The following is a 140810-nucleotide window of genomic DNA, read 5'->3' as shown; positions in this document are numbered from 1 at the left end:
ATGTTTGATTTTCAAAATGTTAATGATCTCATAGTGAAAATGTTACACTAAGTGCATCTTACAAAATGTCATAATTATGAAGTATTTATTTAATAAACATTAATATGAAAGTAGTGAATAAAATGCTAATATAAACGATGACTTGTTCTTCATTACTGCTTATAGGGATGAAGAGGATAAACCTACAGAATCTAAAGTGGTGAGATATATATAATAAAGTTGCTTGATATCCAGTATTGCTTGGAGGTCTTACATTTTGAAGGATTGTTAAAATAGATTTATTTCAGGTTTTGTGGTTACTTTAAAAGAGGTATTTGAAAGCTCACCATGGAATTAGAATATTTTTAAACAAGATTTTCTCTAAATCACATGACTGATAACTCCTAACTTTGTTGTGAAACCCTGCTGTTTTGGACAGTGGGAAAGGTGTTTATTTTATCTGATTTGGAGGGAAGCAAGACCAGGATGAGTTGGAGGGAATTCTGTTAAAAAGCTCCCCAACTGCTCTTTCTAATTTCTGGTTGGCGGGGGGGGGGGAACCCTCTTGTTGAGCTCTGGCTGAAGCCTATTTATTATTTTGAAAGCATGATTGAAGAAAGTTTCAAGGAAGTATTTTCTGAGCATGCTGTGTCTTCAACATTTCAGTGGTTTAACCCTGTGAGATTAGCAAATTGACCACATGTGCCATAACTTACAACAACCACTCCAGAACTGTCATTGTTTTATTCTTTTACTTTCAAAAATGACCAATGAGCCAAAGGTCATATTTCCTCAAAGTCAATCGCTATGGGGAAGTCTTGCTTTGTCCTGTTTTACTGAAGAAAATGAGGTTTGTGTGTGGGTTTTGGGGATATTTTGAGGGATAACTATGTATATTTTCAAATTACTGACTGAATATGTCAACCAATTTTGGCATCTTTATTAAATGATTTTTTAAATAATAAACTGATTATTGTGTTTATTTTAAAAGTAACAGGTTGATATGTCTTTTTGTTTAAAACTGATATAGATATTTAATTGGTCAGTTAGGAAGTAGTTAGAAAAAGTGTTTTGATTTTGTGTTGTGATCTATTGAGTAGCGGGTTAGAGAGATGTGCACTCCTCCAAACTTCTTCATAGCAATCAGATTAGATAATTCATTTTGCTTTCTACTTAAAAATAATGCAAAGGTAGTAATTAATCTGAATAGGCAGGCATATTATCATCATGTCAGGATATGCTGAGTAATGAAAATGCTTTTTGTCTTTTACCTATCCTTATCAAGGTAATGCAAGATTTAATCCTTTGTTGTATAATCTCTTTGAACATTTTTATATAAACAATTTGGTTATAATCAATTTAGAGGGCTGTAAAGATGACATGTCTTTGTTAAGATTAAGTAATTTGTCAAGAATTCATATTCTAAACATTATATTTGACTATGAAAAAGAATGAATTATTAGGTAAAATGTAACATGGACAACCATTCCATCTTTGTAATTGCAAAAACCAAACCCGTATCCTCACTCAATAGGGAAAGCACCTTAAAATGGATAAATTGTCTGTGTCACGGCTAGATCCTTCAGCAGGGCTGTGCCTAGACCTTCCTGACATGGAAGTATTCAGCTTGAGACAAGAAGGTAGCAGGGTTCCCAACCACTTACTTTCTCATCTGAGTAAACATGCCCCACCTCCATGCAGATTTGGGGGAGGGTTTAACATATCAGTCCTGATTCTGCCTTTAATCTTTTAGGAATATTGTGCTCCCAGCTACGACCTTTCTGTGCTTCTTCACTTAATGTAATTGCAACAACTCTATTTGTTCTTCCATGTTGTTCCTATATATCAGGGATTTCCAAACTTTATTTTATGGTGGCCTAGAATTATACCTTGAAAATTGTCACAACCCCTCAGTGGAGACTTGAGTGTGGAGTAGGCGATGGAGCATTGAGTGGGGGAACCTGTAAAAGCCGGCTCTTATAAATTGAGCAGAGTTCCATGGTTGCCCAATGCTGTACCCCAAAATTCCAGCTTGCATCCCAGTTGGACCCACACCTTTGGAAGCTCTGCTATCCATGGTGAAAAACAAAGGATTAGCGCTGATGCTTAGGATTCTACATCAATGCCTCCTCAGCACATCTCTTGGTTTGTTTTGCAGCTTTGGTCACTGTTGGTCTGCCTCTCACCACAGTAAACGGCTGGAAGAATTGCCATAAAGAGAAAAGGGCATAGTCAGAAATCTTGTGAGAGTTCAGAACAAACACCTTAAAATTATCTACGTTGGAAAAATGACAATGTGTTTGAAGGAAATGTCTCCTGAAACCTTGCCTGCATTTTAGCTGAGGCCCCTTTAAATACTACTAAAAGTAGTGACTTTCCAGATTCCACTGCACATGACTAGTAGGCAGCCAGAAGAACTGGTGGTGGCATTGTGAGGTCTTACCTTCATTATTTGTACATATCAATGATCCCCAGACTGATTAAAGTGGGAACTCTGGCTGTCTGAATTGGGTTCTATCTGATGAATTAGAACAAGTAAACAATCAATGAGAATCAGGGAATAATCCTTCGTCAGACCTTTGTTACATTTTTGTCCCATTTTGCATGTTGTGAGTAAATATGAAAATTATCTGCTAAGTTTTATATTAATAATTATTTTAAAAATGTTTGCAAGGGAGATGAGAGAAAGTTAAAATAATAACACAATGTAAGAAATAATCGATAATTCGAGAAAGATGGAAACATCAGATTGGCCATTGGGCTGAGGAGTGGCACATGGAGTTTAATGTAGATAAATGTGAGGTGCTGTATTTTGGAAAAGCAAATCAGAGCAGGACTTATACATTTAATGCTAAAGTCCTGGGGAGTGTTGCTGAACAAAGAGACCTTGGAGTGCAGATTCATAGTTCCTTCAAATTAAAGTCATAGGTAGATAGGATAGTGAAGATGGCATTTGGTATGCTTTCCTTTATTGGTCAGTGCATTGAGTATTAACGTTGGGATGTCATGTTGCAGCTGTACAGGACATTGATTAGTCCACGTTTGGAATAATGTGTGCAGTTCTGGTCTCCATCTTATCGGAAGGATATTGTGAAACTTGAGAGTTCAGAAAAGATTTACAAGGATGTTGCCAGGTTTGGATGATTTGAGCTGCAGGAAGAGGCTGAATAGCTGAGGTTGTTTTCCCTGGAGCGCAGAGGCTGAAGGGTGACCTTATAGACGTTTATAAAATCATGAGGGGTATGAATAGGATAAAGAGACAAGGTCTTTTCCCTGGGATGGGGGAGTCAGTTCTAGAGGGCATAGATTCAGAGTGAGAGGGCAAAGATACAAAAGGGACCTGAGGGGCAACATTTTCATGCAGAGGGTGGTGCATGTATGGAATGAGCTGCCAGACGAAGTGGTGGAGGCTGATACAATAACAGCAAAAAGAGCAGCTGAAAGGGGACATGAAGAGAAAGGGTTTAGAGGGATATGGGCAAGTGTTGGCAAATGGGACTTGATTAGATTAGAATATCTGGGCGGCATAGACAAGTTGACCAAAAGGTCTGTTTCCGTGTTGTATATCTCTATGACTCCATCTTATCGGAAGGATATTGTGAAACTTGAAAGAGTTCAGAAAAGATTTACAAGGATGTTGCCAGGTTTGGATGATTTGAACTACAGGAAGAGGCTGAATAGCTGGGGTTTTACACTACATACTCTATTCTAATTTACTCTTTTATACCAGATGCATGATCCACATGATTCACAGATGTTAGTTATAAAAACATTGCTGATTCTCACTGCATGAAAAAAGAGTACATCATTTTTGGCAACTACATCAAGCAATGGGACTGACCACTGTTAGTGTTATTAAATATCATTGCTAAATGTAGCAGCAGTTCATTGTCTTGCATGTTCATGCAGCAACAAATGATTCAAGTTATTATTTTCAATTATCTTAGTCTATAATCCAGACTAATCAGTCCTTTTTTTTTGTTTTTGAACAGAGGCTACTACATCGACAAAATATTACAAATAAATATTATTATACTGAGGCTGCACAAGAACCCATTGCCGAACCCAAGCCTGCAAAGAATTTAAATCAACAGATTTCTGCTAAAGACTATCAATTGTGAGTCACTTTAAACATTTCCTATACACATGCTGGGTTACAGGTAGTACAGCATCAGAATGACAACATCATTAGGCTGTTAGAATTTAATTTCCAATTTCCTTAGGTATTTGGAATTCTGTCTAGAAATCAAAACAACAGGGAAGAATTCTGGAGGACACAAAGTCTGAGGAAGTGGGGAACACTACAAATCAAGAAAAGCTTTATTTCATTCATGATGATAATATGAATGTCCCTGTAAAGACTGTAAATAAGCAGTCATTTATGTCAATTAGTAATTCAAACAGTCAAGATTTTGAAAGAGGAACAGTAAGAAATTATTTTTAGTTAAAGTATTGAAACTAGAAATTGTGGTAAAACAAGAAGTGGTATGTACAGTTCAAACAATAATATTGATTCAATAAGAATGTGCACAGGGCATAAAATTATAGCTGCATAGAAAAATGATCACAAAATAAACACATCTGTCAAGACAGCAATGAAAATAATTCCTCAAACATTCTATGTATAATTACGAGTCTTAGCAATAGAAGGTAGAGACATCTTTACTAAAGACAGGTTGAGCTAATGTACAAAGGATATACAGTATTTCATGGGAAAGAGACAGGAAAGGATATGTGAAAACATCTTCAAAGAGGAGACAGAATGCACAACTACGGCAAGCCTTTTGGGGCCTGCTATGACTAGATGGAGACTGCAACAACGGATGACAGACACTAAAGAAAGAGAATAAAACCTAAATATATTCTCTGAAGGGATGAATCAGGAGCTTTGTAGTCCAATCAGACAAGTTCCTACAGGAAGAGGCGAGATTCTGGACACAATAGTGGATTTCCAAATGGAGCAATTGCTCAAATGTGTCACTAATGGTATCAGGATTTTATTTCTTTTAAAGAAGACTGAGTTAAACTTAGAAAGTTAACCAAGTGTCAATTCCCGACTCAGGCTACTGACTGTGTGGAGTTTGCACATTCTCCCCGTGTCTTGCGTGGGTTTCCTCCGGGTGCTCCGGTTTCCTCCCACAGTCCAAAGATGTGCGGGTCAGGTGAATTGGCTATGCTAAATTGCCTGTAGTGTTAGGTAAGGGGTAAATGTAGGGGTATGGGTGGGTTGCGCTTCGGCGGGTCGGTGTGGACTTGTTGGGCCGAAGGGCCTGTTTCCACACTGTAAGTAATCTAATCTTATCAACTATCTGATTCACCAAGATTCTCAAGTGTCACCAATAAATTGGGATGTTCAGCTTGTAAGAAGAATTTAAGACAAATGTACAACTGTGACAAGTAGTATTAATACAAATAGGGAAGGCTTGTGTAGGCAGCTCCTTGTCCCTTTGTTGCTTCTTTCTGAGAAGTCTTCTCAAATTCTGGAGTGTTTGTTTCTCTCACGTGTTTGAGCTGTGTATTTCTCCAGAGCCATATGTCATTTATAAAAACAAAAAACATGCCAGAAAATGTCATTAGGTCAGATAAGTTCTCAGGAGAGCAGCAGAGTTAACATTTCAGTTCAAAGATCTTTCATCAGAACTGTAAAGAAATAAAGGGTAAGAGCTGTTAAGCCATTGGAAGAGAGACGCTGCACAAAGAATAAAGTTCTGTAATAAGGTGCAGACCAGATGAGTTTAAATAACAAAAGCTATTCTTACGAAAAGAATATTAATGCATATAATGAAGAAACAGGTTTGTACAAATAGGGAAGAAAACCATTAGAAAGCAACATGAAGGGACAAAGATAGAAGATGAATATCAACGCAAAAAAAAAGCCAGAGGGGAAAAATCAAAAGCACATGAACAAATTAAAGGTCAAAGTTTTGATCTTATTGAATTTAGAGTCCAGAAGGCTGGAGAGAGCCAAGTTGAAAGTTCCTCAACTTGTGATGAGCTTCACTTGTATGTGTAGCAGGCCATGGTTAGAATGAACTAAAAGCAGCAAGGTGAAGAATTAAAATTACTAGCAACTGGACGCTTTAGGTCATGCTCACAAAGAACAGAGGTGTTACACAAAATGGTCATTCAGTCAGTATTCTGTATGTGCAGTTCTGAGAAGGCCATATCGTAGATTGCAAATGCTGGGACTAAATTGAAAGAAATTTAGGTAAATGGCTATCCCCCTTGGAAGGAGTGTTGTGGCCTTGCACATTGAGAAGGGAGAAGGTGCATCTCCTAAGCTTGCATGGACAGGTGCCATACAGAGGAGAGGGGCTGTTGGCAGTGACTGAGAAATGAGAGGGGTTGCCATGGAGGGAGCAGGCTGTACTGAATGCCGAAATAAATGCTTGGGAGAACAAAACTTTAAAAATTGCTAAAAAGGGATAGAAGATTCAAACTGTGCAAGACAAAAAACTTCAACTTGTCTTTTTTTTAGGAATACCGAGAGAACAGGAGCTGATGGAAATGGCAGATAATGATCCTTTTGAATATGGAGGGTAGTAGGGTGAAATAGGAGGACAAGGGAACTTCATCATGGTCTGGGATGAAGGTGAAGAGATGAGAGCAAGAGGTGTGTGAAATGGCTTGGACATAATGGAGAGACCTTAAAGGTCACAGAGAGGTCAGAAAAACATGGCGAATGCATAGTAATGAGTGAATCCTGATGAACAGAAGGAGTCAGAGGAAAGGGAAAAGGAGGAAGGATCCAGGGGGATTTTGGTACCTGTGTGCTGCTAAAGATTAGGATCCTTCACATCTACAAGGAAGATAAAAAGTATTTGGTTAAAACACCAGATGTGGCAGAAGATGAAATGGAAGTCTGGACCAGCACATCTTTCAGAGAGGATAGTGTTACATATGGGAGAAATGAAGAGTGTGCATGTGCCATGCAAGCCAGTGAGAATATATCTTAGGAGGTGTTGAGGGTAATGGCTTGAGGAGTTCTGGATGTCATCTTAAAGCATAAAAAGGATAAGAATATTATAGAGGTCCAAATGACATGGCCTATGGTGGGATGTACGTGAGAAAATGGCAAGTTATGTAGCAGGGCTCATCTTAATGTTAGGAGCATCTCACTCCACCGTTTATACTTTTATTTACAAGTAGCGTGGTGAGATTTTCACTAGTCAGCAGCGAGATGCCAATTGACTGATTTTAGGTTTATTAATTGCCTTATTAAACACACAGGGTAAAAAGTGAGGTCTGCAGATGCTGGAGATCACAGTTGAAAATGTGTTGCTGGTTAAAGCACAGCAGGTTAGGCAGCATCCAAGGAATAGGAAATTCGACGTTTCGGGATTCCTGATGAAGGGCTTATGCCCGAAACGTCGAATTTCCTATTCCTTGGATGCTGCCTAACCTGCTGTGCTTTAACCAGCAACACATTTTCAATTATTAAACACACAACTCATCTCATTAATGGTTCGCCTCCCATCTTCGCAAACCCATCCAACAGCTCAATGATGTGAAAATCTGACCTGGAAACCAGAGCGTGCACCTTGTGGATTTACCTTGCTACTTACTCTATATTTGAAATTCAGGCATGGTTATGGTGCACGTTTAATATTGAGTTGGCAGACTGCAAAACAAAATGTCCTAGCCCTCAAAATGGACCTTTTATTGTAACTGTTCAGCACACACACACTGGCTGGTTGCTTAATTTCCACCTAGGCAGGTTGGAACCTATTTCAACATTTCTAAAAATATGCAAATCAATATGACTCTTAAAAAGAAAGCATGTAAACCTCTTTTCTAAAGCTTGTTTTGTTCACTCTAGACTTCCTCACTCAAACTTGTTCAAGTCCAGGGCAGAAGCTGAAAGGATTCTACTGTTGCCTTTTCAATCTTTAAAACTATAATTTTGGTTATAAACTATCAAACTGCTTCAAATTGAGAGACATGAAAATGAGTGGCATAAAGAGTAATGCAGAGAATGAAAAATTAGGAAAACATGAGTCAAATTTGCAAAAACAAGAATTGTTCAGAAAGCAATGCATGGGAAGTTCATCATTTGTTGCAAGAAATTGTATAAATCTTCATTATGAAGGAGAATACCCATCAACTGGAAATGTGCAATTCCACAAATTATCCTCTATTATGTTACATTCATGATTCCTGAGTTGTAAAATTTATTCAGTCACACATGGCCAACGTGATGAGATCTAATAACAATATTTGTTACTGTTTTCTTAGTTTGTTGCTACGCACAGGTCACCTGGAGGAGAGAATGAATGAAATGAATTCTAAAATACTTTCAATTATGGAACAGCTTGAGAAGCAAAAATCTTTACAGAACAGAAAACCAATTACACCAATATCAAAGAGTGAGTTTACATTGTTCTAGTTTGGTATCATTTTAAAGTACATTTTTTCTTCTGATGATTTTCCAGGTTTACACATAAGCAAATCTGGTCACCCACCGTCAGTCATATCTTTAAATGTGTCTTTCATAGAGTTGGGTGATCTTGAGGATTAAATTTAGTCACATTTGTAATAACAATAGCAAATAGACATTGTCCCTATTATAATACCAGCCTTTGAAATTTTATACATTAAACTGAAAGGAGTTTTAATGGGTTCGGATATAATTAACAATACACAAGAATTAAACTAAACATGTTCAGCAAACCTAAAATAGTACCATAATCAAAGGTAGATGTAAAGAGCAACATATTTTCAATAAATAAGTTTCATTAATGCATTTGACAAAAACTAAAATATACTTCAATTTTGACTTTCCACCAAAGTTTCCCATCAACAGTATTTCTGTTGTTGATCCTTTCCAACAATTTCAGAAATGACCTGCATTGTTCAGTGTGTTTCAACGTCAGCTGTGATTTCACTTCAAAGATTTCTCCCAGTCATAGATGTACCGCATGGACACAGAGCCTTTGGTCCACCTCATCCATGCCAACCAGATATCCTAAACTAATCTAGTCCCATTTGCCAGCACTTGGCCCATATCCCTGTAAACTCTTCCTATTCACATACCCATCCAGATACCTTTTGAATGTTGTAATTGTACCAACCTCCACCACTTCCTCTGACAGCTCATTTCATACACTTTACCACCTGTAGATCCCTTTTAAATCTTTCCCCTCTCACCCTAAACCTATTGCTTCTAGTTCTGGACTCACCCACCCCATGGAAAATACCTTGTCTATTTACCCTAATCATACCCCTTGTGATTTTATAAACTTCTATAAGGTCACCCCTCAGCCTCCAACGCTCTAGGGAAAAAACAGCCCCAGCCTATTCAGCCTCTCCCTCTAGCTCAAATCCTCCAACCTGGCAACATTCCTGTAAATCTTTTCTGAACCTTTCAAGTTTCACAACACCCTCCCAATAGCAGGGAGACCAGAGTTGCACATAATATTCCAAAAGTGGCCACACCAATGTCTTGTACAAGCCATAACATGAACTCCTAACTCCTATATTCAATGCTCTAATCAATAAAGAAAAGCATACTAAACACTACCTTCACTATCCTATCTACCCAAGATTCCACTTTCAAGGAACTACGAAACTGCACTTCAAGGTCTCATTGTTCAGCAACATTCTCCAGGGCCTTACCACTAAATCCTGCCCTGATTTGTTTTTCCAAAAGATAGGACCTCATGTTTATCTAAATTAAACTCCACCTACCACTCATCAGCCCATTTGGCCCATCTGATCAAGATCCCATTGTACTCTGAGGTAACCTTCTTTGCTGTCCACTACACCTCCAATTTTGGTGTCTTCTGTAAACTTACTAACTATACCTCCTATGTTCACATCAAAATCATTTATATAAATGACGAAATACAGTGGACCCAGCATTGATTATTGGCCACGGGCCTCCAGTCTGAAAAGCAAATCTCCACCACCACCCTCTGGCTTCTACCTTAGAGATAGTTCTGTATCCAAATGACTAGTCCTCCCTGTATTCAAAAAGATTTAACCTCACTAACCAGTCTACCATGAGGAACCTTATCGAGTGCCTTACTGAAGTTCATATAAATCCCATCCACTGCTCTGCCCTCATCAATCCTCTTTGTTACTTCTTCAAAAAACTAATCAAGGTAGTGAGACATGATTTCCCATGCACAAAACCATGTTGGCTATGCCTGATATTTGCAAAGGCAAATATGTAAATTCTGTCCCTCCAACACTCGCCCACCACCCATGTCAGACTCACCAGATGATTCCCTGGCTTTTCCTTACCACCTTTCTTAAACAGTGGCACCACGTTAGCCAACCTCCAGTCGTCTGGCACCTCACCTGTGACCATCGATGATCCAAACATCTTAGCAAGGGGCCCAGCAATCACTTCCCTAGCTTCCCAAAGAATTACCTAGAGATCATGTTCTATAGCTAAGGAATTGAGACATCCGTAGGAATAGCATATTATTTTGAATTTCGAGTGCTTTTGGAGTTGTTCTCATCCAGGGAAGTTCCTGAAAATGTTTCGCTGTATAAAAGCCAAATTTGACCAGGTGTGGCATTAGGAAGTTCTCAAAGTAAAATGAAAGGACTGTTTTGAAGGAAAAGACTAACTGAAATGGTCTTGGTTTTGGAAGCATTGGATTAGCCATTTGAGAAGTCATTAGTAACACAAACATGATTTAATGAACTAAATTTAGTGCTTAAAATGTATTAACAAGCCAAATTCAACGAAGTGCAGCATTAAGAAGTTCTAGTAAAATTGAAGATGAATGACAATTGAAGGGAGGGCTCATGCCAAGTGTGGGGAGACAGTAAGGACTCCAGATGCTGGGAGTCAGAGTCTGGCCTTAGAAATCCTTTCACAAATGAGCCAGACACCAATAAATGAATAGAATGAACCTTTGAATGGAATTAAAAATCAATACCCAGAGAATTTGTTAATCCTTCCAGAATACATCAGCAAACTAGAAAGATGATTTGAATTGTCAATATACAATTCCTTTAATATCAAGAGGCTCTTTTGTTCAACAACAGTATAATCAAAGCAATTAAAATATTTCATCTGATTCTCTAGACAGAATGAAAGAAGACATAGAAGAAATGTAAGGGAAAATTAGAAGAAATGTAAGGAAAAATGTAGAAGAAATTTAGAATTAATAACTGAAAGCTAGACTCAACAAGTAAAATGAAAGGACTGTTTTGAAGGAAAAGAGCAACTGCAATGGTCCTACTTTTGCAAGCACTGAGTTCGCCATTTGAAAACAGTCATTAGTAACACAAACCTTATTTAATGAACTTACTAAATTTAGAGCTTAAAATGTATTAACAAAATGCACTGTGAATAAAAATATTGCTTATGATGTGGGTTATATCTTCTGGTTTACTGAAGTCTGAAATTATCTCACTTTTAAATACAAATATTTAAGTTGACAGAATACAATTTTCCCAGATTTTACCATGTACTGCAGAATTCAAGACATTAGCTCAGTGGACAAATTGTAGTGAAGTAGCGAATGGTGGCAGTCTGCAGTTAAAGAGTTCAGTAGGAAGTATGTCAGGAACATCGTGGGAGGAAAAAGATAACTAAATTCATAAGAAAAATGATCTGTAAAGTAACTTTTGGATCTGCAATACATTTACATATTTGGATAAAATAAACAATGCAAATAATAGCTCCCCTTCACTTTAACGTAAGCAAACTAGTAATAATAATTATTTCCAAATTATTAGACTAGATATTCAGTGGCCGTTCTCTCATTTTTCAGTGTGGTGTATAGGAAGCTCATTATAAACTAGAAATTTGTGGCGAAGACTAATGTTATCCATTATCTTGGTAGTGGTCATAAAGTTAATATCATTTTCCAAAACAGAAATATACATCAATCCACTTACATTTTTCCAATAAGAAGCCAGCCAGAAAGCCAAGTCTTACCTCAGGCCAAAGCACATGGCAACCAACAAGGCAAGAAGTTTGTTTTTAAAAACAAACTATGAACAGCTGGATGGAAGAGTGTACTTCCCAAATCACAAGCAGACTCAAATTCTGGGCATCACCTCAAATCTGATTTATGAGAGGTTCTTTGCCTATGTAAAATCTTCCCCGATTCCAAATCACATATCCTGTATTCTTGCTGCTCTTATCTCCTAATCCAGCACCCTTTCCTCACATGACAGAGGGTCTGTCTCACACAGGTAGCGTTCTTTTCTCCAATTGTGCTCTTCTACAAACTCGAGGCCAAATACTGGGGTACCTGGGCCTTACCATTCAGGTTGACAGATTGGGTTTGTGGGAGTGCAGGAAACAAAGATGGTCGTCTTTGATGGTTTGATGCAATGATTTCGAGAATTCCATAGATTCTAGGCCAGCTTGATCAGAAAGGATCAAACGTAACAAACTCCATTCAAATAAAGTGAGGGGAGAGAAAAAAATAGCGACAACAAGCTAGTTAACCTGACATCAGCAGTAGGGAAAATGCTGGATTCTATTATTAGGGATGTGGTAACAGGACATATAAAATATGCATTAGGCAGAGTGAACAACAAATTTATGAAGAGGAAAGTGTGCTCAACAAATCTATTAGAATGTTTTAGAAGGTTAGAGAAGGCGGGTTCTGTATTTGGAATTTCCATAAGATGCATAGAAAAGGTTATTGCACAAAGGTTATGGCTCATAGGGATGGGAATATATTGATATGAATTGAGCCCTGATTAAATGGAAACAATAAGCTTGGTAGTGCTGATGATGATTGCCTGGGCCTCAACTACTTACAATTTACAATAACTTCATTAAGGGGTCCCAAGTACAAAACTTCAAGTTTGCTGATGATGCAACGATAGTCAAGAGGGGAATGCAAAGAGGTACAAGACAGATTAAGTGAAATAGTAAGAACACAGCTAGTGGAATATAATTTGGGAAATGTGGAATATCCTCTTTAGAAAGAAAAGCTGAATATTTACCCCCCCCCCCAAAGGTAGTAAAAAGTTGACATTCAGAGGAATTTGGATGTCCTTGCACACAAATCACAACAAGCAAGAAAACAAATGGCTTTTAACACAAAAGGTGTTGAATAATGAGTGGAAATAAATCATATAGTAACAATATAGGATCTTGGCGAGGCCCTAACTGGAAGTGGCATTGCACAACTTATGTCCTTACCCAAAGAAAGGTAGACATGCCTTAGAGGAAGTTCATTAGATCAATGTCTGGAAGGAGGAGTTTGCTAGAGGAGAAAGGGTTGAGTAGATTAGACCCATGTTCCCTTCAGAAAAACAAACAATGACTTCATCAAAACTTTAAATTCTCAAACTAACAGGGCAGATACGGTGACATTTCACTTAGCTGAGGAGCCATAAGACATAGGAACAGAAATTCGGCCATTCAGCCCATCAAGTATGCTCTGCCATTCAATCATGGCTGATAAGTTTTTCAATCCCATTCTCCCGCTTTCTCCCTGTAACCCTTGATACTCAACCTATCTCAGTCTTAAATATCGCTAATGACCTGGCCTCCATAGCAATGAATTCCAGACATTCACCACTCTCTTTGGCTGAAGAAGTTTCTCCTTATCTCCATTTGAAAAGGTCTTCCCTTTACATGAAAGCTATGCCCTCGGGTCCTAGTCTCCTACCAATGGAAACATCTTCCCAACATCCACTGTGTCAGCCATTCAATATTCTGTATGTTTCAATTAGAACCCCCCCGATCCTTCTGAACTTCATTGAGTATAAACCCAGAGTTCTCAAACATTCCTCATACATTAGGCTTTTCATTCCTGGGTTCATTCTCGTGAACCTGCTCTGAATACACTCCAGGGCCAATACACCTGTCCCGAGATATAGGGTCCAAAACTGCACACAATACTCAAAATGTGGTCTGACCAGAGCTTTTTATAGTCTCAGAAGTAAATCCCTGCTTTTATATTCAAGTCGTCTCAAAATAAGTGCCATCATTGAATTTGCCTGAACTCAACCTGCAACCCCCAAGTCTCTTTGCACTGCAGACCTTTTAATTCTCTCCCATTTAGAAAATAGTCCATGCCTTTATTCTTCCTACCAAGTGTATGACCTCACACTACCCCATGTTGTACTCCATCTGTCAATTCTTTGCCCACTCTTCTAACCTATCCAAATCCTTCTGCAGCCTCCCCATCTCAATGCTATTTGTCCTTCGGCCTATCTTTATATTGTCTGCAAACTTAGCCAGAATGCCCCTCAGATCCTTCATCTTCTAGGGTTCAATGTCAGGATAGTTCTTTTAAGACAAAGATTAGGAGAAATTTCTTCACTCAAAAGGCAACGGGCAGCACACTGGTTAGCACTAGCCTCACAGTGCAAGGGACTCCGGTTAAATTCCAACTGTGGGCAACCGTAAGGATTGCGCATGTTCTCCAGTTTCCTCCCACAGTACAAAGATGTGCTGTTTGGGTGGTCACGCTAAATTACCAGTTATGTCCAGGGATGTATGGACTAGAGATATTGTACATAGTTAATTCATGGTTAGGATGGATGGGCAACTCTGTGGGATGCTGTTCAGAGGTCAGTGCAGACTTGATGGACTGAATGGTCCACACCTAAACTGTAGGGTGTCTATGAAAACTTTGGAACTCTGTGTCCCAGAGAACTTTATTTGAATATATTCAAGACTGGGATCAATAGATTTTTTGGATACAAAGGAAATGGAGGTGTGAATAGCGGTATGGTTATGCAAGTTTGAAAGGTGGATGGTTATGCAAGTTGAAAGGTTGAATGGCATAACCCATTCCTATAGAGTCATAGAGATGTACAGCATGGAAATAGATCCCTCGGTCCAACTCATCTATGCTGACCAGATATCCCAATTTAGTCCCATTTGCCAGCACTAGTCCCATATCCCTCTAAACCCTTCCTATCCATATACTCATCCAGATGCTTTTTAAATGTTGTAATTTGTACCAGCCTCCACCACTTCCTCAGACAGCTCATTCCATCCATGCACATCTCTGCATGAAAAAGTTGCCCTTTAGGTCCCTTTTAAATTTTTCCTCCCTCACCCGAAACCTATGCCTTCTAGTTCTGGACTTCCCCCACCACAGGGAAAAGACCTAGTCTATTTACCCTACCATGCCCCTCATGCTTTTATAAACCTTTATATAGTTACCTCTCAGCCTCCAATGCTCCAGGGGAAACAGCCCAGCCTATTCAGCCTCTCCCTATAGCTCAAACCCTCCAACCTTAGCAATGTCTTGAAAAGGTTCAGAAAAGATTTTTAAGTTTAACAACATCCTTCCGATGGGAGAGGTAGGTTGCGTTCTTGTATAACTGCATCAGGAACAGTTGCAGAATCCTCCAACATCATCAACATCCTGGGCCTCACCACGACCAGAAACTGAACAGCCCAGATCACATGTTACAGGCACTAGAACAGGTCAGAGGCCAGCAATTCTGTCGTAAATAGCTCATCTTACTTTCGAATGTCTTTGTCATCTCTAGGTGAAGTAGTATTCTTCGTTTGCCTGGGTGATCGAATTGCATTTCAAGAAAAACTGCATCATTCAAGATTAATCTGTTTGTTCAGCACTTCACTAACTCAAACACATGATCCTTCACCATTAAATGAATCAGGTACATAAACTACAGGATGCACTACAGCACCTCCCAAAAACTAACTGCCATTTTGCAGGGCAAGGCCAGCAAAACCTGCTTTCTCCAAGTCACAACACTATTCTGACTTGCTATCTTTTCATTATCACACAATCAAATTCATGGAGCTTTTTACCTAAACAGCATTATGGATGCACTAATGTCAGCCTGCAGAAATTAGGCCTAGCACTGCCTTCCCATGGCCAAATAGTGGTGGACAATAAATGTGAACATTGATATAGGTAATGCAAATCATGAAAAACAAAATGTTATTTTTTTTTAAAAATGTATTACCTTAAATAAGAGCACAACCACAGTGACTCTCTCTCCAACCCGAATGTATGCACTGAGAGGATTCCAATAATTAACAATTAACTTTAAATTAATTTCCAGTTAACTGAGCTGGTAAATACAATTATTTCTACCGATTAAAACTGGTCACTAGGGGTAATTTTTCCCAAGTTCAAAAAGCTCAAAACTTGTGTGTCATTAAGATGACCCATTCAGTCTGCTGAGTCTTTTTTTGGTGCCATTAGCACTATGCCCAATGAATTAATAACATCTTATAATCAACCACTGGAGACCCAGTAAAGATTTATGATCATTTTATTCAAGTGATGCAAGGAGAGCATCATTCCAGTTAGACATAAATACTGAGTATTTCTTTACCACTTTTTGGTCATGTAAATATCTCATTAGCTAAAGTCCAATCTTGCTTCATACAAACAGTAAGAAATCATGGGTTAATGTCATTCAGTCAGAGAACAATTAATCTTGTCCTAGATGTTGTTTCTCCTCATCCCCTAACAGAGTCTGCACCTCCCTGTCTCTAAATCTCACCCGACTCAGAGCATCTCTAGAATTTTTTTGTTAATATTAACTTCTATTTATACAAAATTGCTTACAGATGCCTGCCAACACTTACCTCTAGGATGTCAACTGCTACAAGATTCATTAATTAAAATCTGCTCTTTACTCTTACTTTAAGAATCTCCATACAACTCCTGCAGTCTAAACTCACTCAATCAAGCTGAACATCCATCACAAAAATTAGGCTTATTGAAAAAGTCATACATGTAGCAACAGGCACTATTCTGGTTTGACTTAACTGGGGTGTGGGATGATTGATCAAGAACCAAAAAGGTATGGAAAAAAACTTTTAAAATCCATCCTGAGAACTGTTGAAGAGAAAAAAAAGATACACAAGCAGGGAACACCTACATCAGTTATCTCAATCCCATAACTATATTTTCACAATATTTTACCAAGAGCATGCTTGATTTATACATGGCAGATTCTAATTTATCTGATCTTTGAGTTCATGACAGATTTATTTATATATCAGTAGCCATTTCCCCAAAGATTATGTCAGGTATGTATCTGCTATGTAACTAGCTGATCACCCCTCACTTAAGAGTTATAGAGATGTACAGCATGGAAATAGGCCCTTCGGTCCAACCCATCCATGCTGACCAGATATTCCAACCCAATCTAGTCCCACCTGCCAGCACCCGGCCCATATCCCTCCAAACCCTTCCTATTCATATACCCATCCAAATGCCTCTTAAGTGTTGCAATTGTACCAGCCTCCACCACATCCTCTGGCAGCTTATTCCATACACTTACCGCCCTTTGTGTGGAAAAAGTTGGCTCTTAGGTCTCTCTTTTATATCTTTCCCCTTTCATCCTAAACGTATGCCCTCTAGTTCTGGACTCCCCAATCCTAGGGAAAAGACTTTGTCTATTTATTCTATTCATGCCCCTCAATTTTGTAAAAATTGAAGGTCACCCCTCAGCCTCCAATGCTCCAGGGAAAACTGCTCCAGGGAAAACAGCCCCAGACTGTTCAGCCTCTCCTTGTAGCTCAGATCCTCCAACTCTGGCAACATCCTTGTAAATCTTTTCTGAATCCTTTCCAGTTTAACAACATCTTTCCGCTAGGAAGGAGACCAGAATTGTACGCAATATTCCAACAGTGGCCTAACCAATGTCCTGTACAGCCGCAACATGACCTCCCAACTCCCGTACTCAATACTCTGACCAATAAAGGAAAGCATACCAAACGCCTTTTTCACTATCCTATCTACCTGCAACTCCACTTTCAAGGAGCCATGAACCTGCACTCCAAGGTCTCTTTGTTCAGCAACACTCCCTAGGATCTTACCATTAAGTGTAAAAGTCCTGCTAAGATTTGCTTTCCCAAAATGTAGCACCTCACATTTATATGAATTAAACACCATCTGCCACTCCTCAGCCTATTGGCCCATCTGGTCCAGATCTTGTTGTAATCTGAGGTAACCCTCTTCACTGTCCACTACACCTCCAATTTTGGTGTCATCTGCAAACTTACTAACTATACCTTTTATGATCGCATCCAAATCATTTATGTAAATGACAAAAAGTAGAGGGCTCAGCACCGATCCTTGTGGCACTCCACTGGTCACAGGCCTCCAGTCTGAAAAACAACCCTTCACCACCACCCTCTGTCTTCTACCTTTGAGCCAGTTCTGTATCCAAATGGCTACGTCTCCCTTTATTCCATGAGATCTAACCTTGCTAATCAATCTCCCATGGGGAACCTTGTCGAACGCCTTACTGAAGTCCATATAGATCACATCTACTGCTCTGCCTTCATCAATCTTCTTTGTTACTTCTTCAAAAAAAATCAATCAAGTTTGTGAGATATGATTTCCCACGCACAAAGCCATGTTGACTACCCCAAATCAGTCCTTGCCTTTCCAAATACATATACAGGGAGAAAGTGAGGTCTGCAGATGCTGGAGATCAGAACTGAAAATGTGTTGCTGGAAAAGCGCAGCAGGTCAGGCAGCATCCAAGGAACTGGAGATTGGACTTTTCGGGCATGATTCCTGAAGAAGGGCTTATGCCCGAAACGTCGAATCTCCTGTTCCTTGGATGCTGCCTGACCTGCTGCGCTTTTCCAGCAACACATTTTCAGCAAATACATATACATCCTGTCCCTTAGGATTCCCTCCAACAACTTGCCCACCACCGAGGTCAGGCTCACCAGTCTATAGTTCCCTGCCTTGTCTTTACCGCCCTTCTTAAACAGTGGCACCACGTCTGCCAACTTCCTGCACCTCACCTGTGACTATCGATGATACAAATATCTCAGCAAGAGGCCCAGTAATCACTTCTCTAGCTTCCCACAGAGTTCTCAGGTACACCTGATCAGGTCCTGGGGATTTATCCACCTTTAACCATTTCAAGACATCCAGCACTTCCTTCTCTGTAATCTGGACATTTTGCAAGATGTCACCATCTATTTCCCTCCAGTCTATATCGTCCATATCCTTTTCCACAGTAAATACGGATGTAAAATATTCATTTAGTTTCTGCCCCATTTTCTGTGGCTCCACTTAATTGCCTTCAGTGCTCATTCACCTGGTAATTCTAGTTTAAGGTCGTATAAAAAATGAACAGGAGTGCATTACATGGCCCTTTAATATAATGATGTATGGATCTCTATAACGACTTTACTTTCTCACTCTATCCCTATTTTCCCAAGTGGAGTACAGCATAGATAATGCAGAAATGATGAGTCACTATGCACATTGGGAAAATTTTATTTGGCACATTGATTAGTTAGACAAGCATGGTTCAGGGCAACTAGGAATACAGGCCTGATTATAGATTTTGATACTGAGTGCAAGGTCAATAAATTCCAAATCACACTACGGCACTTCACTTCTGAAGTATCATATTTCAGCCACAAAATATGATATGCAAACTGCATTTTAGAAATTTCTGATGATTAGTTGAATGCTTTGTGCTGCTGCTTAGTTGAGAAATTACTGACAAACTGAACTAAACAAATAAAGATGACATTTCCAGTAAAATGAAATCTGCATTACCTAGCTTTCATTAATATGGTAACATCCAGTCTATGATCTATGCACAAAACACATTAGCATAACTTGAAAATATATGTTTGCAATTAGGACAAACGTTGCTAGTATATGCTATATTTGGATGTGTAGCTACCACTATGGTTTTCTAATAAACTGTGAATTCAAGTAAATGCCAGACTAACATGGGAAACACTTTATTAAAAGTAAAAGTTATAGACACAGCAAACATATTAGGAAAACTAATCGATATATTAAACTTCAAAATAAATAATTGACATGTAACATACACTGTGGTAAATTCCACAGTTCATCATAACACAAAACCACAAGTTCCAGGTTGCCAAAAACAATGGCACATTATGAAGTTCTTGCCATCCAGGGTTTTGTTACATGAAATTTATTACAAGCAATAAAAACTGCTTTAAATGTCTAATGTTTCAGAATGTTATTCCAGAGATCAAATTTTAAATGTTAATGCCTTATGATCATTTTTCCCTACATACTCCAGTAAAATTTAATTCATCCTTAAAATTCTTAAGCAATTTCTAACTGTGACTCAAGCAAGTTATCACTATGCAAGAATAGATAAAACTGGTTTAAAAATTTCAACATTGTGAAAATACAGATTAAAAACAGGTTTAAAAATATCAGATTAAAACTGAAGTGTGGAAATGTCACATTGCTATCAAAACTTATCACATACACAGATGCACACAAGAAAACACTTCAAAGTGCTGAGACCATGCATTTATTAAAGTCTTCATACTTAAATGCAGTAATATTGTAATTTTTCAACAGTGAATATTCAACATACTACAGTGCCTAACCATTTTGCTGTTTCTTTTGTTACACAAAGACAGAACCCAATCATGTACAAAAATGTACACAATATCTTTCAATGGATATTTTCGAAGATGCACCATTGTAGTCAATCTTAAATTTCTGCTTTCAATAAAGGGTCCTTGTGCTGTTTACATTCAGAGGTTTTGAAAGTACTACTTATTAAAATCATGCAAAAAACATAGCTGCTTAAATTACACAGATACAGTAGATGCATGCAATGATATCACAGTTACAAATAGCATTATAAAGCAACACCCATCTTATTTCTTTGAATGACAAGGAGATTCAAAAAGTTATCATATTGTTTCCAAAAGTGTTTCTTTAAGAAAAACAAGATCACTGCACAATAAACCTTACACTTCGTCCTGCTGTAGAGCAGTTTTTATCAGTAAAAAGTGGCACAGGAAGTTATACTGAAAGCAGGTATTTTGCATTAAAACATTCATTAATCAAATGCTGCCAAATATTTCACTTTGCAGAACAAATCTCAATGTTAATACATTTAGTAAAAGTAACAGCAATTTATTTAAACATTTACTGTATATTAGTGCTTTCTGTACCATTGTGGACAGCAAACTACAGTATCAAACAACTTCAATCTATTATCTACAGCAAGTGTATAGGTGCAATACCTCAACTTTCTGGCTCAGACTCTGCCCACTTTGATAGTTTAAGAGGAAATCTACTGAAAATCACTACTCTGCCTTTCTGCTCTGAACAGAGTAGCAACTTTGTGACAAATCCTTTAGAAAACCGAAATCCAAACTGAAAATTTAGTTCTGGAACTGAAAAAAAACATGAAGCATTTTCTAGCTTTTTAATACAGCAAGCGCAGATGAAAATGAAATAAATCTATCAATCTGCAGTTTGTAATCAGTCTTCATGGATAATGGATAGATAAATGATTCTGTATTATACACTATTTCATTAACAGATAATTAAAAAAAAACATTTAAGTACCCACAGTAAATATATTATTACTGTCAATTCCAGCAAAAGATGTATCAACCTGACGAAGCATTAGTCAGTACAGATTTAGTTACTCTGCAGCCATCTACTGTTCATAGCAATCATGAGATACAACAATACCCTTTGCTCATTACCATGTAACAAGCACCAGAGTAAGTGCACGGATTGGCTTTAGGCAAGGGTTACGTTACAAAAGAGGTAAGCACCAGTTCCATTGATAAAGTGTTCAACACATTGCTCGTGGTTAAGGTAGTATTGATCAACATTAAACCAACTTAGAGTGATTTTGCTGTATCTTGCTTGCTAATAAGAACTTCCAAAAGCCTGACTCTGGCTTTTATGCGTTTATATTCTCTGTACTCTTCAATCATTGGAGTACGATCTTCTTTCTGTACATTCCTAGAATATTCAAGCATATGAGATTCAATTGTAACTCGCATTCCAATTTTATTTATTAGTGACAATTAATTTACAATTTGTGCTCATAAATTAAACTCCATTCCAATTATCTTAACATAAAAGCTATAAAACGTTCTAAAATGTTCATTCAGATAACAAACTAATTTAAGTATAAAATCTTACTTTATCTGTATGACTGGTCCAAATTTACATTGCATACGGAAGTGAACTAAGGCATGTGCAAATTAGTGTGCTAAAAGTCATTTTATACTGTAAACTTTAGACTCGAAACCAAACACTGATGAGAGCGCAAATACAGTACATGGACTATCCACCATTTTCAAAGTCATGCTATGCTACAATCAGGTGTAGAATGTTAACATGTAGTGGGGACTGAGAGCAAGAGCAAAGGAAAAAGTGGGGTGGCGTGAATAGGTGATTAAAAAGCTTTTTCTCAATGCATGTTCTTACAATTAAAACAAACAAACCTTCCATTTTTTTTATAGAACTTTTCTTCAAACTCACGCAGTGTCTTACGTAATTTCTTTCTGTCATCTCTTGCTTTCCATAGTTGTTCAAGCAGTTCTGGCCTAAAACAACCAAAAATAATAAACTTAAAAATGTGTAATTAAGTGTAGGAAGCTATATGAAAAGACATGCTCAAATGCAATAACAGCTGAATATGCCAGCCAGCCGCCCAAATAATAAATTAAATAATTTAAAAATACATACCTGGTTCATATACATATAAATTTATTTTTTGATAGAGACACAAAGTGACATTAATATTGACGTTGAGTTTCCACTTTGGGTGCATTTAGTGATCCAGACAGTGTCAAAAATTACAGCCATTTTGAGCAGTGTTTATTTTCCCTCAAACTTATTGCATACAATCAAATGTGAAACACAAGCAGGGTAATTTGTAAAAAAAAGATTGGCTTAAAAAATTGATATGTTGAATTGTACTCTAGTGCAGCTCAGTTGATAACAGCCAAAAATAGTTTTTAAATCACAAAAAGCATGGAAGTTAGTATCTTGTTCACTTGGAGTAATCAAACTTTAGAATTACTGAACATGGTCCAAAAATAGAGAATAATTTTCTCTATAGACCACAGATCAGCAATCACTCTTTTAGTTATGAAAAATCATTCAAATGTTTTCAACTTATGCATGTATACCTGCAACCAGAAAAATCTGTCTAACTTTTAGCGGTTAAAGCAACAAAAAGAGAGTAAAATTAGCAGAAACTTAATGACTGATTCATTGTGGAAGTGTGCCCATTTTGTGGGGAGGACACTCTTCAAGAATGACATATTCTAAAACAAACAACTAGATTATGTTGAAATAAATTCAACATAAAACTTGCAAACTTTGCACCGACTGCATGAACTGTGCCAAGAAGTAGAGTAGAAACTCTATCCCTTTGGCTTCACTGTTGCAATGTAGTCCACTGCTCCTGTGGAAAAAACTAGGACCTGAATTTTCTGATGGTCAGATATTGTTTCTGCAGTGTAGGTGGGAGTTGCATGACAAGACCCTGTGGAATCCCCAAAGTAGCAAATTCAGAAAATTTCCTAGGAAATTGAATATTCTGATGGACAATTTCCCTGTGCCTGAACTCTCCAAAGTATCCATTTAAATGAAACACTTTTTGGATTCTGCTGCAGTTAAGTTAATTACCCAGAATAAGTAATGGGTAATGATTAAGTTGATCCCAAAAACCTACACCTCCATCAATGCATTCAGCAATTAACACCAACACCACCACTACCAGCACTCTTCTCCTGCAGGACTTGAACATCTCCCCAGGGACCCAACACTTACTAATCCTCTGGATTAATCACCCAGATTCACTTCCCGGACAACATTCTCTCTTTTGTGCCAGATCCACTACAACTTGCCCACAAACCCCCTCTACCAATGTATCAGATATGCATTTCAATTTACCCCTAAATACTCCACAACTTATCTAGCACTACCATCTGGCACCATAACCTTGCACCTGTCTTATGTAATTAATCTTTCACAGGAGACGTGAAACTGGCTGCATTACTGGAATTTTGTTTTTTAAAATCCCACAGATTCTGGCAATTACTGCCATGAATAGGGGACATAGTTTACAGGGTTTGCCTTACCCCAACTATTTTGCATTAGGAGGATGTAGCTGGATTTAAAGTACACTCCATTTTCTGAAGGAGCCATGATCAGAATCACCTACCAGAATGGCAGAGCTCTATTTTAACAGTAAAAAGTTGGAATGCACTAGCAATTGGTGATTGCCATTCCTCAGAAAATCCAGTCCAATACATTAATTTTACTTATATAGGTGATAAGATAAAATTACTCCAAGAACTTCATTCAATGTTCATCTGATGATTTATTATTCAAAATAGAAATTACCATTTTTCAACTGGAATAACGGACTGCAAGAGTCTTGGAGTATTCCACAGGATTAAGATATACTTAATTAATTTCAGCACCAAATGGAGCATAACCTTGACAATGGCAGTGTAAAAGCACAGAATGCAAAATGAAAATGATTATAAACACAGTGGATAATTGGGCATATTTAATCATTTTCCATAAACAGCTTGCCAAATACTGCTAAAACGGAGACAACCCTCTAATAATTTGAATTCAATCTCAGTTTCAAGTAAGGATACTCAAGTCATCTAGTGTGCAAACACACAAAGACAGCACATCAAGTCCACAGGAAGGTCACAGTATGTATAAAATGAAACTTCTGACCTTGGCACCGTCCCCCTCAGACACATTTATTTTTGGATTATTAAGTATTAGTGGTTTAAAATGTTAGTTTTCAAAATTGAAATCTGATAGGAAATCAGATTAAATTCCATATCAAATATAACACCACAACAACTTTGTTTCTCTTTCTGGGAGGGGATGGAAGCAACAACAGAGAGTGCAATGAAGGGACAAATGGAACAAGCATGAAGTGTGCCCTATCTAGAGCAAATGTAAGGATCAAATCATACTGAAGCCCTTCAATCAACACAGACTTCCCCCACACAATTTTATTTCTATGTTTTAATCATACTTGTTGTTCGAGTTTATGATAAATATCTATTTCAGCATTTATAACAACGATAGTCTTTGTGATCATATCACATTGTAATTACATTCTCATGCAAATAGTGGCGCTCTAGCATCACCGATAAAAAGACTGTAGGCAGAGGAATGACATGCTTGTAAGTAATGAGAGATTAGAAACAGGGTGGGACAAAATCATCGAAACGTAAGTGAGAAATTCAATGCTTTGAAAACAGTCAACTATTATAGATCAGTAAAGTCAAATTTGTTATTTACAGAATAATATACAACATCTAAACGTTTAATAAATTTATGGAGCGTATAGAGGGAGGCCAGTGTAAATTAAACCCATGTGAAAAGGTGATAAAACCATGAATACAAACATCAGAAGCAGTAGTAGAGGTGGAAGCAAATTATTAAACAATGAGATGAGCAAGTTCAGTTCTGGACTTTTAAAACCTAAGCTATCCATACAGAGAAAAACAACTCAGAAAACTTTGCAACCCACCCAGGATAAAAAAAATGGAATATTAAGAGTGTGTTAGGACTGGAAGAGATAAAACGAATTCAAGTAGATATAGTTATGGACTGAATAGGAGCTGAAAATGTGTTGCTGGAAAAGCGCAGGTCAGGCAGCATTCAAGGAAGAGACTGAATATGGGCCCACACTTGGCAAACGGTACTCAACTTTAGGAAAGTTGAATAAATACACACGGGCAGGGCTAATACTAAGAAAAATGGCACTACAGGGTCACAAATCTGAAACTGATGAGAAAGACACCAAGATATTACAGTTCGTAACTCTTTAAAAGGTTCATGACCAATGCTTTAAAGATACTTGTGAACTACATAGTGTTCTAGACTGCATCCATTTGATTAAAATAGTACAAAAGAAAATTCGTCATGAATTAAGATGGTGCTCTTATTTTGAATCAACAAAAATGTGTATTCGTATAATATTCAATAAATCAGTCAGTTTGCCTAGAGGACCACAGAAAAATTACATTTAAATTCAGAAGAAGGTTTCTCATTAAGACTTTTAGTGCAAGACTAATTCATTCTCTCCTCTCGCAACAACTAAAGACAAAAAAAGACGATGCTCAAATATTTCCATCATTATACTTACATTGATGCAGCATGCATGCTTGATACCCCCAAGTCAAGACTCAGCCTTACTGAAGTGTCTTTTACAGTTGATGCAATTGTATTGTGATCATTATCCAACTGATCTAAAAAGTTCCTAGCATGTAAGTCTGGCCTTAGGGTAAGAGTGAAGTCTGCTGTTACATTACAGTCATCCTCATCCTCCTCCTCTTCCTAAAAAACAAAAACAAAAACAAAGAAAGCTGCAAGCCTGCACCGTATGATCAATGTCCATGAATAAAATACTGTTAAATTCACATTAAATTTCTAAAGATTTAGGTCAGTTACATAACACATTTATTTCATGACTAAGATAATAACAAGGATAGCAATAAGCCACAAGATCAATAATAAGCCACAAGATCAATCTTTTTGCTACATTGCTCCTGTAATGATGAGCAATATATGATAATAATCAATGAGCTCCTGTAAATAACAATGCAAGTTAATTGGTCAAAAAGCAAGTGAGCAGCAACTTCCTTTTAACAACAACTTCTACAATAAAATGAATGTGTTCTTTTGTTCAGCTGGGCAGTGGGTGATGGTGGAGAGGTGGGAAAGAAAGAACAAACATGGAATAACTTTTATTCCCAAGATTTCAGAAACCAAATTCCAATTCTTGCAGTTTGGTAGTCTGCCTGAAAGAAATGAATTAGAAATGATGGATTCAAGATCACATCAACCACTAAGAAATGCCAAAACAAAAGCATTTAATTGACAGAACAAGTGTTCGACACATTTGGAACCATGAGTAAGCATCACATGGAATAACAGCTACTACTGGATTTATGTTCTTTTGTTTGGAAACACCGGTCAGTTGAGGTTCTGACTTCAGCCTCAAGTAACACATGTGCTGTTCCCCATAAACTATTACAGATGTCGAGGCCTAGAATAGAAGAAATTTCTGGCAAAAGCACACATCCCAGTCATCTTTGTTGTATTATGTATACCAGACATGAAAGCACTACTGTGAATAATCTGTTTCTCATTTAGCATTACACCATACTGCATTTACAGTTTATTAACAATCTCCAATTCAACTACTAGCTACACCAACTAGCAGTATTTCTAAACAACAATTTAATAGCAAGCATGTGATTTATTTTCATAACTTGGTATATAATTGTTTCTTCAAACACTTTTAAACTGAACTTTAATAGATATTATAGAACTAACAATAAAATGTTCAATGAGATTTCATAAACTGCCATTCAACCAAAAGTAGCTTGAAATATCAGAAATACAAATGAAACCTTACTTTTACTTCTTCAAAGAAGTGAGCCGTTTCACCTTCAATGATTGGCTGTAATGTCTGGCCACGGCGTTTGGTTGATGGAGAACCCTGGAAGAAATTAGTGAAAAAGATCATTGTTATCCTGCCTTTTTGAAGGCTCAATAGTAAGAATGGGCCTAGTGGCAGTTGTCTCCTTATCATTTTGAGATTATAATTCAGAAAACTGATTCCACTTGACTTTGATAACATCTCCAAAACTTAATGAATCATGTGTTCAGAAATTTTATGTTATGAAGCTGTAAGTAAAGGTGACAAGAATTCAAACTGCTTTTATTCTTGCAGATCTCCAATTAATACAAAATGTCAGGTTACCAATTCCAGAGGAAAATTGATTCACAAGACATTGAGAAAAGCTGATCTAAGAGAACTGGCCACTACCTTTCCATTGTTGCAACAGTTTTAAAAACATAAAGATCGCCTCTGATTGTTGACTTAGGTCATCTCCCATAGCCACTTCGGCACCTCTTCAAAATAAAAACCCAGAAAAAAATAACCTTTTTAAATGGCAGCATAGTCACCCTGTGTAACACATAAGGATTGGAGGAATAGAGACAGGGTATCTTTCAGTCACTGCTGGAAAGTTATCACTGAAAATAGAGATAATTATTGTGCTTGTACTACTGTATTACACAATTTTCTTAATTCCTTGTCTAGGTGACCTATTCCATTTCAAAATTTATGACTGCAACATGTGTTGCTTGGTCTTCTGGATATGAATGCAGGGAATTTCTGGACTTGTTTGAAACACATTGCGCTACACATCCAATCTAGTTTTATTGGCTTTATACGCTGCTGCTGATCTTGTTTAGGAGTAAAACAAATGTTCCTTTCTCAGCTAACATTCTTGATTCCTTTACAATAATAGCTTGCTATTTATTTTTCTAGTCTTTACTGTCTTTTCTTCTGGACAACTGATTATTGGTTTAATTGAGATGGTGTATGGAAACCTTCAGTTTTAAAAGGCTTTTATATAACATATCCCTTTCACTCCAAGTGAAACTAAACTTCTGAGAAAAAGAGTCAAGTCTTTGCTGATGTTAGTTGTTTGAGAATAAAAGGGCAAGAAAAAGAACGAATTGGAGGTGACGGATTTCAATCTGTATTGCGTTGCAGAACATAGACAAAATTCCTTGTGCTCAGGAGAAGCAAGCAGAGCTCTATAAAAGGTCAGTTGCAGTTCAACAGTGAGCAAATCCCTGGAGCACTTCATGAAGCAATGTGCAAACAGGTTAAAAGTGACTGATACCTAAAAGCAGTGCAAATAGCTTAAGCATTCTAAAGAGTGGAGCTTTTGAATCAGGAGACAGGGAAACCAGTGTTGTTGATTGCTTAGTAGAAAAGCAACTCAAAAAAATGCCATCAGCACCGATCCAAGGTGGACAGACTTTGCAGTCAGTATTAACCACAGCTGGGGACCTCCACAGAATAAATCCATCAGTTAAAGCAATGTGAGGGCCAAATCCAATGAAGTAATGAAGGATTCCATTTCCTGGATGTAGACTTTAAAAGACGGAGACAACAAATGCTGCTACATCTGTTCTGGGGCAATACTGAAAACTTGAGAATAATAGTTTTATCATATCAATTATTTCGGATGAGGTATTAAATTTGTTTCTGGGATGTGAATGTTGCTGGCTAGACCAGCATTTATTCACTCCACCCAACTCAAGCAAATTGACCTGAAGATGGTGACAAGCCACCTTCACGAACCACTAAAATCCAGTTGCATGTACATCCACAGAGCTGTTATGGAGAGTTCTAAGAGTTTGAAGCAGCAACAGTGAAGTAACAGCAAGATAGTTCCAAGTTAGGATGGTTTATGACTTGGAGAAGAACTTGCAACTGGTGGTAATTCCTTGCATTTTTTGCTCACATATTTCAAGGTGGTAGTCGTCATGGATTTAAAAGATGCCAAAGGAGCTTTGTTGCAATGCACTTTTAGATGGTGTGCACAAATACTAAGGTGTGGTGGCAGTGACAGGACTGGTGTTAAGGTGGTAAGTGAGTGCCAATCATGCAGGCTGCTTTACCATGGATGGTGTTGAGTTTCATGAGATCTGCTGGAGCTATTATGAGGAGAGCACTTTATTGTTCTGTGGATGGTGAACAGACATTGGGAGACATGTGGTCAGTTACAAGTTTCCAAAATTTCCAGTCTGTAATTTGGGTCTTATAGCCAGTGTTTATATGGCTAGTCCAGTTCAGTTCCTGGTCAAATGGTAATTCCCCACCCCACCTACCCTGGATTATAGGTAGTAGGGAATTCAGCAATGGCATTATCACTGAATTTCAAGGAAAAAAATTATTACATTCTCTCTTATTTGAGGAACCTCGCCTGGCATTTGTGGGGTATAAAATGTTATTGACCTGGATGTTGTCTCGATCTTGCTGCATCTGGACAATGTTCAGTGTTGCTTGCTAAAGTAGCCAATGTTCCCTGATGAATGCACACTTTCCACATCAGACCTTGATATAGGAAAGAACATTTATGAAGTAGTTGGTCAGGAGTAAAATATTTGCCTGAAGAACTCCTGCAGTAATGTCCTGGATGATTGACCTCCAACCAGCATAACCATCTTACTTAGTGCTAAGTAGGATTGCACACAGCAGAGAATTTTGCCCAAATTGCACAACTTCCTGATATTAGACTTGATTAAATGTTGCCTTGATATCAAGGAAACTTGACAAAGTATGCTATCAAGGAGCCCTAGCAACTTCTACGTTCCTATTGAAGTGCAACTTGCCTGGTAATGCATACTTAGTTTTATCTTGATTTTGAATTTGAATGTTACAGTAACTGTGTTAAAAAGTGAAGTCTGGCAAATTAAATCCTGCTGCCAGGATTGTTTGGAGATTTCTTTCTTTTAAAGGTTAATGGTCTCCATGGGAATCATAACAGACCAGATGGCTAACAAGTTCTTGCACTTATACCGTATCCTAGATTTGCCAGGGAGAAAAGGAAGGATTGAGGGGAAAGCAAAAAAGAAATGGGTGTTTGTCTTCATAGATATAGCATCTATAGGGCAGACTACTGAAATCTCTTAAGGTATTCGATTTACGAAGAGCTGAGAAGAAAAAAAACCTGATCCATTAAAAGTTTAAAGCCTTTGGCTCAGTCTGACTTGAAATCCTGAACAATTTTTACTCAACATTTGCAAGAGAAGGGGCCTGAACCACTGAAAAACTATCGACTTGCAAGTGCACCCTTCGGATTTACAACAATTGAATGTTCCAGTGCCTAGATTCCCAAGGTGCAAAGAAGAAACTCATGTGTAAAGCTGTAAGTACAAACAAAGCAGACAAATTTCTGCATCAATACTGGCCACTGAAAAGAAAAGTAATCCTATTCCTTTCCATTCATCTAAAACAAATTGGACATCCAATCATTTGCACTTTCAATAGTTCACATTTAATACAGACGCTTAACTGTGCTTATTGCTGAAGCCAGTTGTAAGGTAAATATGTTTGATGTCAGAAGAATCAATTATAAAGGAATATTTCAGTCACAAAGCAGTTGCCCATGACCACACTTTTGAAGACATCATGAGCTAGTGGCACTCCCTCATTTACAAGAATATTAGCAAAATAATATTGCACTGAACAATGCCAAATGTGTAATAAAGCTGCCTTTGCTTCCTCAAAGACTGATGTATAACTGTGAAGCTAATCAAATTTGCAATTCTGTACCGTGTCAAGCAACCACAAAAAAACTGTATTTGCAGACTACAATCTGCTGACAATCAGCTTTCCTTTCTAACCAGAGTGAGATAATCTTGTGACAGAGACACAGTTGAAACAAAAAGTACGAGAATACTACTACCAAATTTGGAATGAGTTCAAAAACAAAGCCTGTAATGTTGCCATTATCAGTTTGAGAAAGCCCTAGGACACTAGAAGCAAATCCTGTAACTGGCTGTGCGATTGACTGTTGGGCTGAAAAGGACTTGGACTTATTCATCTTCCTTTGCAATACTAGCTCTACCTCACATCCAACACATTCCATCCTTCCAGTGCATGTTAACATCAATCTGGATCAATCTGAAATGGTGCAAGGTCTTACAGCAGGGACAGATTTTTAATTGGAACTCATCTGGGTCTGTATGGAGGTCAGATGATCTAACAACATTGAGGCAGTGCACTGGAAAGATGGAATGTGTTGGATGTGAGGTAGAGCTAGTATTGCAAAGAAAAATGCATAAGTCCAAGTTCTTTTCAGCCCAACAGTCAGTCGCACAGCCAGTTATAGGATTTGCTTCAATCTCCTACCAGATGCCAAACTGACCTTCAGATTGTATAATCCCACCATGATGAACAGACTGGCTACCTCCAAATCCACTATCACTTATGGCTTTCATTATCTTGGTCCATCTACTGCCAAAACTATCACTCACGCATTTGCTACCTCTACACAAGATCACTCCATTATTGTCCTCACATGTGGTCCCACCTCTTGCACTGTGAACTTCAATACACCCAAATTTCTAGCTACCTAGCTCATCAGTCACCATATCCCAGTGACCCATCACCCTTGAACTCAAGCATCACTCTGTCTCGAGCACTGAACATATTCATATTAAGGTTTTCATTTTTGCAAACAAATCCATGGTAAAACCTCTTTCCATCCCTCCTTGCGACCCCCTCCATCTTTACATCTCCAAGCTTGGTAATCCTGCAACTGTGGTCTGCTGTCCACTGCTTTCGTCCCAGCACTGACAACCATGCCTCCATTGTCTATACCTCAATCTCTGGAAGTCCTTTCTTGCCTCATTTACATCCTTTAAGACATTTTAAAAGTCTACTTCTTTGAACATGTATTTGGTCACTTGTGTTAAAGTCTTCTTCTCTGGCTCATCTGTCAAATTTTGTTTGACTACCCAGCAATGATGTGCCAGGAGATATATTATTGTGTTAAAGGAACTGTATAAAATACAAAATGTTGTTAATTTGATTACTTTGTGGGAGCTTCACACTTACAATAACTGGTGTTGCACTTGCTTTGGCCAACATCTGTTTCACAAGGCGATATCGATCATATAATGGTTTCACTAGCTGCTTTTCTTCCCTTGTTACCTGGAAAATTAGTCAGGTTTCATTAATTATGGAGTGCTAAGCAGGATAGCAAACTGGACATTAATTATCCTGTAAGAGAAACATTTATGACAGAACTGCTTTTATAAATAGTTCTATTGTCTCAATGTCTGCATCAAAAAAATTAATGCATGGAATAATGAGTTATTACATTGATGTTACAGTTTAAAAAAAACACAAAATTTGTTTTATGTTTTTTTTCCCATTTACCTGTAACTTTAGACTGTTACTTGCTATCAATAATTCCTGATTTTGACTTCAGAAAATATTTACAAACCATTCTACCTTCACTTTGGGAATCTGTGATGCTTCCAGGATCACTTTTTTTTAAAAAAAAGTGAGGACTGACTTCCGAAGTTTTTAATTGTAATTTGTCAGTATTAGTCAATGTTAAGATGCTTCCTCTTCCACTCTTCAAAGGTAATAATTGTACATCACACAAAATTCTGAGTTATTTTTGATGGATTAACAGATTAAAAATACAGATACTTGCCACACATGAACAAACATCAATATGAACACTCATTAGTGGGTTTGCACTCTCCCATCAGCTCTATCAAATTTTACTTAACCACAACAAATTCACTCCTTACTCGATAAAATACTTTTTTTTTATCTTTAAGTGTATAAAATAATTAATGTAACGCTTACCATTTAAGTTTAGATTTCAAACAAGTCAATAATTATGCTTGATCAGTAATTTCTAAAAACAGATAAAAGTAAATATACCGGATGTCCATGAATACTCTCAAAGTATAACAAGCTCTTCTGAAGGGCTATCTTCTCTGCTGTTAAATGATTTTGACGCATTTCCTGTGAATTATATGGATTAATTCCAAATGTAAGTGAAATAACATTGGCAACATACAATATTCCTATTTATAACAGGTAGATTTGCAAAGACGAAATCTCTCATTTCCCCCACCATGGCTATTAGACAGTCTACAGCAGTTTGGTGTAGGACTTGGCTATCTTGTCAGTAGCGATGCTATTGAGACATTCTTGGTAATGGACCTAAAGTACTCCTCTCAGAATAGATCTCAGACCTTTGCCACTTTCAGTGCTTCTTCCAAGTGATGTATAAAATGTACTGATTCTGCAGCTGAGGGGTGCAGTGGGTAATAATTAGCAGGAAATTTTCTTGCCATGTTTGACTTGATACATGAGACTTCATGAGGTCCAAGGTAATGTTAAGCAACTTCAAGGCAATTCTCTTACGTTTATGTATCACTATGCCATCAACTCTGGTAGGTTTGTCCTGCCAATGGGTCAAGACATACCCAGGGATGGCACAGCTCACTTCTTTCTCACCAAACCAAACTTATATCTATAGAACAGCTTTCCCAGTCTTGGCGTAAGCCTCCAAGAGTTACTAAGGTAGATTAACGGGATTGTGTTTGTGCCAAAGTCAATGACTTTATAGCAGTTCTATATAATAGAGTGGCCTTTTCAAGGATCAAATAATTCAATCATGTGTCTAGGTCTAGAGTGACGCTTGGGCCAGACCAACTAAATGACAAATTTCCTTCCACTCAAGAATGAGATGGACATTTACACCAGTTAGCAACAGTTTCATGATCAATATGATAATAATGATGATGATCTTTTTATTTCAGATTTTAATTCCAGATTTATTAACTGAATGTAAATTCAGTCAGCTGCCTTGATCAGATTTGCACCAGTGGCTTTGGCCTTGGGCTCTGAAGTACTTGTCACATGTTATTACCATAATGCCACCTCTGCTATCTAGACAGTACCTTAATATCTTCAGGCCAGTCTTCCTCGGCTCGTTTTTCTTTAAGTCTTTTTAAGATAGTTTCCAGTGTTGCTTCCTTAGATGGCTTCTTTTCTTTCTCTAATGTTTCTTTCGATTCATCTCTTTGTTCATGTTCCAAACAGGAGCCAAAGCTCTTTGGAAGAGTATTGCTCCGTGGTCGTATTACAGGTAGAACCTCCAAATCATTTTCTGAAGTTTTATATTTTACCTCTGCAATGGAAGTAGAAACAAAAATACATTGCTCAAGTGGATGTTTATATACGCAGCTATTATTCAAATTGCATCAAGTTCACTAAGAATTTTCAATTTGATTAATTAAAACACAACTTTAATCAAATAATTAATTTCATGGAAGAGATAGGGATTGCAATCCTAGTAGGTAATCAAGATTCTTCTTCTTACATCATTAGCTTAATTATTTTGTATTGTAAATGTGACCATATTGATTTGATAAAATTTTAGACTTTGAATAATAAATGCAACTTTGTCCAAAGTGGCTCTCACAGCAAGATGAATTGTACATTAAATTTACAAAGGTGAAAACAGAGTTAGAAATAACAGCTATTTCAATGAAAGTGGGACAGGATAGCAAGAGAGAAACAAAAAAAAGAGGATAAGTGGACAAGTCATATAAATGCTACATATATAGAATACAACTTATATCGAGGCTGGTAGGACAAAGAAAATGGCCATTCAGAATGGAAGCTTCAAAACATGGCAGGAAAACAATGCATGAATATTTTCTGGAGGAATGGCTGCTGGATGTTTAAGATAAGGGAAAGACAAAGAAATTAATAATTGAAGGCTAAGTGAGAAGAAAAATAGTATATAGGTCTTTCATACATAATCATAGATGAAGATGGTATGAGAAGTTTTACCAATTATCACTTTTTTCTATTCATGTTACTGTTACAATGCTTTAAGTTCCCTATTTGTTTCAGAGCCCCTCAGCACAAGAATCCAATTGCATTTACACATCCATAAGTATGCTATTTCACCAAATTACATGCTCTCAGTTCTCCAGATGACAAAATTAATGGGTCTTTAACACCTCCAGTCCCTCTACTTAATGTTTACATTCAGACCATGACCTTCAATGTCCATACCTGATTTTCTCCTTTTCACCCCCATCTGAATCTCTGAACTCCGATTCAACCATCTCCTACATTACACCATCAGCTCAATTGCCCTAACACATCCACAATGTATTATTAAGAAACAAACAGCAGGACATTTAAAGTCATATAGCATGGAAACAGACCCTACATTCCAACCAGTCCAAGCCGACAATGTTCCCAAAATAAATTAGTCCCACTTGCCTGTGTATGAACCCTACCCCTCCAAACCGTTTATTCATTTACCTGTCCAAATGTCATTGAAATTTTTTAAACTGTACCTGCATCAATTACTTCCTCTGGCAGTTCATTGCACAACAAACCACCGTGTAAAAAGGTTGCCCCTCACATCCTTCTTAAACTTTTCTCCTCTCACCTTAATAATATGCTTCTTAGGTTTGAATCCCACCTCCTAGCAGGGATCCTTGCTTTTCACATGATCTAAGCCCCTCATGATTTTATAAATAAAAGGTCATCCTTTAACCTCCTAAGTTCCAGTGGAAAAAGAGCCAGACTGTCCTTTCATTCAAATCCTCCATTCCCAGCAATATCCTGGCAAGTCTTTTCTGAATCTTCTCCAGCTGAATAATATTGTTCCTAGAGCAGGGCGACCAGAACTGCACACAATACTCCAGCAGAGGCCTCACCAATGTCTGGTAGAACCTCAACATGTCCCAATCCTTATATTCAAAAGTCTGAGAAAAGAAGGCAAGCCTCCTAAACGCCTTCTTAACGACCCTGTCTACCTGTGATGCAAATTTCAAAGAATTATATACCTAAACCCCTAGGTCTCTGTTCTATCCATGGCCATACCATTAATTGTATAAACCTTGCCCTTGGTTCGTTTTACCAAAATGCAATACCTCACATTTATCCAAATTAAATTCCATTTGCCACTCCTCTCTTCGTAATCTTAGATAACCTTCTTCGCTGTACATATAACCACCAACTTTGGTGTCATCCACAAACTTACTAAATGTGTCTTCTATATTCATTTCTACTTCGAAAAGCTTAACACAAAGAGAGTCAACATAGCTTTGTGGAAAGAAAATTATGTTTGACAAATCAATTACAGTTCTTGGAGGATTAAAGCAGCACAATTGATAAACGGAACTATTAGATATGATGTATTTGGTTTTCCAGAAGACATTCAATAAGATATTGCATAAAACATTACTGCATAAGAAAGCAATCAGCATGGATTGAAAATTAATCAACATACAGAGAATTGGGATTACTGGACCTTTTACAAGTTGGAAACATGCAACTAGTAAACTGCCGCAAAGAACAGTCCTCGGGCTTCAATTACTATCTATACCTACGATTTGGAAGAGGAGATACAGTGTAATGTATCCAAATTTGCTGACAATACTAAAATAGGTGAAAAGGCACACGATGATGACATAACGAATCTGCAAGAGGACATGGACAGGTAAAGCAAATGGACAAAAAGTTAGCAGATAGAGTTCAATGTAGCAAAATGCAACAGGACAGCAAAGTAGCTCAGTGGTTTGGATAGCACATCTGGCTCGCAGTGCCAGGGACCCAAGTTCAATGCCAGCCTCGCATGATTGTGTGGAGTTTGCACATTCTCCCGTGTCCGCATGAGTTTCCTCCCACAATCCAAAGATGTGCAGGCTAGTTGAATTGCCCATCATGTTCAGGGATGTGTAGGTTAGGTGCATTAGTCAGGGCTAAATGTAGAGGAAGAGGGTAGCGGAACAGGTCTGGGTGGGTTACTCTTCAGAGGGTCGGTGTGGACTTATTGGGCCAAATGGCCTGTTTCCACACTGTAGGAATTCTATTCTGTTACTCACTTTGAGGAGAAAGTCTGCTTTTTTATTCTATTACTTAAATAGAGACTCCAAAAAAGTGCAACACAGAGGGATCTGGGTATTATTCTGCATGAAAGGCAAAAAGTTAAAAGTTAGAGTGTAGATACAGCAAGTAATTAAGGCAGCAAATGGAATTTTCATATTTATTGCTAAGGGCTTGGAGTTTAAAAATAGGAAAGCCTTGTAGCAGGTGTGTAGGATGTAAGGTGAGGCTGTACCTGGAGTACTATGTACAGTTTTGGTTCATGTGTTTTAAAAAAGTTGAAAGTAAAACTAAGATTGTTCTGTTCATGTTATTGGATTGAACTACTTAGCGACAGCATTTTTCTGCCATCAGTAAAAATTTTATCCTTTAAATTATAATTCTCCAATCACTAGCTGAAAGTATAAGTTCAATAACAGCAAAAGGACAGTTATTTCTGATAGCAGTATATTTTAAGCACTGTTGTCAGTGTTGAGGCATCAATTTACAAGTCAGTGTTAAAGATCACAATTTTATCATCTGTATTTTTGGCTATGGACTGAAATGGGAAAAGGGCTGTTTTAAAACCAAGGAATTGTTGCAATTTATTAAAAAAAGTTTACTCTGGACTTCAGTAACTCGTGTTTACTCTGCTTTTTTGTTCAAAGTGGGAAAGACTGTTTGGTGATATGTTGGCACCAAGGATGCGTACGGAGTAAGATTTGGTGACAGCAGATTGCAGGTTGCTGATTGGTTGACGACAAGATATGGATGACAAAAGCCATCTGCCTGACAACAACGAGCTGATTGGCTCCTAGATGTCTGAACAGCTCAAGAGTGTGCATGATATTAGCAGAAGCCTTTGGGCTGCTGCAAACAACAGATGGTGTACCTTCTTCTCCAGTAAAATATTTAAAGCAGAAGAAAGGCAGGTTGTTTTCCCCTTACCAGTTGCTATAATCTATGCCTTTAATCAATAACTAAGAGACTTTGTAGTTAGTGCAAAATAGCCTGTGTCTCCTCAAAGAAGTAAAGACAGCCTGAAGAGGAAAGAATAAAGAACAGAAATTCTCAGCAACCAAAAGATTATATCAGAAAACTTGGTGGGCTGGGGACCTTTAAGAGAGAGCAGATAAAAGTCAACCAAATTGCTGCTGCTCTGGAGGCACATATAAGAAAGATAGGTAAGGGTGACAATTTTCCTTCCCTAAAAGACATTAGTGAACCAGATGGACATATTTTTTGCAAAAATGGACAGTGGCTAGTTTTAATTCCAGATGTTTTTAAATTTTAAAAAGTCACAATTTCACAAAAATGGACTTCCCTTCAATTTCCAGCTTGCATATTATAATAGTAATATTAACTTGCAAAGTAGCAAATACATACAAATGTTATACATTACAAAATTTAAATTGGACCGGTACCTTTTAACTGCTTGCGTAACTTGACCAGTTCATTCATCCATTTCAAAACCTTTGGATTTGCTACTTTGTCACTGTGGGATGGCTGTTAATATAACGAAAAAACCCTTTTAAATGATAGATGCATCTAAGTATGAATTTTCCAAAATAACCAGTACTCAAAAGTTTAAGTTGCAAACTCATTATTTTGCCATTTAAATAGCATCATCACATTGACAAACTTTTCCTTCTATTACGAGAAATGTGGAAAGGAGGAGGAATGCTACCTTATCAGAGGTGTTAGCTTTACTTTTCCAGGACTAAACACTTTACTTGGATCTCCACCATCTACAGTACTCACCTTCTCCTCAGTTTTGGAATTCAATTCCACAAATGTAGCCAAGATGCTAGAAAAGCACTTTTCAACCAATGGTGGGATAAAAGGCATGTGAACATACCATAGTCCAGAGTCAGAGAATCTTAAATGGGGTTCTGAGAGTTTGTTGGCTAAAAGGACAGTGCAGATGTAGGGTGCGTGTCAAGATGATGTGCTAAATCAATTACTAAATTTAAAGTTATTAAATCTTCATTGATCAGACTTTTAAAAACAAGTCTATAATGGAAAGAGAAAAAGTGACAAATAAGTTGTCCAAAATTAATTTGAATCTTTGGAGTTACATCACACCCAATGAAGATGTAGTGTCTATTGAGATCTGAACAGAGACAATTGCAAAGTATAAACTACTCATTCCTAACTCAAGATGCAGGATGGATCATTTAAAAGTTTGTTGCTGTAACATTAATCACCTCTGCAATCACAACAAAGAGGAAGCTGACCAGACATTAGCTGGTCAACTGTTTGAGAATATATAACCAACAATACAGCAAATGGTGAATGAAAAAGCCCTAGGGAAAATCGATGTACAGAGAAATCTGGGTGTCAGATGTACTCTGAAGGTGGCAACACAGGTTGATAAGTAGTCAAGGAGGAATATGGCATGCTTTCCTTAACGAGATGGGATATTGAGTACAAGAGTTGGCAGGTCATGTTACAGTTGTACAGGACTTTGGCTCGGCCATATTTGGAATACTGCATACAGTTCTGGTCGCCACATTACCAAAATGAATGCTTTTGAGAGGATGCAGAGGAGGTTCACCAGGATGTTGCCGGGTATGGAAGATGTTGGTTATGAAGAGAGGTTAAGAAGATTAGGGGAATATTCCTGATGAAGCTTATGCTCGAAATGAGATTCTCCTGCTCCCCAGATACTGCCTGACAAGCTGTGCTTTTCCAGCACCACACTCTTCGACTCTGATCTCTAGCATCTGCAGCCCTTGTTTTCTCCTAGATTAGGATTATTTTCATTAGAAAGACAGCGATTGAGGGGGGATCCTGATTGAGGTCTACAAAATCATGGATAGCAAGAAGCTTCATCCCCCACAGTGGGGGACTCAATTACTAGAGGTCACAAGTTCAAGTGAAGGGATAAGTTTCAGGGAGGTATACATGGAAAGTTCTTTATACAGAAGGTAATGGGTGCCTGCAACGCATTGCCAGTGGAGGTGGTAGAAGTGGGCACGATAGTATCATTTAAGATGTATCTGGGCAGATACACGAATGGGCAGAGAGCAGTGGGATACAGATCCTTGGAAAATAGGTGACAGGTTTAGATAGAGGACCTGAATCAGTGCAGGTTTGGAGGGCCATAAGGCCTGTTCCTGTGCTGCAATTTTCTTTTTCTTTAACATGGAGAGGGGAAAGTTTGGAAGAGATCAGACACATTTTATCAGCTGGAGGGAGGATGAAGCTACTCTCCCACCCTCTACAATATTCTATCCAAGTTCTGAACTCTTGCTGAATATAAAAGATCTACAACAGACATATTTTCTACTAGCATGTTAGATTTTCTGCAGTGATACCAGGAGAACAGGGAATATACAAACAATGACTGAAAAACAGCTGTAAGAACCAAATAATCTCTTTGCAATCTTCATTGATGTTATCTTCTTACCTCATTCTTTATTTAGTTTGCCAAGTTTAACATCCAATACCCTAAATTTTATTCTTTTCATATTTGAGAGAGTTAGTGTTTGCGAGTGTTACTGGGTAGGAGGATATATTCGCACGTTAGTATTTTTAACTCAATTGGATTTAGCACTAGAACAAATAACTTACAAGCTTAAGTCAAGATTACATGCCTGGGTTAATTCTAACAAATTGTATACAGTCAGGTATGTACTGAATGAATGACATCATATTCTTTTTAAAAACTCAAAAAAGCCTTGTGGTCAAACAAGGAGAGAGAGAAAGAAGGAAAAAAAAGTTTGTCCTGTCTTCATCTGATTATAACAAGAGGAATGATAGCATGGGTATTTAACAAAAATGAGAAATTCCCTTTTCAAAGGACATGTAGTGGTGGTGAGACTTCATGCCAACTAGCACAGGGTCTTTCAACAAATCAGGTTTACATAAGGTTAGGGAGGGGAGAGAAATCATAGGAATACTGAAATCACCATGCCTACTGGTGACAAACATACTGAAAGGTGTTTAAATGGTGAATTAGAAATCAGGAATTTTAGTAAGATGGCAATATTAAGTTTTCTGCCAAAAAGAAAATGGAGTCACAAACATAGGTTGGTATGGAGTAGAATGACAAGTTTACAATCAATGTGATTTGGCCTAAGCCTAAAGCTAGGCATGAGGTCAGAACGGTTAATTGGATGTCTACTGCTGCCATACAGGTGAAGAAATTGGGGTGGGATGGGTGTGTCAAAGAGACTACTAAGGAATTCTGGAAGTAATGGTGAAGGAACTGATAGGAGAGAGAGATTGCTACAAATGGTTTGGTGACAACTAAAAGAGCAACAATATAACAAAGCAAAGCGCAAAGGGAAAAGAAAATGTGAAAGACTGCTGTATCATCTACCATTGCATGAAGATTGAGGAGCACAAGGGGAAACTTGCAGAAATCATAGTCTGAAACTCAGTTGTGACCTGAGGCCACTTGGAAACAACAGGGGCAGCAATTTGTTTGGAGAGGAAAGACAGTCATGAATTTACTTAAGTAATATGCTGAAAAACTTAAAAGGAGTAGAGATCAACAACAATTTGTAATGACTTGGGAGTTAAAGTCTTATTTTGAGTAGATGTTGGCTATAGTTGTTTGGGAAAGCGAACAAAGGCCAGGGGAGAAAAAAGCATTGCCAATGTTAGCTAGCATGGAACTATTATGTGAAATCGTGTGATCACTAGTATTTTTGCACAGTCATAGATCGAGTCAGAGGGACAGCACGAAAGCAGACCCCTCGGTACAATTTGTCTATGCCGATCAGATATCCTAAACTAATCTAGTTCCATTTGCCAGGACTAGGCCATTATCCGTCTAAACCCTTCCCATTCATATACTAATCCAGGTACCTTTTAAAATGTTGTAATTGTACCAGTCTCTACCACTTCCTCTGGCAGCTCATTCCATACATGCATCAGCCTCTGTGAAAAAGTTGCCCCTTAGGTCTCTTATATCTTTCCCCTCTCATCCTAAATCTATACCCTCTTGTTCTGGACTCCTCCAACCCAGGGAAAAGACCTTGTCTATTTCCCTATCCATGCCCTCATGATTTTATAAAACTCTATAAAGGACACCTCTCAGCCTCCGACACTCCAGGGAAATCAGCTCCAGCCTATTCAGCCTCTCTCTATAGCTCAAACCCTCCAACCCTGGCAACATCCCTGTAAATCTTTTCTGAACCCTTTCAAGTTTAACAACAATATCCTTGTTATAGGACGGAGACCAAAATTGCACATAATATTCCAAAAGTGGTCAAACCAATGTCCTGTACAGCCACAAGATCTCCCAACTCTAATACTCAATGCTCTGACTAATAATGGACAGCATACCAAACACCTTCTTCACTATCCTATCGACCTGAGACTCTACTTTCAAAGAACTGTGAACCTGCATTCCAAGGTCTCTTGATTCAGCATCATTCCCCAGGACCTTAGCACTATAAAAGGTGTATAAATCCTGCCCTGATTTTCCAAAATGCAGCACCTCACATTTATCTAAATCCAACTCCATCTGCCATTCCTCAGCCCATCGGCTCAGTTGATCAAGGTCCCATTGTACTCTGAGGTAACCTCCTTCACTGTCCACTAAACCTCCAATTTTAGTGTCATCTGCACACATGATCACAACAGCAGGTGATCATCCTGAGCGAGACAAACACAGAAGGCATAGACAGGCTATTTTAACTCAAAAGAAAATATTTTGTTTTATTCTCAGATCCTCACGCATTAAACTGCATTGTTTCATTCCTCAATTACATTTCTTTGTAACTTTATTTCCATCTCTACAATTTGCTGTACTTCAGAAGGTTGTATCAGCAGCAAATGTTGACATACATACTCAGATCCTAAATTCAAATAATTTATACAGAACCAAAAGACAAGACCTAGTTCACACACGAGTTTACCATCTGTCACCTCTCACCAAAAAAGTGTGTTCGCTTTGTTCCTACACTTTCATATCTCCCAACCAATTACCAAAATCACTTGTGTCTCCAATTCTGTGCATTTGCAATATTGATCAATCTTGTGTGGAATCTCAGAAAATACCTCTTTTCTACTGTCCTACTCTTCACACTCTCCATCTAAATCTGAAAGGTAAAAACGATGACTGCAGATGCTGAAAACCAGATTCTGGATTAGAGTGGTGCTGGAAAAGCACAGCAGTTCAGGCAGCATCCGAGGAGCAGGAAAATCAATGTTTCGGGCAAAAGCCCTTCATCAGGAATATTATTAGGGAAAATCTATGCCTGACTTAATGGGTACTATTCCTGATGAAGGGCTTTTGCCCAAAATGTCGATTTTCCTGCTCCTCTGATGCTGCCTGAACTGCTGTGCTTTTCCAGCACTACTCTAATCCAGAATCTAAATCTGAAAGCAAGTCATTAATTATGGTACAATTTGCAATGACTTTGTACGAATGCAGGACACGGCAGTTTCAAACAAACATCAAGCAATTTGAGGAAATTGTGAACTGACATGTAAATCAAAATTGAACCAGATAAACATGGAGCAATGAAGTGAAGATACAGTCTAAGAAGCCTTCCATTGACAACCATCACAGAATGAGAAGATGAGTGACTGTTTGGGGAGTGGAGGTCGGAAAGGCAGCATTGAGTGGTTGCAACAGAAACGCTGACAGCAACTTATGTTCTCAAACAAATATGAAGCCTGAGCTTGCAAATGCAATTAGGACTCAGCAGGGCTACCAAATAAACATAAAACCTAGAAACAAGAGACTTATGGCTTTTCGGCATGAGGGGGGAGGGGGAGGGGTGCGTGTTGGTGTAAGAGGTATAACAAAAGAAATCCATGGCTTCCATTGTGTGAGAGGCAATGACCAAGACAACCCAATACTTTCTCAATACAAAACCAAGCTACTGAAAAATACTGACAACCTGGAATGACACAGAAAATGGTGAAAATGCTCAGCTGAAACAACAGTACATGTGGACAGAGAGCAAGGGAAAGAGTAAGAGAAACAGAAATAGAAATAGAGTGAACGTTTTCAGTCTGTTTCTCTGTAAATACTGCTATACCTGTTGATTTGCAAAATTTCCTGTTTATACTGATCTAGATGCTTCGTCTTATATTTGAGACACAAAGGGCCATTCTGAACGCAATCGAACAGATCGTGCAAGATGTACAAAAGTGAGCAATGAATTATGAGCCATAAAGGACCCAATGACCAGGCAGCAATAAGCCTCAAGACTGTAACATTATGAATATAACTGAGATTTCCATTTCTAATGTGATAATAGAGAGAAGCAGAGGAGTATTAGGGAAAATCTATGCCTGACTTAATGGGTACTGTCAGAAGAGGGATTACACTTTGTTAGGTCAGAGAGATGTACAGCACAGAAACAGACCCGTCAGTCCAACTTGTCCATGCCGACCAGATATCCCAACCCAATCTAGTCCCACCTGTCAGCACCTGGCCTATACCCCTCCAAACCCTTGCTATTCATATACTCATCCAGATGCTATTTAAATATTGCAATTGTACTGGCCTCCACCACTTCCTATGGCAGCCCATTCCACACACGCAAAACACTCAGTGTGAAAACATTGCCCCGTAGATAGGTCTCTTTTATATCTTTCTCCTCTCACCCTCAAACTATATCCTCTAGTTCTGGACTCCCCCACCCCAGGGAAAAGACTTTGTCTATTTACCTTATCCATGTCCCTCATGATTTTATAAACCTCTATAAGGTCACCCCTACGCCTCCAATGCTCCAGGGAAAACAGCCCTAGCCTATTCAATCTCTCCCTATAGCTCAAATCCTTGAACCCTGCCAACATCCTTGTAAATCTCTTTTGAACCCTTTCAAGTTTCACAACATCCTTCAGATAGGAAGGTGACCAGAATTGCATGCAATACTCAAAGGTGGCCTAACCAATGTCCTGTACAGCTGCACATGACCTCCCATCTCCTGGACTCAATAATCTGACCAAGAAAGGAAAGCATACCAAACACCTCCTTCACTATCCTATCTATCTGCAATTCTACTTTCAAGGAATTATGAACCTGCACTCCAAGGTCTCTTTGTTCAGCAACACTCCCCAGGACCTTACCATTAGATATAGAAGTCCTGCTAAGATTTGTTTTCCCAAAATACAGTAACTCGCATTTATCTGAATTAAACTCCATCTGCCACTTCTCAGCCCATTGGCCCATCTGATCAAGATCCCGTTGTAATTGGAGGTAACCTTCTTCACTGTCCACTACACCTCCAATTTTGGTGTCATCTGCAAACTTACTAACTATACCTCTTAAGCTCACATCCAAATCATTTATATAAATGATGAAAAGTAGAGAACCCAGCACCGATCCTTGTGGCACTCCACTGGTCACAGGCTTCCAGTCTGAAAAACAACCCTCCTCCACCACCACCCTCTTGTCTTCTATCTGAGCCAGTTCTGTACCCAAATTGTTAGTTCTCCCTGTATTCCATGAGATCTAACCTTGCTAACCAGTCTCCCATGAGGACCCTTGTCGAACACCTTACTGAAGTCCATATAGATGATGTCCACCACTCTGCCCTCATCAATCCGCTTTGTTACTTCTTCAAAAAACTCAATCAAGTTTGTGAAACATGATTTCCCATGCACAAAGCCATGTTGACTATCCCTAATCAGTCCTTGCCTTTCCAAATACATGTAAATTTTGTCTCTCAGGATTTCCTTCAACAACTTGCCCACCAGCGATGTCAAGCTCACTGGTCTATAGTTCCTGGCTTGTCCTTACCATCTTTCTTAAACAGTGGCACCACATTAGTCAACCTCCAGTCTTCTGGCACCTCAACTGTGACTAATGATGATACAAATATCTCAGCAAGAGGCCCAACAATCACTTCCCTAGCTGCCCACAGAGTTCTAGGGTACACCTGATCAGGTCCTGGGGATTTATCTACCTTTATGCATGTCAAGACATCCAGCACTTCTTCCGCTCTAATGTGGACATTTTTCAAGAGGTCATCATGTATTTCCCTACATTCTATGTCTCCATGTCCTTTTCCACAGCGAACACTGATGCAAAATACTTATTTAATATCTCCTCCATCTCCTGCTGCTCCACATAAAGGCCGCCTTGCTGATCTTTGATGGGCCCTATTCTCTCTCTCGTTATCCTTTTGTCCTTAACGTATTTGTAAAAACCCTTTGGATTCTCCTTAGCTTTGACAAGTAGAGTTATCTCATGTCCCTTTTTGCCTTCCTGATTTCCCTCAAGTATACTCCTACTGCCTTTATACCCTAAAGATTCACTCGATCTATCCTGTCTATACCTGACATATGCTTCCTTCTTTTCCTTAACCAAACCCTCAGTGTCTTTAGTCGTCCAGTATTCTCTATACCTACCAGCCTTTCCTTTCACCCTATCAGGAATATACTGTCTCTGGACTCTCGTTATCTCCTTTCTGAAGGCTTCCCATTTTCCAGCCTTCCCGTTGTCTGTGAACATCTGCCCCAATCAGCTTTTGAACATTCTTGCCTAATACCATCAAAATTATCCTTTCTCGAATTTAGAACTTTTAGACCTGATCCATCTTTTTCCATCACTATTAAAACTGTATTGACACAAATTCTCTAAGAAAGTTATTTTTCAATCACAAGCTCCAGTTGCACAGACAGGGTGCTATCATAACTGGCAAAATTGTTTAATACAGAAATAGCTGGGTTTTTGAAACATGTTTATCAGAAAGAACATGGTAGATCACTAATTGTTAGAAGGAAGTCTTCAGAACACAAAAATGTTTACGTTACATCTTATTGCATTACTCATTTTTTATGTTTACTGTGTCAGCCTATTTCTAAAGCCAAGTCAATTGAATTAAACCTCTCTTCAGTTCAGGGTGTAACAAACTACATCTGTGAACACTTAACAAAAAATTTGAAGTTGAATTTCCCAACATGCACAATCAAGTTCTCTAGTTTGAAGCACAGAGATATTTCCACTCATTCTATGAGATTTGTGAGCTTCGTTTCTCACAAAAATTCATAACAAACTGAAGAACTAGTTTGTGCAACATGAAACGCCAAGACTGTTGAAAGTAAAGTATTAGCAGCTCTTTTTCCATTATGGATTTCTTTGATGGAATAACAACCTCCTTGGACTTTTAAGTATTTAGGAAATAAAATTAATTCTACATCTGAATGACATTCTCTTGCTTTGTAAAATCTTGAATCGTATTTTCTCCCCCGCAAGCTATTACAAGATAGTCAGAAGGCTTTCTCATTATCTTACCTACTTTGTGGAATGCTACCAAACATAGCAACAGCATTTAAACTTTTAACATGCCAGAAAGAAATGTAATTAGACACTTATTGGGGTCAGGAAAGTGTTGATGCTCACTGTAATCCCTCAACAATTTTTCATTTACTTTCAATCACCACAAAAGGCTTCACATCATGTATATCTCAATACTGTATGCCAACAGATATTAGTAGGAAATTCTATGTAACCAGAAAATAATACATTCAATCAAAATTAATGCTGTTTTACATTTACTCGTTACTGCAAACAATAAATCTGAAGCAACAAATGAAATTTGTCTGCAGTTATATCTTAATTACAAAGTTAAGTGACAAATAATTATGCCAACTAAAACAAATCTTTTCCAAGGGAAACATTTTCAAATATCTTACCTTATACTTTCTCTCGTTTTCAAACTGTTCTTCAAATAACTTTATTTTCTTTTTGATGTTCTGAACTTTTTTAGTCAGTTGCAATTGAGCATGTTCTTCCTTTTCATCATTGGAATCAAATGATGATCGTCGTGGTCTTGAAGTACAATTGTAACAGCAAAGAAAGAAAACAAAATTTACATTTGCAAAACAGAAAAAAAGAAAGATATTTCCTAAATTTAGATGGCTTCTTAAAAAAAAAGCTTGTTTTTAAAATTACATGGTATAAATTTAGAATGCTGCTTAAATATTATACAGGACATTTAAAGAACATTACTGTTATCAAGAATCAGGTCATCACTGTGGAAGGGTAATGCTTTCTGAGGATGGCTTATGGCCACTCTGAAACTATTGGATTGCAATGGATTTGTGCTGGGGTAGTGAAACGGAACATCAAAGCTCCCAGCCCTCTTCAGAATACCGTCAAAAATTACTTTTATGGGGCTCAGCTGGTGGACCTTTTCCCCAATTGCTCTATAGTGGGCCTAACTGGATTCTTGTCAGTCCCAGTGTGATTCCACATCCAGAGATCACTAATGTAGGAACGCATCAGATGTTTGAGTGCATAAATTTGTTCCATCTCCTGTCTTCTCACTCTCATCCACAAAACGTCACAGCAATGTTGTGGCATTTGAATGGGGGAGCAAGTGAGAAAAACTAAATGTTCATTTCTGACTGTGATTCAGTGGCTGGACAATATGTGAAATGAAGAACTAAATCACTTAGTTGTGATTATTCTAAAGTTGAAAAGAACCAGAAGATAATTTGGCACCTTCAAAGAGGGAAGAATGTGAAAAAAAGCTTTATTAGAACACTACTACTTCATACCTAAAGGAGGAAAGTCCTTTCAAGGAAGAGGCTTTTGAATCAGATTCGTGTATAAAACGTTGACTGTGACCAAAATTAAGGTAACGACGGCACAACATAGGTGGTGGGTCCTCTTCAAGGGGGTGGCTAATCAGTCTGCCTGCTTGTGGTGAAAGTTGTGCCTCTCCTAATTCATGCTCATATTCATCCTGCCATGATTTAAATGCAGGAACAGGATCTAAAAAAAAATGAAAAAGACTTAGCAGACAATACTTGAACAAACTCAAAATTAATGAATGTTGTAGTAACATCACTAATAGAAATCAAATCACTACCAAGAATAATTCCAATAAGCCAATGTATTTTTATTTCAGTGGAGTACTAGTTGTCACATGAACAGAATGTGTTCCTTAAATCTCAGCTAGAGTATGGTTCTTCTATCTTACCCAAAGAAAAGCCCATGGGAAAAGATTGTTGGGGGATTGTTTTTGATGTCAGGTAGGGGAACAGGGAAAGGAATATACTCTTCAAACTAACAGGCTTCTGCCAATAGAAGCTTCCCCCATCCAAAATAAAAGCATTTATAAAATTACCAGTTATCTTATTGACTTGACAGATTTCTCAAAACAAAAGTGAGTGGGGATCACTACCTTAAAAGTTAAAATTTTCATTTTACAATAGTTGAAACTGTATAAGTTCCCACAAGGCAATGCAAACAGCACAAAACAGCACTTCAGTTATGGCATTTTGTATTTTTCTTTCTGGCTTTTGATTATTGCATGTTTTCATTTACCTTCTCTTCAATGGCTCCCCCTACCATTTTCAACACAACTCCATTCAAGGCATTACATTAAATAGAGTTGCATATATTTTTGAGCAAGGACTCTTGGATTTTGATCAAACACAAATCTGGACTAATTTATCTATTTCAAACCTTGTTGGGACTAACTGTAGCACATCCTAAAGGCACCTTAGCACAATGCTGCAATATATATCCATATGATTCAACTATAAATTATTACAGCACAGGAAGTGGCCAGTTGGCTTAGCTATTCAATTACGAACTAGGAGTTGTTGGGAAGCTGCAGTTTGCCTTTGCCTCTCCGTAAACACAAAGTGATCACTTGTGGTGGTGCAGTAACACAGTTGTGCCTTAAAAGCCAGTTTATTAAATCCTACATACATTGTATGACTTAGCAAGGTGGAACAGTCCAAAGCACAGGGTGGATGTTTTCTTACAGTGTGGAAGAAAACAAAACCTGCAGAGGTTGGTCTTCATTTGACTTGCAAATGGTCAGTTCAGAGCATTTGGCAGATGGTCAGAAAATCTTCAGCACATGTTCAAAGAGAATGCATGGGAAACTGTATCATTGCTATAAACTTACAAATATTTTACTTACCTAAAAAAAAACCCATTAATATTATTTTTTGGAAAGGCGGTCAAATATGCTATTTATTTACAAGCTTTAGAAAAATCTAATCTTGGTGAATTCATAAAAAACTGGATATATTTAATTCATTGATTCCCTCTATTTTTACACAATGTATTAACTTTCTAGATATTTCTTGCATTAAAATTGAAACTGAGTAAATTTAGCTCTAAGTATGTGTTAGAAATTTACATTATGTGTGGGGTGTGGGTGTTCTCTTCTCAGCTTTCCCTCCTAGTGAGCTCATCAATTAATGAGAATGGAACAGACAAGTACAATAAGATCACACTATCAGTTGTTTTTCCATCACAATCTTTTAATGTTCATATTTAAATGGAAACTCTCCCAACTGACTTAAATTCTGGTTGCCACTAGAGATCTTACACTCCCATTTATATGTAGCATTTAAATGCCAGCTTTTCTTTCAAGAGTTGGAATAGTAAAGTAAAATTTGACAGCAAAATCATCAAAATGATGGACATTTGCAAAAAAGCTCATTCAGCTCATCTGGCCACAGCCAGCAGACATGTAGACCCCAATCCAATTTCTCATTTCAGATATTAATCTGTAATGCTGCAGGTATACTTCAAAGGCTTAGTGAAGTGAAAAGGTAATACCCTTAAAAAGCTTTTATTAGTAATGAAATAGCAATATTTTTGACAGAGCTAACACAAAATGAATTACAGTAGCATGTTATATAGCACTATTAATAAAATATCCCAAGGTACTTCACAATAATATAATACTGTAGAAATAAAAATGCCTCACCAAACTATGCAAGAACATATCAAGATCAACAATCAAGAACTTGCTCAAATGGGTTTTAAGGATTGCCATAAAGAAGAGAGGTGAGATACAGAAGCACAGGATTGGAGAGAGGGAATTCCAACCCTTGGGCCCATAATACTCATGCCTTCAGAAATCATGACGAAGCAATCAATCAGGGATGCTCAAAAGGCCAGAATTAGATCAACAGGTTTACAGAAGCAGAATAAGTGGCACTGTGGAGCAAAATCTAACTGGACTGCATTATAATACTTCAGAACTGTGATATTTGAATGGAAATTCTTTGTGATTCCTGTCTAGGCTTGTCCACAGAGCATGCAATCAAGAGTCATGCTTCAAACAGTTCTGAAGGAGACAACAGTCAGAAGAGTCATCTTTTGGTTGAGTTATAGTCAAGTGTTACACCAAAAGTCTCACTTATCCTCTTAGGTGTATATGAAATAAGTAGGAATATTTTACAATCTATTACAGGTGCACAATCCTTCATCCGAAATGCTTGGGACCAGCTGGTTTTCAGAATTTTTCGAATTTCAGAATAAATAATAGTTTGATGTTGAAATTTAAAAAAAGATTTTACCAAACATCATACGTATCGAGAGTAAAACGGACCCTGGAAGAGAATTGATGCTGGGCCATGCCCCCACACGTCACATCCGAGTAACATGCATCGGGTGGGTGTGGAGTTGGGTTAACTATTTGTACAGCAAATAACCTTGTTAATGAGAAAAAACGTCATGAAAAACCTTCAGATTTTAGATAAAGGGTTGTCTACCTGCATTAGCGATAGGGTAATGGGACACTTAGATAGTTATAATATGATTGAACAGAGTCAACATAAAATTCACAAAAAAAGAGATTGTGTTTGACAATTCCAATAGTTTCTCAGATTTGCAACTAGCAGGGAGGATAAATTCGTAAACAATAAAAATCCATGAGGGAAAGCAAACAGCAAGAAGGACTCAAGAGGCTGCAAAGAAAGAAAGACCGATTATGGATAGTTGGTAAGAATTTGAGATGCTGAATATATTGACAGAAACACAAAGTTATCAACTGCAATAGGAAAAATGGAAAAGTAATTTTTAAAAAATGAAACTGGAATATGAATTCTCACCCTAAGTGCATTGTGAGTCAACCTACAGCATGTGGACTGCAGCAATTCAAGAAAGTAACTCACCACCATCTCCAAGGGTAACAAGGGTCATGGAATAAATGCTGACAAGCCAGTAATACTCACATCTCACTAATGAATAAAACAAAAATCGGTATTGACGGGTTTTGGAACCCTTGTTTCCAGATCACAAGGTAATTAGGAAAGCAAATAGTATTTCAGCCCTTATTAAAAAGGGATTTGAAATACAAAAGCAAAGACTAGTAAACAAAAAGATATCTAAGGCCTTAGTGAGATCTGACCTAGACAAATATGCATAGTTTTGGGGTCCTTACTTGGGGAAAAATATGCTTGCCTAACAGGAGTACAAAAAGGTTTAGTAAGAATGGTATTCAAGTTAGGGTGTCTTACAAGAAGAAATTGAACAGAAAAAGCCATTCAATTGTAGTGCGTCCTCATTGAGATCATTTTAATTCTTTTGAATCTTGACAGAATATTTTCTTTCCCTGGCTCAGTAGCTCAGATCTTAAGGATTAAAAGTTACAAAATAAGGTTGTCAGATATTTAAACCAGAGATGAATGGAAATTTGCTCATTTCAATTCTCTTGGAATTTTCTATCCCAGACCAGTATGGATGCTCAGTTGATAGCTATATTCAAGACAGATATTGGCATACTTTTGGAAACTAATTGAGACAAGGGTATGGAGGTGAGGTGAAAAAGAGAAGTTGAGATAGAATATCATCACTGATTTCATTGAATATATGGTTCATAGGACAAAATGATATATCCCAATTTATTATGTTCTTGAGTTGTTAAAGTATCCTGTAGCACTTTCAAAAAAGCAACAAGAGTCCTTTCATTGTACATTAAAGAACTAGGAGCAGGAGTCGGCCATCTGACCCTTTCAACCTGCTCCGCCATTCAATAAACTCATGGCTGATCTTTTTGTGGACTCAGCTCCACTTACCCGTGCTCACACCGGATCCATTAAATTCCTTTATTGTTCAAAAAAAATCTATCTATCTTGGCTTTGAAAACATTTACTGAAGTAGTGTCAACTATTTCACTGGGCAAGGAATTCCATAGATTTAAACCTTCCGGGTAAAGAGCTTCCTGGCTCTTCTGTGTGTTAGGTAGTTCCTGTCTTTTCTTACTTTTGCCTAAAGGTGATTACAATGACCTGGCTGTATGGCATCTTGGAACATGCAAGGTTTCAAAAAGGCACTGCAAAAGTGCAAGTTTATTTTTCCCATCTCATTTCCTAGGAATTGGAGAGAAACAGGCATAATAATTCAAGGAGGAATTCAAATTCAGCAGCATTTATATCCCATAACAAAAAAAAATCCGCAGGAAGTTTACATTTAACTTCAATATTTTAAATGTCTTGATTTTACAGATGGAAAGGAACCAAAAACAAGATTCCAAACCAAAACAAAAGTGGCAGATTGGAGATACCTCATGTTTGAAGTCATAAAAGGATTGCATTTTAATATTTCTTTGAGCTTTCTGTCTACAATCTGCTCTTCCTGCAGCTTTAAATGAATTCTTATTGCATGGTGGCACACTGCTGCCTCACAGCGCCAGAGACCCAGGTTCAATTCTCGCCTCAGGCAATTGTCTGTGTGGAGTTTGCACATTCTCCCCGTGTCTGCATGGGTTTCCTCCGGGTGCTCCGGTTTCCTCCCACAGTCCAAAAATGTGCAGGTTAGGTGAGTTGGCCATGCTGAGTTACCCGTAGTGTAAGGTGAAGGAATAAAATGTAGGGGAATGAGTCTGGGTGGGTTCGGTGTGGACTTGTTGGGCCAAAGGGCCTGTTTCCACACTAAGTAATCTAATCTAACTCAGCATTTCCAACCAAGAGTAGCAAAATGTTCACAACTAATTTTGGTAAAAATCCAAGCATTCCAACTTAAATTAATGAAGTAAAACATCAGGGTCAATATATTCAATTTCAAATTTTGGAAAGCTTTTATCTATACACAAATGATACTAACTTTGACAACAACATGATTAACAACTTAATTTACCCTAATAAAAATTTCAATAATTATTAATTGCATTCAGATAGATGTTAAAGAAAGAAGTACAAAATTATTTTTAGCATCAAGATCAACCCTTCAACTGCTGACAAATTTACAGAAATGACAGCTGCCTAAACTGGTCAGTTTATTCCATGTTCAGTTCATATACTCCAGTAACATTATTCCAATGACATGTGTCCATTAAGAACCAAAAGTACTTATGATTAGTAAACCTTTCAATTCACTGTGTCATTATTATTACGCCTTTACTTGCTTCTTTCCACTTACCCTCCCTGCACAGTCCTTTTTAAAGTTTGCTCTACTAATTGAAAGTGCCTGGTTTTGATACATGAAAGCAGAACAAAAATACTATAAAAAAATTTAGTTTGCAGTTTAAAATCTAAAACCTTTTCATTATCTTCCAATTTTCACAATATTTTTGTCAGAGCAGACATTAGCAATTATGATTCTAATCATGTGTATGAAGAAATACATACATTTTGCAAAGGAGACATTTATTGATGTGTGTACCACACAGTCAAAATCCTGATTTTAAAACTTCAGGGAACCAATGGTCAAATCAAAATAAAACAAGATTTATTGAATTTAATCTGAAAATTATTATACACTGACCAATTAGATGTACTAAATACATATAGTTGACACTAATTCAGAATGCGAACATTAACCCTTTGAGTACTGAATATTTTAGAACTTTGCTATCATTTTGAATTGAATCATTTGCATTAATTTTAAAATTTCAAAATCCCAAGTTCAAAAAATAAAGTAACTAAAAAATAATAGTTCAGTATGCTTTCTAGTCTTCAGCTCTTTAACGTCTGTAACCCAGGATTTTTTTCCCTCTACTCAAAACACTGACTCCTTAAGAAAATTACAATTCCAACTTTTGCCAGTCATCCTTCAGTATTTTACCTCCAAAATGATTCTTTTAAATAATGCTAGGTAAAATATTTGGTTGTGACTCAATGCAGTGGAGTCAGATCCTGCCCTCAATGAACCTCACTTTCAGTACATGTTAAATGGATAGTAATGAACTGTGTGGATCTACGAACAAGAGGTACCAAGCCAAATTTCAGCATCCTACTGCTAGTTTCACCAGCATTAAATCTGGCATATTCTCAATTTGTGTGGCTCAATCACTTATATCTTTACACATTGAACAAACATCAAAAGAGAATCATTGATTTCTAATGTGTGATCCACTGCTACAATAATTAAAAGATGCAGACGCAAGACATAAATCACAAATTGTACACAATCAAAATAAATCAAACTTATTTAGAAAATGGTTAAAAAGTGTAACTGGCCAGGAAGTGTATAATTTTACAAATGTTAAAATACTAATTCAGTGTTAATAAAGATCACAGAACTGCGATACTTCCAGAATGAATTAATCAATTCACCAGTTTTCAAAGGGTTAAAAATTAGTTTTCACAGATTCCATATCCCACGATTAAAGAGTTTTTTTTAAAAAATAGAAAGCCAAATCAGTAAGATTTCCTTTTCCATGTCACCTGAAGCTTTTATTCTTGATATTTCTAAATGCTGGTTGACTGAATGCAGATCGATGGCAAAGCACACTTACCATTCCCATCTCTTTGAAGATGCATTGTTTTGAAATCAATGAAGGGAAAAGTGATTGTACATGGCGCTAATAGAATGAAAAATGGCAAAAATACCAGTGTGAGCAGCAAGCAGTCACAGACACCCCATAAAAACAAAAATAAAACAGAAAATACAATCACAACTAATTCACTACCAGAATCAAAAACGGCATTTGCTTTTATGGTAAACATGTAGCATAAAATAAAATATTGAAATAAGCTGTAGCAGATTTATGGAGATCTAGATATGAAACCACTTTAATACAATGCATTCTACATCAATTCAAATTTGCATTTGCTTTACTCAGATGACATTGATTCTCACACAGTAAGTCACATGAATATAATACACTGCATTATTACTAATGAATTTCCTTTCTTGAAAGGCACAAAACCCTCCAAAATCGCTTCCCCACTCTCTCCCTGGAAATGCATTTTCTGCCAAAAGCAAAGTTGAGACACTCTCAAGGTACTTTCAAATGGTGCCCAAACTGATGTGCAACAATTAAGTATCATTGCAGCAACAAGTAATCACTAAGTCCCTAGATGACAACGTTAGGATCGCTTCAGAATAATATCAAACATTCAAGTTGGGGAAATTAGCTTCTTTGCTACCACCTCAGTGCTGCATCAAGAACCATGACAATAATAAAACAAAGGGTACGCTGATATGATCAAGTACTAAAAATTCAAAGTCACCTACAACAACCTATAAAGTATTCAGTGCCAGTTAACATAGGAAAACATGCTAAAACTTCACAGGACCATAAGCAATTAAAGCTTAACACGGAATCACACAAAGTATCAGGACAAAAACTGGGTTGGTAAGACAGCTTTTATGAGCATTTAAAGAGGAAAGAGGGAGAAACAGACTCTCACAAATAGTATGGGAGATGTGGGCAGGTGGTGATATTGTGGTTCAATAGAGAGCTGAACAGCAAGCAGTGGTTGAATTTCAATGCTCAGGGACTAAGACAATTACAAGGAGGGCCACCCATGCCACAGCAATTAAAATTAGGGATGCACAAAAGGCCAAAATTGGAAGAGCATAGACACCTCAAAAGTAGCTTAGAGACAGGGAAGGGAGAACTCATGCAGAGACGACAAAACAAGTAGAAGGACAGAATTGATTGAAAGAGTATGGAATTTGTGGCAAGAATCATCAAACTAATGCTTATCTTCTCAATTTTTAATTGTGAAAAATTTCTTGCTTATTTAAAACTCGATTCCAGAAAGCACTGTGACAAATCAGAGCCTGTGGAATTTTTGATGAAAAAAAAGCAGAATGTCATTAACGCAAGGGATCTAATGTTGAGATTTTGGACAATGTCATTGCATGTAGATGAGAAATAGGTGTTGGCCAAGAATATTTATATTGTTGGGTGATTATAGAGACAATCTTACATGGAGAGAAGCTGTTGTGAGTGACTTAGTAGCTTTAAATAAAATGAGAAGGTAACAGCAGTAACACTAAGCTGGACAAAAAATAAAGAGAATTGTTGGAGACTGTAATGTGGTCAAATGATGCAGAAAGATCAAGGAGGAGAAAGTGGTAGGTTACAAAATATCACAGATGCACAAACTAATTTGTCTCTGATGATTTCAAGCCAAAAATCTGGTGGAAGGGGCTCAAAAAGGGAGTCCTAAGAAATATTATTGCAGATTTAGGAAGCAACAACACATTCAAAAGATTTTGGAGATTGGAGATGATGCAATGCAAAGACTTAAATTTTCGATCAACTTCTATTAGAGCAATACAGCAAGAAAGCCATCAGGATCAGCTTTTTTGCAAACTGTCTTTTGTTTCATTTAGGAGCTCTATCGATTATGTTTCTGGTCTTCTGATCCTAGTGTCAAACTGAAATTAAATTAATCGAAAGGTATACCAACATACCTAACAAGGATTTAAAAACACACCAGAAAGAAATTTTAATTGTGAACTCAAAAATAAACTTGGTCAGAACACGTGATTAGAGTAAATGGGAATTCTCTGAATATTATCACCGCAGCAGAACCAAAGTTTATTCAGTACAACTTTTTACCAAAAGGTTTTTTTTGGCTGATAAACTTTTTTTTTCAATTCCACACAAATCAGTCACATCAAACTTCAACAATCAATAAGAGATTGCTATACAAGTTACAAAGTCTTGTCTTTGAGTGGCTCCATAGTAAATCACATCAAGTAGCATATATTTTTCTACTGATTTTCTATGGACCAATTTGCTGAGGTGTCTCATTCCTTATGCATGTGTAATAATGTCCTGCTGACGGTGAAAAATATGACAAATAATTACAAGAGAAAAATCAAGAAAACAAATCTTTTTTCGATGAGAAAGAACAACAGGAGTAAATGGAAATCAAGGATTGAAATTATGCAATACTATACATATAAGTCCAAGTTTTAACAGTATTTTCAAAATCAAAACACTCAAAAGATATTAACCTTTCAGAACTAACCAATTTTCAAATTACAATACTTCAATTTGAATTTCTATGATTAACTTTTCAGTCATTTGATCACATTCCACTCACCAGTCCAGTTTTCAATCTAATTTAATGCTTCCCTGCCAACAGTTGCAGCTTTTCACCAACATTTTTCCCTACACCAGAAACCTTTAATTCTGCTGCAGTGACACATCAGAAAGTAATGATTATTAAATTAGAATCTATATACAAAGAACATAGAACATAGAACAGTATAGCACAGAACAGGCCCTTCAGCCCACAATGTTGTGCCGATCACCGATCCTCATGTATGCACCCTCAAATTTCTGTGACCATATGCATGCCCAGGAGTCTCTTAAATGTACCCAATGACCCTGCCTCCACAACTGCTGTTAGCAACGCATTCCATGCTCTCACAACTCTCTGTGTAAAGAACCCGCCTCTGACATCCCCTCTATACTTTCCTCCAACCAGTTTAAAACTATGACCCCTCGTGTTAGTCATTTCTGCCCTGGGAAATAAGAGTCGATAGCCAGAGACTATCTATGCCTCTCATTATCTTGTATATCTCAATTAGGTCCCCTCTTCTCCTCCTTTTCTCCAATGAAAAAAAGTCTGAGCTCAGTCAACCTCTCAAGATAAGCTTTCCAGTCCAGGCAGTATCTTGGTAAACCTCCTCTGAACCCTCTCCAAAGCATCCACATCTTTCTTATAATAGGGCGACCAGAACTGGATGCAGTATTCCAAATGCGGTCTAACCAAAGTTTTATAGAGCTGCAACAAGATCTCACGACTCTTAAACACAATACCCCTGTTAATGAAAGCCAAAACACCATATGCTTTCTTAACAACCTTGTCCTCTTGGGGGGCCATTTTAAGGGCACCTGCACCCCAAGATCCCTCTGTTCCTCCACACTGCCAAGAATCCTATCCTTAATCCTGTACTCAGCTTTCGTACCTTCCAAAATGCATCACCTCGCATTTATCCAGGTTGAACTCCATCTGCCACCTCTCAGCCCATCTCTGCTTCCTGTCAATGTCCCGCTGCAGCCTACAACAGCCCTCGAAACTGTCAACGACACCTCCAACCTTTATGTCGTCTGCAAACTAGCTGACCCATCCTTCAATCCCCTCATCCAAGTCATTAATGAAAATTACAAACAATAGAGGCCCAAGGACAGAGCCCTGTGGAACACCACTCACCACAGACTTCCAGGCAGAGTATTTTCCTTCTACTACCACTCGCTGACTTCTGTTGGCCAGCCAATTCTGTATCCCCTAAATGTTCCCCTAAATCCCATTCCTCCTGACCTTCTGAATGAGCCTACCATGAGGAACCTTATCAAATGCCTTGCTGAAGTCCATATACACCACATCCACAGCTCGACCCTCATCAACTTTTCTAGTCACATCCTCAAAGAAGTTGATAAGGTTTGAGAGGCATGACCTGCCCCTCACAAAGCCATGTTGACTGCATTTAATCAAGCCGTGCTCATCCAGGTGGTCATAAATCCTATCTCTCAGAATCCTTTCTAACACCTTGCAGACGACAGACATGAGACTTACTGGTCTGTAATTACCAGGGATTTTCCCTATTTCCTTTCTTGAAGAGAGGAATTACATTTGCCTCTCTCCAGTCCTCAGGTACGACTCCAGTGGAGAGTGAGGATGAAAAGATCTTCGCAAGTGACGAAGCAATTGCATTTCTCGTTTCCCGAAGCAGCCAAAGACAAATCTGGTCCGGGCCTGGCAACTTGTCAATCTTAATGTTTGACAAAATTTTCAGCACATCAGCTTCCTCTATCTCTATCCATTTCGACATGCACACCTGCTCTTCAAAGGTTTCATTCACTACAAAGTTCATTTCTTTCATGAAGACAGAAGCAAAAAACTAATTTAGGGCTTCCCCTACCTCCTCAGACTCCACACACACAAGTTCCCTATGCTATCCCTGATCGGCCCTTCTCTTTCTTTGAACATTCTCTTATTCCTCACAAGTGTAAAATGCCTTTGTGTTCTCCCTAATCCGTTCTGCCAAGCCTTTCACATGCTCCCTCCTGGCTCTCCTCAGACAATTTTTAAGCTCCTTCCTCGTCTGCCTGTAATCCTGTAGAGCTGAGCTTGACCCTAGCTTCCTCCACCTTACATAAGCTACCTTTTTCCTTTTGATGAGAAGCTCCACCGCTCTAGTCATCCAAGGTTCCTTTATCTTACCACCCTGTATCTATTGTATCTTAGTACAGACTCCATTGGGGTCTCTCACCTGGAATAAAAAGCATTAGATTGTATAAGCATTCCTCAAACTTAGCTTCATTCTATCTTTAGGACCTTCTGTCAAAGGAATCAGAACTATATACAAATGCATCCTAATAGAAGCACCATTCATTTTCAAACAAACAAACTGAAATGCAACTGACTTTACAATGCATTTCAATACTGTTTGCTTTACTGCCACCCACAAGCTAACTACCCAGTGATAGATTTTGTGTTACAATTTAAAGGTTGCATTTCGGATTGGGTTAAAACTGAAAGTACTAATTAATTGTATATTTGTCTTGGGCATTGGGTATCACTGACAAAACCAGCACTTACTGCCAATCTCTCTTGGTCACAGAGTCATAGAGATGTTGAGCATGGAAACAGATCCTTCAGACCAATTTGTCCATGCCGACCAGATATCCCAACCTAATGTAGTCGCACTTGTCAGCACCTGGCCCATATCACTCCAAACCCTTCCTATTCATATACCCATCCAAATGCCTTTTAAATGTTGCAATTGGACCAACCTCCCCCACTTCCTCTGACAGCTCATTCCATACCCATACCACCCTCTGCATGAAAAAGTTGCCCCTTAGGTGTCTTTTATATCTTTCCCCTTTCACCCTAAATCTATGCCCTCTAGTTCTGAACTCCCTCATCCAGGTAAAAGACCTTGTCTACTTATTTAATCCACGCTCCTAATGATTTCATAAACCTCTATAAAAGGACACCCCTCAGGCACTGACATTCAGGGAAAACAGCACCAGCCTATTTAACCTCTCCCTATTGCTCAAATCCCTCAACCATGGCAACATCCTTGTAAATCTTTTCTGAAACCTGTCAAGTTTCACAACATCCTTCTGATATGAAGGAGACCAGAATCGCACACAATATTCCAAAAGTAGCCTAACCAATGTCCTGTATAGTCCCAACAGGACTCCCAACTCCTCTACTCAATACTCTGACCAATAAAGGAAAACATACCAAATGCCTTCTTCACTATCCTCTCTACCTGCGACTTTACTTTCAAGGAGCCATGAACCTGAACTCCCTTTGTTCAGCAACACCTCCTGGGACCTTACAATTAAATAAACAAGTCCTGCTAAGATTTGCTTTCCTAAAATGCAGCACCTCACATTTATCCAAATTGAACTCCACCTGCCACTCCTCAGCCCATTGGCCCATCTGATCAAGATCCCGTTGTACTCTAAGGCAACCTTGTTCGCTGTCCAATACAACCTTCAATTTTGCTGTCATCAGCAAACTTACTAACTATACCTCTTATGCTCACATCCAAATCATTTGTATGAATGACAAAGTCAGATGATGGCGATGAAATGAACAGTGTGTGAACATATCGAGCAAAACAAAAAGAGAATAGGTATTTGGCTCTCAGCTTTGTCCGCTATTCAATATGATAGTGGCTATTCTGATTTTAATCTCAACATTCTACATTCCTGTATATCCCCAATAATCCTTCATCTCCTTGGTAATCTTGTACTTTTCAATTAAGTCAACTTGGACTCTTATAAACTCCAGAGGATAGAGGCCTAGCCTGTCTAGCCTTTCCTAATAAAAGGGTGCTGCAGAAATATTACCAAACCTAGATGGTTTAAAATGTAAGAGGAGCAAGCAGCTGTTCCCATGCATCTGCTGCTGTTGTTATTCTGTATTCTAAATTTAAGATATGGGGTGGGGATAATGATCAGTGACTCAAATCATACATCCTTCAACTTTTTTTTCCAGCTCTCATATTTATATACTATTTATGGCTATTACGCACAGTTAAGTGTCAAGTTAATGACAACGGCAGATGTGGTTTTTAAAATTCATTCATTCACAGAAGAGTGTTGCTTGTTAGGACAGCATTAATTGTAAACCATAATTTCCATTCAGGAAGTGATGGTGAAATGCCTTCTTGAATTGCTGCAATTTGTGTGGTATAACCACAGAATTATTTTGAAAGGGATTCGAGCATTTTGACCGAGTGGCAGTACACTCCTCATTTAACGTAGAAGTAATACCTTCAGAAAACCCTCAATTTGTTAAATAGGATTTCTCTTTCAAGGATCCAAGTTGACTCTATTCATTCAGTAACCACCACCTGTATAATGGATTCCAATATCTCCCTCCCTACTCCAGATGACAAACTAACAACTCTGCAGTTCTCCATTCTCCCTCTTCCTCCATCCTTACACGGAAGGGTTAAATATACTTTCCAGTCAGTGAGAAACTTTCCAGGATCTATAAAATTTTAAAGATAACCACCAATGCGTCCACTATCTCTCAAGCCAGCTCTCACCAACATTTACTGCCCCTTCATGTTTTAGTTCCATCATGCTGAGTCTCTCCATCTCGATCCTTCAATCTAAGATTTAAGTCCCTTTTAATGGACTATTCTCTTTCCTCAAGACTCAGTTGTATAGTCAGAGTTTTACAGGAACAAAGAAGCCCTTCAATTCGTCGTGTCAATACCAGTCATCAAGAACATACCAATTCTCAAAACCATTTTCAAGCACTTGGCCATAGTTTTGCATACTATAACACTTCAAGTGAATCTTCTAAATACTTCTTAAATGTTGTGATGGCACCCACCTCTACCACCACCCTCTGGGTTACATCATTATTCCTAAACTCCCTTCTAACCTCCTGCTCTTTGCCTTAATATTATGTCCCCTGGTTACTGACACCTCAACTAAGGGTCAAAGGTTCATTCTTATTTATTGTTTCTTTGCCTTTCATAATTTGGTATACCTCAAGTCAGGTCTGTTCCAAGGAAAACAATTCTTGCCTATCTAATCTTGCTTAACAGGTGAAAGATTTAAACCCAGGCAACATCTTGAATATCCTCTGCATTCTCTCGAAAGCATCACTTCCATGATATAATGTGGAATCCACAACTGTACGCAGTATTCCAGCTGTGGCCTAACATTTTTATACAGCTCCATAGCCTCCTAACTCTATGCCTACACTATTAAAGGAAAATATACCAAACGCTGCCTTAGCAATCTTTTCTACCTGTCCTGCTGCCTTCTATGGACTTGCACATGGAAGTCCCTCTAATCTTGAAAAATTCAAATCAATCAAAATCTGTCAGACAAGATCTCCCTCTGACAAAGCAATGCTGAGTATCCTTAATTAATCCTGCCCTCTCCACAGAAAAAATAATTATACCCTTCAGAATTTCTTCCCCCAACAGTTTCCCCACCGTTGATTTTAGACCCTCTGGCCAAAGCTCCCTGGTTAATTTCTACCAACTTTCTTGAAGAATGATGCATTTGCCACCCTTCACTTTTCAAATCCTTTCCAGCCATAGCAATGTCAGGGTTCCGGAAATCTCCATCCTTGCCTCTCAGTGTAATCTGAAATACATCTAATCTGGGCCCATAGGTAAAAACAAAAAGAAGTTGGGGAAGCGCTATCATTCCTTAATACCAAGTATTCTTAGACAGTTTCTAAATTTGGTCACCCTGTGGTCACATCTCTATACAGGTAAATGAACCATGTGCATTCAAGTCACAAGCCCTTAATTTGTTTTTAAATTCTTTATTCCAATCCCACTTGATGTATGCCTATACTTTGTTTGTCTTCTATTTTTGTTTTCTACTTTACTTCCATTCACTAGTTTTGCTTCCAATGAATTGGAGATCCCTTTCAGGATTCCACCTCCAACCTAGATTAGACCCTATCCAATAGTACCAGCAATTCTCCCACAGTGTATGATCGCATCATCTTGCTGAGACACTGACCTGGCCCAAAACAGACTCCAATGCCTCAAATTTCTGAGGCCTACCCTCTTACACTAGCTTTGTAGCGACCTGCTCTCTTGCACAATTTTCCTGTTTTTATGCTCACTAGCATGCTTTAGTCACTGCATTATAGATTCTGCTTTTCTATGTTTTCCTAGCTCCATAAAATCTGCTTTCAAGACTTCATTCCATTGGCACCAACATGGACCACAATCACAACCTCTGGCTGTTCACACTCCCCTAGAAGAATATCCTGCAGTCACTCCATGATATGCTTGATCTTTGCACAAGGGAGAGGGTCAGTCTGTCTACTCTTTTTTCCTATTGTTGGTTCCTTCACCGCCTGCCATAAAATTTAGTTTGGTAGCCATGTCCTTTAAGACTTGGGCATATCTATCAGGAGTGCAAAGTGTCCTCAGGGGAGACTTAGCACAATTGATTCAGGGATATGGGATTTTAGCACTAGGTTGGAGAAGCTGGAGTTTTTCTCCTTGCAACAAAAAGGCGGCTAATAGGAGATCCAGAAGGGATGTACAAGATTGACACATTTAGAAAAGTGAAGTTTAAAAAAAAACAGGTTTTCGATTGCTAACAGTACAAGTCCAGGGACACAGTTTTAAGAGTTGGGCAAGAGTTATACAGGAAAAGAGGAGAATTTTCTTCTGAAAATGCAATTGAGAATGACCTTGAACTCTTATAAGATCGCAATTGTTGTTTGTTAACTCCTCTGTCAAAGGAGAATTGGCTTCAGGGAAAAACAACTGGCAAGGCTGTGGAGATAAAGAGGGACAATGGAATCAGCTGGATCGCTCCATAGAGAGTCAGTTTGGAACTAAAAGAATCAAATGGTTTGTTACAACTTAAACATGTATGACTAAGTAATGATCATTCCCATCAACACTGTCGTGGATTGGTGTATCCGTGACAGGTTAGAGGAAGAGTTCATGTCTTTCTTCTCTCACATTAGTGCTCCAACACCTGCTCCATAACCAGCGTGAGAGTTGTCTACTGAGACTTAGCTGGCTGGATCAGAGTTCTACTCTCAAACTACTCTTGTATTTAGTTTAATGATTCAGATTAGAATGACCTTGAGAACGCTCATTATTGCTTGCAAGCACACAGTAGAATTTATATTTGTTAACAGAGTCGCCATTTGACTTTAGACAGTGTTTGTATCCAGAAAATATTTGCATTTATATACCACCTTAAAAAAACATAAAATACAAAATATGTCACAATTACTATTCATAACAAGTTTCCATCTTGTTAGCAAATCTCATTCATTTTACATTAACAATGTCTCTTACAGAACATTGGAAAATAGCGTGACTGGGCAATATGGTTCTTTGAGTCAGCTCCACTAAATATAATTTCTGTAATTTCATATTAAGTCCACTTCCCAATGCTATTCCTACGTGTCCAAATACATATACAACCCGGTTTTGAACATTCTCATCAACTGAGCAGCCATTGTAATTCTCGGGCTGAGAATTCTAAAAATCAAACAAGCAATCTGATTAAAGAAATCAAAGTATGAAATGCTAACTCCCTTATGAGACGATTGCACTTAGTTCTAGTCTACCTAACCAGGAGAAAACAGCCCCATGGCAACTTAATTGCCAAACCTTAAGAATTTTGTTTGTTTCTCTAAAATCCCTCCAAATTCCAATGCTTACTCGTGTCTCACTTTTCTCCTCCCCCAAATATATTTTGCTTTCTCGTTTTCCTTCCAGAGTGAATTACTTCATACATTCTAACGTTACATTCCATCTACTACATTCTTAGCTGACCACTTCATGCTTTACAATCTCTGCAATCTCCTCACAGCTTGCTTTCCCTCCTTATTTTGCAAGTTAGAGAATTTTACATTACACTTAATTCCCTCATGCATGACTTGGAGGTCCCAGTGTTGGATCTGATGAAGGAGTAGCGCTCCGAAAGCTAGTGTTTCCAAATAAACCTGGTGGTGTGATTTTTAACTTCCCTCATGCAGCTATTGATTGACTTTAATAGCAGAGACTCAAGTAATAGACATTGTGATATTCTAATCCCTGTACTGATGACCTATTAATTTCTGCCTTTTCTTTCTTAACCAGCCCACAATCTAATCTCTAACAGCCAATTTGAGAGTTCTAATTTTGTGTAACATATTGTGTGGACTTAGTGAATGCCACAGACAGACAATCTAAATATACTGCATCTACTGGCTCCCTTTATCCACCTGCTACTTCCAACCTCAAAAAGCCAATCAATATGTTAAAATCAAATTATCCTTTCATAAAACTACATCAGCTCTGCCTAAAATGAATTATTAATCTAATATTTGATAATAGTGCTTGTGCGAGAAATGATGCTTAGGACATCTGAAGGACTCTATTTTTCCTTAAGTAGTTCCACTGGATATTAAACATCAATTTGAACCATTAGAATAGGCAGTTCATACGTCAGCACTAAATTTTCTCATGATACAACATTAAGATTGCTGTTAAAATATGTTTATTAGGTTTTGAATTTGGGCATTTTGATTTACCTTAAACTACAATGTCATAAAGCTTTGACTCAAGAAAAACAAGCAACACTTGGAATTTAAAGACCTTGTCATTTTAATACCACCTCAATCATCATTATTGTGAAATAATCTTATTTGGGAGCAGTGAAGTCCCTTTCTCTGCCATATCACACTTAACTATGATATTAACCATGGAAATGTTAAATACAGCACCAAATGAAAAACGTATTTTTGAAAGGTCTCATTAAAGTCAAGCTAAATTTTAGATTGTCTAAGTCATAACAAACCTGTTTATTACAGCACACAAAATCTCAAAAGACTTTGTGCTTAAAAGCATAAAAAATGGCACCTCATCTACTGTGTCCATTGCTCTCAATGTTGTCTCCTCTACTTTGGGGAAAAAGAACACCAGCTGACAGAGTGCTTCACGGAATGCCACTGGGACATGCACCAAACAACCCCAAACGTTGTCTTACAGTCCTTCAGCGAGTTAAACACTGGCATTTTATCCCTGGTATAATCCAGTCCATACTGACAGGATGAAATAGCAGAAATGCTGATTAGGCCATCTGAATGCTGACAATCTAAATATTCTGCATCTAACTGGCCCATTTATTTACTCTCCAATTTTGAACCTCAAAACACTAAAATCTGTGAAAAATCAAAAAATTTTCCTTTCATAAAATTAAGTTGATTCAGTTGGAATTATTTTACATGAAATTAAGGCAAGTTTACTCGCAGTTTCTCACATCATGGGTCACAGTAATAAACCTATGACAAAGTGAATCGGTACAGACCTGAGTGTAAGACGACAAATTATGAGCTTTGTAGAGTTTAAGTTTGGGATATGGAGAACTTTAGCAAATCAATCTAACAGAAGTTTTATTCAAAAATTTCATATTTTGTGACACATGGTCAAACATTAGCTACAGAATTTGCAAGTAATTATTTCTGTACCATGATAATCATTTCTTTGAAGACCATAAGAAAATAGGAATAGGGAGGGGGGCTGTTTGGCTCTTCAAGCCTGCTCAGCCATTCGATAGAATCGCGGCTGATCCAAAATTCCTGACTGGTTTCCTGCCTTTTTCCTCATAACTCTTCATCTCACTACTGATCAAGAATCCCTTGCAACCTTACATAGATATTACATATAATATATGGACTATGCCCCCACAGCTCTCTTCAGCAAGGAATTCCAAAGACCCACAACCCTCAGAAGAAATTCCTCTTTGTCTCAGTCTTAAATTGGCATCCCTTTCTTCTGAGACTATGCCCTCTGGTCCTCCCAAGAGGGGAAATCCTCTCAGCATTTACCGTGTGAAACCCCCTCAGAAACCTATACGTTTCAATTAGATCAACTCTCATTCTTTTAAATTCCAGCGAATAGGCTCCCAAATTGTTCACCCTTTGCTCATGAGGCAATCCTTCCAAACATGGGATCACACTAGTTAACTGAACTAGCTTCAATGCAGTGATATATATTCTGAAATACCAAGACTTCCCTATTCTTATATCTCAACCTGCTTGAAATAAGAGCAAAACTTGCATTAGCCTTCATGATTACCTGCTGCACCTGTACGCTAGTTTTCTGGGTTAAGCAAAAGTACCCCCAAATCTGTTTGCAGCTTTCTGCAATTTTTCTCCATTTAACTAATACTGTTCTTTTGTTCTCCCTTCCAAATTGAACAACTTCATATCTTCCCACATTATACTCCATTTTGTCAACTTCTTGCACAAGTCGTTAACCAAGCAACATCTCCCTGTAAACTGTTTGCACCCTCTCTGCAGCTTGGCTTCTCATACTTTTGCGTTGTCTCAAATTTGATTACAGTACATTTGCTTCCTTTCTCCAAATCAGTAATATATATTGGAATCAGTAATATATATGGGAAACCATTGCAATCCCAGCACTGATCCAGGGTGATACCTTAGTGTTAAACTCCTTATCCCATTCACTGTTTCCAGCCCATCAGCCAATTTTTTTTTATCCATGCCAATATATTATCTCCAAAACCATGGTTCTTCTGACTTAACATTTTGAGGTAACTTGAACACTTTCTCGAAGTCCAAATACATCCATTAATTCCCCTCTGTCCACGATGGCTGATATTTTCTCAAATAATTACTGGAGCAGAATCTCTTAAGATTTTTATATCACAACCTTTTACCTCACACAACAAAGTTAGTCATTTGACATATTAGAACACTTCAATAAACATGATATACATTATCAAGCACTGTCAATTTTATTAAAATAATAGTACATCATACAATGTGCACTTCAGAAAATTTAAAAGTACTCAATAATGACACTGCAATTACCTTCCCAGTCACCTGTCTCAGTCACCCTTTTCAGATCAAGGTGAGCAATTTCTGGTCGCACTTTGTTATCCTGATTAGAAACTTCTTTGCTCTTTGGCACATCTGACTTTTTGTTAGCATTTAAGTCATAAATTTCCGCAGACGAATTCTAAAAGATAAATAGAAAATTTTATTATCAGTTTGCAATTAAATAAATTCATAATTGTTAGTCCAAATGAATACATTTTCAAGGTAAAACCTAGAAGTAGAAGAATCCAACAGTAGTAGCAGACACGTACTTAAAACATTTTCTTTTCCCCCATATTCATTCACTGGATGTGGACTTTACTGGTTGGGCCAGCATTTATTATCCATCCATAGTTATCCTTGAGAAGATAACTGTAGGCTGTCATTCTAAACTGCTGCAGTCCATTTGGTGTAGTTACAAAAATGTTGTTGGTAGGGAGTTCCAGGATTTTGACCCATCAGTGAAGGAATGGTGATATATTCCAAATCAGAATGGAGAGTGGCCTAGAGAGGAACCTTGCAGGTGGTGGCATTCCCACATATTTGCTGCTCTTAGCATGTATGGTGTCAAGCTTCTAGAGTGTTATTAGAGCTCCAGCAAGTGGAGAGTATTTCATCTCAATCCTGACTTGTGCTTTGCAGAGGAGGACAGTTTTTGCGAAGTCAGGAAATGAGTTAATAACCATGGGATTCGTAATCTCTTACAAGCACAATATTTATATAGAGAGTCCAGTTGAGTTTCTGATCAATGGTAAACCCCAGCATTTGCTAATGGGCAATTTAAATGATTGCAGTGCAACTGAATATCATGGGCAATGGTTAGATTCTACATTGTTGAAAATGATCATTGATAATATCTCCCTCCACACCTAGTTGTGTATTCAAATTAAGCAAATACTTCAGTGACGCTACAGCTGGAATTAGCAAATCATTGAAGTTGTTTTGGTAGTAAATCTGATCTTCTAAACAAATTCATTTAACTTTGTCAAAGTCTAACAGTAATTCTGAAGTTGATCAATTGGTCAAATTAAACAACTGAAAAGTTTTGTATTGAATTTTGTTATAATGACTTATTTCCTCATCACTGACTTATCTTTATGTTCAGCAAACTTCATTCCATGAAAGATTCCACAAGATTTTTTTTAAATGAAGGGAAATCAAGTGACATTTGTCCCTTTTAAGAGAGATGTTTCGCTTCATATGTTGCTCACTTTTCATATCCTTTAAAAGGACTGAATAAACAGATAGCTTTCAACTCCCTTCAGCTGTAAAATACATCATATTCAGACTATCAAGCAGTATAAATACCACAATTAATTTCCTTCACCTGCCCATTAATTTCCCGCTTTATTGCTAATTATCAGTCACTTTCATAAAAAGGGAATAGTTTCCACTAGGAGGAAATCCATTCACAAACAGAAACTGCCTCTATTTTCATTCACCACCAGAGGTAAGAACTCAGATTCTCCTTGGCTGACCTGATCCCCTATAAGCTTGATTTCAACTGCAAGTCAATAACTGAAACAGAAGTCCTTTTTGTAGGAAAGAAATTTAATGACTTTCATATTACTTGGGATTAAATTATACTTAATTGATGACAGACAACTAAATAGCAATTTACAAACATTTATTCTAACTGAAAACAAGAGGACTGGATCTTTGTCAGGATCTTGACAAGACTCTCAGGAAAATATTTAGCCAAAAAAAATTTTCTCTTTGCCTTAGAAAAGATATCTTTGGCAAAATAAGTTTTGCTGGGAAAAAAAACAATAAGTTTATTCAGCAGTTCTAGTGATTTATCTAGATCACCAGTAAAAAGATGAATTGACTGCAGAAGTCTTAATCTGCAAAACTGTAGGTGCAATAGTTTCTTTTATTAGAAATATGCCCAAGTGTAATATTCCAGCTATCACAAGTATCAAGTACCAGAAGAATAAAGTGCAGCACTCCTTCCCCAGCCACTGGTTTTAAAACAGTCCTTTTCCTATTTTAATCCACAATCAAAAACATGGAATAAAAAGATGCGATCTTTACAACAAACTTTTGCCAAAAAAGCTTTGTTGCATCCCATCAGCCTTTATGACTAGCTTGCTTAATTTCAAAGTCATTGCTCTTTAACTCCAGGTTAAAATCATCTATCACTACTAAATAGTATCTCTTTTAAAAAAAAACATAATCACTCCCTTGTTTTCTTTAGTTTGGTGCTATTTAACAGGATTCATAGACTAAGAATAAATTTATTCTACAATAAAACTTGTGTTTGCACATTAAAAATAATCACACAACAAATATTTCACATGCTATCACAAAGCTTCTAATCACGTTCTTACTCACCAAGGTTAACATGAAAGAACTACCTACGTCAATTTCAGAAACAGAAGTACTTTCTGGCCTGCAAAAAACATTAAAATTAAAGAAAGTAAATTTTGTTTTGGACATTCAAACACAAGCCCTCAAATAGCCAGGAGTCCTTTAATACTTCAAGAAGTTGAGAGAGACATTACCTTGTTCTCGTTATTTGAAATGCCCCTGCCAATATATTAAATATTCAAATTTAATATAGGTGCTTTTACGTCACAGTCCTCAAAAAACTATTATAGATCAGTAATTTGAATTAAATTTTTATAAACAATACTATTAAGTCACTAACAATGATACATGAACTGGATTATCCCAACATCCCAGTTCTCTTAGTAAGAGTTGTACTCCTAGCTCAAAGTGTGAATGTTGCAATTTTGAAAACTTTGTTAACAGATCTCTTCAAATATCTGAAATAGTAATACGAAAACTAGAAATGCCCCTTTCTAATTTCTCTGAAAACCTCGAGTATGTTTCCAAACCAGCACCAGCCGTACTTGATGGTTTTGTAACTTTTCATGTCTCACTGGAGATATTGGCTGACTGTCCTTTCCACCTAGAGTTCCTGATTCCACCTAGAGTTCCTGAACAGCAATCAGATATTGTGTTAACCAGACTGAAGAGGTGAATTGCATGACATCACCCTTCCTTAACTTTGCACAAACCAAGGAACAACATCAGCAGCTGGGGCCAAAGCAATTGCAGCATTCATAATGCAATCATGGAATCCAATTAAAAATATTATTCTGTATTGTTACAGTTGCATTAATATACACTTCAGTATTTACAATAAAACAAAAAAATGATAGTTTCTTCCCATGAACCCTTTTCCCTGATTGGAGGAGTCTAGCACTGGACAATATAAGTTTAAAATTGGAATCAGTAGTTCAGGGGGGACGTCTATAGGCACTTCAACGCAGTAGTAGAAATCTGATACACATACCCAAAAATGAAGTTGAAAATAGAGACAAATGGATTTTCGTAAGCATGTGAATAAATGGAATTAAGACACGTATCAGTCATACTCTAACTGAACATTTAATAGGCTCGGGGAAGAGGGAGGACCTGAATAGCCACCTTCTCTTCTTACATTCCACCCTCAAAAATGGCAAATTTCAGACCTAAAGTTATGCTTTTGATCATGTTATTCCAGTTTATGATAATTTATTTTTAGGATTAATCTTACATTTTATGGGGTCAGCTGTGGCTCAGCACTTGCCTTAGTCAGAAGGCTGTGGGTTCAAAGTTTGATCCCAAGACTTCATGACAAAAATTCAAGGCTACTACTGCGTTGAAGTGCCTACAGCCATTCCCCTGAACTACTGATTCCAATTTTAAAATTTCCTGATGAAGGGCTTTTGCCCGAAACGTTGTTTTTCCTGCTCCTCAGATGCTGCCTGACCTGCTGTGCTTTTCCAGCACCACTCTAATCTAAACTCTGGTTTCCAGCATCTGCAGTCCTCACTTTTGCCTAAAAATTCAAGGCTGACATTTCAGTAGAATACAAAAGGGTATGTTGCACTAGAGATGCAACCTTTTGTCTTCTCAGGTGTCAAAGATCCATAGAACAATTAAGAGCAGAATTTTTATCTGACCAATGATTTTCCCTCTGCTAAAAACTCACTGGAAAAATCAGCCATTAACACTTCCTCTTCACAGACATTTACTGTGAACCAATCGACATGGTTTCCCCTCAATTACCACAATGTTGACACTTGGAAAAGTATTTCAGAGGCTGTAAAGTGTCTTGGTGGTCATGCAAGGCAATAGATAATGGAAGAATTTATCCATAGCAAAAGTTGGAAATCTACAATTACTCTGTACTATGTACTTCTAGACTAAAATTAAACAGAGCCAAAATAGAGACCCTCGTATTTGTGAGCAAGGATTAAAAACAAATGGCAGCAAAAAGAAAGCAGGGAGCACAGGAATGAAGCACATGTCACAGCATGTCCCTAACATAATATGGCTTGCATCCCAATATTACTCCCACGGATTCTGCTAAACTCTGACAAGAAGTATTTGAAGGAACGAGAAAAACAACTCAGAAGTGGAAATTGCACCACAGGTTAGAATGTGAACTGCAAAATATAATACTTCACAGTATGAGGGTAGAGTCTCTTACCTCTAGATTTTTAAACAATATATTTAAATAGCCATGAGCAACATTTGGCAAATTTGTGAAATTTCTCAATAATAGGTTTGTCAACCAGCAAGGGTAGAAAATAGTTAATCAACTAATGACATCCAATGGTTCTATTCTAATTATCTATTTAAACATTTATCAGTGAACCAAAATTATTGGTGGCATTAGTGACCATTTACTCTCAGAGTTGGCACACTGGTAGTCTTCCTGTCTGATTTGTTTTTGAATTTCCCTATTACGAACTCCTTAACAGATCTCAGCATTTTCATTATGAGAACTGTTCAGCTAATAGTTATCCCGATTTCCAGCATCCTGCTTTCTGTCTCCTCCCTTCTGAAGGAAGAGGTCACATTTGCTACGCACTTTTAGTTTTGACATCCCTATGTGACAAAACAGCTGCAAGTGTAGTCACTCACCCAGATATCATCTGAAAACTGATTCTTTGCATACAAAAGTCAACACAAATGACGATAAATGATTGACATTACCGAACACCTTTAGCAAGGTTGTACAATTGAATGCAAATTAAAAGCCTCTAGGTAAGAACCTTAGAGATGCTCTTACCAAAATCTTTCAAAGTTCTCTTTTAGACTGAATAACTGCACATCACTTCATTATCTAAGAAAGGTGATTGAAGAAAACAGAACTACGGACCAGTAAGTCTAACAAATATTGAGAAACTGCTGGAAATAAAGATAATATCTTAATTTTCAGCTGATCAAACAGCCAGCACAGATTTGTGAAGGACAGACGAACCTTACTGATTTAAGAGGCAGCTAATGTAGGCCATGAGATGAATACTATTTTTATTAAATGCCTTCTGAAAGTCCATAAAGTAACTAAGAGACTATTAGCTAGAATTGGAACCTATAGAATTGAAGACAAATAAATGATCTGGTCTGGAAAATTACCAAATGGCAAAAAATAGAGTAGAGATAACAGACTGGCCATGGCTAGTGGTATCCTGTTGTAAAGGACATGTAGGAATCTCTATTCGTCAACTTTGTTAATGACTTAAGATAATGACAGTAGAATCAAATATCCAAATTTGCAGATGACACGGACTGGTTACATTATATTCAAGGTACATGGAATTAGGTAATTACAAAGATAATTGAAGGCACAATGTTCTAGTGGTAATGATGCTGCTGCACTAGAAATCCAGAAGACTAGACTATTGTTTTGATGATAAGTTTGATCCCACCACATGAGTGGTAAAATTTGAATTTTAAAAATGTCGAACTAAAAGCTAGTCTAATTGCAGAAATTAAACCACTGTTGAATCTTCTAGATGCCCACATGGTTCAAAATCCTGGATATCTTCTGTCCTTACCTGGTCTAGCCTACATGTGACTCTAGACTCTCAGCAATTCAGTTCTTAAATCCTTTCCAAAAAGGCCCAAGTTCTTTCAAATCCTACATCTCAGGGATAAAAATCAGACATCAACCTAGGTCAGAGATTCCCCAAACCTTTCTCCACTGTGTTCCCATTTTCAGGGCTTAAAATTATTGCCAACTCTTGAGGTCACATTACCATTTTGGAAAATTCTGACTTAGACACTGGAAATGACAACAGCAAACACAGCCACATTTCCCCCAGATGTTAATAGGGTATTTGAATTAAAATCTGTCCCATAAACCAATCAAACAAAAGCCCAACATAGTCCTGCTCACAGAATCATACCTTAGAATATCCTAGACATAACCAACTCTGGGTGTGTCCAATCCACCAGTACAGACTTACCAGAGGTGGCAGCACAGAGGCTGCACATTAGTTGCTTAGAAGTGTTCAAACTTTGACACCAGACACCTTTAAGTTTCATGGCGTCTGGACAAACATGTGCAAAGAAACTTCCTGCAGGCTACCACCTCATCCTGTCACTTTGGCTGATAAATCAGTAATCCAAATTGAGGAAGAAGCAGGGGATTTTGCAAGTGGAGAACCTGGATGTCCATCAACAGTGGCTTGGTAGAGCACTACTAACAAAGACCCAAAAGACAGATCCTAAACTGTTTGACATTGATTGTGTTATGGATAGATGCATATTGGATGAACCAGGAAATCCACTCCCTGAAGACTAAACGTGCAGCATTCAAGTTGTACAACCCAGACCTAGACAGAAAATCCAAACATGACTTCTGCAAAGCCAGAGGTGACAAGAGGCAGTACCAAGTTAGAGGCCCAAACCAATCTTACAACTCCCACCACCTGTGGAATCGACTTAACAACATAATAGGACACAAAATGTAGCAGGGCAAGATAGTGGACAAAGACACATCCCGCTATAATGCGCCCAATGCTTTTTATCTTCTGTTTGAGCAGAACACCAACAGTGTGTTCTTACACACCCCAACAGCCCTGGATGCATCGGTTCCCTCTGTCACTGCTGCAGACATCAGATAGGTCTTCCAGGGAGTCAACCCAAGGAAAGTGACAGGCCCAGAGAGAGTCTCCAGCCGTGCACTCAGATCCTGTGTGGAACATCTCTCCATCTCTCCCTCCTACAAGCCAAAGTCCCCACAAGCTTGAAGAAGACCACCATCATCCCAGTTCCTAAGAAAGCACATGCAATGTGCCCTAATGACTAATCGCCCATTGACTCTGACCTCCATAATCATGAAGTACTTTTGAGAGGCTGGTCATGTCTCATATTAACTCCATTCTCCCAAAATGCCTCAATTCCCTGCAATTTGACTACTGACGTAACAAATCCACAGCAGACACCATTTCCCTAGCCCTGCACTCATCCCTGGAGCAACAAGGACACTTACATCAGACTCCTGCTGATCAACTATAGTTCTGCCTTCAACATCATTATCCCCTCCAGACTGATCTCAGAACTTGGGGACATAGGTTGCAGCTCCGCCATCTGCAACTGGATCCTTGGCTTCATGACACCTGAACCGAAGTGAAGACAAACAACTGCACCTCTTCTACAATAACACAACACTGGAGTCTCTCCCAAGGACCTGTTCTCAGCCTCTTACTGTACTCCATGTACACCCAGGACCGTGTAGTCAAATTCTGAAGAAATATCATCTACAAGTTTGCTGACAATACCACCGTGATAGGATGGATATCAGAATACAGAAAGGAGATAGAGGGCTTGGTGACATGGTGCAATGATACGTTTCTCTATGTCAACAAAACTAAAGAACCGATAATTGAACTCAAAGAAAACAGGAGAACACCCCCCCATCTACATCACAGAGCGGAGGGTGACAGCACTGAGTGTGTCATGTTCCATGGAGTGACAACAGTCAACTTGTCCTTGGCTTCCCACATAGATGCAACAGTCAAAGTGGCACAACAATGCCTCTTCTTCCTCAAACAGCTCAGGAAATTTGGCATGTCCATAAAGAACCCTCACCAACTTTTACAGTGCACCACAGAAAGCATACTGTCCAGGTGCATAACAGCCTACTCTACCCAGGACCATAAGATACTACAGAAGGTTGTGTGCACAGCTTAGGTGTTTATGGAAACTAACCTCCCATCTAGGGTCTCCATTTAAACATCTCGTGGCTGCAGAAAAGCTGCCAACAAAGTCCCATTCTACCTTGGTAATACTCTCTTATAACCTCTTCTGTCAGGCAGAACTTAAGTTTGATCGGATGCACCAGTGAGTTCAAGAATACGCCTTCTCCTGCTATTATTAGACTGATGAATGGATTCTCTAGCTTCAAGTAATGCTGATCTTGTTAACGTTGATCTTGTTTAGCGCACATCCTAGGCTTTATAACCTGAATGTCTTACACTGTGCAAGTTTTTCTTCACCTTATGATCTGCATGTCCTTGATTACTGTGATCTATTTGCACTGCTCGCAAACAAAGCTTTTCACTGTACTTTATGGAGTCTTCACATTGAAGATACTTTCAATCATGTTATTTGGCACTACAGTGTCAGGGATAGATTTCAAACCCGATGTAGCAACTTAGAATTGGTAATAAACAAAAACAGAACTATTCTCCAAAACAATATGTAACCTTATGGCATGGATATCTTCCACTCTATCATCAAGCCAGCAGAAAAACCTTAGTTCAATGAAGAGTACAGGAGGATATGCCAGGAACACCACCACCAAAACAAACTGCCAACTTGGTAAAGCAAAACACAGGATTTGCCAAACTTCAGAAGCAGCATGTAGTAACAGGGCAAAAAAAAACCCACAATCAATAGATCAGATCTAAGCTCTGCTGTCCCGCCATGTCCAGTTGTGAATCATAGTGGACAAGTAAAAACTAACAGACCGAAAAGACTTCACAAGTATCCAATAATGGGGAAGCCCAGCACAGAAGGTCAAAATGCAAGGCTAAAGCATTTGCATCCCCCTTCAGCTAGAACTTGAGAGTGAATGATTTCTGTCCCCTCCTGGGGTTCCCAGAATAAAAGACACTAGCTTTCAAAGAGCCCTAGCAAATCTAGATTCAGTGGTTATCAGGGAAAGACTCTCCACTTGTTGGAAACATACCTAGTACAAAGAAAGATTGTTGTGCACATTGGAGGACAAATCACTTTCGGCCCAGGACATCATTGCAGGAGCTCCTCAAAGAGGTACCCAAGATCCAACCATCCCTGTCGAGCTCACCAATAACCTTCTTTCTGGGGTGTAGGTTTGCACACTGAGCTGTAGGTTTGATAGCCAGACGTTTCATTACCTGGCTAGGTAACATCAGTGGCAACCTCCAAGTGAAGCGAAGCTGTTGTCTCCTGCTTTCTATTTATATCTTTCTCCTGGATGGGATTCCTGGGGTTTGTGGTGATGTCATTTCCTGTTCTTTTTCTGAGGAGTTGATAGATGGCATCCAGATCTATGTGCTTGTTTATGGCATTGTGGTTGGAGTGCCAGGCCTCTCGGAATTCTCTGGCATATCTTTGCTTAGCCTGTCCCAGGATAGATGTGTTGTCCCAGTCGAAATGGTGGTTTTTTTCATCCATGTGTAGAGCTATGAGGGAGAGGGGGTCATGTCTTTTTGTGGCTAGCTGGTGGTTAACTTTCTTCCTGTTTGTCCTTCCTTTATAAAAGGCCAGAAGTTGAGGTGTTCACTGACCATGCAAACAGGCTGCTTCAGTATCCGAGAAGTTGTATATGACCATTTGACATTATACTTGAACAACGTGCATACTTTAGCTGGCAAGTATCTTTTGTGCTACTCAAGTATTAGGCAATTACCAACTCCAAAAAGGAGAGCGCCTAACCATTGTGACTTGTGATTCACTGACATTACTATCACTGGGTTCTTCAATAATAATATCCTGGAGGTTTACAATTGACCAGAAGATAAATTGGACCAGCCATGCAAAGAACAGGCAAGAAGCTAGGGAGGTTTTCAACAAATAATTATTTCCTTTTTTCCCCTAATGCCTATCAATAAACTGTTAGGCTCAAGGATGGAATATCCTCTACTTGTCCAGATGCGTGCAGCTCCAACAATATTCAAATATGACACGTGGGACAAAGCAGCAGTCCCAAGCACTATTTTCAATACTCACTTCCTTGATCACCAACACAATGGAGCATCAAAGTATAATGCAGTAACTCACCAAATCTCTAAACAACATCTTGCAAACCCCAATCTCTCCCAAGTAGAAAGAGAACAGCAGCAGAAGCACAAGAATATTAAGATCTGCAGGATTCTTTCCAAACCATAAACCAAGCTAGCTCAGACCTATACAACTGTTTGTTCACTGCCACTGGGTCAGAATTCCAGAACTCTTTCCCAACAGCACTATGGTGGCCCTATACCACTAAGGATTTCAGTAGTTCAGGAACACAACTCTCAACATCTGTTGAAGACAACAATATGGTGGCCCAGCCAGAGAAGATAAAGAATGCTAATAGGTTACACTTGCAGCAAAACAGTGGCAGATGGATTTCCATGCAGACGAATAGAAGATCATCCAGTTTGAAAGTGAAAGGTACAACAGTCTGATTTCTAAATTGTGAAAAACTATATAGTGAGGATCCAATTAATTAAAGATCTGAGTAAACAGATCATGAAAATAAGACAGGACATGTACGGAAAATAATCAAGAGGATAAATGGGCTAGAATACACAAGAATAGAAATTATGCTTTAGTTATGCAAAGACTGGATATATCACACCTGGACTACTCTTGAGAAACTACATGGAGCACATATTGAGAAGGACAAACTGGCCTTGGAGGGAGTACAATATATTGTAAATCTGAGATTAATTGATTACCAAAAGGTATTAAAAGTAAGGCAAAGGCAAGTATTTGGAAATAATTCACAGATCAACTGTCATCCCACTGAAGTTGAAGTGGACTCTAGGGGTTAAACAGAATACTCACATTTCTATATTTGTGCATTCTTACACCACTCAAGTTGGATAAAGATTGTTCAATTAAACAGGCCTCACATGACAGAACTCAGATAGCCAAACAGCGAAGGATACAAGAAAAGAACCTAATCTTTATACACTTAAGCAAGATTTCACTCAGAGTATGCCAGAACTCAAAAAAGCAGTAGAATCTTTGCAGGATCTTGTGACACAGAGGTAACATCCTTATCTCTTAGTCAGAAGGACCAAAATCAATCCCAACTGCCAGAGGTGTGCCATGATATACCTGACTTTTTTTTAAAATAAATGAGCAGTGGTAAGTTGACAATTACTCACTGCTTGAACACAACACTCAATTTGATACACAAGTATCATCACAGTATCTTCTATAATTCTGACCGAGGAAAGGTGCATAATAACCCTCAAATTATGAGCTTAAATTGGAGCACAGAGGTCTCATTTTATTTATATTTCCAATGTACTGTAGACAAAAGCATAATTTTGTATTTTTAATTTTAATTTATCTTAAAATACTTCTAAACAGCACAAAGTTCCACCATAACTTACCTTTCTGTTTTATTGTTATTTTCTTCATCTATAACTGGTTTATTGTCCAAGTTTTCTTCAGGCACATTCAGGAGTGGAACATCGGGGAGGGACAAGTTTTCCACAACCTATAAATGTCCAAATAATAAGTTACCCAAGCCTAACAACAAAATAATTAATGAAGATACAGTTAATGTCCTGAGAGTTCTATTTGTCAGTTTAATGTAGAGAAACCTTGAAGTCATCCAAGCAGTTCCTTAGAAAAGTAAAATAACTGCTGAGACAGAAAGAGATTGTCTGGTGAATAGCTCCAGCAGATTTTGACCAGTAATTTGTCAATTTATATCATTTGAATAAAGGGATATATAACATGCTAATTGTATTAAAATAGACAGATGTTATTTGCAATTGTATCTGAATTTCAGAATTTTTAAGCCATCAAGAAAAACGTGACTAAAGTTTCATTTAGGATTGGTATCTTATCTATGAATTGTGCAACAATGTTACTTTGTTGGCTAGTTGAACCAAAATTTTGATTCCAAAACAGTTGTTTTCTTTCATGAAGGTCAAATTGAAACCACTGCAGTATCTTCAACTACCTGATTTATCTAGTAATAGAGGATTAAAGATCAATAATTCAGTGCAATTTACGATTCCAAGCCACTGATTACCATTGCAAGTTCCCATTTTAATGAGTAACTTTGCATGGATTTGGAACTACCAATTTTTTTTTAAAAATCAGTTTATTGAGTAAATAAACAGTCAATTGTTGCAATCAGCATCTTGCTAGTTTGGTTTCAATATAATCTTATGTGTAAAATAATCAGAAATAGTATTCAGACAGTCATGTAACAATATACTGGACCAAACTATCATGTCCCCAGATTGTTGGGGATGGGATGTACATTGAGAGATGCATGTCAGAAGTCCTGAAACATGGGTCTATGGAAATCGCTCAGGAAGTTTAAACATTTAATAGGCAGATTCCCTGCTGTCCAGGACCTTCCACAATGGTCTCCAATCCTGATCATAGTGGGGAGACAGGTCAGATGCGTAGGAATTACCTGTGTACTTACCCTGAAAATGTTCAAAGGTTTAACACCTAGTCTAACAGCTATGTAACTCCACAACCCGATTTATTCTCCATGAACATATGGGATTTGGTTCATGAACAACTTTTCCTAGATAGTAACCTCTTGAATAAAGCTTGCATTTATACAACGTATTTAACATATGCATAATTCCATAGAAATATCAGACAAAAGGAAGCAATGCCAAGATGTGACTAATACTTGGCCAAATACATAGGTTTAACCGGGACATTAAAAAGACAAAAGGTGATGCAAGAGGTGGTTTGGAACTAAACAGCTGGACAGCAGAAGGCACACCCCTAGTGGAGACAAAGTAGGGAAGGGATATAGAAGAGGCCTAAAGTTGGGAGGTCAGAGATCTAAAGAGTTTTGGACTGGAAAAAAATCACATCATTAGGGAGGTGAGATCGGAATTTGAACAAGATTGTGAGCAAATGTAAGCCAGCATGTACAGACATAACGGGTGAATGGATCTTAATTTGAATTCGAATACAAGCAGTATTTTCCCATCAGCTCAGGTTTATTGATAAGATGAGAAGCCAGTCAAGATAGCCAACCAGGAGTTGGAATAATAGAATTTCCCATTCTAACTGTGGTTGCCATCCTACCTAATGTTTGATTGCCTTTCACTTATTCATTTTCCAAATCAATGTTAGAGTCTCCTGCTGCCACATTTTTCTATCTGGTCTTCGGCCTTCCTCCTCTTTCTGGTAGTCCTATCTGCATCATTCACCTTGCCATATTTCCTTTCTGCATGAGAAATGACCAGACTATTTCAACACTGACTCCCAGTTTTCACTGACACCCTGATGTACTAGTTCCTGGTTTGTGTTCTTTCTTATGATGTCACATGTTCATTTCTGTCACATTATCCGGTCATTGTTCTTCTCTTCTTGGTGTTGCTCAAGTTATTGTACTATACAGCAAAGCCAGTCTCTGAATTCTGTTTCAGGTTCAGTGATAGTTTTTAAAAAAACTCAACACAGCAATTTTAATTACTCCAAGCAGACCTAATCTCTTAGTTTAAATTTCCATTAGCTGCCATCACTTATCCCAGACATTTGAAACTACTTACTTTCTCCAATTCTTCATCTATAATCTTTCCACTTGAACTGTGATCATCTTCCTGAAGGTTCTTGACAGACTAAAGATTCAAACTATGGAACATTAATTTTTATGCTTCTGTCTTCCATTGTTCTTTTTCAGATATTTAGTCATGTTCTCACTGCCTCCACCACATAACTCGATGTCATCTGCAAACACTGTTGACCATAACTCTGTCATGCTTATTTAGTTAGAACATTCATGTCAATTAGTGGAGGAAGAGGCTCAGTTCTAATCTTTGGTGGAACTCAACTTTGGCTTTGAAAGTTTCACTGTCTCCCTACAAGGCGGCACGGTGGCACAGTGGTTAGCACTGCTGCCTCACAGCGCCAGGGACCTGGGTTCGATTCCCGCCTCAGGTGACTGACTGTGTGGAGTTTGCACGTTCTCCCCGTGTCTGCGTGGGTTTCCTCCGGGTGCTCCGGTTTCCTCCCACAGTCCAAAGATGTGCGGGTCAGGTGAATTGGCCATGCTAAATTGCCCGTAGTGTTAGGTAAGGGGTATATGTAGGGGTATGGGTGGGTTGCGCTTCGGCGGGTCGGTGTGGACTTGTTGGGCCGAAGGGCCTGTTTCCACACTGTAAGTAATCTAATCTAATCTAAACTTCTGCTTCTTGTCAGGCACTCCTTGTATATGCCCTTTAATATTTTTAAATACTTAAGGACTCACACATCCAGAGTTCCTTCCTTGGCTTCTGGTCTTAAGTCTTCTGTAGATTAAAAAGTACAGATTATGTAAGGAGGCTGCAACAACGCTTCAGGGCTGGACAACACATGGCTCTGCATGTTTGCTAATAACTCCAAGTTGTAACCTTCAGCCACCTTTGATAATCTATTCACTGCCTTTATCTTCCAAGGAACTGCAATTTAAAAATTGCAAACAACTGCAGATGCTGGAAATCTGAAGCAAAAACAGAAACTGGTGGAGAAGCTCACTCAGTCTAGAAGCATCTGTGGAGGGAAAGCAGTATCAACGTTTCAGATCCAGCTTTGAATAAGGGACACTGACCCTAAACATTGGCTCTGCTTTGTCTCCACAGATGCTGCTAGACTTGCTGAGTTCCTCCAGCAATTTCTGCTTTTGTACAGACAGAAGCCAAGACTTCAGCTTTGTCACAAATTTAATTCTCTTGCCATTGAGCTTGCTTTCCATGGCGAATGTTTTGAGCTGTGTTCATCCGGAACCTATTTGTTCTGTTTGAGCGCGAGCTTGGCTCTCTGCTCTGTAACGCTGCTTCCACTTCTGTAACATTGCTTGCCCCCTCCTCGGCTTTCTGCAGAAGCTTTCACCGATTTTGCTGCCTCATTTGGAATAGTGCCACAATGAATTCTTCACAGAAAAATGGTATTTTACTCACATTTTCAACATCCTGGTGCAAATGAATTTTCAATGCTTCCAATGTACAATTATGAAGTGAAAGCTTCTGATCATTCTCTTCCAAATTATCTGCATGCTGTAAAGCTTCTGAAAGGACTGATTTATTGACCTCAGAGTTATGATTGTTCTCTTCAGTAAGATTTTCTCTGGAATTTAAAAGAAAGTAATCAGAAAAAAAAACTACAATCCAGCTCAGAAAGCTACACTCTGCTTTTCATATGGTATAATTTTTTTCCCCATTGACATCTTAATACTCATACGGATGCAAAATTGAAGTCATTCTTTTCAGAAACCATTAATTTAAGGTTTAATCCAATGCAAGATTAAAGATGGAGAAAAAGATAGCCAAGGAATTGATCACAGTGCTAATCCAACAAATAAAAACCTCAGGACTTGGCTCACAGTTTGTCATTGCACATTTTGTATTTCATTTTTTGGTCATTAGAATTACACTGCTAAAAACATGTTTTCATGTAAAAAAACTGAAAAGATACAAACACCACTTACTAATATAAACATCAAGACAATAAAACTGTAATCTTAATTCAAATGGCACACTTTTGGAAAGTTATTAAATTAAGCAGTAAAGTGAGACTTGCTGGAATTGTCACAAGTACATTTTTAAACAACTCTCACATTTGCAATGGCTTTTTTAAATAAAAAAGGCATAATAGCTTACACAACTCACTGGAACCATGTTTCATAATGTATGCTTCAATCATTTTCATGTTCTGAATTTGAACACTAAAGTATGCAGAAGGAGGGTCGAGCGAGAGGGTGAGGGCCGGACGAGGGCGGAAGGGGATAAGCTTGCAAGGAATATAAAGACTGATGTTAAGAGTTTCTACAGGTATGTGAAAAGGAAGAGTTTAATGAAGACAAATATAGGTCCCCTGCAGACAGAAACAGGGGAGTGCATATTAGGGAACAAAGAAACTGCTGAGCAACTGAATACATATTTTGGGTTTGTTTTCACTAAAGAAGACAATCAGATACCAGTTATGAAGAAGAATGCAAGATTTAGAGAGAGGTAAGAACTGAGGGCGATCATTATTAATTGAGAAAAGTGTTGGGAAAATAGAAGGCCTGATAATCTACATCGTAGGGTACTTAAGGAAGTGGCTGTAGAAATAGTTGATGCATTGGTGGTCATCTTCCAGGATTCTATTGACTCTTCTGGAAGAGTCCCTACAGATTGGGGGGTAGCTAAATGTTACTCCAATATTCCAAAGGGGGGTGGGGGGGGGGGAAAGAGAGAGAGAGAGAGAGAGAGAGTGAGAGAGAAAAACCAGGGAATTTCAGACCAATAAGCCTAACATCAGTCATGGAAAAAATTCTCAAATCCATTCTCAGGGACATTATAGCAGAGGATTCAGACAGAATCAGAATCAGAGTCAGCACTTATTAGTGAAGGGATAATTATGCTTGACAAATCTGTTGGAATTCCAAGATGCAACTATTAGAGTTTACAAGGGGAAGCCAGTGGATGTGGTATATTTGGACTTTCAGAAAGAATTTGCCACAGCACTGCTCAAGAGATTTATTGTGCAAGAAGCAAGTGTATTGGGATGGATAGAAAACATGCTGAAAATGTGTTGCTGGAAAAGCGCAGCAGGTCAGGCAGCATTCAAGGAGTAGGAGATTCGACGTTTCGGGCATAAGCCCTTCTTCAGGACTGAAGAAGGGCTTATGCCCAAAACGTCGAATCTCCTGCTCCTTGGATGCTGCCTGACCTGCTGCGCTTTTCCAGCAACACATTTTCAGCTCTGATGTCCAGCATCTGCAGACCTCACTTTCTCCTCATGGATAGAAAACATGGCTCACAGAGAGGAACCAAAGAGTAGGAATTAATAGGTCCTTTTCAAATTGGCAGGCAGTAACTAGTGAGATGCCACAGGGATTGATGCTAGGATCCCAGCTAGCTATTCACAATATATATTAGGGAACAAAATGTAACACCTCAAAGTTTGCAGATAATACCAAGGTGGGTGGGAGGATGAACTGTGACGAGGATGCAGAGATGTTTCAACATGATCTGGACAGGTTGGATAAGTGGGTGAATCAACGGCTGATGCAGTATAATTTGAATAAATGCAAGATTATTCACTTTGGAAGCAAAAGCAAGAAAGCAGATTACTATCTGAATGGTGTAAAATGAAAGAGGATAGTATGGAACAGGACCTGGGTATCCTTGTACAATAGTCACTGCAAGTAAGCATGCAGATGCAGCAAGTGATAAAGAAGTCAAATGGTATGCTCGCTTCATTGCGAGAGGTTTCGTGTACAAGAGCAGGGATGTGTTGTTGCACTTGTACAGGGCCTTAGGGAAGCCACAACTAGAATATTGTGTGCAGTTTTGGTCTCCTTTTCCGTGGAAGATACTCTTGCTCTCGTGGGAGTGCAGCGAAGATTTACCAGGCTGATCCCAGGGAAGGCAGGGCTGACGTATGAGGAGAGATTGAATAGGTTAGGATTGTTTTCTGTGGAGTGAGAGGGGTTCTCAAGAGACTTACAACATTCTAACAAGACTAGAAAGGTAGTTGCAGGGAGGATGTTCCCAATGGTAGTTGCATCCAGAACCAGGGGTCACAGTCTGAGGATTCAGGACAGACCAATTAGGGCAGAGATGAGGAGACATTTCTTCACTCAGAGTGGTGGGTCCGTGGAATTCATTGCCATAGAAAATAGTTAATGCCAAAATATTGAATATATTCAAGGGACGGCTAGATACAGCACTTGGGGCGAATGGGACCAAAGGTTATAGGGGGAAAGCAGGATTAGGCTATCGAGTTGGACATTGTGGTGCCGGCTTAAAAGGCTGAATGGCCTTCTCTTGCTCCGATGTTTCTACCTGAATCTTAAACATGCAGCCCCTTATTCTGAGATTATACCCTCTGGTCCCAGACTCTCCCACCAAAAGAAACCACCTTTCTGCACCTACTCATCAAGTCCTCAAAAGAGTCTTGTATGTTTGAATAAGGTCACTTCCTATTCTTCTATATTCTCTTCAGGAGACAATCCCTCCACACCGAAACATTAATTTTCCTGCTCCTTGGATGCTGCCTGACCTTCTGTGCTTTTCCAACATCACTCTAACCTAGACTCTGGTTTCCAGCACCTGCAGTCCTCACTTCTGCCTAATCCCTCCACACTTGCTATCAGCCCAAGACCTTCTCTGGATTGCCTTCAGTATTAGCATATCTATCCTTGGATATAGGACCAAAACTATTCATGGTATTTCTGTTGATCGGAATAGTGTTTTACATAGTTTTAGGAAAACCACCCTACTTTTATACTCTATTCCCTTTGAATTAAAGGCAACAATCTATTTGCCTTCCCTCCTACCCACTGAACCTGGATGTTAGCCTTTTTGTGATTCACACATGCACATAATTCTTTCTCTCGTCATACAAGTCAGATTTCAAGAACATAGGTTAAGCACACCATGACTATTGACAATTGCTTCCTGCCATTTCGAATAATGCTAAATAGAAATACACAGAAATATTTTTACCTTTTTGTAAGCTTCACCTTTTGGCAATTATCCCTAACGATTAAATTGTAATCCAAAGAGTCAACTAAAGAAAGACAGAACTCCTCAGATACTGAAGTTTCACGTTCCATATGCAACAAGACTCAGGTAACATATCGGCCTCAGCTAATAAGTTGCAAATAACATTAGTACCTGTAGACTGGGCTTAAAAATATCTTCAAACCTGACTATGAGGGTTGATTGTTAAAGATTAATTGGACATGACAATGAGCATTTGAAGAAAGTGGAAAATTGCTTGGAAAGCTGGCCTAGTAAACATAAAGCCCGTTTTCGTTAGAAGGTAATACTTTCACTTTCTGCGGGAACCATTCTCTTATGCAGTTAACAGAGTCACCTGGAGAGGTTGCTTTCTGCACAACAGAACGTCTGGAGAAGTACTGAAAGTACTACAAAAATGGTAACAACCAGAATAGGACCTGAGCAGTCCATTTCAAATGCAAAAAGATCTGGACAATATTCAGGCAAATAAGAGTTAAGAGTAGAAGAATAGCTCTTATTACTTTATTCAGCTTTTCTTCTGTTCTGACCTGCTATCCATAATCTCCTTGTTTACCTACTCCTTTCATATCTCTTCTTCTCTCTGGGCTCCATCTCCACCTATCTGCTCACCTCTCTCCTGCCCTTCCTCACCTCGCCTAACTTCACCTTCACCATAAATACAACATTTTCCTAGCTGCTATCAGTCCCGATGAACAGTCACCAGACTCAGAACAGTAACTCTGCTTTCTTCTCGGATGCTGCTAGACCTGCTGATTTGACCAGCAATTTGTTTGTGCACTATAACTCACCAAGTCTCTTCTGACAGCACCTTCCAAATCGGTGACCTCTACCAACTAGAAGGACTAGGGGAACAAATACATGGGAACACCACCAACTGCAAGTTCTCCTCCAGCTAACAAACCACCCGAACTTGGAAATATACTGCCACATGGTCAAAATCCTTTAACTTTCTTCCTAACTACATTGTGGTGCCAGTGTACCCTAAAATCAGCAGAGTTTCAAGGAGGTAGCTCATCACAGTGAACAATTAGGGATAGAAAATTATTCTTCAGGAGAGATAAAAAATCTTGACAATAAAAATAATTTTGCTACAAATACGGATGTCTGTATCCCATGGAACAAGTCACATTGCAGTTTAACTGTTTAGGGTAATGAAATTAAGTCAGCACTTACTCGGCAGATATAGTCAATTGGTCGATGGAGGAGCCATGAGCACTACAATACAAAAAGAAAAAAATAGTATGCATTTATTTTAAGTTGCAATTTTCAAGCAAGTCTAAAACAGTGAGGGTGTGCTGGCAGCATTCAAGTTTCAAATTATTAAGATTAAAGGTTTAGTTCTGTACTGCAAAATCATTACCAATCATAGAATTGGCATCAGAAGCATGACTAAAGTAATAAAAAAATAACAAAGTGAGAACAAACATGTTTTCAGCTCATGTTTTTAGCAACTTCAGGACATGCAGAAGTTCTTTACAGCTCGTAATGTTTTCTCTAATGTAGAAAATCTGTAGTCAATATCAGGACAAAGTTCCAATAATAGGAATTGAAAGTATTGATTGAGAAATAAATGTTAACAAGTGGAATTATTTCACTGTTTTGAATAGTACCATGAGATATTTTACCCTCATTTGAAAAGGATGGCAGGACTTGACTTTATGTTTCTATCCCCTTCCCATTCCTGTACTTGTCCAATGCAACAGTGGAATTTGAGCCTACATTGGATGATCAATTCAAGGCCTTAAGGTTTCTAACTATAAAATGATTTGTACAAGAGTTGATATATTTTAATTTCTTTTGCAGATCTGGAAGACCCAGAATATCAATTACTAACAGGTCTATTTTTGGTTGAGAATATATTCTGGTGAACAAACACATTGTGAACTGCCTGCCTAAACACACACCCCAAATCTTTAGTGGTGAGCTGTGTACCTAAAATATTTCCTGTTCTCTAAATTGGATCACCTTTAACAAGTATCAGAGGTGAAAACATAACTACTTCACTAACAGCAGTATTGTGCACATCTCCTAAAACCATTTAATTCAGGTTCCATTAAAAGACACAGTATTGAAAAATCAAAAGTCACAGCTACTGAAAATAAACCTAAATGAAGCTTCTGCTGTATCATTACTTCTGCCAGGGCTTTTGATACAACTCAATGTGGCACATTTCCTTAGAAAAAGTTAAAAAGATTCCACTTCAGAAGTGGATGTTCCAGTACCTGGGGTTCTATATAATTAAGAAAATAGGTGTGAGGTTGGTGGAGAGGGGAGAGGTCAGCTTGGAAATGGGGGGGGGGGGGGGGGGGGGGGGGGGGGGAGGGGGCATGTTAGATCCCATGCAGCAGGAGTGGCTGCAGTTGCATGGGGAGGCAAAACAGCAAAGAGTCTTAGCAAAACACAGCAGCCCCCTTTAACAGGTCAACAGTCCACAAGGTTAAGCCTGCGAGATTGCACTTTGAGTGACTGGTTCTCCTATTGACTATTAAAAATCAGAGCAAAGGCAGAGAAAGATCCTAATTAGAGATCAATTGCCTTCTTAAGGGCCTCAATTGGACAATTCCCCAGGTGCCTCACTTAGTACTCAAAACAGCAATGGAGCCAGCTAGGTGCAGTGATGGCACCTATGGGAAAGCAAAGTATGGAGACACAGTTTAGTGGATGATATTGTTACAAATATTTACCAAAACTGTTCAACTGTCAAATTTTTTAATGCCTCACCTTGCTGACAAAACAATGTCAGATTCATTTGTATTCTTCATTATTGTCAAGTGTTCAGCATTCATCAATATCCTCTCAGATTTTTCTGGAAGTGCAGTTTGTTCTATTTTATCACCTTCTTCACATGATTCTGTAACCTGAAATCAGATGCATTAACACTGAAAAAGTGATCCAGAGCCTATTCATTTGCTGAAACAAAAATAAAGTTACTAAAGACATCCAATATTCAATAGAAGAAATAGATAGAAAAAACAGCTATCCAGCAATTGGTTTGATAATTAGCATTTTGCTTCAGGTTAATGGTAGATTTGATGTTTGAGACCTCACATTCAAGTCTCATATATCCAACTAAGGCCGCAACCCATAGTCAATAAGTTACAAAAGCTTACAAGCTGATAACAGAAAAGCAACGCTGTTTATATATCAATGTCAAGCAAATGAGTTTTGTTGCTGCACGTGACTTGAATGAACTGCAAAAACGAGGGAAAGGTAAGCTTATGCTGAGTTTAGCATCTAGCTACTTGCTCCCAGCAAATCTTACAATTTTGCATAGTGATCTAATCTAAAATAAATGCTGACCAGTGTTTTAACAAAAGGCATGAGACAATGAGAGGTGACCAAAAGCTGTCAAAAATGTAGGTTTGAGGTGGTTTACTTTCTTAGAGAAAGGAAAGAAAGCATTGGAAAGTTAAAACAAAAACTTGGAGAATTAAGTTCTAAAGAGAGAGGGATTTGGATGACTAGAAGTATTGCTAATGCTGGGCAAAGCATTGATACTGATATAATCACAAAAGGACAGTCAACAGAAGAAATGCAAGGCTGCATAAAATATAGAGGTCGGCTAGGGTGTGCCTATGGTTCATCTTATGGAAAAGAATTTTGAAGTTAATGCAATAGAGATAGGCAGCCGATGCAAGTCTGTGGCTGACAGAATTTTGGCGGATGAAAGCACAGCAAGAGTTAAAGCAGTCATGTATACAAATAAATTAATCTAAGTAGGTTAACGATAGAATGAGCTGAGTTGGGCTGGATGTGCACAATGCTGATAAGAGTAGAATAAGCAGGTATATGGAATTAGGCTTTTCAGGACTTGATTCAAAACATGATAATGGACTTGAAGGAATCACTAGCAGACTGCAGAGTTTTGTGGCAGGTACAAAAACAACAACTCTAACCTTCTCAAAACTGAACCGGAGAAAGCTTTGATTTATCTGACAGCAAGGATGTTTTGATGAATCAACAACTTGTAAGTGCACCACTCCTTCTCATCTTTCAACATTTTTTGCTTTGAGTGTACACTAAATTTCTTTTTTCCTCCATTACAAACCAATGTTTATCTCTCCATCAGTTCAAGTCATAGATTCAGCTGTACAGATTGGAAACAACCCCTTCAGTCCTATTTGTTCATGCCAACCAGATATCCTAGGAGAAAGTGAGGACTACAGATGCTGGAGATCAGAGCTGAAAAATGTGTTGCTGGAAAAGCACAGCGGGTCAGACAGCATCCAAGGAGCAGGAGAATCGACGTTTCGGGCACAAGCCCTTCTTCAGGAATGAGGAGGGTATGCCAAGCAGGCTAAGATAAAAGGTAGGGAGGGGGGCCTTGGGGGAGGGGAGTTGGGAATGCGATAGGTGGAAGGAGGTTAAGGTGAGGGTGATAGGCCGGAGTGGGGTGGGGGCGGAGAGGTCGGGAAGAAGATTGCAGGTCAAGAAGGTGGTGCTGAGTCCGAGGGTTTGGACTGAGATGGGGGGGGGGAAAATGAGGAAGCTGGAGAAATCTGCATTCATATATTTCTGGTTCTTTTGTGTTTGTGATGTATATAGCCTTGTTATTTAAATCTCTAATTTGGTTTAGAATAATAAACTGGAATAATACACATCTGGGGAATGAAATACATAACAGGCATGCATTTGGCTTAATTTGAGTGACATTGGCAAAACATTTGTTAAATCTAGATCAACTTATCTGAACTTTGTTACTGCTAGCAGAAATTTTTTTTAAGCAAATGGTTGTTTACTAGAATTTGGGTTCGAATGTAGTGCTATAGTATAGCATAGCATCCTTTTGATTTCTATGCATGTATATTTTATATGTAGCATAAAAATTGCCCACTGTCATTTTCCTCATGAGTAATCAAGTTGCTAAGCACTCTTAGTGCAATTTTAAAATATTAACTTGTAATTGCCTAAGGGAGGTTTTATACTAAAGTCTAAAGTTTAATAGTAGGCATATGTATGGCAACGGCTACTTTGGTAGTTGATCTTGCTGGAAAGAGATCTGTTGCTGAAGTTTTTTTTCCGCTCATCAGTACAAACACATAAATGCTATATTTCAAACAGTCACAACAACTTATATTTTTGGAGAAAAAAGTGATGATTGATTGGCAAGGTGGGTGAAGTGTTGTCATAGAGGAAGCATTGGGGATCTTTAGGCCCTACAATATCCTGTATAATCCAAAAAAAGTGCACAATACCTGAAAATGTTTTTCTTTTTGTTCGCAGTGAATGAGCACCTATAAATAAATATCACTTCTTCCAAGTGTAAAAGAGCCAGCCAATTATTCACTGAACATGTCTGCTGCTCTCTCATATGGTTGGGTGATCATGTATTCCAGGACAGTTTGAGATCTTGGCCCAGAATTTTAATGGAGCTCTTATGTGGTCTGACATTAATAGAATGTGCCCTTGCATATTTAGGTTTTTTATTTTTGTATGTAACAAATTCCTGAAAGTTCAAACTGTGAGAGATAAATGACATCTGGAAACTACTTGACCAAGACAAGAAACTATATCTCCTTAAATCAGTTGTTTTGAAAGATTAGAAATGGTTAGTGCAATGAAAGAATCTAATGTGTAAAGTAGAGGGAAGAATTCAGTGTCAAATTCAGTGCAAAAAGAAAATTGAAGGAAAACTAAAGATTGGATAAAGAATCAAAAGGCAGATACAAACAAATACATTTTGCAACCATTTTTTGCAATTGATGCTTTGAAGTAACAAGGTTCCCACTTCTAATAGTTAATTTTCAGTGCCCGAGAAAATGATTGGTAGTAATTAATACTTATTTATTGTGGGCCAGATCTAAGATTGTGAATACTGTAGTTTTTAAATGGTAGCAAGCTATGAACAGTAGAGATCTGAATAAATTTAGGGTGTTGTTAAACGGATCACTTAAAATAAATCCAGATGAATTATTAATCTTCATATATAGAGAGTCAAAGATGAGAGGTTAGTTATTGATGAGCAAAGCTATAATTAAACACATTTGGAGTTCTGAGTATTTTTTTTAGATGTATTGGCTGATGAATGCCAATATACGAGTGTACTATCGAACCTCCAAATACTAAATTGTGAAGAGAAGTAGTTCAGATATTACTCTGGTTCACTAATTTTGATTGAAGGTTTTAGCAGCTTTTGAAAGGAATTGACATCATTGATTAGAGACTTGTCCTGCTTGGCATTTCTGGTTCCTCTCCACCTCACAGCGCCAGAGACCTGGGTTCAATTCCCGACTCGGGCGACTGACTGTGTGGAGTTTGCACGTTCTCCCCGTGTCTGCGTGGGTTTCCTCCGGGTGCTCCGGTTTCCTCCCACAGTCCAAAGATGTACAGGTCAGGTGAATTGGCCAAATTAAATTGCCCGTAGTGTTAGGTAAAGGGGTAAATGTAGGGGAATGGGTGGGTTGCGCTTTGGCGGGTCGGTGTGGACTTGTTGGGCCGAAGGGCCTGTTTCCACTCTGTAAGTAATCTAATCTAATCTAATCTCCCTTACTCCAGGGAAAATAGCCCCAGCCTATTCAGTGTCTCCGTATAGCTTAATCACTCCAATCCCAACAATATCCTTGTAAACTTTTTCTGAACCCTTTCAAGTATCACAACATCCTTCTTATAACAGGGAGACCAGAATTGCACGCAGTATTCCAAACGTGGTCTAATCTACGTCCTATGCAACCACAACATGACCTCCCAACTCCTATACTCAGTTTCTTACTTTCCTCCTCCCAGTATGCCAAATCAATAGTTTGGTGCAATCTGTGCAATCCAATAGTTTTGTATATTGTCTAAATTAACCGGTCAGACACGTTATTACACACCTTTAAAGCAGGTGAGACTTGAAAGCAGGCTACATGGCCCACAAGTAGAGACATTACTGCTGCACCGCAAGAGCCCTGAATCCACTAATCTTGATACCATGCTTCTCAGGCTCAGCAGCTGAGTTGCCACTGCACTGTGGACAATGCTGGACCAGTTATTGGGTAGATTCTACAAAATGACAATGGGAAGCTATTGGGGGAAAAGGAGAAAAATTGGACAGAATTTATTTTCCTTCCCAGCTGTGCATAAATTGAGGTGGCTGTATTAGGAACCAAAAGATTGAACTAGAACAGGCCTATTGCCTACTCTGCTTCGCAGCAAGTTTTACAAGATTGATCTTTTGAAATGGTTCCTAAAGGGCAGAATTTAAGACCTGTTTGACTTATAAGTATACATATGGTCAGGTTACTGGCACTAATAAGTATTGTTTTTATTTTTAAATTGGAAAAACAAAATTTCAGCTTTTACAGGCAATAATTGTATACATGTGCTTTTAAACTTGACTTTTAAACTTTAAAATTTAGATTTCATTAATGCCACAAACAATTAGACAAAACAAATAATAAATAGCAGAGATAAGTCACATGGTTTTAAGTTTTTTTTGCCATTCATTAAGATCATGGTTGAACAAAGTGTGCTCACAGCTCCTTACCTGCCTCTACCCAGCCCCTCACCAGAAGCCTCAACACACTTGTTGATCAAAATACTGTCCAATTCAGCCTCAAGTATATTTAATGATCTAGTTTGCACTAGCTTCTGGAGAAAAGAATTCTAACATCCAACAACCCTCAAAAAGAAAAATTCCTCCTTATCTTAGTCTTATTTTCAACTGTCCCCGAATTCTAGACCTGCCCACACGAGGAAATATTTTCCTAGTACATACCCTGGTCAAGAAGGATTAATTTATTTGAAATCGAATTTATGTAACAAACTGATTTACCTCAACACAAAATGAATTTGAAATATTTGTGGGCACAAACTCTTCGGTACCAAAGAAATCACTGTAATTTTCCAGGAGTTCAGACATTATATTGCTAGCTGTTTCTTGTTCTTTCATATCTTCCACATCTGTGCAAATACTGTAAAACAAATATTTAACAAAGTTTATTAAATCATAAACATGAAACATATGTACAGCTAATGCAATGCTCAGTAGTGAAAACATTTTCTTTTTCAGCATGATGATTTATCTTCTACTTAAAAATGAAACATAAATTTAGGAGTTCCATAATTATTTTGACAAAATTGCATTCAAACAAAATCAGACACGGAAAATAAATTCCCCCTTTAAGTATTCAACAAACTAAATTACAAAACAAAGTTTTGCAAAAGCATATACATAACAGCGCAAAGTATTGTGGCCCATTCTGGTATTAATGGCATTGGCAGAAAGAGGAGATCCTGCAAAAAAAAGAGTTCAGGGAGTTAGGTAGAAAGTTGAAAAGCAGGATCTCTAGGGTTGTAATATTGGGAATATTTCCTGTGCCATGTACCAGAGTGTCTCTAAAGTAAATACATAGCTAAAGAGCTGGTATAGGAAGGATGGCTTCAGGTATATGGATCAATGGGATGACTTTCACGGCAGATGGGACTTGTACAAGGACAAGTTTCAAACTGGAGGGGCACAAATATTCTGTCAGAGAGGTTTACTAGTGCCAATCAGGCGGGTTTAAACTAGTATTACAGGGGAGCAGGAACCAGAGCAGTCATTCAGCAAGTAAAATGACTGAAGAGGAAGGCCGGTAAGGCTAAGAGAAAGAGCAGATACCCAGCAAGACTGGCAATCCGAAGTCTATTTGTTTTATGAGACGAGTAGGAGAGGTAAGGCAAATGAACTTAAAAGTTTGGATTAACACATAATAACTATGGTGTCGTAGCTACGATGGACACTTAGTTGAGAGAAGGACAAGACTGTCAGCTTAACACTCAAATTTAAAGGTTCCAGGCAAGACAAAGAAGGATGTAAAAGAGGTGGAGGAGCTGTGTTACTGATTATTGAGAATAATCTGAAGTGGACTGACGGAGGACACTTTGGTGGGCTTGACTGAGGCGAAATGGGTCGAGGTTTAGCTGGTAAGAGTGCAATCACTTCATATAGTCTGTACTACAGGCTTCCCAACGGCCAGTGGGTAATAGAATAAATAATGTGAACACAAGGGTGTATGCGTGTTGTTGGACATGCAGGAATTTCTTTGGTATTTCCAGGACAGTTTTTACAAATGCTATGCACATGGTCCAACTAGGGAAGGGAGCCACACTAGACTCAGCATTGATCCAATTTTCAGTGGGGAGTATTTCGAGAACAATTACTATAATTCTGTAAGTTCCTAATGCATAAGGCCAACAGTCGTCCTGGGGTGAAACTATTAAATTGGGGTACGGCTAACTATGACAATGTAGAGGCATCTGTTTAAAGGTAAATCAACATCTGGCACAGGGGAATCTCTTCAGGGCAGTTGATTAGAGTTCAGGCCGAGCATCTCCCTGTGAAAATGATGGTTAAGGATGGTAAGACGTGGGAACCTTGGATTACAAGAGTAATTGAAAGCTTATTGAAAAAAGAAAAAAGGAGACATTCACAAGGTTTAGGAAACTGAAGCCAGACAGCCCTCAAAAGATTATATAGATAGAAAAGAACTCATAAGGAACTAGCAGGGCTAAAAAAGGCCCACGAAAGGATTTTAGCAAACAGAATTATGGAAAATTCCAAGTATTATAATTCCAAGGGTAGATCCAGGAGAAAGTGAGGACTGCAGATGCTGGAGATCAGAGCTGAAAATGTGTTGCTGGAAAAGCACAGCAGGTCAGGCAGCATCCAAGGAGCAGGAGAATCGATGTTTCAGGCATGAGCCCTTCTTCAGGAAATGAAGGAGGGAATGTTTCTAGGAGTTGGAGGAAGTAGGTGAGGTCCTCAACGAATACTTTGTGTTGGTATTCATGGTGGATGGCGAGTCTCAGGACAGGTATATTGATATTCTGGGGTATGTGAACATAAAATAAAGCAGTGGTGTAGGTAGTTTTAAAAAGCATTAGGATAGACAAGGCTCCAAGACCTGAAGGAATCAATCCCAGATGCTGAGGGAGGCAGGTGAGGACTATTTTGTTGGTTTATTTTGGGGGGGGGGGGGGGGGGGGGGGAGAAGAACTTCTACGAAATATATTTGTATTCTCTTTAGCCACTGAAGAGATCCCTACACTGAGGAATGGCTAACGTTCTTTTAGAAGAAGAACAACATGGATTACAGGCTGGTGAGCCTTACGTCAGTGTCACAGAAACTATTGGAGAAAATTCTTCGGGATAGGATTTATTCACATTTGGAAAAATATAGACTTATTAGCGATAGGAAGCATGCCTTTGTGTGGGGAAGATCACATCTCACAAACTTAGTAGAGTTTTTTAAGGAAGTAATAAAGATGATGGATGTTATCCATGTGGACTTTAACAAGACCTTTGACAAGGTCCTTCACAACAGGCTGATACAAAGTGTCAACTGGTAAGATGGATACAGACTGGCTTGGTTATTGAAGACAGCAGCAATGAAAGTATGTTTTTCTGACTGGAGATCTATGACCAGTGGTGTTACCCAGGGATCAGTGCTAGGACCCCTGTTGTTTGTAATATTATATATAAATGATTTGGAAGAGAATGTAGATGGCCTGATTAGTAAGTTTGTGTACAGCACTCTGACAATACCATGTCTGTAAGAGATATGTTCTGCAGAAGGGTGTTGTCACAGTGGTTCCAAAATATCTCCTTCACACATGCAGCCAGTAAACATCTGCGTTCTCCCGAGTGTGTATGTATTTTTTTTAAAAAGTATGGCAAAAGAATCATGAGTGGGCAGAATCACAAAGACCCAAAAGGACTTTTAGTTTGTTTTCAGTTATTTGGTAGGTTTTGCTGGCTGCTGGAGCTGAAAGTTCGATTTAGCTGCTGCAAATATGAAGTCTGAAAGAGAGAGAGAGAGACTTCTTTTTAAACATTAAAAGGGCAGATTGTTTCTTTTGATTTTCTTTCTACTGGACTGGAGAGAGACAACATGTGAAAATAAAAAACTATTGCTGAATTGCCTTGGCCGAAGTTGTGTTTATGGAATGCTGCCTATATTGGAACAGTTGATTAATGGTTAAATAATGCATTATCTTGTTAAGCATTTCAATTGAGTAAAGTTATGTCAATTCCTCTTTCTGTAGTATTTTAAATGTGTTGCAAGAATAAAGTGTATTTTAATTAAAGCTAAGTGGTCAACCAACTGAATCATCTTTGGAATACAGTACAACACACATTTGAAATAATATAAAAAGTTAGGACCCAGGCTAATGTCTATAATATACTTTGGGGGGGCAGGTGTCTGGTCTGGTCAGGTCAATAAGAAAGGTTGGGGGAGCGGTGGATAGCAAGGAGCATTGCCAGAGGATACAGCAGGATATAGGGAGGCTGCAGACTTGGGCAAAGGAATAACAGATGGAGCTTAATCTGGACAAATACAAAATGACATACCTTGGAGATCTAATGCAGAAGGGAAGTACACAGTAAGTAACAGAACCATTAATAGCATTAACTGAGTGATCTAAGCAGATAGACTCACAGTTCCCTAAAAGTAGCAACACCAAGTGGATTAAACATGGTCAAGAAGACATATGCCATGCTTGTCTTCAAATTGGCAAGTCATGTTCCAACCGTTAGTTAGGCCACATTTGGAATATTGTGTACAGTTCTGGTTGCCACACTACCAGAAGAATGTGGAGACTTCAGAGAGAGCACAGAAACTGTTTACCAGGATATTGCCTGGTTTGGAAGGCATGTGTTGTAAGGATAGATTGGACAAACTTGGTTTGTTTCCACGTGAACATGGCTGGTTGAAGAGGTACCCGATAGAAGTTTTCAAATTTGAGAGGCTTGGATAGAACAGACAGTGGAGTTTTTTTTAAACATGCTAAAAATGTCAACTAGGAGGGTATATAGATTTAAGGTAAAAGAGAGGTGAAAGGCAAGTTTTTTTTAAAAAATACAGACGGTACTAAATGCCTGCATTGTGCTGCCAGAGGCGGTAGTGGAAGTGGATATAATTGCAACATTTAAGATGCATCTTGACAGATATGAACAAGCAGGGAATGGAGGGATACAGACTGGAAAGGGGCAAAAGGTTTTAAGTTCAGAAAGACATCATGTTGGCATGGTCTTGATGGGCCAAAGGGGCCCAACCTTTGCTCTTATCGATAAACATTCACTGCCTTCACCAACAATATTTACTAGCAGCTGTGTGTACGATGTCCAAGATGCACTCCAGTAACTCATCAAGGCTCCTTAAAACAGAATCTTTCAAACCCACGATCACCATCATCTCGAAGGACATGGGCAACTGATAAATGGGAACAACCACCATCTGCAAATCTCCCATCCAAGTCACTCATCACCCTGACTCAGGAGCCTTCATTATTGCTGGGTGAAAATCCCAAAATCCCTCCCTAATAGCACTGTGGATTACTGACACCAAATAGTCTGCAGTTCGTGAAGGCATCACATCATCATTTTCTCTATTGCTAATCTCTCAGTCATTAAAGCTGGCCCAACTATCCAAACCCACCTCTCATGAAACAGAACAAGTTACAGAGACAGTGGCTAAATGGTTAAGCTGGAACTGAACATTCAAGGTAACTCTACTTACTATCCTTTTGAAATATCTTGAAAGTGATGGGATAGTTCTGTTTAATAAATGAATTCAGCATTTTAGTGAGAAATAATCTTGGCCAAGTAGAACAACACGTAGAATCGGTCGCAATCAAATCAAGAAATCATATGGAAAAGGTCATACTGAAAGTAATTTATAATTCTCCTTATAGCAGCTACATTGTAAGGCAAATTAAAACTCCAGTAGTAATGGAGACTTGTAAGACAAAGGAACTGCAGTAATTGTGGAAGATTTTAAAACTTAACATGGATTGGACTAATCATATTAAAGGAGAAGGCCACAGAACGCATTCAGGACAACACATTCTGTAATTAACAGGAAGCAAGGGTCAACAATCTCATAGCAAAGAATCCTTCCGGGAAAAGTAATTATAACACTAATATATTCTGTTGAGGACAAGGAAACCAATTTCTTAATTTTAAATAAATTGCCAATGATAAAAAGTTAAAATTGGACTTGGAAAACAGACTAAAAATTAAGCAAGAGCAGATGTTGAAAGGGAGGCATTTCAGGAGAAGAGCTTTTTAACAAAAAAAAATCATATTGTAAGCAGAGCATCACTCCAACTACATGAAGCATCACTACAACACCATGAAGAATGTAAATAGTCCAAATTTCAAACATTAAACGACTGCCTTCTAATCTAACTTTGGAAGAAATTAATATTTAACCCAACACAGAGTTACTAGGTTAAATTAGGTATTTGGCTTTCAAAATAGACATATTTTACGATAAAAATCAGAACAGTGACCAACGTTATGTCCCATTGGAAAGTATTATTCAAATACAGATAAAACACAGACACCCAAAATTTTTGAGTTTCTAATCAGTGGCATTGTCAGATTTTAATAAAAGAATTTTGTGAAATTTTAAGTTCATATCTAAAGAACAAAATGTATTTAAATAAAGCATAAAGTAGTCAATATTTATTTAGTAAATGCAGTGAAAATATATTAATTAGATGCACCAATATATAAATGTTTAATACATTGACATGGTTTCTGTTGATGTTAGACAAACAAAACAAAGTTAGATGTGAAACTTCTTTTTGTTGAAAAAGACATATTTTGAACATGAACACTAAGATGCTGAGGTAACAAAAACAAAAATCTTTCAAAAACATTCAAGATGTGGACACAAATTTTAAATTTACAGCCTAAAATGTAAAATACTTCAACACTTACTGGAAAACATCCAGGTCAAATACAGCAGCAAGATTCCTTGAAGTCCACTTCTCTTCCTTTTGTAATGCTACCTTGACCAGGTATTGACACAGAAACTTCAGGAGATTATAGTTAACTGCTGGAAGCTCATCTAAGAAGCATTTCAACTTCCTTCCAAGTTCATCTTCAATATTACCTAGAAAATAAAACAACTTTTAATTTAATATATTTTATTTATTTTTTTAAAAATAAAACATTCTGAGAAGTCAGATTGGAACTATTTAATTTGCATGAACCAATATTGGGTGCTCTCAAGCAGAATTCCAAGTCGCTGCTTAAAGGCAAACTAATTGGCTCCACAATTTCCATTCACAACAATTAAAAAAGCAAGACTAGCTTTATTGCAGTCATTATAATTGAATCCTATGATCTGCAATAACATAACCAGCTGCTAGGAAGAGATGTGGAGATCAAATGCCTGTCACCATTCAGGCAGATTGGTGTTTACAGAGACGTGCACGCTCAAAAATTCAGAGCAAAGCTGACACTATCAGCTGTCATTAAAATAGTATTGCTTGATTTTTAGAGAAACGTCTTAGAATATAGTTGTGCCTCAATGGAATCTTTTATACACTGCTCCAAGAAATGGTTGCAGAACAAGCTCAGAATGACTTGTAGGGTTAGACCTAACAAGCATTCTGCTCAAGTTGCTCATTTCAATTAATTTTTCAGTCTTTAGCATTAATTATTATACAAAATAAATAACTTGGAAACTGAATATCCACAATAACATCAATGTAAATATACTTCCTTCCAAACTGATGCAGACAGTTGAGAGAAGGTTCATGAGGATGATCCCAGATATGGAGGGATTGCCTTATTAAACAGGTTAAGGTGATCTCATTGAAACATTTAAGATTCTTAAGAGGCATGATAGGGTAAATGATGAGAGGGTGTTTTCCCACACGAAAGAGTCTCGGATACAGTATCAGAATTAAGGGGTGTCAACTTTAGACTAATCGGAGGAGGAATTTCTCCTCAGAGTGTTGAGTGTCTTTGGAACCTGTTGCCACAGAAATGCCAAGGATGGGGGTGGGGGTGCTCCGTCCCAATGCATATTTAAGGCTGAGACAGATAGATTCTTGATCTGTTGGGGAGATCAAGGGTAACAGAGAAAGGGAATGAAAGTGGACACAAGTAGTGCAAGATCAGCCATACTCTGGAACAAGACATGTTCTACATGCCACACAAAGGTGGTAAAATGGGACCTTGTGTGTTCCCATACACATACCCTTGACTTGGAGAAAGAGAGACTCGTTAAAGGAAAAAAAGTTGTTCTAAGTGAGAACAAATTCAGCCAGGCTTCTTAAGTGCTTTGCTTCCACTTATATGGAATCTTCCAGAGCCTCAGCAGCCAAAGTACTTGAAGACAGAATCAGTATTAACATGCAAGACAATTGACAGTTTCTTTAGAAAATAGCAAAACTGATCTTCTCATATGCATGGCATCTTGAAAATAAAGTTGTTCATCTCCTGCCACATTATTCATCATTTGGACTATACTTAATGCATTTCTCACTCTGAAGATTTATACTTTATACATGTAAAGCTAGCGTGCTTACATATGGAGGTTTACATATTGTGCTGAAGTGATGAGACTTTCAAACTAACAGTGAGGCTAATTGAACTCTTACGTATACAAATGTGATACAACTTGGTATCCAATAATTGTTGTCAGAGTTAGGTTGCTCCACAGCTAGTTTCACAAAGTGGACATCATGTTGCGTGCCTTAACAGAGATGAGCACTAAATTACAAAAAGTTGCAATACTCCAACATTGATAGGAACTAAAATCAGTCCTAGATCATTTAAAGCTTAAATATCCTTTTTAAAGCACGATGATGTTGAAACAGAAGGTGGCCATTCAGCACCTGGGGTGCATTCCAGGATTCAAATGAGATCATAATTAATTCATAATTCTATATTGTTTCTTACTCATGACTAGCCAAAACAGATTTTGAATGAATTGGACTAGCATCTACGTTTTTACATTTCCAGCACCTGCGAGTGATGAAATGTTTATTAATCTCATTTCGGAATACCCTCTGATTTTAAGGTTACTTCTCCTTATCCTAGTTTTCACTAGCAGGACAAGTCTCTAATCAATGATGTCAATTCCTTTCAAAAGCTGCTAAAACCTTCAATCAAAATTAGTGAAACAGAATAATATCTGAACTACTTCTCTTCACAATTTAGTATTTGGAGGTTCGATAGTACACTCGTATATTGGCATTCATCAGCCAATACATCCAGAAAAATACTCAGAACCCCAAATGTGTTTAATTATAGTTTTGCTCATCAATAACTAACCTCTCATCTTTGACACTCTATATATGAAGATTAATAATTCATCTGGATTTATTTTAAGTGATCCGTTTAACAACACCCTAAAATTTATTCAAATCTCTACTGTTCATAGCTTGCTACCATTTAAAAACTACAATATTCACAACCTTAGATCTGGCCCACAATAAATAAGTATTAATTACTACCAATCATTCTCTCGGGCACTGAAAATTAACTATTAGAAGTGGGAACCTTGTTACTTCAAAGCATCAATTGCTAAAAATGGTTGCAAAATGTATTTGTTTGTATCTGCCTTTTGATTCTTTATCCAATCTTTAGTTTTCCTTCAATTTTCTTTTTGCACAGATTTTGACACTGAATTCTTCCCTCTACACATTAGATTCTTTCATTGCACTAACCATTTCTAATCTTTCAAAACAACTGATTAAGGAGATACAGTTTTTGTCTTGGTCAAGTAGTTTCCAGATGTCATTTATCTCACACCACTGTTAACAGTTTGAACTGTGAGGAATTTGTTACATTCAAAAATAAAAAAAAAACCTAAATATGCAAGGGCACATTCTATTAATGTCAGACCACATAAGAGCTCCATTAAAATTCTGGGCCAAGATCTCAAACTGTCCTGGAATACATGATCACCCAATCATATGAGAGAGCAGCAGACATGTTCAGTGAATAATTGGCTGGCTCTTTTACACTTGGAAGAAGTGATATTTATTTATAGGTGCTCATTCACTGCGAACAAAAAGAAAAACATTTTCAGGTATTGTGCACTTTTTTTGGATTATACAGGATATTGTAGAGCCTAAAGATCCCCAATGCTTCCTCTATGACAACACTTCACCCACCTTGCCAATCAATCATCACTTTCTTCTCCAAAAATATAAGTTGTTATGACTGTTTGAAATATAGCATTTATGTGTTTTTACTGATGAGCGAAAAAAAACTTCAGCAACAGATCTCTTTCCAGCAAGATCAACTACCAAAGTAGCCGTTGCCATACATATGCCTACTATTAAACTTAGTATAAAACCTCCCTTAGGCAATTACAAGTTAATATTTTAAAATTGCACTAAGAGTGCTTAGCAACTTGATTACTCATGAGGAAAATGACAGTGGGCAATTTTTATGCTACATATAAAATATACATGCATAGAAATCAAAAGGATTCTCATGTTACTATACTATAGTACTACATTCGAACCCAAATTCTAGTAAACAACCATTTGTTTAAAAAAAAATTCTACTAGCAGTAACAAAGTTCAGATAAATTTATCTAGATTTAACAAATGTTTTAGGAGAAAGTGAGGACTGCAGATCCTGGAGATCAGAGCTGAAAATGTGTTGCTGGAAAAGCGCAGCAGGTCAGGGCAGCATCCAAGGAGCAGGAGAGTCAACGTTTCGGGTATGAGCTCTTCTTCAGGAATCCCTGAAGAAGAGCTCATGCCCGAAACGTTGACTCTCCTGCTCTTTGGATGCTGTCTGACCTGCTGCGCTTTTCCAACAACACATTTTCAGCTTTTAACAAATGTTTTGCCAATGTCACTCAAATTAAGCCAAATGCATGCCTGTTATGTATTTCATTCCCCAAATGTGTATTATGCCAGTTTATTATTCCAAACCAAATTAGAGATTTAAATAACAAGGCTATATACATCACAAACACAAAAGAACCAGAAATATCATTTCCACTCTTAAGGGCTAATCCACCTCCCCTCCCCAGTACTCCTGCGGACTGGCTTAATTTTGCCCAAATTACAATTCAATTCCATGAAAAAGCCAAGATTCAGTTTTAAATTGCAGCTACATTAAATGTGCTACACCTAGTAAAATTACATGATAACCAATGAGAATAACTCATATGTAAGAATGAGCTGAAAATTACCTTGAGTTTCAAATTGCTAACAAAAATTAAACACTGGAGAGACTGCCAAAATTATCAAGTGAGAATGTTTCTAAAATTTATTTCAGTCTATTTTATTTTACTAAAAGTATTACTAAGCCTAAAATTTTCAAATATATTTAAATAGATAGAATTTCATTCACCATATGCCTCCAGATACTCCACAATATGCTTCACTATAAATCGAGATCCATTCCCCCGATGATGTCCTTGTTGCTGTAGCTCATGAAGAGGAACTCCAAAAAATTTGTTAGTAGTTGAAGAGTTGCTGTTACTCGGTGAAGGAGAGAAGCTCTTCCTCATATCTTCCTTCAGCCAAAAAGCAAAGCTGTTTTGTCTCTGCAAGAAAATAGCAAGCATATCAGCACAAATTTTCCTTTTTTCTACTTTCAGCTTACAACATTTTAAACATTCATGACAGTGAACTTCTTTCACCATCTTCTAAAATTGACAAATTCACATTAGTTATAAAGTAAGAATCATCACTCATTCTAAATTTATAATTAAATAGAATTGCAAATGTGAAAAAAAATCAATTTTTGAATTATCACAAGCCCACAATTATCGTAATATGAATTCTTCGTAGAAATTAAACACAATGGCAATGAGAATATAAACAGATTACATGCTTAAATGACAGAGGAACTGCAACTCATTGGCTTCAGTGGAAAAAAATTCGATGAATATTAACATTCAGTTGATTAGTATCTTAGTAATTCATAAGGAGGGTTCCACTTCTAATGGGTCAAATTGACAATAAATAGTTGAAACAACTGTAGAGGCCAGCACTCAAAACATACTTGGGCTGTGGGCAAATTCACTGCAGTATACAGGAGACACAGAATCAGAGGTGCTATTTCTCCCAACAGAGATTGTCTCTCTCGCCAGCTCCTAAAATCACAGGTTCCCTCCCACTCAGATTCGAACATCTGGAAGAACAGATGGATGGGAAGGGATAGAATTTCTGACTGGAGCAGCTGCTTTGGCCAGTTATATTGCATAAAGGGGAGTTTAACAGACCTGACCTGGAGGAGGGATCACTCAATCCACTTGAGTCTGGGAATTTAATTGAGATAAATGTGAAGAGCTGCATTTTGGAAATACAAGTCCTAGCAGGACTTATACACTTAATGGTAAGGTCCTGGGGAGTGCTGTTGAACAAAGAGACCTTAAGTGCAGGTTCATAGTTCCTTGAACGTGAAGTTGCAGGTAGATAGAATAGTGAAGGCGGTGTTTGGTATGCTTTCCTTTTTTGGGTCAGACCACTGAGTATAGGAGTTGGGAGGTTATGTTGCAGCTGTACAGGACATTGAGTTACTCTGATTATGGCCTAACCAATGGAGTCTAGCCTCTCTGCTTTAGGAAGGATGTTGTGAAACTTGTTAGGGCTCAGAAAAGATTTACAAGGATGTTGCCAGGGTTGGAGGATTTGAGCTACAGGGACAGGCTGAATGGACTGTGGCTATTTTCCCTGGAGTGTCAGAGACCGAGTGGTGACCTTATAGAAGTTCATAAAATCATGAGGGGCATGTATACAGTAAATAACCAAGATCTTTTCTCCTGGGAAGGGGAGTCCAAAACTCGAGGGCATAAAAGTTTAAGGTGAGATTTTAGGGCAAGCTTTTCCACACAGAGGTGGTGCGTACATGGAATGAACAGCCAGGAGAACTGGTGGTGGCTGATACAATTACAACATTTAAAAGGCATCTGGCTGGGTGGATGAATAGTTTAAGAGGGATATTGGCCAAAATGCTAGCAAATGGGACTAGGTTAGTTTAGGATATCTGGTCGGCATGAACAAGTTGGACTGAAGGAGCTGTTTCTGTGCTGTACAGTTCTCTGACTCTATAACAATGGTGCTTTAGAGATGGACTATATCCCAAAATCAATCTGTGGCAGAAAATAGTATTTTTAATTTCTCGTGAGCAAAATGTTGTGCAGTTGGCTTACAATGACTCTTAGGGCAACACTTTGCTGCAGTAAAGCCTCCTACTTTTAGAATAAAATGGAAACTTAGTGCTAATAAATTGAGCAGTGTACTCTCTGCTCAGTGAAACATCATGCATTATGCTGTGAATATGGACATCTATTTGGAATATTAAAGAATATCAAGATATCTTCAATTCTGAAAATATCAGGCAAACAATAGAATAAATTCTGAACAGCTGATACTAATCCCATTCAACATTATGTTCTGCACAATTTAAGACAGGAATTTACTCGAGTATATATGGAAGGATAGAAAATTTTCAGCTGATCAGGAAAGATTGTAAATGATATTACTTTTTTTTTGAAGTAGTGGTCAGGGCAATACCTATGGATGTTGTTTGTATGGAGTCCCAGAAGGATTTTGATAAAGTCCCTCAAAAGAGATTGCGAGCTAAAACAGAAGTTTATGAAATTGAAGGTAAATTATTGACTATTTATGAATTTGGCTGAATCAGCTCAGGAGTAGGAATAGAGCACAGATACTCCTAATTGGTAAGATGGAGCAGACTGGTGGTCTGCCACAAAAGAGCCTCCATTGGGGCCTCGGTGTATACAAACTTTGGAAATATTAGCTATCTAAAGAGGGAAAAACTTCAAAATTAACTTTGGCGTGTTATCATATGGCTACATTAAGAGTTAGCAACATTGAAAAAAGTAACAAGAAAAAACTAGCACTAGAAAAATCTCGGTCACCTGAAAAAGTAAATATATTTTGATGCCACATCTGGATAGTACAGTTTGTTTCAATCCTGTGGCTTAGAAAATGGAAAATAATTTTTCAGTCTAATATGTTTTCATCCATTGATTGCTATCTACCAACTGAGTGTGTACATGCATGTCAGGTGAAAATGAATCGTCCTAGGTAGTAATGCTACCCTTGAATTAATATCTTAGTTCAGCCAAGAAAAAAAAGTGCTCACATGGAATTCTATTGTAGGCAGTTTAAATCTTAATATTCATGAAATCTCAACCTCAGGAAAGTGAGCAAAAACATTTTTTTAAAAATACATGTTATAGTGGTATGGGAGCAGTTTCAAATGTAGAAAATTCCCATTAAGCACGCTCTAAACTGTGGAAGCAAGCATGAAGGATAGTATTCCTGGGATTCTGAGGAGCGAAACTTGTAGTTCGAACAGGAGAGCAGAAATCCAAGAAAAACTGATCAATCTATTAATTGCATAAAGTCTTGTATAAAGCTTTAAGTGTACTGCATACAGCAGTCAAAGTTAAATCAAGATGACAGCTTCAGTTGATTTCACAGAATTACGTAATTGGTACAGTACAGGCAGCCATTCTGCCTCTCCAAACATTGACTCTGCCATTCTTCTGTCTTTTCCTGATAACCTTGCTCATTGTTCCTCTTCAAATAATCACACAGTGCCCTCTTGAATATCTCGACCAAATTTCCAGGCCATTGATTCCAAACCCAAAGCACTCACTACATGAAAGAGCATTTTTCCTCATCACACATTCACTTTCTTTGCAGAACACTTAAAAACCATGCCTTTTTTCAGACAAGAGGAAAATCATTACAGATCACTGTAAAAACCCCATAATACTAAACACAATTAAGGCTTGGAATATAATGCGGCAAAATGAGGGTAATTTACATAAAACATCCCCCTATGCACCGATAGTAGGAGCATGGGGATTCCAACCGGGGTTTACAGATGCCACTTTTAAACTCTGGAGATCCAGGGGTATCTCATGTTTAGGGGACCTATTTAAAGATGGGGTCCTGATGTCTTTTGAACAGCTGCGTCAGAAATTCGGATTACCTAATGGAGACCTCTCTCGATACTTCCAAATTCGAGATTATATACAGAAGAAGACTACATTATTAGATAGTATTTATAAATCAGATAGAGAATGTAATGTCCTACGACCAGTGGGGGTATCCTCCGTCAGCACTATTTATCATTTACTACATGATGAAGTATCGGGAGATATGGACAATCTGCTTAAAACATGGGATCAGGATTTGGGACTAGAAATATCTATAGAAATGTGGAATGATATTTGGGAAAATGCTAGAAGAATTACTATCTGTAACAGAACCCAGGCTATCCAGCTGAAGATACTTCATAGGGCCCATATAGCACCGGCTCAATTGGCAAAATTTAAGGCAGGAGCATCTCCAATGTGTCCCAAATGCAAAATAGAGGTGGGCACTCTTGTACATTGCCTATGGACTTGTCATAAGATCCGTAGATATTGGACTAAAGTAGCAAGTACCCTGACAGAAATTTTAGGAACGGAAATTAGAGTGGACCCTATATCTCTCCTTTTGGGCTCTTCGAACTTTCCCTCCCTGGATATGCACGGGAAGAGACTATTTTCCATTCTCTCTTTCTGTGCAAGGAAAAATATTTTGGTGAACTGGGTGGCTGAGGGCCCACCGGACTTTCAAATTGGCACAGATTAATGATGGAATGTATTCCCCTTGACTTCCTTACAAATATGGTGCACTGAAAGACTGAATTATTTTATAAAATATGGCAGCCCTTCTTGAATTACATAAATGCAGATATTTCAGCCATCCTAACAAGGGCTTTTATTTAATGGAGATTACAAACCTGGCTGCTCCGGGGCCCCTTAGGAGAGGAATCCTGCACAAATACGGGTTTTATTACATTTGGATGTTAATACATTCCGAGCATGTAAGAGACTTAAGTATACACTCTGGTTAGTTGTAGGTTAGATTAGTAGAAAGTTGAGTTTTGTTTTTCTTTCTATTTCGGTATTTTTTTTCCCTTTGTTAAATTTTGACTATTGTATATTTGATTTAATTGTATATCAATGTTTGTATTTGAGAGTTTTGTATCTTATCTCACACTTCCCTGCACTGAACTCTATCTACCACCTATCCATCCACTAACATATCAACATCTTTCTGAAACTTTAAAATCACCTTCCTTAGTTTATAATACCTCCAAATTTTGTGTCATCTACAAACTTTAAAATAGTCTCCTGCACACCAAGATGATACATCAGCAATTCACAGGCAGTTAAATCGGAAACATTGTTATGATCCTAAGTTGTTAATGCAGCCAATCCCAATAGCATACGACTGTTAAGGCCCTGGATAAAGCAAATAACTGAATGAGATATCAAATATTAGGAACACTCTCCACCACACAAGATGCTTACACATTTTATAGAAATAACTAGAATCTCTAAACACAAGAGGATTCAGGAAGAATTGAAATACATGTCCCCTCTCCTTTGAAGAACTGTTTTGAATATGTAGCAAAATGTCTCTACTGTTGCTGCTCAGAAAACTAGATATTGTGCTATTTCTGGATAGGAGTAGTGTCATGAAATGCATGATATACTGCTTAGGCTAAGCTGAAATTTAATTTGTTTAAGAGTACCAAATTGGATGGGGTTCAATATACACCAAGTTAATTTCACCATATAATTTCACTGTGTAGTTCCCCAAATCATTTAAATTTTAAAACCATCTCTTACTGCAGTTTCTCCTGTCTTTCAGAGTTTCTCATTCACATTGCAAATTACACAAAAATAGTTGGAAGTCAGAGTTGGTAAGATTATGCAAAAATACTTCAAGGGGATTTGGAAAGGCTGTGAGAGAAGGCAAATGTTTAGCGGACAAAATACAGTGTGGAAGAATGTGAGGTTTGTATTAGAAACGGAAAGAGTGCATTTCTTAGGTTTAAGATGCTGGGAAGATTGGAACTTCCAAAGGGGCTTGGGCATCCTAGTTTATGATTCACCAATGGCTAATCTGCAGGTACAGCAAATAATTATGGTGGCAAATGGGTATCTGTCTTTTCCTTTTTTAAAAAAAACCTATGTACATTTAGGAGTAAAGGTTTTTATTGGAATTTCATACCACTTTGGTAAGACTACATTTGGTTTTATATCTCCTTACCCAAGGAAAAAATGTACCTAACATAGAGGAAGTGTCATGGAAATTCACCAATTGAATTTCTGGGGTGGATAGATTGCCCTTCAAGAAAAGATGCAAGAGACTGCAGCTATTTTCTTTAAAGTTCTCTTCTAAAGTATTCTCTTTAGAATCAAATGTGCTAAGATGTAGCAGATAAACAGTAAAGACATATTAAGTGAGGAGAATCGTAACATGGGAAATGAGGTTTCACAGAATGGAAAGGAGCAAGTAAAAGAATCAGGCTTACACCAACATCAAGATTAAATGTTATAAAAACAAAGGCTAATTGTTTATTTTGTTATGAATACAATGGCATAGTGCACACCAAAATAAATATCTGATAGCCTCAACAGATAGAAGGGTAGAAGATGGCAGGGTCATGCATATTGACAGGTATACGATGCTCAAGAAAAATAGGAAGCTGGCAAAAGGTGAGAAGTAACACTTTCAAGTCAAGGATGACATTTCTGCTATTTAGGACATCAGGATGTACAACTGGTTTGGGTTAAGGAGTAATAGGGAAAAGAAGTAATTTGTGAGAATGATCTATAGGCCACCCTAACAGTAATCAAGTATGTTAGAAATGTGATAAACAGATACCAATAATTATGAGTGACTTTAATGTACAATTAAAACAGGCAAAAAAAAATCTAATTGGCATTGGGAGCCTGGAAGAGAAGCTCGATGAATACATTAGAGGTAGTTTCTTAAAATAGCACTTTTTGAAATTAATCACAAAGCATGTTATATTAAGCTTGTCACTTCGTAATATGACAATTAATTAACAGCTACAGAGTAAAGGCATGCTGAGGTAGGAGCAAACACAACATGATTGAATTTTGCTTTCAGCTTCAAAAGGGATAATACTGAGTCTATGACTACTAATTTAAACTTAAATTAGAGTAACTGTGTGCATGAAAGCTATGGTAAAAGTGAGCAGCTTACTAGCCTAGGGGACAGATAAAGAGACACAGCTAGTCATTGAAGGGAATATTCAGAATGAATGTTATCCAAAAATAAACAATAACTCCAAAAGGAACTCACAGCTGTATAACAAAAGGAGTTAAGGAAAGCATCAAACTTGAGGAAAAAGCATGTAACTGTACGATGATGAGTGGCAGATCAGCTGACTGGTCAGAATATAAAGAACAGCATAGAATGACTGAAAAGTTAATCAGGAGGAACAAAGTAGAGTATAGAAGACATTAGCTAGGAATGTAGAATCATAGAGATATACCGCACGGAAACAGAGCCTTCGGTCCAACCCGTCCATGCCGACCAGATATCCCGACCCAAGCTAGTCCAACCTGCCAGCACCCAGCCCATATCCCTCAAAACCCTTCCTATTCATATACCCATCCAAATGCCTCTCAAATGTTGCAATTGAACCAGCCTCCACCACTTCCTCTGGTAGCTCATTCCATACACGTACCACCCTCTGCGTGAAAAAGTTGCCCTGTAGGCCTCTTTTATATCTTTCCCCTCTCACTCTTAACCTATGCCCTCTAGTTCTGGACTCCCTGACCCCAGGGAAAAGACTTTGTCTATTTATTCTATCCATGCCCCTCATAATTTTGTAAACAACTATAAGGTCACCCCTCAGCCTCCGACGCTCCAGGGAAAACAGCCCCAGCCTGTTCAGCCTCTCCCTATAGCTCAAATCCTCCAACCCTGGCAACATTCTTGTTAATCTTTTCAAACAGCAAGAGTGTCTACAAGTAATTAAAAAGTAAAAGAATATGTTAATTGATTATTGGCCCTCTGGAGAGTCAAAATAGAGAATCATTAGTTGATAATAAGGATATGGCAGAAGAACGAATGTTTTGTTTGGTCTTCAGTGTAGATGATAGAAAAACAATCCAATAGCTCTAAATCAAGTGATGATGGAAGGAAGACAGGAAATTAAAGTATAAAAAGGAGAGAAGTGGTACAAAGCAAACTTACAGAATTGTGGGCGGACATGTCTCTGGGTAGAGACGGATGCTATTGTAAGGTCTGCAATGGGGTAGCTAACGAAGTACTAGATACAATGGTGCTCATTTTCTAAAATTTTCAAATATTTAGTAAAGATTCCATCAAACTTCAAAACAGCAAATACAATCCCTCTCGTCAAGTAAGGGAGGTGGGCAAAAACTGGAGGCTGTAGACTAGTTAGCTTGATGGTTCTCAGTCAATGAAAGGATGATAGTAGCACACTTAAAAACAAAGGTAACTAGGAAGAGTCAGCATGGTTTCAAGAGAAAGTCATGTTTAGCCAATTTATGGGAGTTCTTTGAAACACAGTAACATGCTGTGAATAAACAGGATCTTGTAAGCATATGATACCTGAATTTCGATATGGCATTTGATAAAATTAAAAGCTCATAATGCAGGGGGTAGCATGCCATCAACAACATGGTTGGCTGGAAGAAAACAAACAGAAGGCATCAGTGGGTCTTTTTTTCCAAGAATTGGCAGGATGAAATGATTGAAGTCCTGTGTGGAATCTATCCTCAAAGGAATAGGCACAAAGATAATTAGGAAAGTATCGAATGAAGACATAAGGAAGTTTAGGTAGGTGATCATAAGATTAAACATAGGAGAAGTAAGCCATTCAGCCAACAAGTCTGCTGTATTATTCAATGAAGCCATGGCTGTTCTGATCATCCTCAAATCCACTTTGCTGCCTTACCCCCTAATCTTTATTTCCTCATGGTTAAAAATCTGTTTTCTAAGCCTTGAATGCACTTAATTAGCCACCCTCTATACTTAAGAATTTCTCAGATTTGTTTCCCCATCTCAGTCTTCAATGGGCAACACCTTACTATACAATTATACTCTCTGGCCCTAGACAAAATGGGCAAAAATCTAGCAGATGGAGCATAATGATGTAAAAAAAATGTGAAGTTGTTCATTTTGGCAGCATGATTGAATGGGGGATATGCAGAGGTTGCAGAATGTGCTGATGTACAAATTTGTGTTCGACAGCTCCCACTGCCTCATGGCTACCTAGTCTTTAGTTGCTAGATCTGTTTCAAGTCTGTCACAATTCATCACCCCAGTTCTCCATCCAGTTTCCATTGATTTCAACTTTGCCAGGCCTCCATGAAGCAACACTTAACCAAATACAAATTTGATGCTAAAGGCATCATCTCTAGAGTTGAGTTCTTTCATCCATGCTGGGTCTAAGACTCTAATGAGCTGAAGAGCTAAATGGCCCTTTTTACACAAGTAGTTATCACTTCAAATATAAGAATAAAGTTGGGAAAGGTCTTCTAAAATATAGTTTAAATTAGTCATTTCCTGTGGGCTTGCATATGGTACATCAATGCTCATTACAGTCTCAGCTGCTGCTGTTTCGGTCTCCTCTCTTCCACTTATCCTTTTTGTTTTGTTCTTTCCCCCTTAACTCTTCTTTTGGTTTTGGTTACAGATGGTGTGTGCAATGATATAGTGAGAAAATAAACAACACAGTTGCTTCAAACTATAACTAGGATGAAATAAAGGGTAAAATATGGTCCTGATAGCTAGCTAGTTTTGCTCTTCTCATTCTGTAAAATGAGATGAGAACATTATGATCAGATTGTCAGTAATAAATACTATTATCACACTAATTTATTATTGAAATAGGCCTTGCATAACACCTACACAGGATTATAGGTTCTTAGACTTTCAATTAATTGTTCATAATGCTTATGAAATTCATTAATATATAAAACAACCAATATATGATTTTGTAACAGTTTAGATTAAGACTAAATCTACTTGTAATTTTATCTTAAAAAATACAAATCTCTTTAAAAAAAAGCAAAAAGATTTCAGAGGTCATGAAAAATCATTTTTATTAACGTTAACTCAAGAATTAGAAAACTGGTATGGCACCTCTCTCCAGATTACTGTGCAAGAATCAACTGATCAAAAGAACATGAAATAACAATGCCAAACATCCAGAAACTTACCTCTGAGCACAGACACCCACTTAAAAAATAACTTATACACCAATCACCCTTAGTGAATAAGCATTTTTATTTAGCTAGCTATGGTTGCTTGAGATTGTGGCAGAAGATCAGCCTGTAGTTCCTCATTGAAGAAACACAGAATTCGTCCAATCTTTCTTGACAATTAACCTAGAAAAAAAATAATATTTTCAATACTGTCCAAAATAATAACTTTCAAAAATATTGTATAGGCAAAAAAATGAAATGTAAACTCTAATTTGAGGCATTTCATCACTTTTCTGTCATTTCTCCATAATCTACAAAATTGAAAGCAAATTCAAAATGGTATCCAAACAAGTTATCAATTCAGAAACCTCATTATGGCAATGACGTCTTTAACATTCCTTCTCAGAGTATGCTTGATTTCCATATAGTCTTGCTCAAAGCACAGCTGACAAGACTAATGGTGGTGAATCAGTTTTTATCTTTGCTCTAATGAAACCTAATTTAGCCTCATTAGTTGGTATTTAGCATAAAACAGATCTACAGTTTAAAATTTTGTAGGTGCTTGCCTGAAGGAGGTTTATTTCCACCCCCAGAGGATTGTCTCCTCTACACTGGGGAGATTGGACGCCTCCTCACAGAGCACTTTAGGGAACATCTCCAGGACACCCACACCAATCAACCCCACCGCCCCGTGGCCCAACATTTCAACCCCCCCTCCCACTCTACCGATGACATGCAGGTCCTGGGCCTCCTCCTCCACCACTTTCTCACCACCCGTTGCCTGGAGGAAGAAAGCCTCATCATCCACGTCAGAACACTTCAACCCCAAAGCATCAATGTAGACTTCACCAGTTTCCTCATTTCCCCTCCCCCACCTTACCCCAGTTTCAAATTTCCAGCTCAGCACGGTCCTCATGATTTGTCCTCCCTGCCAATCTCCCTTCCCACCTATCCACTCCACCCTCCCCTCTTAACTATCACCTTCATCCCCACCTCCATTCACCCACTGTACTCTTTGCTATTTTCCCCCACCCTCCTCTCTCACCTACCTCCATCTGCACCCCTATTCACCTACTGTACACTTTGCTACTTTCTCCCCAGCACCCCCCCCTACCCTCTTTATGTAAATTTATGGTGTTCAGTTTTGCTTAGCTATCTAGTCTTTTCTTAAGAATAACTTTAGGGCTTGAGAGAATCAATAATTATAGTAAAAAGGGCAAAGAACACAGAGATTTTAAATTAAATTGAGTACAATAGAGATGGCAGGTCAAGTTGCTGTTGTAACAGGTGTGAGCTGCAGGACAACAGGGTGATCCAGCATCTAATCATAGTAAGATTATGCAATTTTACTTAAGATCTGAGTGGTTGAGCTGGATTCCAAGCTACAAACATTGCACCACACAGAGGGAAAAGAAGTTACCTGGATATTTTAGTCCAGGAGACGTCACATTCCTCAGACCAAACCTGAATTAGCTGCAATCAGGGACAAAGGCATGTGACTGCAGCTGTGGCAGGTATGGAAACATAAGGGATAGGTTTAGAGGAGCCTTGGCCTTGAACATATCCAATAGTTGAGGTTTTACAAGAGCAAGGATTGTAGTGAGAATAAGATAAATATTCATTCAGTGTATGTGACTGTAAGAAGCAAAGGATGGGGGAGGAGCTTTGTTATTAGGGGATAGAACAAGTTTGACGGCAAGAAATGATCATGGATTGGAAGATGCAGAATCCATATAGATGGATGCAAGAACGAGGGGAAGCTGACACAGGAGGGAGCAGTCCAAGAGCTCTAACACTTAGATGGTCATTAAGTCATACAGCATGAAAACAGATCCATTGGCTCAATTTGAAAATCTCAGGTTTCTAAACTGAACTAATCACATTTGTCTGAATTTGGACCACATCCCTCCAAAGCTTTCCTATCCATGTACCTGTCCAAAAATCTTTTAATTGTTTAATTGTACTTACCTCTACCAAATTTAATTCCATACACCCACCACTTTCTGCATGAAAAAGCTGCCCCTCAGGTCCCTTTTAAATCTTTTCCCTCTCACTACAGACTTCTGGCCTCTTATTTTGGACTCCCCGAACACACTTGGCTATTCCTCCTGTTATGGGCCATCATGATTTTATGAACTTTGAGAAGGTCTCCTCAGCCTCCGACTTCAAGGGGAAAAGCGCCCCGGACTCTGCAGTCTCTCACTATAACTCAAACCCTCCATCCCTGACAACATCTTTGTAAAGCTTTTCTGAACCATTTCAAGTTTCATAACATCGTTCCTAGAGCAAGGAACCCAGAATTGAATGCAGTATTCTAAAAGTGGCTTCACCAATGTCCTATACAAGCACAACATGAAGTCCCAGCTCCTGCACTCAATGCTCTGACCAATAAAGGCAAGCACTCCAAACACCTGTTGACCTGCAACACCACTTTCAAGTAACTATGCACCTGCACCCCTCAGTCTCTCTTCCACCATACTCACCAGGGTTCTACCATTAAATGTGCAAGTCCTATCCTGGTTTGCCTTACCAAAAATTCAACACGGAGTTTAATTCTGATAAATGTGACATGTCTCATTCATTGATAAACTGGGCCAGTCGGTCAAAGTCCCATTGTATTCCAAGATAACCTTCTTCACTGTTCACTATACTACAAATTTTGGTGTCATCAGCAAATTTATATGCCTCCTTTATATTCACATTCATATTGTTTATATAAATAAAAATGTGGACCCAGCACAGTTCCTTGTGGCACACCACTGATCACAGGCCTCCAGTATAAACAATCCTCTACCACCACCGTCTCCAAACATCAAGCCAATTGTGTTTTCAAATAAAAACCAAAAGGACTGCAGATGCTGTAAATCTTGAACAAAAACATATATCACCAGAAAAGCTCAGACCTAACAGCATCTTTGGAGAGAAATCAGAGTTAATGTTTTAGGTCCAGTAACACTTCCTCAGATCTTACTAACCAGTCTACCATACAGAACCTTGTCGAAGGCCATGCTAGATCCAATGTGGACAGAGTCTACCACTCTACCCTTAGCTGTCTTTGTCATCCCTTCAAAAAACTCAATCAAATTTGAGAGACAATTTACCAAGCACAAAGCCATGCTAATTATCCCTCATCAGTCCTTACTTTTCTCAATGCATATAGATCCTGTCTCTCACAATCCCCTCAAATTACTTACTGACGTCTGGCTGACCAGTCTGTAGTTCCCCAGTTTTTCCTTGCAGCCTATCTTAAATAATGGCACAACATTAGCCACCCTCCAGTCTTCTGACACCTCACCATGGCTGTCAATTACACAGATATCTATGCTTGGGGCCCTGCAATTTCTTCCCTAACTTCCCACAATCTCATGGGATACACTATCAGGACCCGAGTATTTATCAACCTTTAAGTAGTTTAAGGCCTCCAATACCTCATCTTCAACAATGTGGATCCTTTTCAAGGCAAGTTGAAATAGTGATAGTGATATCAACTTGACAGTGATTATTTACTTTTCAGTTCCCTAGCTTCCAGATCAGTATTTGCTGACATGATGATGATGGAGGCAGCCTTGTTGTTCTTTCAGGGGCCCTATGCTCTCCATAGTTACTCTTAATTTAGATGTAGAACTTCTTCAGATTCTCCTTAACCCTATTTTAAAGCTATTTCATTTCTCCTTTTTGCCCTCCAGATTTCCCTCGTGTTCTCCACCCCTCCTATGCACAAGAGATTCACCTGATCAAAGCTATCTATACCTGATACATGCCTCCTTTGAGAGCCTCAATATTCCTAGTCATCCAGTGTTCCTTACTCCTGCGAGCCTTGCCTTTCACACAAACAGGAACGTGCTAGCCCTGAACTCTCATTATCTCACTTCTAAAAGTTTTCACTTACAACCATGTCTTTACATGCAAACAGGAACTTTCGAAGGTTGACTGGGGAAGGCTGTGTAAAACATCAAAGTCCACTTTGCCCCAATTTAGAACTTTAACTTGTATTTTAAATGTACTGCACGATGCAAAAACAAAAGATAACTGTATGCATCGTAAGCAGTAATGATGTGGGATGTTAATCTTCATGTATATTTGCAAAATCACTTTGGAAGAGGTAGCAACAAGGAAGAATTCACAGACTGTATTTGGAACAGTGTCATAAAGCATAGAGCTGTACAGCAGAAGAACAGGCCCTTTGGTCCACGATGTTATGCTGAAAGTGACACCAAACTAAACTAAATGAGAGGTCCCTATCTCTCCATTCCTTGCATATTATTTAAAAGCCGTTTAAAAGTCCCAGTTGTAGCTGCTTCCACTATCCCCCCCATCAGCATGCTCCAGGCACCTACCACAAAAGGATACTTGCCCCTCACATCTCCTTTGAATTTTTCCCCTCTCACCTTAAGTGCATGTCCCCTAGTATTAGGCATTTCAAGATTCTGATATCAACCCGACCTGTGCACTCAATTTTATATATTTCTATGAATCAAGTTTCCCCTCACCCTCTGCCATATCAGAGAAAACAATCCTACTTTTTCTCCTTGTAGCTCATACCCTCTAATCCAGGCCAGATGTTAAATCTCTTCTGCAGCATCTCCAAAGCCTCCATCCTTCAACCATGGCGACCATGATTGAACACAGTACTCTAAGTACAGCCTAACCGAAATCTGTAAAGCTGCAACATGACATCCTGACTCTAGTACTCAATCCCTCAACCAAAAAAGACAAGCATGCCTTATGCCTTCTTTACCACCCTATCTACTTGCATGGCCACTTTCAGTGAGCCATGGACTTCAACCCCAAAGTCTCTCTGTAGATCATTGCTGTTCAGGGTCCTGCCATTAACTGGACACTTTTCTGTAACATTTGCCCCCCTGAAGTACTACACCATAAATCACAGACCTCCAGCTAGAACAACACCCTTCTGCCACTACCTTCTCCCTTCTATGGGTAAATCAATTCAGAATCCAAATGGCCAAGTTATTTTGCATCCTATCCATCTTAGTCGTCTGGATGAGCCTACCATGAGGGACCTAGTAAAAGGCCTTACTAAAATCCATTTGATGACATCTACTGTTCTACCCTCCGTAATCATCTCTGTCGCTTGCTCAAAAAATTCAATCAAGTTAGTAAGACATGAACCTGCCCTCAAAAGCCATGATAGCTGTCCCTAATTAGGCCATGCTTTTCCAAATGCATGCAAAAACTGTATTTGGGACAGTCTTCTTGGACAGTAGTTGTGGATGTAACTAGGGATCAAGCTATTTTAGATTTGAATCATATAATTTGAGCGAAAGATTCCCAAGATAACAGTGGACACTACTCCAGTGAGTGAAATTTTTCCCCTTGTTCCTTTGCAAGGGCCCCTTCTTGTCTTCAATCTGAAATCTAAAATTTTACCATGATCAGTTTTCTCTGGGATTTTTGTTTTAAAATCAGAAGATCAGCGCAAACTATCAGAACATATAATAAAAATCAAACATAGTAATACTTTGTGAAGGGAGAATCACAACTAGCAAATTTTTTAAAAATTATTTGATGAAGTAACGAGCAGGATAAAGGGGAGGGCTGTGGGTAAAGAGTATAGTTTGTACTCTGCATAAGGAAGGTATTTTAATATGTCAAGAGTACCTTGGGGCAGTACCACGATTGAATTTGAAGTAACAACTGGGTACAGAGGTGATTCGCCAGGATGTTGCCTGGAATGAAGTACTTCAGCAAAGAAGAGAGTCTAGATAAGCTCACATTGATTTCTTTGGAACAGAGAAGACAGAGGGGACCTGATTGAGGTGTATAAGATTGAAGAGCATGGACAGAGTGGATAGGAAGCAGCTGTTCCCTTTAGTTGAAGGGTCAATAACAAGACAACATTTTAAGATGAAAGGCAGGAGGTTTAGAAGGGAATCTGAGGAATCTTTTTTCACCCAGTGAGTGGTAACGATTTGGAATGCAATGTCTGAGACAGGAGTTGAGGAAAGAAAAAAACTTTTTAATGAAGTGCCAAACATTCAAGGCTGTGGGCAAGAGGGACTAGTGCAGATTTATATTTTTTCCGCAGTACACACTTGCTGGGCCGAAGGGGCATTTCAGCGCTGTTTGATTCCATTATTCTCAATGTGGTAAATCACACATCTGGATCAGATAGGATCTGAATCCAGAACTGCTAGCTTAGAAGTAGAAACACTACCATTTGTACCAGAAATGCCTCCCCAGATTTGGGTATTTTCTAATCAACATGTTCAGGCATGTTATGATACTAAAATCACACAAGCAACTGCAGATGCTGTAGATTTGAAACAAAAAAAAGGCTCAGTGGGTCTGGCGGCATGTGTGGAGAGGAGCAGAGTTATCGTTTAGAGTACAATATGACCATTCTTCAGTTCAGATGAAGGATCACTGGACCTGAGGAATTGACTCTGCTTCTTTCTCCACACATGCTGCCAGTTTCTCCAGTGATTTCTATTTTTGTTTGTTATAACACACCACTGGACTGGTGGGACTTGAACAAAGGCCTCCTGGTCTGGAGGTAGGGAGACTACCACTGCATCACAAGAGCCGAAACGAAACAGTCCTTTCTTATATCCAGAAGAACCGATATTATGAAATCTACTATAGTACTTTTTTTCATTTGGGGATTTCAAGACTAGGGGGCACATTTTTAAAAGGTGAGAGGAGAGAGATTTAAAAGACAAAGGGGCAAATCTTACACAGGGTGGTTCACATATGGAATAAACTTCCTGAGGAAGTAGTGGATGTGGGTACAATTACAACATTTAAAAGACATTTGGATAAGTACATGAATAGGAAAGGTTTGAAAGGATATGGACCAGGAGCAGGCAGGTGGGACTAGTTTAGTTTGGGAACAAGGTCGGCAAGGACTGGTTGAACCGAAGAATCTGTTTCCATGTTGTAGGACTGACTATCAGACTGGGCTTGCAGCAGGTAGTTAGAAACTGAAAATGTGTTGCTGAAAATTGAAATTCATAACACAAGGAAATCCAGATCTCTCTGTAGCATAATACTTTGTCACAGTTCTTCATTTAAGTGGCCTGTCTTTCTGCCCTGTTCTGAAAGGCCACTGGTCCCAAAATGCTAACACTGCTTTTCCTCCAGATGTTGCCAGCCCAGCTGAGTTCTTCAAGCAATTTGTTTTTACTTCCAGAATCCACAATTCTTTGTTTTTGTTTTACTTTGTTCACCTTGGTAGGAAGAAATCTAATTTCCCACATCCAAAAATTTAAGCTATTCCCTTTAAACGTCATATGTCTTTTTGCATCCTCCAACAAGCTGGTTTCCTAAACATCTTTGTACACAAGAAATTTGGCTGAATCAATTCCACCACTTCAAATCATTAATAGATTATAAGTAGCTTAGGTCCCACTGAACCTCAATGGCTAGTTTGCCGATCCAAAAACAACCCAACTCGCTCTCCTGTCGGTTAAGCGAACTGTTGTGCGTATTCAGGCTTTTAATGAGAAAACAGCATTTTAACTAGAAAGATGCACTTGATGTAGTGTCCGTGTCAGAATGCCACTAACAGTTCCAAAAGAGAGGAGCAGCGTGAAGTTAGCCATGTCAATATTTAACTGCTGTCATTTGATGTTGTGTTTTAACTTGCAAGAAGTTGCTATGATAAGAAAACGTTTGTGTTTGGGAGGGGTTGATGAAGCCGAGAAGGAAAACACTTAAATAATATTTAGATTAAATGAAGGCAGCTGGACTAGCGCATAAAAAAACATCCGCATGAACCAGTTGGGCTCAATAACTGATTTGCATACCGTATCTTCGATGTAACCTTTTGGTCTACAAAAGGTTGAGCTAAATCCGTACAAAACTAATACAAATCTCAGAAGGGCGGAACTAGAACCGAAAGTAATAGTCAGTATACAGCGTTTAAGACAATATGCAAGGAAAACAAATGTTTCTAAAATCAGATTCGATCCATTCGTGGAAAAGTATTTCTAATCCAAAGAAAACGCGGTAACTGTTTAACTTATGATATGTACAACAAAAAAGTAACACGTTCCCTCCAAATCAAGACAAGGCAGCAGGCGAGTTATATTAGGTAGCTGCTGTGAAACACAATGTCACTCGTTGACTGCAGTTGGGAAACTTAACACGCCAAATTACGGGTTGAGAGCCTGTAGAAAATTAAAATGGGAATCTCCCTAAAAAAATAACAATCGGGATTTCAACGTTTCTCGTTGGCGAGCATGGCGTGTAAATAATTTCACTTGAACATCTTTGCGATGTTCTAGAATGATCTACGAAGTCCCTTCCAAAACAACAAAGCAAGCGTAAAGACGTTGACAAAAAGTGAAGCCCAGTTCTACCAGAGCACAAGCTCTCCAGAGTACCTACAGGGACGAACAAATCTGATAGACAAGAAAACAAACATCTGTATTAATATGCTGTGTCAGCGTTTGTCAAATGACCACATGAAGGTCCCCTTTTTCGGTACAAAGTACTCGTAATTCGTTTCCTCTGCGTAAAATGACACATCATCCACTAGCAAACAAGCACTTGTTTTTAGTATTAAAAAACAAGTTGTTTCAAACCACGCCGCATGTAAACACGACGACGCTTTAGACAGCATATTCATTATTAATGGAAGATTAAAATTTTGATGCAAATTGAAACGATAAAGTGGCGCCCAAATCTAAGAGCAACAACTACATCAACAGTACCATCCCCTCCCTATGAGGCTGGCAGTCAATTTAACGCATGCGTACTTGTTGGTCCTGCAGTCCGGCGCATGCTCAATGCAGCCCAGTGACTGGGGCTGAATTTGGCGGCTGCTCGAACAAGTCCCGACACAGGCCGATCACACACTTACCTGTCCGGGCCCAACCAACCGAGCTCGGCACAGACCAATCCGGAGTCGATTATTTTCTGCCGTCACGTCGGAAAATACCGCCTTAACCCGCTTTAAAACACCAGCTACAGTCTCCTGAATTCCCTCGCTATCTTTTCTCTTGTTCTTTCGACTTTTTTTTCAGCCCCCGATATATTTTCTTCGCTAATGATCAGGCTACTGCGTCACCAACCGAATCCGCTACCGGAAGGCGCGTCAGCAGATTAAGGAGACCAGCCATTGGCTGGCAGGCTGTGCGGTTACGTCATTGACAAACAAGCAGCTACTGTCAGGCAGGGCGTTGCCATGGAGCTTGGCTGGGAGTGGTAGTAAGTCAAATCATGTAGCAAGAAAAACATCTCAACAAATAAAGCGTATATATGTATTTAAAATTACTGTATTTTCCATAGAGTCAAGAGAACTACGATGTAAACAATTAGGAATGAACATGCTTTATAGACGACTTTTTTTATAAGGATATTACTACTGTAGGTGATGTTATGACTTATTAATTAATGATTGAGTAATAATAAATGGTGCAAAGTAGAATCTAATGCTGCACGCAAAATTGGCATTGTAATGTCAGTGATGGAATGTGACACTGCAATACTGCAGTCAAAACTGCCTGTAATGTTTATGCAATGAGCAGACGCAAAAATGCTCCAAAACACAAGCCATTAAATATTTTACCCAAGTGCAACAGTTTATTGAGGCTGTAAAAGCAATGGGCTATTTGACAGAAGTTGCCTGTTCTTTTTTTCGATGTCCACTCATTTGGAATGACATTAGAATTAGAATTCCTACAAGTCCACACCACCCCTCCGAAGAATATCCCACCCAGACCCACTACTCCACACTTGCCCTGACAAACGCACCAAACCGACGCATCTCTGAACACCATGGGGCGGTTTAACATGGCCAATTCACCTAACCTGCACGTCTTTGGATTGTGGGAGGAAACCCACGCATACCAGGGAGAATGTCCAGTCACCAGAGGCTGGAATTGAATCTGGGTCCCTGACACGGACAGGCAACAGTGCTAACCACTGAGCCACTGTCCCCCCCCCTCAAATTCATAATCGCCACACCTCCCAAATTGTAAAGCTGTTTGCACCAATACCATTACCTGGATAAAATAAAGATGGACCAAAAATCTTGTAATGTTTTGGTTCACATGCTTCAGTATTCAATGACAATGTATACTCACTTCATTGTTTGTGTTCATCGTGAAGGTGTGTCCCTGACAAATTGACTGATGGTGCTACATCCTAAGCAACTTTTACTATAGTCTTTGGAATTGCAGTTTTATGATATATTTTCACGTTCAGGTAGATATCGAGGACGTCTGCCAGAACGAGAACACATGATTGAGTTTTTTTGAAGAGGTAACAAAGGGGATTGATAAGGGCAGAGCGGCAGACATGATCTATATGGAGGCGAAAGTTGAGTACTGTAGATGCTGCAGATTAGAGTCGAGAGTGCGATGCCAGAAAAGCACAGGTCAGGCAGCATCCGATGAACAGAAAAGAAAATTGACATTTCAGGCAAAAGTCCTTCATCAGGAATGAGGCTGGGAGCCTTGGGGGTGGAGAAATAAATGGGAGGGAGGTGGGCTTGAGAAGGAAAGGTAGCTGAGTGCGTAATAGGTGGATGGAGATAGGGGTAATGGCAATAGGTCAGAGAAAAGGATGGACAGGTAGGACAAGTCATGAGGGCAGTGCTGAGCTGGAAGGTTGGAACTGGGATAAGGTGGGGGCGGGGTGGGGGAGGGGGGAGGAGATGAGGAAACAGCTGAAATCCACATTGATGCCCTGGGGTTGGAGGGTCTCAAGGCAGAAGATGAGGCGTTCTTCCTCCAGCCGTCGAGTGGTAAGTGAGTGGCGGTGGAGGAGGTCCATGTCCTCGGCAGAGCAGGAGGGGGAGTTGAAGTATTTGCCCACGGGACGGTGGTGTCCCGCTTCAGACCTTCCCCCCCCCAGTCCCATTTATCTCTCCACCTCTGAGGCTCCCAGCCTCATTCCTGAAGAAGGGCTATGTTTTGACAATCAAATAAATCATGAACTTATGTAAGTCAGATTCTCAGCACAGCCTACATGAGTAAGATGGTCAAAGGGCTTGTTTTTACAGAAATCAAATATCTGTGGTGAATAAACCAGTAATCAGAGGACATACATTGAAAATTATTGACAAAGAACTAGATCAGATCCTGAGCAGTGGAGAGAAATAGAATGAACTGTGAATTCACGTCAGCAAATCCCTATATTGGCAGGATGGGTCAGATGGTTGAAAATGTATATGGAATATTCCTCTTTTCTTACTTTTTTTTAGCAGAGGTAAAGAGAATAAAAGGAGGGAGATTATGCTAGTGCTGTACAAAACTAATTAAAACCAGTTAGTACACAACTAAAGTAGCAATCTGACTACTGCATTACAAGGAGATATCATCTTTAGTGCAGTGGAGATAAAATTATGAGGAACAATCAGATTGGGGAGGAGGGGGGGGGGGGGGGAAATAAAGCATCCAGAGTTGAGTGGATATTTAAGTAACATATGCAAAATTATGATGGGCCTATAAAGAGTGGACAGAATCAACCTTCCCATCGTGGAGAAATCAATATCTTTAGGTTCTTGCACGAGCTGGAAAATGGGAATAGCTTTTAGCTAAAACAGATGTGATAGACTAAATAGCCTCCTCCCTTCCTGTAAACTTTCTGAATTTCTATTCGAGAAAATTCGTATAAATTGAGGAAAATTGTTGTTACATCTGAAATGCACCACCTGAAAGGCTTGTGAAATCCCATTCCATGGGAAATTTTAAAAGGCAATTTGACGAGGACTGATTTGCAAAGATATGGAGAAGAAGTTAGGGAATGGGACTAAATTGGACTGTTTGTAAAAGTGTTGATATGATGCATCAAATGGCTGTCTTCTGTGCTTCAAGGGTTCTGTTTTAGCTGTGAAATTGAGTAGTTAGTTGTAAAATAAATCATTAAATTGTGATACCGAATTGAAGTTATGGTTGGAGTTGAGCAAATTTTTAAGTGACTTATCAGCATGCTATAAATATAACAAAACTTAGAATTACAAGAGAGTCTGATTGAATGAGATGCTGACCAAAGGGAATTTTTGTCAGTGACAGTTCAGTGCTGAGATGGAGAAGAATCATGACATTTTTAAAGGAATTTTTGTTGATATTTCCCAATGTTCTTACTTGTTAATAGCCAAGTAGATGTATAAAAACAACAATATTATGGGGCTAGGTTAGCATGCAAGATGTTGATTGCAGAAACATAACAAAGTCTCCAGGCTAGTATATATGTACATCATGCCAAATCTCAAGTATCATCATACTGTATTGTTCATCTTATGTTGTAAAGATGTGGTTTAGAACAAGTGAGATGTTTATTCCAATCCAGATGAAATGTATTGGTCTAGTGGACTGGTGCTTGTTGAGTTGCCAGTTCTTACATTTAGTGCTTCCCCTTTACACTTTTGTACAGATGTGCTGCTTAAGTCTTCCATCTAGATCCTACTCTTCTGGAAAGAGGAGAGCTGGCTAATTACTGAAATGTTGACAAATAGTTCAGGGTGATGTGTGTTTCCTCAAGTAGCATATGATGAAACTACAACTACTGATGTCATGTATATTACTATATCAGACCACCTCTACTTGATTGCTAAGTATGGATCATTTGGAATTGAAATAGGGCAACTTCATGCCTGAGAAACATTTTCTTCTTCTGTCATCATTTCGTTTCTGGGAACTCTGTTATAAAACTTACCATTTATACAGCATACCCTTCACTTTTGTTTTCTCCCCTTAACCCATATATATATATATATATATATATATGGAACAGACCAGGTAATATTGGACTTAATATTGTATAATGCTCCAGACTTAATGACTTCAGAGTAAAAGGCATCTCTAGGCTGCAGCAATCATAAAAAGGATTGGATTTTGTATTCTGTTTGAAAAGGATGAGAATGTTTTCATCTCAATGAGGGCAAATGTGGGCATGAAAGCTGAGCTAGCTTAAGTGAACTTGGGTATTAGTAGTAGAGTGGCAGTGGAAGACATTAAAATGTTTATTTCAGAATATTGTTCTAGCTCAAATGAGAGGGGTGTACCTGTACTAGTATTGAAAATGTGTCGCTGGAAAAGCGCAGGTCAGGCAGCATCCAAGGAGCAGGAGATTCGACGTTTCGGGCATAAGCCCTTCTTCAGGAAGAAGGCCTTATGCCTGAAACGTCGAATCTCCTGCTCCTTGGATGCTGCCTGACCTGCTGCACTTTTCCAGCAACACATTTTCAGCTCTGATCTCCAGCATCGGCAGACCTCACTTTCTCCCACCTGTACTAGTAACCAAGCTTCACTACTCCATGAGCGGAAATCAAAAATGTTGAATTTCTTTCTCTTTATCACTTACCTAGAATAAGAGACTTTCACAAGATTTATTCAATAAACTCAAAGATAAATTAAGAACTTGTTTAAGGAATGGATAAACAAGTAGAAAAATAGGTTATTAACTGAGCTATGGAGACTTAAACTATATATCTTTAGTCCAACACATACATTCATCCAGAGAGACAAGACAGCATGGCTCTGTAGATATGGTTGGTTTTGTAAACAGGCCTAAAAGGAACCACACTCAGATCAAGGGTTCAAATTCAGAAGAGATGTGATTGATTTCTCATAGTTTCTTTGCTTTCCTGTCGATGAGATCCAAATGCTGACATTCACAGAATAAATCGACAATTTCAGACGATTTCTCAGATTTGGATGGAAAAAAAAAGTTAGAAGCCTTGGTAATTGAAACTTTATAAGTTTTTCAAACTACAGAGAAAATAATGCTTCTTAGCTGGTTTTGCTTTAAGGAATTTTCTTTGCGGGATAGAGATAAGGAATTTTCTTTTAGAGGGATAGAGATAACTGTGCCTTCTTGCGAGCATCTCTACCAGTGCCACACCTTGTTCTATACTGAAAAGGTAACTTTAATTCAAAAGCTGTTGGTCAACATCCTTCAGCATGGATCCAAAATTTATTTATCCAACAATTAAGCTACAAAATCCATCACTTTTCTTAAAACCTTTGCTGGACACTTTTTCCACAAAGTCAGCTAATTTTGTCAAATAATGGTAAACCACCTTCTCTTTGCAGTTTTAACTTTCCATTTCCAATAAATCCTTCAAATTAGTTGTAATTTCCAAACAGTTCATTACAATCTTTCATAGAAATACATATGTTCATAGACATACAATGTACAGAATAGGTACTTTTCTACTTTAAAGAAAAATTCCAAGACGACCCACCTTCCATGATAACAAAAGATAAAGGAAAGCATCAAACTTAAGAAAAACAGTTGTGCAAATCTAAACGGTAAATCAGATGACTGGTCAGAATACAAAAGGACAGAGTTACTAAAAGATAATCAGGACAAATAAAAATTAAAAATAGGAGAGAAAGCTAGCAAGATATGTAAAAACAGAAAGTAATAGTTTCTACTAATACCTTTTTAAAAAAAGTAAAGAAAGGGAGTGTTGGTCCTTTAGAGGAGTGAGAATGGGGAGATAGCAGTTAATGATAAAGATGGCAGATGTAATTAATAAATATTTTGCTTCTCTCTTCATTTTAGAGGATAAAGATGATCAAGTCGGAAGAGGTGGTGTTTGGCGTAATTATAAATCAAGAGAAAGTGGTACTGAACAAGTTGAGAACTTAAACAACCAGCAGATCCATCTATATCCTGCAAATTTAAAAAAAAAAGTATGACTTAAACAGAGAATAACTACAGAATTCCAAGGTGTATATGGATCTAGGTGTTCTAGTACATGACTCACAAGAGTATGCTGATGCACCAATTGATTCAGAAGATCTGTCACCATCTGTCATTTCCACCAACTCTGACAAGATCCCAGCACCAAACATATCTTATCCTCTCCATGGTTTTCTGATGGAACCATTCTCTCTACCTTTTCCATTAGCCAACATTTTTTTCTTCTTTCTTTTCTACCTTGCTGTGCAAATACACTAGCTCATTTCTTTCTTTCTGCACTTCTGTTCGTGACACGAAGCACCCCGACCTGAGAGAGCAATTGAAGTGTATTCCACCAATTATCTGTATTTCTCACTATCTTATCTACAACAGGGAACAAAAAAAAATTAAAATATTCCTTTAATTTCAAAAAGATGGAACTTTGAGCTAAATTTTTAATGATGAATTGGCAACTGGGACTTAGGGCAAGTTCTCACTCTGAACTTCCATATGGCATGCAATTGTAAATGTAACCATTTCAGCCACTTAGAAGCATTAGAAAGGGAACTTGTTGCGATAGTAATGGGGAACAAGGAAATTGGTGTGGACTTAAACAGATATTTTATATCAGCCTTTACTGTGAAAAACACTTTATAAATCTCATTAATATCAAAGCATACAGGGGCCAAGTTAAGTACCTTCACCATCACTAGAGAAGTAGTATTAGACAAACTAATAGGGCCGAGGGCAGACAAGTCCTTCGATACCGATAGCTCAATCCTACGATCCTGAAAGATGTAGCTACAGAAATGGTGATGCATGGGTTATAAAAAAGTTTCCAAAAACCCTTAAATTCTGAAGGAGTATTGGAGGATTAGAAAACTGTCAACACAACACCTCGACTGAAAAAGTTAGAGAGGCAAAAAAGCTAGTAACTATAGACCGATGAGCCCGAGATCTATTGTTGAATAATATATAGAAAATCAATTACTAAGGAAGTACTAGCACCACATTTGGTAAGTTGTCATAATCTAATCAAGCAGAGTCAGCATGGCTTCATGAAAGGGAAATCATGTTGGACTAATTTATTCAATTGTTTTGAGGAATTGTCAACTAGAGTTGATAGAGGGCAACTATTAGATGTGTTGTATTTGGACTTCCATAAGGCATTCAACAAGGTACCCAACAAAAGTTTAGGTTACAAGATAAGAGCCCAAGTGTTGGGGATAGTATATTGACATGAATAGAGTGTTGACTACTGGGCAGAAAACAGTGAGTGGAGATAAGGGATCTTTTTCAGGTTGGTGACCTGTAACTAGTGAGGTTCCTCAGGGATCAGTGCTGAGACGGCAACTGTTTATATTATATAATCAATGATTTGGAGGAGGGAAACGAATATACTCGAGCCAAATTTGCAGATTACACAAAATAGCTGGAAAGACAATTTGCGAGAGGGATATAGACCATACATAGAGAAACATTAATAGGTTAACTAAGTCAGCAAAATGTTGGCAAGAGTATTGTGTGGAAAAATGTGAAGTCATTGGTTTTGTAAGGGTGAAAGAAAGAACAGTATTATTTAAATTGAGAAAACTGCAGAAAGCTAGCACACAGGTGCAGCAGATAATCAGGAATGCGATTGAAATGTTCACACTTATTTCATGCATTTGGAGTATAAGAATAGGGAAGTCTTATTGCAACTGTACAAGGTGCTGGTGTGACCACATCTGGAGTACTGTGAACAGTTTTGGTCCTCATATTTAAAGGAAAGAAATGATTTCATTGGAAGCAGTTCAGAAAATATTCGTGAGGATGATCCCCACTGTCAAGGGATTGTCTTATGAGTAAAGGGTGAACAGTTTGGGATGCTACTGTCTGGAATTTAGAAGAATGAGATATTATATCTTAGAAACATAAGATTTTTAAAATGGGCTTAACGGGATAAATACTGAGAGGATGTTTCTGCTCATGGGAAATTTCAGTACTAGAGGGCATAGTCTCAAATTAAAGGGGTATCAATTTAAGACAGAGAGAAGGAGGAATTACTTCTCAAAGGCTTGAGTGTTTGGCACTCCTGGTCATAGAGCTGTGGGGACAGAATCCATGTGTATATTTAAGGCTAAGATAGATAGGTTCTTCATCATGAGAAGAATCAAGGGTAACAGGGAAGGGGCAGGAAAGTGGATGCGAAGAATGTTGGATCAGCCATGATCCTCTTGAATGACAAGCAGGCTTGAGGGCTGAATGGCCTACTTATGTTCCTCTTTCTTATGGTTACATAAGGAGGCTATAAGGAACGAGGGTAGGGGAGTTCATTTATGGTTTAGAATTCCATGGCTGCCTAACTAACTATGGTTCTGAAGGGACAACCCTCCCACCACCACCTCCCCCCCAATACCCCTACTTCTCTCTCCACCCTACCTCTGTTCAAGTGCAGAAATACTCCAGCAGTCCTTGGTAATGAAAACAGTTATTCTCATATCAGTCCACAATTAAAAATAAAATTATAAATGCTGTCTTTACTGCAGGAATGTGGCCTCAAAGACCTTCTTATTTAAGTATAATTACCTTATATCAGCTATCTGCACTTGTCAGGTGGCAGCCTTTCTGACTCCAAGCCAGTATCTAAAAGTTTGGCTTGGCAATTGTATTTGTAAATTCAGTACTGAGGCCAGTAGAACCCAATTACTGCCATCCCTCCTCCAATATGGACCCCTGGCCTAGTTTAAGAATCGGAGTCCCATATCCCTCGCCACTTCAATTCTGTATTGCATTAGTGATCTGTTTTTACTTTGCCTGCTTTGCTCCCTACACTGGTCCAATGAAGCAATTAGCACTGTTTATTCCAATTCGGTTGTGAGACCTTAATAGTTACTTTAATACCTTTTAAACGCAGCTTCAACTTTTTGGCAAAAGGGACTGAATGTGGGATTGATGAATCAAACCAATGGCTGGACTAAAGACAGAGTGTTGAAACACCAAGCCGAATGCTCGGTTTGCTCCCTAAGCCTCACTGCTCTTCTCCTATATGCTGAGTCATTCAAGTCTGGTCTGCCAGTTTTTCAAGTTTCCATTAAAACAGCTTTATGCATTTCATTGGCCAGTCATTCATTGATCGTATCTCATAAATGCTTTCATTTGTTTTTGTCATATCTCTGGTTGCCACATAGTAATACCACTTCTGGCATTTACACATTAATTGCTTGCTTCAGAAGAAAAAACAATTTCTTCCCATATGTTGGTGTTTTTCTTTCTTATGATTCTGTTTTTCCCCTTTTTTGTACTGTTTATCTACAATATCTTTCAGTTTCAGAAGGGGCAGCACCAAAATGTTAAGTTTGTCTCTTCTTTCAATAGATTTTGGCTGACCTCAAACTATTTTTATTTCAGATTTCCAGTATCTGAGGAATTTGTCAATTTATTTTTGCTCCCACCCTGAAATTCTGTGAAGTCAGGCAAGTAGAACCAGTTTAGTCAGCTGAGCAAACAGGCACAAGCAAAAGAGAGTACGAGGTTCAAAATTATAGCTAGGAGAAAGTGAGGACTGCAGATCAGAATAGAGGGTGTTGTGCTGGAAAAGCACAGCAGTTCGTGCAGCAACCAAGGAGCAGGTGACTAGACATTTTGGGCATAAGCCCTTCATCAGGAATCCTTCCTGACAAAAGGGCTTATACCTGAAATATTGATTCTCTTGTTTCTTGGATGCTGCCTGACCTGCTGTACTTTTCTAGTACTACACTCGTGACTCAAAATTATAGCTATCCCAACATACAAACATGTGAATTAGGTGTAGGAGTAGAATATTCCACCAATTGAGCCTACTCTGCCATTCAATAATGCTGATCTGATTTGCTGGTGACACAAAGACATGTATGAAATTAGGTTGTGAAGAGGACACGAGGCTACAAAAAATATATAGCTTGAGTCGACAAATCCATGGACAAACAGAAAAGTCCTTTTTGAGAAGAAAAAACCTTTAATATGTAATTACTAAGAAATGGCAGAGCTCTGAGATGCAGAGGATATGGATGTCTTTGTTCTTGATTAAAACATTTATGACCTTGAAGGTTATCCCTTGTCAGAGAATCTAGCAGTAGTGATCACAGTCTAAATCAGGGGTAGAGTAAGCCTTCAAGTAGATCCATGACTGTGACTAGTTAATGAGAGTGAGAGAACGCGAGAGCATAATAGACAACAATAAATGTGAAAAGTATCAAACTAAAAATATGTGGGCAGTTTGATTTTCCACTTATGCAAAAGTTCAAAATTTGCACAGTCATGCTCAATTTCCACCATTTTGTGTTGCAGTAGTTAGCATCTTGCCATGTGGGAGTTAGGGAATTAAAATGCTGCTGGATGACTGCAACAACTCAAAAAGGATGCACCAAATCCAAAATAGATTTTGGCAACAGATTGAAAACCTCTGTGGCGACAATGTATCTACTAAAAAGGCAGCAAACTCCAAAAACTGACAGCTATAGAGTTTAGATAGAGAAAGAAGGCCTTGTTTGACTGAATTTAATGCCTTCAATGTCAGGAGGAGGACCTGGACAGTCAGTACCATAATGACTACCATGGGTACTCGGGTTTAATGACCTTAAGGAAGAGGCCAAGAGAAAAATATTTACATTTTTCAAAAATGCCATTAAATGCACTTCAAATAGTTTTCCCTCCCTATATCATTAAAATATGTTCCTTACCCATCATAATGTTGAAGAGAGTGTGGTGATCTTAATCCAAGCCAACACTTGGAGAAAAATCAACATTGAAAATCTCTCATGGAATCTGAAATAACTTCACTGAGGTAGATATCCCATGAACAAGTCACCTTTCATACGCATATGGAAAGTCCTTTGCACTGATCCAGTTCCCTCAGAGCCAACTGTCAGTGAGGATTTTTTTCAAATATATTTTTGAATGGGCGGCACGGTGGTACAGTGGTTAGCACTGCTGCCTCACAGCATCAGAGACCTGGGTTCAATCCCCGACTCAGGCGACTGACTGTGTGGAGTTTGCACATTCTCCCCGTGTCTGCGTGGGTTTCCTCCGGGTGCTCCGGTTTCCTCCCACAGTCCAAAGACGTGCAGGTCAGGTGAATTGGCCATGCTAAATTGCCCGTAGTGTTAGGTAAGGGGTAAATGTAGGGGTATGGGTGGGTTGCGCTTCCGTGGGTCGGTGTGGACTTGTTGGGCCGAAGGGCCTGTTTCAACACAGTAAGTAATCTAATTCAACTAGTACAAGTTACAAACAGTTAACATTAACAGCTGTACACAAGAAACAGCAATTTACAGGGAAAGGGGACAGCTTTCTGTACAAACCCCACTGTACAATCAGTTTACAGATAAATGAGGATGAACCACGAATCCCACCTTACAACAGTAAATGCAATCACATGCAGACATTCTGATAAACCAAACAATATAACAGTGCATAAAAAAAACCCTGTTAGGCAATAGTGTGGGGGAAAATTAAAAGAAACTAGGAGATTTAGAATCACTGTCAGTCTAGGGGACTGATTGATATATGCGCTCCTTTTTTTAAAAAACAGACACCCCTGGGAACCTAGCAGACCACCAGTTACTCCCACCTTCTGGCCACTCAAAGGCAGCACATCCCTACACCCCTTCCAGCTCTTAGTCCGCCTCATGTCTCTTTTCAGCTCTTGTATGACCTGACACCTTCCAGCCACCTCTAGGACAGCCCGTCTAGTTTCCCTAAACCCGCGCAGGACAACAGCATCAGGACGCTGTCCACCTTCTGGCTTCCCTAATCACTCTCTCATGCCTTCTGGCCACCTCTAGGACAGCCCACCTCAGTACCTGCTTGGGGTGACAGTGCTGAGGACTGCCTACCCGATCCACCATTCAGCCTATGGACTGCCCTGACAACATCCGGCCACCTCTAGACTAGCCCGTCGCCTTCCCTTGGATGACAGCGCACAGGGCAGCCTGCCCCACGCAGCTTTGGCACCTTCTGGCCATCTCTAGGACAGTCCGTCCTGATTAGCCCTTTCGAGGTGATAGTGCTCAGAACAGCCTACCCACCTTCTGGCTCTTGGGACGACAGCTTTCAGGATGACCTATGAGCATCCTGGCTCACTGGAAAGGCCTTCCAGACCCAGGGACACAAGATGTTGCTTGTTGGGTTTCTCACCTGCACTAAGACAGAGTTAATTACCAATGAACAGAGACCATTGCCATGAATAGTTCACTTCAAAATGCAGAGTCCACTCCAGTATACAAAGTGCACTGTAAGGAATAGAGTCCACTCTAATATGCAAAGTCTATTGTCAAAACAGAGTCCACAACCAAGGGCAGAGTCCAGTCCTGAAGACAGCAAATGCACATCTCAGTGTTCAGTCTCCATAGACACCTGGTCCATCAACAATAAGGACAAGTCCCACTTACAGGAACACAGTACATTGTAAAGGTGCATTAACTCACAGGGGGTCGAGTCCACTCCAGGACACACCAAATGCTCACTTCCCAGTACACATACTGGCATTCAGTCTTTAGAGGGGTCTGGTCCACTGATTAGCTACTGTGGCCTACGCACAGGAACAGCTCATCTGGAAGAGTACATTTGGGCTCAGCCCAAACACTAAAAAGTGAAAACATACAAAAAAGAACAAACAAACCAGAGTGCAAGGGCTAAGCCCTGCCACAAAATCAGCATTGTCCTTTTCCCAAAAGGGAAAAAAAAAGAATGTAACAGATGCTGTAACCAGGCAGTAAAACAACAGTTCCCTAGTGAGAACTGAGTTACACCTGAAACATATTGAGAACTGATCTACACAGTCACAGTCAGTCAATCAAAAAAAAAATACCAGTTAACAAGCTGGCTATATAATTCAGTCAGTTAAGGAATCTGGTTCTCCCCACCTCCAAAAAAAAAGCAGAAACCAACAGCAGCAGTAACACACTGATCAGCCAACTCCATCCCATCCCCTCCCTGACACAAAATGGAGAGGCCTTGACACTGATCTAGCTCCCTGTGAGCCAGCTGTCTATGTATGAGGATGTCTGACATGCTTGTTTTTCATATTATAATGTAAAAATAAACAGGTTAACATTAACAGTGGTATACAAGAAACAGCAATTTACCTCTTTTGTTCTTTTCTCAAAGTAAAAGAAATGTTGATTTTTTTGTGTGTGTGTGGCAGGACCTAGCCCTTGCATTCTAATTTTCTTTTGAATATGTTGTCATTCATTTGGTGTTTGGACTGAGCCCTTGTGAGATGAGTTGTTCCCTGTATGGGTAGGCCTGACAGGGGAACAGGGGCAGCAAAGCCACTGTACAATCAGTTCACAATGAAACAAGGATGTATGTCAAATCCCACCTTATATCAATCAAGGAGGAAACAGTAAACACAATCACAATCACAGAGCGTCTGATAAAACAGTAAGTTATATTATAGACACCCCTGGCAACCCAGCAAACCACCCATCCCTCCCATCTGCCAGCCACTCAAAGGCAACCCACCTCTTCAAAATGTAGAGTCTATTTCCAGGAACACAGAGTCCACTTCAGCATACAAAATGCATCAACAGGAATAGAGTCCACTCAGTCTGCAGAATCCATTGCCAAAACAAAGACTCCACAACTGAGGACAAAGTCCACTTCTGAAGGCAGCAAATGCATACCCCACAGATGTTCAGTCTCCGTAGAGACCTGGCCCATACGTAGACAACCGGGCCCACTCACAGGAATACAGTACATTGTGAAGGTGTAGTTAACTCTCAGGGGTTAGGTCCACTCCAGGAAGCACCAATTGCTCACCTCCCAGCACATATACAGGTGTTCAATCTTTCGAGGCCTAGTCACCCACAAAGTGTCAGGCCTACCCATACAGGAACAACTCATCTCACAAGGGCTCAGTCCAAACACCAAATGAATGACAACACATTCAAAATAAAATTAGAATGCAAGGGCTAGGTCCTGCCACACAAAAAAAAAATCAACATTTCTTTTACTTTGAGAAAAGATCAAAAGAGTAACATACAAGCGGTAACCAGCCAGTGAAACAACAGTTCCCTAATGAGAACTGAGTTACACCTGAAATACATTGACTATGTAGATCAGGCAATTTAGAAATCAATCCTCAATAATAAGAAAAGGGAATACCAGTTAATAAACTGGCTATATAATTCAGCCACTTCAGAAATCAGCTTTCCTTCAAAAATCAAACAGAAACCAACAGCAGCAGTAACAGGCTGAGCCAACTCAGAGCCTGTCCTATGAATGGAGGAGACTCTAAATCTCTTGGTTATATTGGTCAGTCAGGATTTTCCTGATTGACCCTGTGCAGGCTGAGCCTCAGTGTGTACTATTAACTTGGGACAGTCTCCTAAATGGAGGAAACTCTAAATCTTCTGTTTATTTTCATAGTTATAATTTTATTAACCAGTGCAGTTTACAAACAATTAACAGCTATATGCACAGAAACAACAATTTGCAAAAGGAGAGCAGCAGCAAAACCAGACACCAAACCCCACCATTCAACCAGTTTTCAGGGAAATGAGGACAAACCTTAAATCCCACTTTGTCATCACAAAAATAGCATTAACAAATATATATATGACAGTCCATTTAGATAAGGAACCATGCATAGAATACAGACCCCCCACTAGCAACCATTACATTTTAAAGAGAACTGATTATGGTAGAGTCCATTCAAGAGTACAAAGTGCATTGTCAGAAATAGAGTCCACTCCAATCTACAGAATCCATTGCCAGAAACAGTCCACAACCAAGGGCAGAGTCTACTCTTGAAGGCAGCAAATGCACATCCCACAGCACACACACTAGTGTTCAGTCTCTATAGAGGCCTGGCCCACCCTGAGGAACACAATACATTATGAAGCTGCAGTTAACTCAAGGATTTTGTCCACTCCCGAACTCCAGGATGCAGCAAATGCTCACCTCCGAGGTACTCATTCAGGCTTTACAGAGGCCTAGTCTCAAAAGCAGCTTATGCAAAGGTGAATTTTCTCACAGTGGTTCAGTGAAAACACATACAAAAAAGAAAGAAAACCAGAATGCAAGAGCTAAGCCCTACCACAAAATCAACATTGTCCTATTCCCAAAGTAAAAAAGTAACACACAGGCTGAAACCAGCCAGTGAAACAACAGATCCCTAATGAGAATTGAGTTACACCTGTAACACATTGTGTAAATCAAGCAATTGAGAAATCAGTCCTCAATAAAAAGGAATACCAGCTAGCAAACTGGCTATATAGTTCAGGAATCAGGTTTCTCAAAAATAAACAGAAACCAACAGCATTAGTACACACTGACTGTGACCCAGCTAGCATAGAGTCAGTTCCCTAAACTGAGGGGATTCTAAATCTCCTGGTTATATCAGTCAGCCAGAGCTTTCCTGATTGTCCCAGGTTATCCGTGCACACTGACAGTGGCCTAGCCTGCACAGAGTCAGTCCCTTAAACAGAGGAGACTCTAAATCTCTTGATTATTTTTGTTTTTTTTCATTTTCTACGGTAGTGCTTATTCTTCCCCCGCACCCTGTTGTGTAAGTGCAGGTGTGAGACACAGTGAAAGACACAAGGTGCACAAATCTTTATTCAAATTTCCACCACCAGGAAGAAAGGAAATACCTGAGTGGCCACCGACAAGCAGTGCCCTTCACATTGAAGGGCAATGCTGTGTGATCAAACAGTGAAGGGGAGGGCAGGGATTAAATCAAAATAGAATTGGAGAGGGAAATAATGCACTCCACTCCCTGCGGCACCCACCTCTCCCTGAACAACTCCAGGGTGTTGGTAGAGACCACGTGCTCCTTCTCCAAGGACACCCGAGCTCTAACGTAACTGCGGAAAAGGGGCAGGTAGTCGGCACTGACGACCCCCTCCACGGCCCGCTGCCTGGACCTGTTTATGGTCAGTTTGGCCAGGCCCAGGAGCAGAGCCACGAGGAGGTCTTCAGACCTGCCCTCACTCCTCTGTTCCGGGTGCCCGAAGATCAGGAGTGTGAGACTGAAGTGCAACCAAAAGCAGAGGAAAAGGTTTTTAAGAAAATCAAGAAGGGAGTGCAAACGTCCACACCCAATATACACATGGTTCACGGACTCCATAGCGCCACAGAACAAGCAGTTGGGTTGGGAGTCTGTGAACCACCGCAATCTGCGGTTGCAGGGGACCACTGTGTGCAGTACTCTCCACCCCAGATCTCTGAGAGAAACGGGAGGACTCCTGCGTAGAGAGCCCTCCACTGGGGACTCCCACTGCTCAGTGGCAAATGGGCATGCCAAGGCATATCTGGGAAGGTGAATGAAGGAGAAGAGGTGGACGGTGTGCAGCAGCAGTCGATATAGGGCCTGTCATTTTATGTCCTTGAAGGGGACAAAACTAAAATTCTGGAGGCGGATCAGGTTGTGGGGCAAGGGTTCCTGGGAAAAAAAAATGGCTTGATTATATTTTTTTAACCCCCACACTACCGCCTAACTGCGGTAGTGCCTATTTTTCCCCAGCACCCATGGTGTGTGTGTGCAGGTGTGAGACACAGTGAGAGACACAAAGTGCACTAACTTTTATTCAATTTCCATCACCAGGAAGATAGGAAAACACCCGAGTGGCCAATGACAAGCAGTGCCCTTCACATCAAAGAGCAATGCTGTGTGGAAGTGAAGTTTATATATATATTTTTTCTCTTTTTTTCTTTTCTTTTTTTATAGAGTTGGAGGGGAATCCCCGAGTTTTTTTTTGTTAATTCTTTTTTCTTTAACCCCCCACACTACCGCCTAACTGCGGTAGTGCTTATTTTTTTCCCCAGCACCCATGTTGTGTGTGTGCAGGTGTGAGACACATTGAGAGACACAAAGTGCACGAATCTTTATTTAATTTCTACCACCAGGAAAATAGAAAAACACCCGAATGGCCTGTGACAAGTAGTGCCCTTCACTTCAAAGGGCAATGCTGTGTGATCAAAACAATGAAGGGGAGGGCAGGGACTAAATCGAAATAGAGTTGGAGGGGGAAATGATGCACTCCACTCCCTGCGGCACCCACCTCTCCCTGAACAACTCCAGGGTGTTGGTGGACACCGCGTGCTCCTTCTCCAAGGACACCCAGGCTCTAACGTAACCGCAGAAAAGGGGCAGGTAGTCGGCACTAACGATCCCCTCCACGACACGCTGCCTGGACCTGTTTATGGCCAGTTTGGCCAGGCCCAGGAGCAGATCCACGAGGAGGACTTCAGACCTGCCCTCCCTCCTCCGTACCGGGTGCCCGAAGATCAGGAGCGTGGGACTGAAGTGCAACCAAAAGCAGAGAAGGTTTTTCAGAAAATCAAAAAGGGAGTGCAAATGCCCACACCC

General features: G+C 38.7%; 1 protein-coding gene across 3 annotated transcripts; it reads right to left on the bottom strand.

Annotated features, from left to right (window-relative positions):
• Nucleotides 1–19614: 19614 nt before the first annotated feature.
• Nucleotides 19615–123923, bottom strand: LOC132823410 (protein FAM13B-like). 3 transcript variants are annotated; one of them, XM_060837219.1, is made up of 22 exons: nucleotides 123705–123923; nucleotides 114896–115063; nucleotides 105199–105394; nucleotides 100807–100981; nucleotides 94870–95008; nucleotides 89838–89974; nucleotides 88290–88331; nucleotides 83544–83709; nucleotides 80013–80119; nucleotides 70969–71026; nucleotides 68629–68776; nucleotides 55323–55388; nucleotides 48391–48607; nucleotides 47524–47659; nucleotides 38337–38418; nucleotides 33981–34210; nucleotides 32953–33036; nucleotides 32110–32205; nucleotides 27100–27183; nucleotides 25825–26015; nucleotides 22136–22237; nucleotides 19615–21647 (listed from the first exon to the last, which is right to left on the bottom strand). In XM_060837219.1, the coding sequence occupies exons 3-22, from the start codon at nucleotides 105356–105358 to the stop codon at nucleotides 21524–21526; spliced, it is 2544 nt and encodes an 847-aa protein (XP_060693202.1). In that variant the 5' UTR covers nucleotides 105359–105394; nucleotides 114896–115063; nucleotides 123705–123923; the 3' UTR covers nucleotides 19615–21523. The 3 variants fall into 3 exon arrangements, with proteins under 3 accessions (XP_060693202.1, XP_060693203.1, XP_060693204.1); XM_060837220.1 differs by lacking the exon at nucleotides 55323–55388; XM_060837221.1 differs by lacking the exons at nucleotides 19615–21647; nucleotides 22136–22237; nucleotides 25825–26015 and adding an exon at nucleotides 26264–26479.
• Nucleotides 123924–140810: the final 16887 nt, after the last annotated feature.

The sequence above is a fragment of the Hemiscyllium ocellatum genome, chromosome 16 (assembly GCF_020745735.1).
Source record: "Hemiscyllium ocellatum isolate sHemOce1 chromosome 16, sHemOce1.pat.X.cur, whole genome shotgun sequence".
Lineage (NCBI taxonomy): Eukaryota > Metazoa > Chordata > Chondrichthyes > Orectolobiformes > Hemiscylliidae > Hemiscyllium > Hemiscyllium ocellatum.
Note: the sequence above shows the minus strand (reverse complement) of the source record. Positions and strands in the feature narration are given on the sequence as shown.

Bases quoted from the DNA above. Each gene is read 5' to 3' on its own strand.
- LOC132823410 (XM_060837219.1), bottom strand. From the start codon at position 105,358: ATGAGGAAGAGCTTCTCTCCTTCACCGAGTAACAGCAACTCTTCAACT. The intron at 95,009-100,806 runs GTAAGTGTTGAA...TTTGTTTTACAG, and splicing joins TTTGACCTGGATGTTTTCCA to TATTTGCACAGATGTGGAAG. The intron at 88,332-89,837 runs GTGAGGCATTAA...TTTGTATTGTAG, and splicing joins GACATTGTTTTGTCAGCAAG to TGCTCATGGCTCCTCCATCG.